The following is a 105578-nucleotide window of genomic DNA, read 5'->3' as shown; positions in this document are numbered from 1 at the left end:
AGAGGCATTAATGATGGAGGACCCTTGCATAGTGAGGAAATTTCTTTCCGCCCATATAACAGCATGGTGGTGCAAGATATGGAAGGCATATTTAGAGTCAGTATAAATATTGACGCGTAGTCCTTTTGCAAGAGCGAGGTCTCGAGTTAAGGCAGTGAGTTCAGCTTGCTGAGAGGTAGTGGAGCGGGGCAGAAAGTATATACTATATTCTCTCTTGGAAGGATAGTTGGATAAAATGAGTGGAAAATTAAAATGAATTTACATGTATGAATATTTCTGAATTCTTTAGCATATTTATAAATTAAAACTAGAAATATAAAAATTAAGTCTCATTACTATTCAATTCTATTTACCCAGATGTTTTTATTTCATTAGCAAATTAAAAAAACTATCTAACATGCAGTTTTAAATTATAGACTTACATAATCACTGTAACTCCTTCCAACTTTAAAGTTTTATAGTTCTAATATTTTAAAACAAATTTAAAGGTTAAGTATCAAGTACTGTTATATATATATATATATATGAGTCATGCCATATTCTTAAATTACTATATTTAGTAATTTTATTGATTTTATATTAGATATTGGGGTAGACTTTTTTTTTTTAAAGTCAGTGGCCTTTTAAAATCTTTTTGGTTTAGGTTAAATATGAAGCAGAAACTTAATATATTATATACTACACTAATATTTTGGATATAATCCAAGAAAATGGATGTGTATTTCCGATTTTGGCCACCAGAGGGTGAGCATATTATTTTATTTATTAGAGAGATGGATAGTATTATATTTCTCTGCACTGTGTTAGGTCCTTTATGACTTCTAAGACTACTTTTGGCAAACTGTATTGGACACTATGGCTATATGCATATCCAGGCATGTAACACCCATTTTTTTTGAGACAGAGTCTTGCTCTGTCACTCAGGCTGGACTGCAGTGGTGCTATCTCAGCTCACTGCAGCCTTGTTTTTCTGGGCTCAGGTGATTCTTCCACCTCAGCCTTCCGAGTAGCTGGTACTACAGGCCCACGCTACCACACCCCGCTCGTTTTCAAATTTTTTTTTTTTGTAGAGGTGGGGTTTTGCCATGTTTTCCAGGCTGCTCTAAAACTCCTGGGGTCAAGCGATTGGGTGCCTCGGCCTCTCAAAGTGCTGAGATTACAGGCATGAGACACTGCCCCCAGCCAACACCCATTCTTATTAGAGAACATATTCTAATTTATAACGTGGATACTAAGTCTTCTCCTAATGAGTCTTCATGAGTTTGCAAGTTTAAGAGCATTTAGTTAGCCCTGCTATCTTTACGTAGTCTTATAAAGCCTATCTTTGATGCTCAGCCTAGCTTAATTTCTGGGGGAAAAAAGAACTGTAATGATTTGAGGAAAAATAAAGCAAATAGTGGACCTGATTTAGAGGATATAGATGGGATTCATGTGGTGAGGTAATGTGTGAGCCAGGAACTCTAGGAATCATTATTGAAAGTCTGAGGGGTAGGCCTGACATGGTGGCTCACGCCTGTCATCTCAGCACTTGGGAGGCCGAGGCTGGCAGATCACCTGAGGTCAGGAGTTTGAGACCAGCCTGGCCAACATGGTGAAACTCTGTCTCTACTAAAAATATAAAAATTAGCTAGGTGTGCTGGCGGATGCCTGTAATGCCAGCTACTTGGGAGACTGAGGTAGGAGAATCGCTTGAACCCTGGAGGCAGAGGTTTCAGTGAGCTGAGATCGCATCATTGCATTCCAGCCCGGGCAACATGAGTGCGACTCTGTATCAAAAACAACAACAACAAAAAACAAAAAATAACAAAGTCTGAGGGGGGCAAATAATTTGGTTGCTTTGAAGTGTCTGTACTTGTTACCCATGGCTAGCACTGTGTAAAGAAATGGAGAATAAGATACCCTCAATTCTTATGAGTAATTCATAAGCTGTCTGTATTTGTGATATTTGACCAAAGTCTTGGCCGGGTGCCATGGCTCACGCCTGTAATCCCAGCACTTTGGGAGGCTGAGGTGGGTGGATCATCTGAGGTCAGGAGTTCAAGACCAGCCTGGCCAACGTGGTGAAACCCCGTCTCTACTAAAAATAAAAAAAAATAATAAAAAAATTAGCTGGGCGTGGTGGCGGGCACCTGTAATAATCCCAGCTACTCGGGAGGCTGAGGCAGGAGAATCACTTGAACCCAGGAGGCAGAGTTTGCAGTGAGCTGAGATTGCCCCACTGCACTCCAGCCTGGGTGACAGAGAGAGACTCTGTCTCAAAAAAATAAATAAATAAATAAATAATAATAATAAGTGCTCTTGGCCAGGTGCTGTGGCTCATGCCTGTAATCCCAGCATTTTGAGAAGCCGAGGCAGGCGGATCACAAGATCAGGAGTTCGAACCAGCCTGGCCAATATGGTGAAACCCCATCTCTACTAAAAATACAAAAATCAGCCAGGTGTGGTGGTGTGCATCTGTAGTTCCAGCTACTTGGGAGGCTAAGGCAGGAGAATCGTTTGAACCCAGGAGGCTGAGGTTGCAGTGAGCTGAGATCTGCCACTGACTCCAGCCTGGGTGACAGAGTGAGACTCAAAAGAAAAAAAGAGTACTTTTTTTTTTTTTTCACCCAATACATTTCTAAAAATATATATGAATATTTAACAGAAAAGACTTACATATGATAAAAGAGTTGTGGAGTATGGTTCCGTTTCTCAAAAATTAAATATTTTTCAACTTCTTTTAGACACAGTTGATAAATATTCAACATTTAATACATATTCTTAATTGTATTCTTACCTTTCCAATTGAATACAAGAGTAAGCAAGTTAAATTCAAGGCCAGCTTAAGTTCAGTTATCTGATTCAGGCTAATGTCAGCATGTTATGAAAATGAAATGTTCCAGAATGCCAGTATTGTAAGCTTTCTGGCAATTTCTGATATAGTATGCAGAATTACTAAAAAGTAAATTTCTGCCTTTTTAAATATCCATTACAAAAATGTCCAGAATTGGCTTTTGAAAAAAAAATTTTTTCTTAGTAGAGAAGTAAAAATAGGAGTAGACTAGGCTAGGGAATAGTACACAGGGACATCCAATTAGCATGTATCTATTACATATTAATTAGTTATAATAAATAAGTAGTAGGTATCATCTCTGTCCTCAGGATAGGAAAGCTAAGGAAATGAGTTACATGTTAACCTATTAGGGAATAATATTAAATCTTAATAAATGCCAATCATTAAGCATTAAACTAATGATGTGAATATGGAAACAGAAGAGGAGGGGAAGGCTTGACCAATTTAGGGGATGTAGATGAAAGTAGGTGAAAATCTGTTGGAGGACTGAAGGAATGAAGTTTAGTTTGAAGCTGAGTAGTGCTTTGATTTGTTTTTACTCATGTAATATAATGTATTTTAAAATTTAAATAATATAAAAAGAGGACACATTTTAATAACTATTAAAGGAAATCAGGCATAGTCTCTAAAATACTAAGTAGTACTACACTAAAATGTTAGATTAAGTTTGACAGTGTTAGAGCAAGTTTGGACAAGTTGGAAAAATGAATGTGGGCTGGAAGAATCAGGGGAACCTGATTCTGTAACTGAACTTTAAGTGACCTTGAAGAGATAGGAGGGATTTAGAAAGAGGAGAGGAAATGGAAATTTAAGGTATTTTCTAATGTTTTTCACTTTTCCTAGAATATTATTGTATCTTTGCCTATTAATATCATAAGCAATAGATCAATCATATATAAATTGAGTCCCTAATGTGTGCAAAGTACTGCTTTAATTATTGCTTATATAGAGGTGAACAAGCCAGACATTGCTCCTGCCCTCATTATACATAGTCTATCAGAGAAGATAGATTGTGAACAAGTATTACAGGCTGTACCTCTAACATACTTTTTTTTTTTTTTTTTTGAGACAGAGTCTTGCTCTGTCACCCAGGCTGGAGTGCAGTGGCGCAATCTCAGCTCACTGCAAGCTCCGCCTCCCGGGTTAACACCATTCTCCTGCCTCAGCCTCCCAAGTAGCTGGGACTACAGGCGCCCACCACCATGCCCGGTTTATTTTTTGTATTTTTAGTAGAGACGGGGTTTTACCGTGTTAGCCAGGACGGTCTCGATTTCCTGGCCTCATGATCTGCCCGCCTCAGCCTCCCAAAGTGCTGGGATTACAGGCGTGAGCCACTGCACCTGGCCTCATAAGCAATAGATCAATCATATATAAATTGAGTCCCTAATGTGTGCAAAGTACTGCTTTAATTATTGCTTATATAGAGGTGAACAAGCCAGACGCTGCTCCTGCCTTCATTATACATAGTCTTATCAGAGAAGATAGATTGTGAACAAGTATTACAGTCTGTACCTCTAACATACATTTTTTAAATGCCTCATCCTTCATGAAACCTTTAATTTTTTTCTCAGCCCAGAAGAAACTGTTCTACTTCTTGAACTTCTATTTTAAAACTAATACTTTTTTCCTGTGGGGTTTTTCAGATAAAAAAAAAAATCATACAGTAAATTTGACCCTTTTTTGGTGGGTTGGGGGGAAGCTTTCACAGTTCTATTAATGTAACACATGTATAGATTCATATAACCACCACCACAATCAGGATACAGAGCAGTCCCATCACTAAAAAACTCCCTCATGTTATTTCTTATAGTCACATCCCCATGACCTTACCCCTATGCATACCCCTATCCCCTGGAAACCACTATTCTATTCTCATCACTATAGTTTTGTTTTTGAGAATGTTGTATAAGTGGAATCATGCAGTATGTAACCTTTTGAGACTGAATCCTTTTATTCAGCATAATGCCTTTGACAGTCATCCAAATTGTATGTATCAATAGTTTGTTCCCTTTATTGCTGAGTAGTATTTTATTATATGATTGTATTACAGTTTATTTATGCATTCATCTGCTGGGTGGTTTCCAGTTTTTGGTAACTATTGATAGAACTGCTATAAAGTTCATCTACAGATTTTTACATGGACATAAGTTTTTATTCCTCTATAGTAGATACCCACAGGTAGTACTGCTGGATCATATGGTAAATATATGTTTGACTTTTTAAGAAACCGCCAAAGTGTTTTCCAGATTGGCTGTACCATTTTGCACTTCCAGCAGCAATGTAGGAGAATTCCAGTTATTCTGCATCCTTATCAGTACTCGGTATTGTCTGCATTTTTTATTTTAGCCATTATAATAGATGTGCAGTGGTATCTCATTGTGATTTTAGTTTGCATTTCTCTAATAGCTAATGATGTTGAACAACTTTTCATAGGCTTCTTTGTCATCTGCATACATAGTACACTTTTTGATGGGGTGCTTCTTCAAGCCTTTTGCCCATTTGAAATTAGGTGGTTTGTTTTCTTACTGTTGAGTTTTGAGTTTCATTTTCTTACCATTTGATACTTTATAAATTCTGGATATGTCTTTTATTGGATATGTTATTTGAAAGTATTTTCTTCTCTTCTGTAGATAGTCTTTTTGTTCTCTTAACTGGATCGTATGGAGAGTGAAAGTTTTACATTTTGATGAAGTCCAATTAATCAGTTTTTCCTTTAATGGATTATGCATTTGGTGTCAAGTTAGAAGTCGTTGTCTAACCCCAGGTCACAAAGATTTTTCTTCTGCTTTCTTCTAAAAGTTGTATAGTTTTACTTCGTACATTTAGAGTTAATTTTTGTATGAGTTCTGAGGTTTAGGTTGAGGTCCATTTTTTTTCATATGGATGTCAGTTATTCCAATATCATCAGTTGAAAAGATTATCTTTCTCCATTAAATTGCTCTTGTACCTTTGTTGAAAAATTCACTGGTCATGTAGAACCATATCTTTGCATGAGTCTATTTCTGAACTCTATTCTGTTCCATTGATCAATGTGTCTTTCCCTTCACTAATACTACATTGTCCTGATTACAGTAGCTTCATTGTAAGTCTTATATTCAGGTAACATGATTTCCCCAATGGTATTGTTCTTTTCCAGAATCATCTTAGCTATTTTAGTTTCTTTCCCTTTTCATATAAATTTTAGAACTGGCTTGTTTATATCTACAAAAAATAAATCCTGCTGGGATTTTAACTGGTATTGTGTTAACTGTATTGATCATTTGGGGGAAACTGGCATGTTTATTATGTTGACTCTTCCAATTCATGAACACAGTATTGCTCTCCACTTAGGTAGGTTTTATTTCTTTGATCAGCATTTTGTAGTTTTCAGCATACAGATCCTATATATCCTTTATTAGAGTTATACCTAAATATTTTATTTTTATGAGCTGTTTGTATTTTTATTTCAGTTTTCAGCTGTGCATTGCTAATATGTAACAATATGATTGATTTTTATATGTTGGCTTTATATCCTGAGACCCTTGTTAAACTCATTTATTTGTCCTAGGAAGGTTTTTTTTTACTGTGTTTTATATATCCCTTGGGATTTTCTACTTAGAAAAGCATGTAATCTGCAAATGGGGACATTTTCATTTCTTTCTTTCCTATCCATATGCCTTTTATGTCTTTTTTTCTTGCCTTATTGCATTAGCTAAGACTTCCCATTAAGATATCAAATAAGAACAATGACAGTGGATATCCTTTCCTTGCTCACAATCTTAGTGGGGAAAGCATTCAGTCTTTTACCACTATTTTATGTTAGCTGTGGATGTTTTTGTAGATGCCCTTAATTAGGTTATAGAAGTTACTTCTCTTTAGTTTGCTGAGGGTTTTTATTAAGAATGGATGCTGAGCCAGGAGCAGTGGCTTCTGGCTGTAGTCCTAGCTCCTTAGGAGGCTCATGCAGGAGGATCACTTGAGCCTGAGCATTCAAGAATCTCGTCTCTTAAAGAAAAAAAAAAAAAAAAAAAAAAAGGGTGGATGCTCAATGTTGTCAAATATTTTTTTCTATCTCAATTGATGTGGTTGTATGGTTGGTTTTTCTTCTTTAGACTGTTAATATGCTACCTTACACTGACTGGTTTTCAAATTTGAACCACCCTTTCATTTCTAGGATAAATTCCACTTAATTGTGATATGTTATTCTTTTTATATATTTTAGATTTCAATTTGCTAATACAGTTGACCCTTGAACAACACTGGGTTTGAACTGCATGGATCCACTTATATGTGGATTTTTTCAATAAATAAATTGGAAAATTTTTTGGACATTTGCGACATTTTGAAAAAACTTACTGCATAGCCTAGAAATAACCAAAAAAGCAAGGAAAAGTTAGGTATGTCATGAATGCATAAAATATATGTAGATAGTGGCCTGTTTTATCATTTATTACATAAAATCTACACATACATAAAATCTATTATAAAAAGTTAAAATTTATCAAAACTTAGGCACATAAACACAGACTACACATGGTGCCATTCATAGTCAAGACAAACGTAAACAAACGTAAAGATGCAGTATTAAATCGTAACTGTATAAAATTAACTGTAGTACATATTGCACTATTGTAATAATTTCATAGCTACCTCCTGCTGCTATTGCAGTGAACTCAAGTGTTGTAAGTATCCACTGAAAACACCGCATGCTGTGATGTTAAACTGTGAGAGCAGCTTGTTTCTCCAGTAAATTGCATATCAAAGTAAAGAAATGATCTCATAGTTCTTATGTATTTTTCATTGTATTTAATGGAATATTGTAAACCTTGTCTAACACTATGGGACCCATTCAAAATGCCACTAGTGACATTAGTGATGCTGGAAGTGCTCCTAAGAAGCATAGCAAAGTCATGACATTACAAGAAAAAGTTGAATTGCTTGATATGCATTGTGGATTGAGGTTTGCAGATGTGGTTGCCTGCCATTTCAAGATAAATTAATAAAACATAAGGACCATTGTATAAACAGAAAAGGAAATTCATGCCACTGTTGCTGCAGCTATGCCAGCAGGCATGAAAACCTTGCCCTTTTTGCTAAATACCTTTTCATCTCATATTGGAAATGCAGCTTTTATGTGGGTGCAGGATTGCTATAAGGAAATCATACCTGTAAATTAACAGGATTAAAAAAAAAGTGAAGTCACTATATGACAAAGCCAAAGGAAGTTTTTTGGGTTTTTTTGAGATGCAATCTTGCTCTGCCTCCCAGGCTGGAATGCAGTGGTGCCATCTCAGCTCACTGCAACCTCTGCCTCCTGGGTTCAAGCAATTCTCCTGCCTCAGCCCCCCAAGTAGCTGGGACTACAGGTGTATGCCACCATGCCCAGCTAATTTTTGTATTCTTGGTAGAGATGGGGTTTCACCATGTTGGCCAGGCTGGTCTCGAACTTCTGACCTCAGGTAATCCACCCACCTCAGCCTCCCAAAGTGCTGGGATTACAGGCGTGAACCACCACACCCAGCCATGCAAAAGGAAGTTTAAGGATATAAAGCTCAAAAATTTAGTGCCAGCAAAGGATGGTTTGATAATTTTTGAAAGAGGTTTGACGTAAAAAGTGTCAAGATAATAGGAGAAGCAGCTTCTGCCAGCAAAGAAGGATCAGATGAGTTCTCAGATACTATTAAGAAAATCATTGAGGAGGAATGATATCTGCCTGAACAGGTTTTTAATGCAGACTAACGTGCCCTATTCTGGAAAAACACGCCACAGAAGACATTTATTAGTAAGGGGGAAGGAAGCACCAGGATTTAAGGCAGGAAGGGATAACAAACTCTACCATTTTATGAATGCAGTCATGTTTATGATCAAGATTGCCCTTATCTATAAAGCTGCTAAACTCTTCCCCCTACAACGCCCTACCCTCCCCAGCCTTGAAGGGAAAAGATAAACATCAGCTGCCAGTCTTTTGGTTGTACAACAAGAAGGTCTGTACAATGAGAACACTTTTTCTAGATTGGTTCCATCAATGCTTTGTTGCTGAAGTCAGGAAGTACTTTGCCAGTAAGCGACCACCTTTTAAAGTTCTTTTGATCTGGCACAATGCCCCTGGCCATACGGAACCCCATGATTCAACACTGAAGGTGTCAATGAGGCCTACTTGCTCCCCAAAACAAGGTTCCTAATTCAACCTATAGATTGGGGGTCATGAGGGCCTTTAAGGCTCATTTCACATGGGAGGTACTCTGTGGAAAGGAGTGTCAACACTATGGATGAGAACCCCCAATAGAGAGAAACCATGATCTGAAGCTGAGATGGCCTTTTAGAAAACTATATAAAAATAAAAGACAAAGATTAAAACAACAATAACAAAAGGACATCATAAAAGTCTATAAGGATAATACCATTGATTATGCTACAGAAAAAGCCATGAAAGTCATCAAACCTGAAACAATGAATTCCTGGAGAAAACTGTGTCCAGATGTTGTGCATCATTTCACAGAATTTATGACAGACCTAATCAAAGAAATGAAAGACGTGGATATGGCAAAAAAAAAAAAAAAAAAAAAAAAAATGGTGGGAGGTGAAAGGTTTTTAAGATATGGATCTTGGAGAAATTCAAGACACCACACCAGAGGAGTTAAGACAACAGGAGAGAGTTGAGTGATTCTGAACCAGTGCCAAATGATGAGGAAGAAGACACAGAAGAAGCAGTGCCAGGAAACAAAATGACATGAGACAATCTGGCATAAGGGTTCTGATTATTCAAGATCACTTTTGACTTCTTTTGCAACATGGAAACTAGAGTAAACAGTGGAAGATGTATTGTACTGTATAGAAGCATTTTTAGAGAAATAAGAAACCAAAAAAGACAGACAAAAATTACAATGTAGCTGGGTGTGGTGGCTCATGCCTATATTTCAACACTTTGGGAGGCTGAGGTGGAAGGATTGCTTGAGGACAGGAGTTCGAAATCAGCCTGGGCAACATAGTAAGACATTGTCTCTACAAAAAATAAAATTAGCTGGGCATGGTGGCACATACCTGTAGTCCCGGCTACTCATGAGGCTGAGGCCAGAGGATCACTTGAGCCCAGGAGTTCGAGGCTGCAGTGAGCTATGATTGCACCACTGCAATCCAGCCTGAGTGATGGAGCAAGATCTTGTCTTGAAAAAAGAAAAAAATTACAATGTATTTCCAAGTTACACCAAGTGTGCCTGCCTCTTGAGACAGCAAGACCAACTTCTCTTCTTCCACCTCCTATTCAACATGGAGATAATGAGGATGAAGACTTTTATGATGATCCACTTTCACTTAATGAACAGTAAATATATGTTCTCTTATGATAACAAATAACATTTTCCTTTCTCTAGCTAACTTTATTGTTTATGTTCCATAAGGCTTCTGGTCAACAGAGGCTATTGGTAGTTAAGTTTGGGGGGAATCAAAAGTTATGGATAGATTTTCGACTTGGGGGGGTGGTTGGCATTCGTAACCCCCATATTATTTCAGGGTCAACTGGACATTGTTGAGCATTTTTGTGACTGCATAAAATGGATGTTGGTCTGTAGTTTTCTTAATTGGAAATGTCTTTGTCTTGTTTGGGTATCAGAGTAATTCTGGCCTCATAAGATGAGTTGGGTATGCTTTCTTATTTTCTGGAAGAGACTGTAAAATTGGTGTTATTTCTTTAAATGTTCACTTGAATTTCTCATTAGAAACATCTAGGCATGGAGATTTATTTTGGAAGAGGTTTTTTTTTAATACAAATTCAATTTCTTTAACAGCTACAGGATATTCAGTTTACCTATTCTTGGTTGAGTTTTGGTAGTTTGTGGCTTTTTCAGGATTTGGTCCATTTTATCTAAGTTGTCAAATTTATGTGCATAGAATTTTTTAAAATTGCCAATGCAGTCTGTAGTGATATCCCTTTTTCATTTCTGATATTAATAAAATGTGTCTTCTCTCTGTTGGTCTTGCTGGAGGTTTGTCATTTTTATTGATCTTTTCAAATAAAAGTTTTATTGATTTTATTTAGTTTTATTGATTTTTTTTGTTTTTAATTTTGTTGATTTCTGCCCTTACCTTTATTCATTCCTTCTTTCTGCTTACCCTGGGATTACTTGTTCTTTTCCTAGTTTCTTAAGGTAGAAGCTTAGATTATTGATTTAATATCTTGCTTTTTAATATTAGCTTTAAAAATCAGTACCTTTTTGTAGCTTATACTTTGTATATTTTATTAATTTGTGTACATGTCTAGATTTCCCTATTTTAATGTTCTGGAGTACAGGGATCTTATTTTGGTTGGCTAATCTGGGACCTAACTGACTATCCTGTACTATGTGCTTAGTAAAAATTTGATAGGTGGTTTGAAAAGGAACAGATGGATGAAAGGGAGAGTAAGTGAAGGTAATGAATAAAAGTATTTCAAAGAAGGCTTCAAAATTAAGAAAAATAACAGAACATAAGAATCATATCCAGGGAAGTGATATCAAGGGAAAAAGGAAAAACAGTTCTGTTATGAGGAAAAATTGCTAATACCAGCCAATTCTAAACTAGTTCTGATAGACTGCGTTCAGAATCTCAAGGTGGCATACAGAACACTCCCAGTACACTGCAGCAATTCTACATAGTGAATAAACAAAGAACTATGTTTCCTAGACAATTCGAGGAAAAAAACATTTTTGACCTTAGTTTTTCAGATAATTTAAGCAAGATAATAATTTGGAGATATTTACCTCCATGATTTTCTTGATTCCTTCCTTCACTTGTGCTACACTTGATATACATTTCTCTGGTGTTTATTGATTGTAGAGCTTTAGGATAGCCTTTTTTTTTTTTTTTCCTTATTCTGTCTCTTGCTGGTCACCTGAAATCATGCTTTAGGCCTCCAGAGGATCAAGCCATAAGTTTCGTGGCTCATAGCCCTCCATAAAATTAAAGCATCTGTGTATTAGTCTGTTCTCACGCTGCTATTTTAGAAATACCTGAAACTGGGTAATTCATAAGGAAAATAGGTTTAATTGACTCACAGTTCTGCATGGCTGGGGAGGCCTCAGGAAACTTACAATCATGGCAGAAGGCACCTTTTCACAGGGCAGCAAGAGAGAAAATGAGTGCCCAGCAAAGGGGGAAGCCCCTTATAAAACCATCAGGTCTTGTGAGAACTCACTCACTATCACAAGAATAGCAGCATGGGGTTAACTGCCCCTGTGATTCAATTACCTCCCACCAAGTCCCTCCCATGACATGTGGGGATTATGGGAACTACAAGATGAGATTAGGGTGGGGACACAGCCAAACCATATCAATCTGTATTAGTTTTCTATAGGTGCTGTAACAAATTACCACAAGCTTGGTGGCTTAAAACAACAGAAATTTATTTTCTCACATTCTGGAGGCCAGAAGTTCAAAATCAGTATAACTGGGCCAAAATCAAGGTGACGACAGAGCGGTGCTTCCTTGGAAAGTTTTAAAGGAGACTGCATTTTTTGTCTCATCCAGCTTTTGGTGTCTACCAGCATTCCTTGGCTTGTGACTACATCACTCCAATCTGCCTCCTTGGCCCTCTCCTCTTCTGCAGTCAAATGTCCCCCTTTCTCTGTCTTCTAAGGACACTTGTGATTGCATTTAGAGCCCTCTTGGATAATCCAGGATAATCTTTCCATCTCAAGATTCTTAATTATATCTGCAAACTCATTTATGCCATATAAGGTAACACTCACAGATTCTGGGGATTGGGAAATGTATAACTTTTAGGAGCCATTATTTAACCTACCACAGCATCTAACAAGGAATCGAGAATACTGATGAAATGGAAAAACGAAGACATTCATTATCTCTTGAAAAATGTCCTTCACAATCTGTATTTTTAAAAATCTTATCTTTTGCCATTTGAAATATTAATATTTGCATATCAAATATTCATATAAATTAATTCAGACTGATATCCTTTATAGAAGATTCCAAAAATGAATTCTAAGGAAAAAGTCCAATTTATCACATATATCAATCCTTTTCACATATAGCCTTATGAATAACCACTTGACACTGAAACATGAATTCAGAAACTATTATTATTTTGGCACAGGAACAAACTTAATTTCAGAATCACAGCGTGCAGATATCTATTAACTTTTATTCAAGTAAAAGTTTTAAACACCTGAATAACTTATGGATACAAATGGACATTGGTTTCACATTGCTTCCATATGTAGGAAGTAGTCATTTCAGCAAATTACAAATAGGTCAGGATTTAATAAACTAAATCTGCAGTCAAGAAGAACCTATGATTTAGACTTCATAAATGAACTAAAATGACATTTGCAATATTGTTCAGCATTAATTTGGGTTCACATGGAATTGTCAATTATTTTCCAGTTACAAATAACTGCACATTCTTATAGAAGATTATTTACAACTGACTTACTCTATTAGAGCTCTGTTAACTGAAAGACTAGTCTCTAGTTAAGAGACTGGTTTAGGACATTCTAGTCCTAAACTGGAGACATCCTCAGTATTCCTCAATATAGATTATTCCACCATTACTTGACACCACCAGACAGGAAGATGAGGATACATAGATATAGAGCTGTTTTGTTTTTAAGAATAACATGATACATGCTTTTATTGTATGCCAAATAGGTGCGTGCTAAGGCTTTGTCTACATGTTGTTAATGAATTACTTTTCAATATTTCTTACTTTGATAATTGGTTTCCGTATAAGCCATGTAACTAATAACTGTTAAATGTTAATGCCACTATATCACCCACTTCACCATCCAGTATTTTCATTATAAACTCCATACATCTTTTTTATTATAAATTTCACATACATACCAATTATTATTTGTTGCAGTCATCAAAGATTGTTATCCTATAGTAAATACATTTCTTTAAATCATTGCAATTGGAATGCAAATGAAGGATAAATATGATTGCACTTGAGAATAGTAAAATTCATAGACAGAATAGTGGTTTTCAGGGGTAGGAGGGAGGAGGGAATGGGGAGTTACTGTTTCATGGGTACAGAGTTTCAGTTTGCGAAGATGAAAATGTTCTGGAGATGGATGGTACAATGGTTGCACAACAATGTGAATGTACTTAGTGCCACTGAATGTACACTTAAAAATCATTAAAATGGTAAATTTTGTTACGTATGTTTTGCCACAATGAAAACAAAATGCTTTTGTTTGTTCACTGCTATTATGATAAAGATCTCAACACCTGACACCCCCCTACAAGGCCCAATATGATCAGACCTACCATTCCACCCCGAGGTTTTTATACTCCAGTTACACTAACTGTCTTTTTTCAAGTTATTGATGACACTAGATTCCTTCTTACTTTAAACTTCCCTTAATGTTCTTTCTGGAATGAAATGCTGTTCCTCTCTTTTCACTTGGCCAGGTACTATTACTCACTGTTTTATCCCTCAGCTTATATAGCACTTCCTCCAGGATATTGTCTCTCCAATGATAGATCCTTCTATTTACAATCTAACAGCACCTATACTTCTTTGTTGTACTTATCATGATTATGATTTATTATTCAGTATCTGTCTCCTCCAACATATTGCAAGATCTGTGAGACCAGAGACTATTTTGCTTTTTTTTTTTTTTTGAGACGGCGTCTCGCTCTGTCGCCCAGGCTGGAGTGCAGTGGCGCGATCCTGGCTCACTGCAAGCTCCGCCTCCCGGGTTCACGCCATCTTCCTGCCTCAGCCTCCTGAGTAGCTGGGACTACAGGCACCCGCCACGACGCCTGGCTAATTTTTTGTAGTTTTAGTAGAGATGGGTTTTCACCCTGTTAGCCAGGATGATTTCGATCTCTTGACCTCATGATTTGCCCACCTCGGCCTCCCAAAGTGCTAGGATTACAGGCGTGAGCCACCGCACCTGGCCGAGAGTATTTTGTCTTATTCATCAAACACCTTTCAAAGAGCTGTCATTTAGTACAAGTTCAAAACATATTTATAGAGTTAATAAATCAATACACAAATGAATACATCTAAATGGTAAAGAATAATTCATTAATGAAATAATGAGGGCCGGGTGTGGTGGCTCATGTCTGTAATTGCAGCACTTTGGGAGGCCGAGGAAGGCAGATCACTTGAGGTCAGGAGTTCCAGACCAGCATGGCCAACATGGCGAAATGCCATCTCTACTAAAAATACAAAAATTAGCTGGGCATGGTGGCATGTGCCTGTAATTCCAACTACTTGGGAGGCTGAGACACGATAATTGCTTGAACCCCAGAGGTGGAGGCGGAAGTGAGCCAAGATCGTGCCACTGCACTCCAGCCTGGGTGATGGAGTGAGACTGTCTCCAAAAAAAAAAAAAGTAGGGATTACCACTTAAAAGGTATTTCAAAGAAAAGGAAAAAAAACATAATATTTACTTATCATTTAAAAAATAATACAAATTCCCTATAGAAAACCTGGAAAATCCAGATAAAATATAAAGAAAATAAACATTGCCCTATCTTGCAACCCAGTGGTAATCATTGTTGCACATCTTGGTATATTTCCTTCCAGTCCTTTATGTGTTTGTATGTGTGTGTATGTCTGTGTGTATTTCTTGAAAAAACACTCAAGTGGGATAATATGTTTACAATTTTGTTTCTTCTATTTATGTTGTACCATTTACTATTCCCATATTATAAGTAATTCTGATTTAGAATATCTTTTGGTAAATCTTTGACCCACATCTTGGATTTTTACTAGAATTAATAAAAGTAGTTATACTATATGAACATGAAAAAATATGAATTAGAAAACAGATAAAAAGAATAAATACCTCACCATAATCTAACGATACGAGAATGACAACTTACTTTTTCTTTAACAACTTAATGTTTTCAAAACTTCATTCTGTTCAGGTGGCAGAGACTCAGATTTCTGTGAGCAGATATAAATCTCGGTTGACAGAGTTAGGTGATTAGGAAATAATTTTTTTTTTCAGAATTCATCTTCATTTCTATTTCATTTCACTGAGATAGCCCATCTGGGGCCATGATTAAGTACACTTAGCTTATAGAGTGCCAAAGCATTTGGGAAAAATATCTAGCCTTTGATATCAAATGTCTATGCAGGCATACAATCACCCTGTTTTATTCTTGGTCATTGGTCCACAATGCCAGTAATTCTCTCATTTCTGTCTGTATGGGCTCATCAGGTCCAATGGCTTCTTTCCCGATTTCAGTGCTACCCACAGGGGAATAAGACTCCTTCTGTTGCTTTTCATAAATACTACAACTTGGAAATCTCTGCAAGTCAGTTTTTGAATGTGGGTAGAACCTGTGAATATGATGATACATATCCAGGTAGGTCTAATCTAAGAAATGGGGACCTCACTCCTACAACTGCAAGGAAATAGATCCTGCCAGCAATCTGAATGCGCTGTGTTAAAATCAGATCAAACTTTAAAAATTTTTAAAAGTTTAGCATGCATACAAAGAACAGTTTACGAACTGGAAGACATCTAACCAAAAGTGGCAAGAAGCCCAGCTCACAGCAGTTACAGTACAGCTTATAAACATTGAGGAGGAAGTATTTTGACCTTCGTTACATTCTTTTTAAGGCAAGTAGAGCTGTTAAGCTGATTTGTCTATAGCCGATTGGTTTAATTTCATTGAATCACACTGTCAAGGACATTTTGTGTTTTGTTTATGTCTAGAGCAAGTGTTTCAGGGAAATAAGGATGACTTAAGTTTTGGCTACCTGGCTATGGGTGGTTGGACTTAAAATATCTAAACTGGGGCCTCTATTTTTATTTATCTTTAACACTTGAAAGCAGATTCTTCCTAGAGCCTCCAGGTAAGAAGCCAGCTTGGCTCTTGACTTCAAATCAAGGTGTTCTTCCCAGAGCCTCGAGATAAGAACACACCAAGCTTGGGTGGATTCTTATCTTGAGGCTCTGGGAAGAATTCAATGAAATTAAACCAACTGGCTGTAGACAAATCAGTTTAAACAGGTTTGCTTGCCTTAAAAAGAATGTAATGAAGGTCAAAATACTTTCTCCGTGATGTTTATAAGCTGTTATATATCCATAATTACCAGGAGGCAATTAAACCTGGCCAAACCTTTTGATCTATAGAATTGGGACTTCTTATCTATAGAATTGTGACATCATAAATGAGTGTTGTTTTCAGCTGTTGAGTTTGTGGTAATTTGTCATACAGCAGTAGAAAAGTACGGGTTGAGTATCCCAAATCCAAAAATCCCAAACCCAAAATGCTCCAAAATCCAAAACTTTTTGAGTGCCAACATGACACTCAAAGGAAGTGCTCATTGGAGCATTCTGTATTTGGGATTTTGGGATGTGGGATGCACAACCACTGTAATGCAAACATTCCAAAATCTGGAACAATCTAAAATCTGAAACATTTCTGGTACCAAACATTTCGGATAAGGGATACTCAATCTGTAATACAAGGGGATTGCATAAAGGCATGATTATCAGGAGGCAAGGAACATGGGGATCATGTTAGGTCTGTATAAGGGGCCACAGTAACCCTGTCCAGAACAGCAGAACTGCCAGTTAACTCATAGAATCATGAACTATAATAATGAATGGAGGTTGTCTTAAGCCACTCAGATTTAGACTGGTGTGTTATGCAGTTAAAGCTAATTGTTACAACTTCTGAGAGAAGTATAGATCAATCTCCTCTTAAATGAAAAGCTGCATCATATTTCCAAAGATACTGAAGAATATAGAAAGGGCATGAGATCTGAATTTGGGCCCATGACTACGAGTTATCATTTATTGACTTACTTATTAGCACTGTGGTAAGAGCTCTATATTCACTATCTAAACCATACAACTCTAAGGTAGGTATTTTGAAGGCTCGGTGAATCTATGCTATATTTTCATTTTGTGGAGTTAGATAACCTTGATTACATTCACCATTCAATCCTCAATTCTCTCTTCTGTAAAATGGGCTTGATTATACTATTTAATTCACAAGATTACACTGCTCTGTAAACTCCTGTGCAAATATTAGAACTCATGACTAGCAGTCCAGGGTTCTGTTTTCACATCATATTTGCCACCGAAACTCATCTACAGTGACTATATCAACACTCTGTATCTACGTAACATGTACTATATGAGCATGTGTATCAACACTTGGTTTGTGAGAGTCTACACTCATGGGTCTGTTCGCCTCCCTGCTTGATCAAGACATACCAATTAACCACCAAAAGAATATAATTCACAGGTGAATGATAAGCTCTGGTTTTGGAATTGGGGAAGGGGAGCTAATATTTTTGAAGGCCTCTATGTTTCAGGCACCAGGCTAGATGATTTACTTCTATCAGCTGATTATGATTGAATTTGTTTGGACTGGGCCATTTAGAAACCACCTCAAGTAATTCTACTGTGTATCCATGATTGAGAATTTCTGACATACAAAACCCCATTAAATCTTGCAAAAATATTCCAAAATAGGTAATATGTTTATTTTACAGTAAGGAAATGGATGCCCACAGACATTAACTAACTTTCCCAAGAGCACACATCTTGTAAAGCCAAGTTTTTTGCCACTTTACCAAAATGACAGGTTTCTTGAACAGAAGAGACAATCACTCTCACCAAATTAAGGGAGATACTAAACCGAAAAACAAGAAACACTGAAGATTCCTACTTAATAATCAAATCCCCTTGGTTGACCTTGCTATCCCCTGTGAAACTTTTCCAGCCATATCAGTCCTTGTTTGTTGATCTCCTCACTTTATTTCTATTACATGAGTAACTGGCTAATTTTGATGGTGTTCATACTTATCCTTACCATATATTTGTTGCTACATTTGTCAAGTCCTCCTTGTACATTTCCTATTTGCCAACCTGGTGTCACAGCGGGCAAATCATGGGAAGAGCCCTGGTTTTGGAGCCAGACCACCTGAATTGGCCTCCCGCATGGACTTAGCTGTGTGGCAATGAGACAAGGCATTTTATTCTTTGAATTTCAGTTTTGTAAGCATAAAAAGGGGAAAAATAAAACCCATACTTTAGAAAGGTTTAGAAACACTACATTCAGCAAGTCATAGCTAAGTCACCGTCACCAATGGTAGTCAAGTGTGTGGTGCAGCAGTAAACATTTGGAGTCGACTCATTTACGGAACTCAAATGCCCTCACATTTAGGGAGAAATAGAAAGAATTATGACTCATGAAATCGAGCTGAGGCTGGCACTTCTGTCCCTCCCAACAGGTTTCCAGAAAGCTATTTGCACACGACGCATTCGCCAAACCACTGGAAATCATTCTACCCTATACTTTTTTCCACCCCGCCTCACGTCCTTGCCCTATGACCGGGTTCCTACCCCAACCTCTGCCCCAACACTTAGGGGAGGAGTTGCGGGCCTCTTTCTACAGTGGATAGGATTCCGAAGGGGAGAGTAAATCAGTAAGGCTCCACCCATTTCACAGGAGGCCTAGAGACGGGCGCTCCCCTTTCCCCTCCCGCCGGACCTGCCAGGAGGTGGGCTGGCGCGGAGGGAGGGCCCTGTCCCCTGTCCCTTTAAGGAGGAGGGCCAAACGCCGGCCGAGAGTGCGGCGTAGCCCCCCCGCCGCCGCGCCCTCACCCCACAGCAGCTGCAGCCCCAGCCGGCCGCCCCTCCGCCAGCCGAATCCGCCGCTCTGACCCCGGACAGTAAGTCGCCACCATGGTGAAGATCGTAACAGTTAAGACCCAGGCGTACCCGGACCAGAAGCCGGGCACGAGCGGGCTGCGGAAGCGGGTGAAGGTGTTCCAGAGCAGCGCCAACTACGCGGAGAACTTCATCCAGAGTATCATCTCCACCGTGGAGCCGGCGCAGCGGCAGGAGGCCACGCTGGTGGTGGGCGGGGACGGCCGGTTCTACATGAAGGAGGCCATCCAGCTCATTGCCCGCATCGCTGCCGCCAACGGGGTAAGGGATGCGCGGCCCCGTGCCGCTGTGCTCCCTGGCGTGTGTGCGACGTGCGGCCCGCGGCGCCCTCCCTTGCTCGGGGCCGGCCGCTTCCGCGCGCTGCCGCCCCGGTCTCCACCTCCCGCTCCTCCCCCTCCTCCGCGCTCGCTCTTCTGGCCTGGGGGCCCGACGGAGGTCGCCGGGCTGGGGAAAGTGGCCACGGGAACCGGCAGAGCTGCTCGCCTGACTCCCGGGGCGCGGGAAGGTGCGGGCGCGGAGCCTCCCAAGGTCATGCCCGACTCTCCGTCTCTAGCCGCTGCCTTCCCTCTCCCCGTCCCCCGCCCCTCCCGAGGCGTCTGACATTTGCCTTAACCTTGCCGCCTTGGAAGATACGGTTACGGCGCAAAGTGCTGTTGCCTTAAGCAGGAAAGGTTAGACTGCCGCCGCCTCGCCCAGAGTCCCCTCGCATCCCGCCCGCTCCCCTGCTATTCTCGGCTAGGACTGGCGCTTCCCGCTGGCTCGGAGCCCGACACTGTGGGGCAAGGGTGGCGAGAGCACCCATTCCCCTGGGGCGTCAGGTTGGCAGATCTCAGCAGGCGGGTGCCAATCTTCTCTCCCCGCCCCCTAGTTTGCCTTGGTTCCGAACTCCTGCCCTTTGCGCGGCCTGCTTGCTGGGGGGCAGGCTTTTGAAAAATCTAGTCTTTGCCCAGTGGTGCCCGGGATCTGTTCCACCGACGGGGCTGGAGCTGAATTTTCATTAGAATGGCAACATACCCAAAGGCGCCCTTACGCAAGCAAGCAGTCGTGGCAGGCCAGGAAATTAACGCAACACCTTGGTTCTGCCCCTGGCCTAGGAAAGTTAACTGACTTGATTGGGCGGGTCCACTCGGATAAGGGAAATTTTAAAAAAAGGTTTTTCAGTAAATCTGATATATGGAAATGTGGGGCCGGGCATGGTGGCTCACGCCTGTAATCCCAGCACTTCGGGAGGCTGAGGGTGGTGGATCACCTGAGGTCAGGAGATCGAGACCACCCTGGCTAACACAGTGAAACCCCGTCTCTACTAAAAAATACAAAAAAAAAAAAAAAAAAAAAATTAGCCGGGCGTGGTGGTGGGCGCCTGTAGTCCCAGCTACTCGGGAGGCTGAGGCAGGAGAATGGCGTGAACCCGGGAGGCGGAGCTTGCAGTGAGCCGAGATCCCGCCACTGCACTCTAGCCTGGGCGACAGAGCGAGACTCCGTCTCAAAAAAAAAAAAAAGAAAAGAAGAAAGAAAATGTGGATTGATAAGTTGGGGCTAATTATTAACTTACTTTTGTAGAACATTTCTAAGGAGTTCTAAGGACCAAGTTTTCTTTCTGTATTTTAAGTGAGATTTGACTTATGCCCAGTTCTTCTGGAACGCATCCCCTGAAATGGATATTTTTATTCATTTTAATAGTACTTTATTTATCTTATTTTGTTGACATTGAGTACTATTTGCCAAGCACCATGGTAAGCACTTCATTTCTAGGTCTCATTTATCCTCCTGCAGCCTGGGCGCTATCTACATCTGCCTCCCTGGGCCAAACATTTATAAGCATCAATGAGAGAAGATTGCCTGGATTTGTTTACTTTGTGCTCCTGAATTTTCAGACAAGCACAAATTCCCATGAAAGAAAAACAGACAATAGCTGTATCCCAGTAGATCCCTTCATTTCCCTGTTACCACCTGTGCTGAATTTGCATTTCATTCATTCATTCATTTATTCAGTCATTCAACAGATCCTGTTGAATACCATGTTCAGAGAAATGTGTGGACTAAAAGGATGATGCAGACCCAAGACTTGTCCTTAAGGAGCTTACAGCAGAGTGGGAATTTTAGGTGTCCAGATGGAAATTTGTCCATTTGAGAGTAGTGTGGGGTGGGAAGGAAAGAATTAGTTAAGACTAAAAAAAAGGTCTTAAAACTTCATCACCCTTTAGCCATTGCCCTATTGCTCTTCTCTCAGCCAACCTTTGTAAAAGCTTTCTGCATTCACTATTTCTCATTCTCACCTCCAGTTTACTTGCCATTTCCCTGCAATCTGGCTTCTGCCCCCTCCACTACTCCAGTAGAAGTGCTCTTGCCAAAGTTACTAGTGACTTGCCAGTTACTAAATTCATGGAATACACTCTAGGTCTAATTTTCTTTGGCCTTTCTGCTGCATTTGGCACTGCTGATTTTGTACTCTTGTAAAGTTCTTCCTCCCTTGGCCTTGCTTACTCTTCTGATTCTACTCGCACTTTTTGGAAGTTCCTTCATGGGCTGCACATTGACTATTCCCTGGGTTTCTTTTTTCTTTTTTCTTTTTTTTTTTTTTTTTTGAGATGGAGTCTTACTCTGTCGCCTAGGCTGGAGTGCAGTGGCGCAGTCAGCTGACTGCAACCTCTGCTTCCCAGGTTCAGGTTCAAGCAATTCTCCTGCCTCAGCCTCCTGAGTAGCTGGGATTACAGGCATGCACCACCACACCTGGCTAATTTTTATATTTTTAGTAGAGATGAGGTTTCACCATCTTGGCCAGGTTGGTCTCGAACTTCTGATCTCAGGTGATCCACCCTCCTCGGCCTCCCAAGGTGCTGGGATTACAGGCGTGAGCCACTGCGCCTGGCCTATTCCCTAGGTTTCTACGCTCAGGTTGTTCTCTGATTTTGTTCACTCTCTCTACTCACTCGGGATTTAAATATGCTACTCTTTCTCTTGTGATATGATTCAGTCCAGATAGCATCTTCAGAAAGCTTTCTGACACCCCATCCCTACCACTCTTCTCCACCTATTAAGTGCTCCTTTCCCATAGATAGTTCTAGAATATATATATTAAATTCTAGTGAAGTTTTCTGTTTACATGTCACAGCCTCCAACTAGAGAGTAAGCTTCTTTAAGTCAGACCTGTGTTTTACCTGTATCTGCAATGCCTAGGACTATGTAGCATTCAATGAATTCTTGTTTATTTGCTCTGAACTGTGAGTCACTTTTGTATTCTAGCACTTGATTTAAAGCCAGCATATAGTTGGTGACCAATAAATTTATTCACATCAGACATTTATTATGTGCTTGCTTTACATCAGACATTGTACTTGAGATACAAAATATTTTTGCCCTTGGGAAAGACATAGTGTGGAAGGGGTGGTAGACAGGAGTAAGCAGACAGCACAATGTGTCAGGTGTTGTGATGGAGGGATGTGCAGGTGTCTTTAACCTGAAGGGCTGTACTTGGGAGGGGAAGATGAAGGGAGGGAGGCTCCATAGAGGGGTGGTAGCTGAATTGAGTCTTAAAGAATGACTTGGAGTTCCCAAAGTGGGTTTGTCTGGTAGGAGGAATTCTCAGCAGAATGAATACAAATTGAGGGAGTTTAGATTAGATACAAATGCAAATTTCTAATCCTTTTTTGTTTCATCCACAAAGGTTGGGAATAATACATACCTGGAGAGCCTGTTGTGAGAATTAGATGAAACAACATATTTACAAGTACCTCACTTGGAAACTATTCGAATGACAGGTGTGTTATCAATGTTTTGTTGGTATTAGGACACAATCCAACCCGATGCAGTTATGAGCCACCCAGATGGTCTCCCACCTTCCTCTAATCCTCAACAGCCTCAACCAATATAGAGGGGTTCCGTGTTAGTCAGAACCCAATTGGGTACAAATGACAAAAACCTTACTTGGATTACTCCAAGTGAAAAAGGAATTTATTGGCCCATGTTACTGAAAAGTCCAAGAGAATCCCAATGAATTCTTTAGTTGAAACTATTCCTGGTCTCTAAAAATCACTTCTGGGTCTAATGATCTGCAAATGACCAGCATCAGAAATTGAGGAGAGTTTAAGCTCACAAGTAAATGAATGTGTACATGTTTTGAAGGATGATTTATCACCACCCTAAGCAAAATAAAATAAATGCCTTCGTGGGAACTTATGAGTAAGGAGGGTATTTGTTGTTGTTGTTGTTGTCAAGTTACAGGGATTCTTTTGTCACGCCTCCTTTGCTACTCATTTGTGCAAACTATGGAGCCCCTTCTCAGAATATATATTTTTTAAAATTTGAGACATGGTCTTACTCTGTTGCCCAGACTGTAGCACAGTAGCGCGATCGTGGCTTACTGCAGCCTCAGTCTCCCCAGGTTCAGTTGATTCTCCCACCTCAGCCTCCTAAGTAGCTGGGGTCTACAGGTGCGTGCCACCATGCCTGGCAAATTGTTTTATATTTTTTGTAGAGATGGGGTTTCACCAAATTGCCCAGGCTGATCTCGAACTCATGGGCTCAAGCGATCTGCCTGCCTCAGCCTTGCCTCCCAAAATGCTGGGATTACAAGTGTGAGCCATCGTGCCCGGGCAGAGTAATTTTATTTTTAAGTGATTAAAACAAAATACAAAGCATTACAAAGGAAGCAAAATTATACTGAAGTATAATCAAAATATTAAAAAACCAGATTTGTGATATATCAAGATACATGCTTCTTTACTGACATTAGATAGCAAGATTTGTGGAAGATTTAATACTGCCTTACTTCAGAGTAGTGGTGAGTATAAATGGTGTTTTGAGATGTCTGCAATCTCAGTATTTTGAGATAACTATAATAGGATATGAAAATATAATTTTTATTGATGATAAATTCCTAGGTAGTAGTAGTAATAGTAGCAGTAGTAGTAATAATGCTGTGGTTTGCTTCTTACATTTATAATAAAAGGAAATGCTAAATTTCAGTTAGATGTTAGTGAAAATAAGGATTGTTTTGTTTATTTTGTCATTCATATTCATGGACCCCATTGAATTCTACCCAAGGACCTCTTGAGGTAGGGGGAGGGGGTGTAAGCATCCCAAGTTAAGAACCCCACACTGAACAATGATCCTTTTTTAGTGTCAGGTGATGCCTGTACCAAAATGGACCTCAAACACATGACCCAGAGGTTAAGGGTCTCGTGTTCTCAGAGCAAACTGGTGGGACTTTGCAAACTTTGCCTTATAGTGGAGGAACTCCACTGTCTCCCGCTTGAAGTGAACCACCCTTTTCTGAACTTCCATGAGATACATCTGCAAACACTGCTGAAGAAACATGTTTCTGGCTATAGTAGTTCACATTTCCTGAGAAGGAAAGAAAAGAACACTGAGCAGGAAGGGGAAGGTTTTGACATTCTTGGGTAGTTGGAGATAGGTGGAGGCACCTTGCTACCTTTACTTTAAACCTTATATCCCTGGGGCAGGGATGACTTGGCAGAGAAACACCTTCAAGTCACTTTTCTTTTTTTTTTTTTTTTTTTGAGACGCTGTCTTGCTCTATTGCCCTAGGCTGGAGTGCAGTTGCAGGATCTTGGCTCACTGTAACCTCCGCCTCCTGGGTTCAAGTGATTCTTCTGCCTCAGCCTCCCGAGTAGCTGGGACTACAGGTGTGCGCCACCATACCCAGCTAATTTTTGTATTTTTAGTAGAAACGGGGTTTCACCATGTTGGCCAGGATGGTCTGGATCTCTTGACCTCATCATCCGCCCGCCTCGGCCTCACAAAGTGCTGGGATTACAGGTGTGAGCCACCGCGCCCGGCCCAAGTCACTTTTTAATACGCTGTAACCCCCACTTTTTTTTTTTAAAAACGCTTTTTAAATTATGGTAGGGCTGGGCATGGTGGCTTACCACACTTGAGTGGGTCACTTGAGCCCAGGAGTTCCAAACCAGCTTGGACAACATGATGAAACCCCTTCTTTACAAAAAAATAAAAAAACTTAGCCTGGTATGGTTGCAGGCACCTGTGGTCCCAGCTACTTGAGGGACTGAGGTAGGAAGATCACATTCAGCCTGCAAGGTCGAGGCTGCAGTGAGCTGTGATTGCACCACTGCACTCCAGCCTGGGCGATGGCAAGACCCTGTCTCAAAAATAAATAAATAAATATATAAATAAATATAAAATGAATTATGGTGGGCTTTGAATAATTGTTCTCCCCTTGTTTACACTTTCTGATTTTGAATCAGCACTGAATGCCAGGATGGATAACCTATTGTCCTTTCCATCCAGGAGCATACAATCTTTTGGGGGAGGTAAGACAGAAGAAACACATAGACATACAAAGAACAGAATTAGAAAACATGCTGAGCTAAGTGAGAGAGAGAACATTTTGGATTGGGAAAGAAGAGGTGCCTGCACCTAAAACCAATTATGTCTTGAAGAGCGGATAGTGTGCGATAGAAGATGGGGCTGCCTTTCAGGAAGGGGACCTGCTGAGAGAAGTGAGAAAGAGGGAATAGGCAGGACTCTTTTTTAGAGCCAGGCACTTAGTCACTAAACAATCTTTGTTACATAAAATACTTAAATCAACTTGCTTGGGAGTTTCTCTTTCTTGGCTTCACTAATGCTCTTGGTGAAACATCTTTTTCCTTTTTCTTTCTTTTTTAATCAAATGTAATGCTCATGAAATTTTGTAGAATAAAAAGAAAAACATTCTCCCTTTTTGAGATAGAGGGTTTGTTTTGTTTAGAGTGCTCTACTGTTTTGGAAAGAGTGACTCATTCAATAAATATTTATTGAGCACCTATTAGGTTCTCGGTACTAGGGATACAACAGTGAATTGAACAAAGTTTCTGCTCTACAGAGCTGTGGGGTTCTCGTTGAGCCTGACAGATGATAAACGTGTCAAATGAAGATAAATTCTCTGAAGAAAAATAAAACCCAGTAAAGGGGACAGCATTAGAGGATGGGCTGCTCTTTTTAGTGCAGCAATTGGGATGTCTGATAAACCTCATGAGAGCAGAGACCTGAATGAAGTGAAGGAGTGAGCCATGCAGATATCCGTGAAAAGACTTCCAGACAGAGGAAGAGTTAGATGGAAAGGATAAACACATATAATCCTTTAATGTTATAAAATTATGCCTCAGGTAAATAAATGTAGCATACATTTTATTGTACAAAGGGTCCCAATATACTATGACATTTTACATATAGATTATAAGTATTATTCTATTATAAATTTATCTTGGGATAATAAGATGTGTAATCAGCATTGATCAAATATTTAACAATAATTTTTTTCTCTCTTGGACTGTAGGGTAGGGAAAACTTTTCATCTACTTTCCTAGGTTATATATTGGGGGCTTGCAAATTAAATGTAAAAGATGAATGAGCAACAAAAATACATTTGTGGGAGTTTGCAGAAAAATGTGACAGGAGGCAGTTAGACTTGGGGGCCTATACATCATCTCAGTAGGGGAAGGCGGAGGAGGAGAAGAGCATTTGCTGGAAACCACGACTTTAGGAAAGATAAATCAGTCCTTAAGAGAATAGGTAAGAGATGTGATAGTTTTATGCCAGTGTCTATTTAGTTATGGTAATAAGAGTCGATCTTCCCTGGTTGTGAAACTCCAGAGTTCCTTTGGGGCACGCTGCTTTTAAGACAGATGAAGGAGTTTAGTAAAAAGCCTATTTTTAAATGACTGTGGCTCAGAATAATTTTTATGTCACAGTGGTATAGTCCGGACCCCTTTAGACTTTAGAAGAGCTTTCAGGAGAATGATTTGAGTGAGCTACACTTCTAAGAAAGTGAAGCAGGAAAGTTTGAACTGATCCCTTTATTCTCCTCCAAGTTCCCTTGAGGCCCACACAGACATAGCCAGTTATTCTGTTGACTTTGAAGCTGTGCTCATAGTTGGGATCCACCTTTAAAAAATGGCTCCTGAGTGTGTTATGTAAGTAATGGCTAGCTGAGGGCTTTAGTTGGGAGGACTGTGGAGAAGACTTTTCTCCCCTGGGGTCCTCAAAGGGGAAAGAAATCACAAGGGGGCAGCATAGGGAGTTGTTTGGAAAGGATGAGAAGGCTGTGCTTAGTGTTGGGATATGTGGGTGGATGTAAGCTGGGTTTTGTTTTGTTTAGTTTTTTAAACTTCAGCTGTTGGAAGTCCTCCTTCCCGTAGCTTCTCTAAATCACCACTGAGCTGATTCCCCGAGGCATAAAAACAGCCCTGAATTAACACAGTGGGGAATGCTAATTAAGTCATGCCAATAAAGATTTAATCATGAATCAGAAACACTTGGAGAATTATGTTTTCATATTGGAAAGATGTTCTTTTTTTCTCCATGAGTACCCCAAAGTGTTTTTGAAGGATGAAATGCGATAGGTGGTAGGACAGAAATATTTGGTTGACTTGTCCAGTATGCTAATGGTGTTGGAACAGGGACTCCAGTCTTCTGATATTTCATCTGGTTGGTCTTTTCCATAAATAAATATATCCGAGAGCAAGTAGTTCTGGGGATTGTTATAATATCCTGGTTAATAGCATGGAGAAATTGGCTTGGGCAATGTTAAGTAGGAGTTTCAGAGCTTTTAATATATGAGTCCTGTGAGTTTGTAAAAGGACCCCAAACAGAATAATTTTGGGAAATATCAATCTATACCATGCTGGGTTGATAGGACCATCTATATTATACAAGAATCTTTGCAGATTTATGTTAAGTTTCTTCTTTTTAAACTGCCATTAAGGGCATGCAGGGAAGATGAAATTTTGTTTTCGTATCCATGTATACCATATGGCTTATTTTGACAACTAATATATGAATTTGTTCTTGGCTGCTTTGAGTGTGATTGATTCAGCCCAATAAGTATTTTCTAACCAGGTCACCACATGTAGGGTTATGAGGTAAGTGACAAAAGTCCTTCTGACCAAATATTAGTCCTGTATGTTGTACTCCAATGTGCTCACAAGCATCTCTGTTGCTCAAGAGTGAATTGAAATGGCTACTACGTTGTTTGAGTCCAGAGGGCTTAATCTGCATGGTGTCATAGCCATTTGGGGGCTAAACCCACAAGTGTGAGGATTGTAAACTGGCAGAGAGCTCAAAATGAGCTGATTGGTGAAACTTCATGGTGATCTCCTAGGATGCAGCAGAGAACAATACAGGCTCAGTCCTCACATGCTTGGGACTTAAGGTGAAGGTTTGTGTTGGAGGCTAGATGGGTTACAGACAAGCAGAGAACTTCCGCAAGGTGCTGTCAGCACTGGGATGGAGGTGAGCAAAGGAGGCTAGGAAAGCACAAAGGAGGCGTGCCTGGTTCCAGCAGAGGGAGTAGGGAAGTGACAACTAAAACCAGACCTGAAGGTGAAGAGCAGAGAGGAATGTTCCAGGCAGAACCAGAGGTGAGAGAATTTGGCATGTTGAAGAGAAAGCTCCCCTCACTGCCCCCCAACTCCATGTTTTTGTTTCATACTCTACAAGGAGCAACTGCACTAAAAATGTACCTCATGTTTTCTATTTTACAAGTTACTGCCACATGCATGGCCTTATTTCCTGTCTACAGCAAACCTTTCAGGTGTCCCAGGTCACAAAGTCAGGAAAAGAGCCTGGGAACTGCCCCCACTCTTCCTAGAATGTAAGAGGTTTTGGGCCATGTTCCAAATACCAGGTTCCCACTGAGAGTGGCTGAGGATAATGCCAATCTGGGCAAAGTTTTAAGCAGGAAATGAGTATGTGGAGTAGGGAAGTGCGGAGATCTTGCTATGTAAATCAGAGCTACTTTTCTCACTACTGGGTTGAATTAAAACCAGTTTCTGGAATCACAATGTAAAACAAGAGGCAAAATCCACCTCGAGGCACATTGGTTTTTATTCCTTAAATGTTCCACGTAAAAAACGAAAACTGAGTCAGTAGAACAGAATCCTAAGACCAGATGGCTTCCCAGGATCAGTGGGGGCAAGCCATTAACTATCATCTAGTTAATAGAGGAAATTGCATTTTACAGTGAGGTGGGTTCTAGAGTTCAAGTGGAAGATGAAACTTCAGTCAAAATCATCCTTAAAGTCCCATAGGAAAGTACCGCATTGGAGAACAACATGTAACACAACAGGTATGTCTTTAAATAGCAGAAGGACACTCAAGATGCCCATACTTTGAGAAGCACGTGGGGACTAAGACTGAGCAAGGGCCCGTGGTCACTGGGTGAAATGGTGGCAGAATTGCCCATGCTGTTTAAATTTCACTCTTTTCTTCTTTGTCTCCCTGGAAGTTCTATATACAACGGTTAAATTTGTGCAAGATAAATACTTGTATGATGTGACTACACTGCACATTCTTGATGCTACTCAGAGTGCACATATGAGAATCATCTCAATCATGATTCAACACATGCAACTTGGAGCACTTATGCCCTGTGCCTTTCTGCCTGGCTTATATTTGAAATCTGTTAGATTTCCTTGTCAAGGCTTGGTCTTACCACTGTAGATCTGTTTGGACCACTCTGAAAGAGTATATAGTTTGAGGTGCCTTCCAAAGCGAATTTGATGTACACCACGTAGCCTATAAGGAATTTTTACAATTTTATAGGTTCAATCAACTGTTGTAACAGAGACTCAGAACAACAGTGGATTAAACAAGATGTTTTTCTGTCTTGTGGAATATTCTGGTGTCAGCAGGCCAAGACTAGCATGATGGATCCATGATGGTGGGACCTAACCTCTTTAATCCTGTTGCTCTGCCATCTTGAAGGTGTTGCCCTTGCCCATCTGGTTGCAGATGACTCCCACCACCACATCCACGTTTCAGCTAGTGGGCACGGGAGAGATGGGGCAGAGTGTCTTCCCCCTTTAAAATCAGGAAATTGCATACCTGACTACTGTTCGCAATCCATTGGTTAGATCTAACATGCAGGCCACATTTACTTGCAAGAAGGGCTGAAAATGTAGACTATATTGAGAGGCACATGGCCCCCTGAAAATGAATGGTTCTGTTACCTTTAAGAAGAGAAGGAACACTAGAAATATGTGCCATGGTCCACCTCTTTGGCCATGAAGACAACCATGCTCATTGTTCTTCCTGCCTATTGAAACACAGCACTCCTTTCCAGGGGAGGCACCCCAGATTCCTTCCAGTTACCCAGTCAGTACTCAGTGTTCATAGTTCTCTCCATCAAGCCCATGTGTGGCTCCTTGTGTAAAGTTAAAGACAAATTATCAGGCCCCCTGTCCCCACTACATAACTATGTATAACTATATATATAGGGAGGGAGTTACATAACTCTGTGTGTGTGTGTATGTATAAAGAGAGGGGATATAGCTGTTTATTTACATATGTAGATCAGTCACTAGCCATAGGACTGTTCACATTGTTGCATTGTGCTGGCTGGGAATGCACAATCCTGTCCTGGCAGTGGAGTAGGTCCACAGGGAACCCTGGTTCCACTCTCAGGGAGGAACTCTATCCACCTGCTCATGTAAATATATTTATTGAGTAAATATATTTATTGAGTAGGAGTGGACATTGGAGAAGGCCCTAAAAGTCCTTTTGGGGCTGTACAGCTTATGTAACCTGCTTCCTGCTGATGGAAGTTGGAGGAAAAGAGGCAGGAGTGAGTTTTGCAGGCCAGGCTCCTGGCTCTTTCACTGTACAGTACCTTCACAAATTTAGTAGGCTTCTGGCCTATCCTGATCAGTTCCATGTGCTGGTAATCACAGTGAAAGTTCTCACCTAGATAGTTTTGAAACCTAAAAACTTTGACTTGTATTTATTGGATGCTTTGTCCCTCCCTTGATTTCTCTATTACTGATGGCTACCTTGAGACAGGTGGAAAAGATAGGCTAGTACGAAGGCAGTATCCTTAATCTGATTTTGCTGGTGGGCTAGTTCCCATTGTCTGACAGAGAATCCTGGGGAATATTTTATTTATTATTATTTATTATTTTTATTTTTTTGAGACAGGGTCTCACTGTGCCATCCAGGCTGAGTGCAGTGGTGTGATCATGGCTCACGGGAGCCTCGAATTCTCAGGCTCAAGTGATCCTCCCACCTCAGCCTCAGCCTGGGACTGCAGGCATGCACCACTACACCTGGCTAATTTTTTGTATTTTTGTAAAGATGAGGTTTTGCCTTGTTGCCCAAGCTGGTCTCCAGCTTCTGAGTTCAAGCAGTCCACCCACCTCGGCCTCTCAAAGTGTCAGGACTACAGGTGTGAGCCACCGCACCTGGCCCTGGGAAAGATTTTAGACACAGCCTTCTCTGCTAAGCCTGCCGCTTACTGTATAGCTGCTTTAACTTGGTTGCACAAATAGTTGTCATCTCTGTGATGCCACAAATTCCTGGACTTGGGCAGCATCATTTGCAGGCCACAGTAAAAAAAAAAAAAAAAAAAAAAAAAAAAGCTTCCTTTAGCAGAGCCCAACCTGCCTTTATTTCTATCTGCAGAATGGCCAGCCCTTGCCTGAGCTCCCGTCTTTATTGTAGCAAGAGGTAGTCGACAAGCACTCATGTTCTGAATTCTGCCAATCATTTGTCTCAAGCTACAAATTTGGTTGGCCAGTGGTCTGCCTTCCATGCTATCAGAGGCAACAATTTTTCCATGCCATAAAAAGCATGCTGATGCCACATGTTTTAGATTCTGTTTTGGTACAGAATACCAACTTTTTTGTTAAAATGTAGGTTTGGCTGCTGTTAGCAGAGTTTCCAAATAAAGTACTTAAAAGTTGATAGTAATGGAACCCTTCCTTTCATATCCTGGGTGTGGGCAGTCCAGGGCTGATGTGTGGCTCCATTATACACAGGGACCCATGCCCCTTTTCTTCTGTTGTGCAGCCTTCCCTGGAGTGTTGCTCTTATCTAGGTCCGGGATGGCTGCCCACCACCTTAGCTTCATGCCAGCCAACATGCCAGCAGGGGGAGAAAGATGGAGGAAGGCACACCTTTCTCAGAGATTGAACATATCTGTTGCACTCATGTTCCATTAATCAAAACTTAGCTAAGCCCACCTCTAGCAGCAAGGACGGCTGTGAAATATCAGTCTTCTTCTGGGTGTCATCTGTCAAGCTAAACATTGGGGATTTGACAAACTAAATGAAACAGAGAATTGATGTTGGGAAACAACCAATAGTTTATACTGTCCTAAGCATTCCTTCCAAATTTGGTGAAAATCACTGTCATTTTTAAGTGGTAGTGTTACAGAGAGAAGACAGAACTTAATTTTATATGGGCAGCTAGATTTTTGGAAGAGACCTTGACCGTCAGTTATTCCAACCCCACTTTAGAAAGGAACCAAGGCACAAACATTGCCATTGTGCGAGAGTCTTAAACTACTTTATTGAGATATGATTCACATACTATATAATTTACCCACTTAAAGTGAATCATTCAATATTTTTTAGTATATTCACAGAACTGTACAACCATCACCACAATCTAACTTTAGAATATTTCCATGATCCTAAAAGAAACCCCTTACATTAGCAGCCAATCTCCCTTGCTTCCCTACCCCTTCAGCCTTAAGCAGCCGTTAGTCTACTTTCAGTCTCTACGTTTGTGTGGGTAGACTTTACATGGACCAAACGTCCAGTTTTGGTTGCCAGGCAGGGGAAGTTACATTTACCAAGTGAAACCACAGGATCATGAGAAGCAAAGTAAGGGCTGTGTCAGGAGCAGCAGAATTAGTATCCCATGCTTCTGTGTGCCTTGTCCTGAGCATGGGAGGTTTAAAGATGTCCTCATTGGTAAGGAGCCGCCAGTTGAATGGGGAAGATTGACACATGCAAAACCAGACAGTAACCATTAGGTGTTATAAAAGCTAACACAAAAGGAAAAAGAGATGGCCGTGTGAGCTCAGGGCCAGCCTGGGATAGGCGAGTGTGCCTGGGATGGGTGGTATGCCTGGCGAAGGCGTTCTGCAGAAGATTAGTGTGTCTTTCTCAGCAGACTCTCTGTCCACAGCAGACCAGGCTGTCAAAAAAAGGAGGCGACATTTCTCCAGGAGAATAGCTTCTTCATTTTCATGAGGGTAAGCAATCAGATTTCTTTTTTTATAAACATATTTGAACTTATATATCCAAATTAGTATCGTACCCTGCCAAATCGCCACTCTGGGAACCATGTGCACACACCAGTGATGCGTCTAGTGCTCAAAGCATTTGAAACTCCTCTATGGGAATTATCTTTCAGCCAGTCGGTTTATGGGTCACCTAGGAAAACCAGTCACATTATTTTATAGTCATGCCTCATTTTTCACCTAAAGCGATGTAACAAGATTTGATCACCCACTTTATTCATTAGACATGGCTCCAGCCAATTTTTGTCTTTTTCCAAAGTTCAAATCTATTCTCAAAGGATGAAATTTGTCATGACTGAGGACTTTCAAAGAAAGTGCCGCAGGCAGTAAAAACAGTTACCCACTAAAAGAGTTAGAGAGGTGTCAGCATTGTTTGAATAAATATGTTGTTTCCCAAGGTGATTGTTTTGAAGGAGATAATGCTAATTGAGATGAATGTACTCTGGCATAACTGTTTAAAGGGAGTTACTGTATTTTATACCGTTCAAGCACGTTGACCTGTAGAGAGGAGCTTAGGAGACAGTTCTTGCCGAGGCAGAGTCCGGCATTCTGCTTTCTGCAGCCTACCGCAGTGGCCTGGGGATACAGTTCTCTTCCATTCTGGTAAACATTTAAACCTGCTTTGGTGAGGTATTTAGGAGCTGTACAAAATGGGAAGATTTGTTGAAATATAAACCGACAAAATGGTCGAATACCCGGCCCTGACTGAGGAAGAGAGTCCTGTCAGCTCTAAACCATAGAACCTGAAACCCAAATGCTAAGCCAGTGCCCACCTCGACTGTGAAATTGTCCCCTGACTTCAGAGGCCAGAAAATTGATCTGGGATGGCATAACTGGGTGGGGACAGGGAAAGGCCTTTTGATTTAGCAGTAAAACTATTAGGTTACACCACCTTCATGGGGACTTTGAAAAATGCATTCTGTGGAACAAGATGAAGTGCTTTTTAAAGGAAGATTTTGAAATGAAGCAAAAGGGAAATAAGTGTAGAAAACTCAGATAGAATCAGGGATAAGATTGGCACCTGTCATGAAAGCCCAGCTTCCTCTCTGGGCTGGGCCACACAGTTCACTCTAACAGCTTTGTGATCAAATACACGAGAAAATCACTTACCCCACAGTTTGCCATAGACAGCTCCTCCATATGTAGAAGTGGTATTCAAAAGAGTAATCGTAATATCTGCCTTGAAAGATTCTTGTGAGGATGAAATAAAATTTGTGAAGCACTTATTGTAGGGCCTGACACTGTAACTGGTTAGTAAAGAGAAGATTTTGATGATTCGATGATTATTATGATTATTCCAAATACTGAGGCCATTGGAAGGCAGCGGGAGGGGACAAGAAGATGGGCCTAGGGAGGGTCTTTGTGCCTCCTACCACCCTCACTTTTTGGCTGTCCTATGCTGCCTCTGTCCACACATTATCCCTTGGACTTTATCTGTCAGGCAGAGGTTCACAGTTGCTCTAAATCTCAGCCACAGGCCCATCAATCTGAGATCTTCACCTGTTTTGAATCACCAGCTAGCAGTGGCTAGCTAAGGATGGATATTTCAGGATGGATCTGTGGAATGGTTACTGGGCCCAGGCCAATGTCTTGCTGCAGATGGGAAGCTGCAAGAAATGTATGCTGGCATTTCTGGAAACCTCCTGGGACATGTGGATGTGTTCATTTGACAAGCACTGTGGAACACTTGTGTGCCAGGCACTGTGCACAGTGGTTGGGGGTACAGGATGAGTAAGACAAAGTCCTTGTGCTTCGGGTGCTCATGCTGGTGGAGGAGACAGGCACTCCATGGGTAGTTACAACAACAGGGTGTGAATTCTAGAACAGTCAGTCCTTGACTTACCATGGAATGATGAATTACAGTTGTTCAGCTTTACAGTGGTGTAAAAGTGATACACATTCAGTAGAAACCATACTTCGGATTTTGGATTTTGATCTTTTCTCAGGCTAGCAAAATGCAGGATGATACTCTAGGAGCAAGCCTCACCTCCCAGTCCACCATGCGGTCCCGAGGGTAAACGACCAATAGTGTACAATACAGGGTACTGTATTTAATAAATTATATGAGATCTTCCAACATTTTATTATAAATTAGGCTTTGTGTTCAATGATTTTCCCTAACTATAGGCTAAGGTAAGTGTTGTGGGCACACTTAAGGTAGGCTAGGCTAGGCCATGATGTTTGGTAGGTTAGGTGGATCAGATGCATTTTTGACTGATGATATTTTCAACTTACAATGGGTTCCAAATGGAAGTCAGGCCACTTGGTGGCTACCTAATTTTACCACATAACTTCAGTTCATAGTAGTGGGTTGGAAGTGAAGACTTTGAGACTTTGCTTCAAATCTCAGTTTCATAATTAATTGTACAATATCATGTATTCTGCTTATCTAAAACTGTTTTCTCACCAGTAAAGTGGGATTAATTCCAATATCTGCTATATCAGAGAATTTTATGAGGATTGAATGAAATAATGTACATATAAAGGTTTTGTGAATTCTAAGGTGCAACTCAAATATGAATTATTTGGTTGTTTTTGAAACTCCACTGTTGCTTCAGGGAAGTCACTCCACTAGACTAATTTAAGCCTCTTGCCAAAAACAAATCTCTACACACGGTTTCGTCTAGTTCTCTCAAAGTCCAAAACTCAGATGTGCTAAAGAATAATTAAAAAAAGTTACAGGCATTATGCCATTTTGAGAATCTTAGTGGAATATGAAAATTACATCTTTTATGTTAAAATTTATGTTAAAAGTATATATAATCTTTGGTGTGAGATCTGAGTTTGATTCCTGGACATGCTTGTTATTAGCTGTTTAATCTTGGGCAAATTGCTTGAGCTGCTTCTTTAATCATTTGTGAAATTAAAATAATATGTTTGGGGTTTTGATGGGAAATACAGACACTTTAAACTTCTTGGGAAAGGTTTCCCAGCCGTTACCCCCTCATTTTAACTTTTCTTCCCAGATTTGCCAATGACCTGTGAAGATGCTCTACACCTGCTAGCTTATAAATTTCAGAACAGAAATGTCTTTCTTACAGAGAGTGTTTCATGCACAGAGCCTGGGGGGAGGGAGAACTGTTCTATATAACTTTAGGTTTTCAATAATATGTCATCAGCCTGATACTTACTTTTCTCAAAAGAACACAGCAGCCAGCCCCAAAGTAAGCAAAATTGATGCTGAGTAGCTTAAGTACTGGTTACGGTGTTTGGTGTTTGTGTGCCAGGTCTACCCCTTACGGTTTTAGGATAGTAGTTCTGGTAAATAGTTGGTTAGGTCCACTTGCTCCAGAAACCTCCCCGCATAAGATTTGATGGGGTGCTTTCCATCCCTGAAACATTTACTGAACGTTTTCTTATTGCTTAATACGGTGCTGTGTATTTGGGGCATGCAGTAGTGCATAAAACGGTCTCTGCAAGTGGGCATTGCAATATAGTGTGAGAAGTGCCTCATTAGGGTGTATTGGGGGCCCTAGGGAGGGGAACACGCAGGGGTGGTCAGAGGAAGCTTCCCAGGGGAGATGTGTTTAAGCCAAGTCCTGAAGGATGATGAAGAGGAAGCCAGGAAAAAGTGTAGACACGGGGGTATGAAGAAGACATTCTATGTAGAGGGAGCAGCCCTTGCAAAACAAGGAGATCCTTGTAGAAAGTAAAACCACAGCCTTAGACTGTGAAGTAGGACTCATCCTAATTCCAGCATTGCAGGAAGGGAAGAGGGAGGCCACCAGTGACTCAGCTGCCTTACCCCTGAGGTCACACAGGTCCTTAACCCCTGAGGCTTTCTTTTATACACAGGCCAACGTAAGACCCAGTCTGGGAATTATCCTAAGGCCTGAGGGAACGGGGGATTTTGGAGACAGGATCAAAAACCTAAAAAGCTATCTGTAGGCCTGGCGCGGTGGCTCTCACCTGTAATCCCAGCACTTTGGGAGGCCAAGGCAGGCAGATCACAAGGTCAAGGGATCAAGACCATCCTGGGCAACATGGTGAAACCCCGTCTCTACTAAAAATACAAAAATTAGCTGGCTGTGGTGGCACATGCCTGTAGTCCCAGCTATTCGGGAGGCTGAGGCAGGAGAATCGCTTGAACCAGGGGAGGTAGAGGTTGCACTGAGCTGAGATTGCACCACTGCACTCCAGCCTGGCAACAGAGTGAGACTCCTTCTCAGAAAGTGCTATTTGTAAGGATGATTGGGTTGAAGTATTTGCCCAGTAACATATTAAGGCCATCAGGAGCTGGATGTGGTGGCTCACACCTGGCCTGTAATCCTAGCACTTTGGGAAGCCAAGGTGGGCGGATCACTTTAGGTTAGAAGTTCAAGACAGCCTGGCCAACATGGTGAAGCCCCATCTCTACTAAAAATACAAAAATTAGCCGGGCATGGTGGTGCATGCCTGTAATCCCAGCTACTTGGGAGGCTGAGGCAGGAGAATCGTTTGAACCTGGGAGGCAGAGGTTACAGTGAGCCGAGATCACACCATTGCACTCCAGCCTGGGGAACAAGAGTGAAACTCTGTCTCAAAAAAAAAAAAAAAAAAAAAGGCTCTATCAGTTTGCTCTGACTCTTTAACCAGCAGGTTACATGACACGTAACACCATCTGCGTGTGACCTACTGTCTTCACTGGGGCAAGCCTTCTAACTTGGGTCAACTGGCCTGAACCCATATGTAGAATGATTGATGTATAGTTCACTAAGTTAAATTATACATTTATAGATGCAAAAAAAAATTAGACATACAGTGTGGTTGTGTTGTATCCTACTGCTCTAATATTAGGAAAGGGGCTGGGATGCTAGGTCAGCTGTGACCCTCTTTTTCTCGTTTGCATTCATCTTTTTCTCTCTTACTCTCACCACTTTTCTACCTCATGCTGAGTAGCGCCATTGAGACCCCTCCTTCATCACTCTGCCTGCAGTTATCCTGGGAAGCAATATCAGCTTTCAGCCTCAACCGTGCAGACTAACCGGCTCTACTTCCTTCACTATTGCAGTTTCTAGTTCTGTTCGTAATCGTTGCACAAGACTTTGTGCTATTGAAACTACTTGGAATGCCAGTTCCCAGGCAGAGTTCCCTCTGTTGCAGACACCTTGTGCTTTGGGAAGTTGTCTGCGATTAGGGGAGTAATTTTCTATTTGAGGTTGGTCTCAGGAAGGGAAACCACTCCTGACTCCTGCCTAAAAACTCGCCTCCTTGCTCAGAAACACTAATTACAGGGGTCGTTTGATGCTCTCACTTAAATATTTTAGTCACTCACACATTTATTGACTATCTGTATGTGCCCAACCCCGTTCCAGATACTGAGGTTAAAAATGAGCGAGATGCAGTCTCTCCATACCACTGAGCAAAGGAGGAAGCTTGTTTGTATATATGGAGCCATGGCCCATGCAGGGTTACTTAATGCTAGAAACCAAACACTCTGAAGCAAAGAAAAGGTGTAGGGGGTTGGGGGGCAGGGTGGGGGAATAGTCTACCCAGAGTGCCTGTCACTCAGACCAGCCACTCTGCTGCAAAAGGAGTTGGCTTATCTTTTTTTTTTTAAAGCACTTAGCAGTTTCCTAGGGCTGCCATCTGCCGTAACAAACTGTGTGGCTTAAAACAATGGCTATTTATTCTCTTGCACTTCTGGCAGCTTAGAAGTCTGAAATCGAGGTGGCAGCAGGACCATGCTCCCTCTGAAGGCTCTAGGGGAGAATCTTTCCTTGCCTCTTCCTAGCTTCTGGTGGTGGCTAGCAATCCTTGGTGCAATGTAACTTCAATCTCTACCTCTGTCTTCACATGGTATTCTTCCCTATGTATCTGTTCTGTCTCTGTCTCCAAATTTCCCTCTCCTAAATCCTATCATTGGATTTAGGGCCACCCTAATCCAGTATGCTCTCATTGTAACTTGATTACATCTGCAAAGACCCTATTTCCAAATAAGGTCACATCCCCAGGTACCTGGGTTAAGACTTCAATATATCTTTTCTTTTTTTTTTTTTTGGAGGGGGCGGGAGTAGTGCACCATTCAACCATGACATCTATGCTCTGTCCACCAAATGCAGGTGGGTTTTGTACAGACACCAAAGCACATATACTTTGCACTTGGGCAGTAGCCCTTTGGGAGTCACTTGGGATCTATTTCCTCTTAATTTTCTTCAAGTTTAAACAAATTTCATCATCCAAAGGAGCCATACATAGCCCAATGATGAGAAACATGAGCTTTGGCTTTAAAACTGGTGTTGAAGCCTGCCTTTCCAATTTATTGTGAGTCCTTGAGCAACTCATGTAACTTCTCTAATCCTCAGTTTCCTTATTGGTAAAATGGGAATAGTGAGAATACCTACACCACTGAGTTGTTATTAAGCCTGCATGAAAACCTACAAGTAATGATATTCACTGTGCTGAGCACTTTACATGATCTCATATAATCTTTTCAACAACTCTTAATTGATTGGTGTTTAGACTCCTGTTTTACAGATGCAGAAATAGAAGCTAAGTGATTTGCCCAAGATCTCCAAGATACTAAAAAGTATCAAGAGTTGGAATTTGAACCTGGATTTCCACTGTGCTCTATTCCTTAAGACCCTTTGAATAGTTATCTAGCACTATAGTCTAGGGGTTCCTAAACTTTTTAAGTGAAAGTCCTATTTTTTATATCCCTAAAGCCTTGCTCTCACTGAAGTCTTGTTTGAAGCCAAGAGAGAATGCCTTGCTGCTGCCCCCACGAGCCACTGCCCATCTCAGGAATTCCCACAGATGCCCACATTTACTCACATGCTGTTTTAAAAGCTTTTGTCTATTGAGTATTTGCTGTTCACCTGGCTGCATATTACATTACGTGGCAAGGTAGCATGATAGTTACATGTCTGGGCTCTGGAGACAGACTGCATATGACCTGGTTGTCTTCTTAGAGCAAGCCTTCTAACTTGGGTTGGCTGAACCAAATCTATATGTAAAATGAATGATAAACAGTTCACTAAATCAAAGCCCATCTCCACAATCTACCTGACCTCGGACAGATGACATAATCTCTGTATCCCGCATTTTCCTTATCCCTAGGATAAGGGCTGAGAATAATAAGCCCCTATACAATTGTTGTGAAGATTAAATAAGTTAATGCTTGTAATGCATTTGAAACATGACCCAGCACATTGTGGCCTACTGAATTTATCTTCTACTATATACAACAGCCTTTGAGCAGGCATCATTGTCCTTACTATTTTACAAATAAAGAAACTGAGGCCAGAAAGGCCATACACCACTAGAAGGTTCGAGCAAAGCAAGGATTCAGACTCAGGCCTGTTTGACTCCAGAGCCCCGTGGTTACAGCAGGGACTGTACTTGATTCTTTAAATCCTCCTTCTGCTACCTGTCCCATTCCTCCAGTGCCTGGACCATTGGAGATGTTTAATCAGTATTTATCCACAGATAAACCCATTGCATCTATGCCCTCCTACCTAGGCTTACCTGCTTTTGAGATCAGGGGATGTGTTAGAAGGATGTGATCAGTCCTTATCAATACCCTTTCTGTTTTTAGTAGTTTGGATAACATTTATTGAGTGACTACTATATGGCCAGGCATTGTGATATGCATTTCACACATACCTTTCCTCGTTTGCTTTCAGAACCTTTTAAAGGAGGCTTCACTCTCTCCATTTTATGGAAACTCTGGCTTACAAGGACCCCATAGAAAAGGATGTTCCCTCTTTGTGGCCACCTTCATTCATGTCCCTTACAGCTGGACATTCTATTTTGGCCAGACCATATAATTGAAAATGATCTTAATAATGAGACAAACAGAAAATAACCTCACCATTTCTCACCTCTTCTTCTTTTTTTTTTTTTTTTTTTTTTTTGAGACAGAGCCTTACTCTGTTGCCCAGGCTGGAGTGCAATGGCGCGATCTCAACTCACTGCAATCTCTGCCTCCCGGGTTCAAGCGATTCTCCTGCCTCAGCCTCCTGAGTAGCTGGGATTACAGGCCCTGCCACCACGCCTGACTTTGTATTTTTAGTAGAGACGGGGTTTTGCCATGTTGGCCAGGTGGATCACTTGAGGTCAGGAGTTCTCTCCTCTTCTTAAAAGCCCCAGAGTCCCACCATATTTTAATTATTTGATGGAGGGCCAACCACTGCCTGCCACAAAACTTAAAGGGGCACAATTTTCCTTGTGATCTTGGTGAAGGGAGCCCATAGAGTTGTGCAAGGCTGCTCTGGGCAGAGGTGAGTGAAGCACTGCCCCTTATGAGGCTGCTGGCAATCTTGCTTGTTTTTTCCATTTTCCACCACAAGAGGGAAACATATGACCGTGAATGATTTGAAAATAAAGCGATTCCTTAACTGGTTCTCTTTTTACCAAAGAATTTTAATAATTGTGCTCCTGGTAAGCTAGAATGGGGAAAGTTCTTCTGTTAGCGCCAAGTGAATATTCTTAAGGGATTGAAATTCAAATTGTCTTGAGAATTCTCCAAAAAGGAAATAAAAGACATAGAAAAATGTTATATGAACCACATAAATGGCTGTTTTTATAGGTCAAAATGTTTGAATATGGGTCATTTCTGATGAAACAGGAGACTTCTTCACATGTGCCTTACTTATGAAAAGGGGTTCCTAAGCCTTGCACATCTTCAAATCGAGGAGATTGTTTTCAGACGTAACCACATGGGTTCAGAATGGCAATTGTGCAGATGGGGAATGCCTTCCATGGCTTCTGTCTGCCCTGTGAGTGCTCATAGCTCTCTTGTAGGCTCCCAGATGAGTACTTTTTATTCCATTTTAAAATGATTTGTTGGCTTATCTATCTCTCCTTCTGCACCAAAGGTTTCTTGGCAACTTGAGTCTTCCTGAGGTATACAGTGCCTGGTGAAATGAATACAACACATCAGTTTATATAGGAAATATTGGGTAGATGGATGGGTAAACAGATGGACAGCCAACTGACGCATGCTAAAGGTTGTACACTCTCTGAGGCAGCTGTTATGTTTGTTTTTATTTTCAAAATCTACTTCAGGAGTCTTTGTGAACATGGGATTCTGTAGAGCTCTAAGACATCTGGCCCTTGTAATTCTTCTGACCTTGTACCTTCTTCCAATTTTAATGTAATTTCTCCTTTTCTTTAGAGAACATTTTCTAACTCTACTAAAATGCACATAGCCAATGGCCCGTCCCAATAGTTGGGTATGAAACACGCCTGCATGTTTACAGATTCAGAGCAGTGCTAAAGGCTAATACTTACGCAAGGCTTGCAAAGCACTAGAACCAGCTGGTGCTAAGCTCTTTACATTTGTAAACTCCGGTCTCTTAATACAACAAATCTATGCAGTAGCTACTACTTTCAATCCCTGTTTCAAAGGTGAGAAAATAGAGGCATGAAGAGCCTACATCCCTTGCCCACGGTCCCCTAGTCAGAAAATGGTACTCAGCCTGTCTCCTTGCTGTGGACTGAGGGAGCTCAAAGGAGAAGGGGAGGAAGTGTTCTCTCTTCCTTTTCTTGCCTGTACGGGACAGCAGGTGAGGCCTGGCTCACAGCTGGCAAACAGGACCCAGGTACTACGGATCCCTGGTCAGCCCTGTAAAGAAATGTAAGCGGCTGTAAGTAACAGAAGCCCAGTTAGGGTTCAGTGAGCCCCCATGAGGCCTGACACACAAGGACTGCACACAGAGAGAGAGGCGTCTCCTGAAGCCACAGGCAGTGGGGCAGATGGACTTCAAGACCCTGAGACACATGTTGGGAGGCCAGGCGGACGGATCACTTGAGGTGAGGAGTTCAAGACCAGCCTGTCCAACACAGTGAAACCCCGTCTCTACTAAAAATACAAAAATTCGCAGGGCATGGTGGCGCACACCTGTAATCCCAGCTACTCAGAAGGCTGAGGCACGAGAATTGCTTGAACCTGGAAGGCAGAGGTTGCAGAGATTGCACAACTACACTCCAGCCTGGGAGACAGAGTGACTCTGCCTCCCAAAAAAAAAAAAAAAGACCCTGAAACAAGAGGAACCCAGGCAGCGTCTCCTGTTTATCTCAGCACATCTGTTTCATTTTCCTCTCTCTCTGCTGACCCATTTGTCAATGGAAGTTAGGTTTCTCAGTGTGTTATTATTATTTTTTTTTACAAACTCATTTAATCAAGCACCTATGAATATTTCAAATTTTTAAGTCAAATATTTGTTTTCTTTTAAAATTCCTTGTCTAATAAGGAAAACTTTTCAAGTATTCAAGTTGTTCTCATGTAATCAAATAATAACAGCAGGGCATACTATAGCCGCCCTGGTTTCAGAACTATCTGTAAATTGCTTCATTCAAACATGACTACAACAAGTAAAGTAGAGCTGCTATCATTATCTCCATCTTGACAGATGAGGAAATGGAAGCACAAAGAGGTTAAGTAACTTGTCCAAGATCATATTACTAGTAACTGGTGGAATAAGGGTTCATACCCTGTCACTTTGGCCTTAGAGGCCATTCCCTCAACTGCTATAGTATACTGTCTGCATGTAATGACTTAAACTTATAAATATAATACAGTCCAAGTTTTCTGGAATGTTCCACTAATGTTTATAATTTTGATAAAATTCTTCTCATAAAATTCTTCTCATACCTCCTTAAACTTAAAATCTTGTCTAAATAAGTAACACAACCTGCACTTAATTATAAACTGGAACCACAAGGCTAATCTTTAAACTAATATCCCACATTTCTTAAATGTATTTCAAATACCAAATATACCTAGTTTCCCCCCACTTACTCCAAAAATATTAATACTATGTTCATTTTATTATTTGTATCCTATGTGATATACATCACCTGTACACTTAATTTTAAGAGAGTATGTTTTAAAATGCCTACTTAAAAAACCATCCTCTCACCTCAAGTGATGAGGGGTTACCTTTCCAGCTGAATTGGGGTGACACCAGCTGGGTGAGGTGTGGCTTGGCCAAGGGTCTGGATGTGGAGGCACTGAGTCCAGAATACCAGCACCAAAAGGGATTCTCCAGTGGCTTGTGTTCCCAGCCCCTGTTCCCTGATTCTCAGGTCTGATGAATCTGCAAGCCCTACCTACATGAGAAGATTCATCTAACCTATTTTCTGCTTGATACTATTTCGAATTCTTTTCTGATTCTTCCCGTACATCAGATCCACAACTGTTAGAGATGTATGAATGATCCCGAGTTGGATCCTGCATAGCTGTCACGGACTCTCACATATTGTCAGGCTGTCAGCAGCAGTTCTGTGGATATTCTCATGCCTCAACTGTTCTTGCGCCACAGCTCATAAGTCTACCTGTCTTTCTGGTTCAAGGGCTAACCTAATCTGACTAGTATACTTTCGAGTCCCAATTCTGGATTCCAAGGAGAGAAAACATGAGTGGTCCAACTTTAGTCAGGTGTCTACCCCTTTTGCTCATGGCCTGGAGTCAGGGTCCTGGAGTAGAGACCTGGCCTCAGGCCTTCACTGTCATGGAATAGTTGGGGGACAGTTCTCAGAGAAGAGAGGAGATAAGTAGAAAGCACAGTATGGAAAAAGGGTCAGAGGAAAGAGGTTGTTCAAGGAGTATCTTCACAGTAGGAGGGGGAAAAAAAAAAACAAAGGCAGTGCTCAAACCGGGCCAAGAACTCAAAGTTGAAGTTGTGTGTAGAAAACTGACAGAGGAACAGTGCTGTACCAGATCACATTGACTGGGACCCTCAAAGCCACCCCAGCTAAGGATGGAACCATTTTTGCAAGCCTTGGTTAATCTTTTTCCAGTCTTACTTCTCCAAGCCATTCAAGGCACCACTGCCAGCCAGTCAACTTTCCAAAAACATATTGGTTTATATTCTTTTTGCTTACAAATTTCCATAGTTCCCCAGCACTTTCAAAATGAAGTATAGCACGGTTCACAAGGCTCCGTAGACTTGCCCCAACTATTTCTCCAGTCTCATCCCTGTCACTGCAACCTCTTCAGAGCTACAGCTCTGTAAACACACCTTCAGGGTAGCACCAAGGCCACCATGCTGTGATGGCTCCTTTCTAATGTGAACTTTTTGAGAACAGAGGCCCATCCACCTTTGTTTCTATCTCCAACCCCACTCAGAATGTGAAAAAAAAATTGTATCTTTACATCATTTTCCAGTTCATAAAGGCTTTCCTAGACATTCACTGAGGCAATCTTCGCAAAAACCTTGGGAGACAGGTATTATTTCATGAAGAAATTGAGGCTCAGAAGGACAAGGGGGCTGACAATGACTGATAATCTACCTTATACCAGGCACAGTACTGGGTGTTTTCACATGTGACCTGTTTTCAGTTTTCTGAACAAACTTCAGAGCTGTCCCCATTTTATAGGCTCAGATGAGTTAAGTAACTTGCTCTAGATTGTACCTCTCATACATTTTACAGTGAAAGATTTGAGCCCTGGTTGTATCTGGCTACTGAACCTGTTCCCTTCCCATTAGAATGTAGTGCCTTGCCTGGGGCTGAGTATTTACTACCTGCTTAGTTACTGGTGGCTGGAGAGATGAATAACCGTTTTCCACTCTTGGGGACAAACACTTCAAGCCCTCTGGAACAGGCACCTGCAGCCATCACAAGCATAGGGCCTTGGGCTGGGGGATATAATTAACCCTGCTGCTTTAAGCCAAATTTCTGCCTTTCTTTCTAGTGCTTATGCCTGGAAATAAGGTTATCAGGCCCATCCCTTATGCCCACTCCTGGGACATTTGCTAAAAAAGAACTGTTGGTGTGAAGAGGTGAACCCATTCAGGCCAGCCCTTATATGGGGCCTGGGACACCATTATTAACTGTCCATTAAATATTTTTTAAAGAAACATAGAAAAGAAAGAGTGAATAAAGAATTGGTAAGTCTACGGTTTCTGCTGTGCTCTACTGGGAAGGTATCACTGCTGATGCGAATGGGAGCTGGAGTCTTTGCTAGGCTGGGAGCAAAGGGGTTCATAACTCTGCCATTGTGAAATTGATTAGACCCAAGACCAGTATGAAAGTTCCTTGTCTGAAGGGAGTAATCCTTAAATCCCCCATATGGTTTAAATGTAATTTGTGTCATTGTGAAGGAGTACTGGCAATGCAGGCAAATTCATTAGGCCAAATTGGGTTCGCTATGCTCGACAGTAACGTTTCTGAAGATGAAGTTCAACCTTTGCTGGAGAGCTAAAACAAATGAGTTTCTTAATAGCTGCCCCACTTAGTCTGAGTGTCTTAGGAAGCTTAATGTTTTTAATGTCTCTTCTTTTTTTACTATACTTCACAGTCCATCTAACATTGCTGCTTCTGGTAATATTTTTATATGGGGTTGAGTTCTATAGTGTTCATAAAATTATGATCAGGCCCATTTTTAGAATAGAAGCTTTTCTAGGGCAAGGATTATGTCCTTTTGGTATAGTTTTGCATATTGACAAACACCATGCCTGGCATATGTCATTGCTTAAAATGTTGCTCTCATAGTTCTGCCCTCAGAAAGAACTTCACCGAGAGACTGGCAGGCTGCCAGCAGAGACCATGCTGGAGTGTGGTGTATTATGTGGGCAGAGAGGCTTTGGTATGGGATGTGGGAATGTCCTTGTGCCCAAGTACCCCCAAATTTACCCTGGGATTTCAAGATCTCATTAAGAAAACTACCAATTACGTGGTTGGCTGCTCTGTTATTCCAATGAAAAGATTATTGGAATGATATTTTATAAATCTGGATCTATTATCGAATATGTCAAGACACACATGCCAGCCTAATTTACTAGCCCATATAAAACCAGGGAAAACTCGGCACAGAACTTACAAAATAGGAATTTAAAAAACCATTTGTAGTAAGTTGAAAAACAGTGGTTATGTAAACTGTTAATAATGCATGCTTGCTTTTTCAATTAATTTCTAAAGAATTTGACTTTTGAAAACAAATTAAGAGCCCAAAATAAGCTATAAAAAGTAGTTGTCTTTTGGCTGACTGGTTTTCAACACAATAGATGTGTTTTGTCAATCGTGTTAATGTTATGTCTCGAGGTATTTCCTGCACATGGGCCAGGCCCATTTGTCATTTGAAGGAGCTCCCTTTGCCAGTGGCCTACTTTCTGCTCGTGAGCCTGTTATTCCTGCTGGTCTTGTGCAGAGCAGCCCCGGAACACAGGGGCATTCTTGATAGAGGGCAGTTGGCAGCTACCAGTGCCTGTCTACTTTCGGATGCTCCTTGACAAGTTAGTATAAAAAGACTCAGATTTTGTTGCTCAAGGGATGATTCACTTTTCCCTTGAAAACCTTAATTCCTCGGTGCATGCTTGGTCTGTTGTCCAGGCTGGAGTACAATGGCACGATCTTAGCTCACTGCAACCTCTGCCTCCCAGGTTCAAGCAATTCTCCTGCCTCAGCCTCCCAAGTAGCTGGGACTACGGGTGCACGCCACCACGCCTGGCTAATTTTTGTATTTTTAGTAGAGACAGGGTTTCACCATGTTGAACAGACTGATCTCGAACTCCTGACCTCAGGTGATCCACCCACTTTGGCCTCCCAAAGTGCTGGGATTACAGGTGTGAGCCACCATGCCTGGCCGAGAACACACATGTATGTATTTAAATAGATCATTAATAAAATCTCAGGGGTCAAATGGAATTGGATATGAAATTTATTTAGGTAAAATGTTTTTAAACATCCTAGTTTCTTCAAATACAAAGGACTTAAACTGCTTCCCTCAAAACATTTTATTGAGTCAAGTATGCTTAAAACTGAGAAAATTTTAAAAACTAATCTCATGTTCATATTATTTTTCTAAATAATAACTTGATCCAACCCTGTGTACTCAGAAAAACATATGTACATTTTTTTCCGTGTTTTGCTTACATTTTTAAGGATTTGGTGCATCCTCATGCCTGTTTTTTTGTGTATTCAAAGGAATGACCAAGCTGTTGGTTATTCAGGGCAACTTTGGAGGTATCTGTTCTTCTAGAACTGAACACTATTTTGTTAAATCTTTGATGGCCAATGAATAAATCTGTTAGATCATTTTTTTCCTGATAGATTGCATGTGTGAAGTAAAAAAAATTTCTTAGGTTTCAAAATGACAGTGATGTAAGAAAACCAGGGGTAACTTAAGCTCCCTCACTTCCATTTTAAGATTGACCTTTACCTTGCTAGGTGGCATGGAGCAACTTTAGCTGCAGATGGCCTTCTCAGAGATGAATGCCCAGAGAGGCTCTGGTTTAAGGGGTGGCAGGAGCAGTGAGAGCCACACCAGGGTGTCTTGTTCACAAATCTGCTTCGTTGGACTGCATTTGCCCTCTTTGCCTGGGCTCTGAGAGTGGAGCCTGTCAGCCACCTGGTGTTTACAGCTGAAGTTGGCTGCATGCAGCACTCCTTGGAGCTATCTCTACCCTAACGGGGAAATGAGACAAAAATAATTGAAGGGTATTTGGCTTGGTTAAGTGGGCAGAAGTGTCCTCATCAAAACAACTTTGAAGACCTGCTTTGTGTGTGGGTGCGAGTGGGTGTGTGGCCCTTAACTTGTTCACAAGGGACAACAACAACAAGGAATTAACCAAGCTTTCTCATTGAGAGTGATCATCCAGGCAAACCCTCTATTTTAGTTACTCATACGACACTGTTGCAGCTTCAGGTTGGACAGACCTATTTTGGAGTCCCTTGACTACTTTCTGGACACCCTCACTGAGCCAGTCGGTGGAAGTGAAGGATGAGTGATTTTGAAGAATGGATTTCTGGGACATATAGAAAAATGGAAGAAGGTCCTCTCCCTCTGTTGACTTTTGCTACAGCTCCCTACCACGATCAGAAACCAGGAACAAGTGGATTACGGAAGAAAACCTATTATTTTGAGGAAAAGCCATGCTATCTGGAGAATTTCATCCAGAGTATATTCTTTTCCATAGACCTAAAAGATCGCCAGGGATCATCACTGGTGGTTGGTGGAGATGGGCGGTACTTTAATAAATCAGCAATAGAAACAATAGTGCAGATGGCAGCTGCCAACGGGGTGGGTATATGATAAGTATTGTTATGTTTCTGGCTCTCCAAATAACCTTAATTTTACAGAAGTATACAAACGTACAAGGATTTATATGTGGTATACACTTCAATTCTACTAACATCCAGCTAAGTTTCATTGTAACTTCAGTGATTGTATATTGTGAAAATACTTCAGAAATTACATTACCCACACTGGGATACAGGAATGTTAAGTTCAACTTCTTAGGTATTATGCTGTGTTCTGTTGCTTGACAAAGTACCTGTTGCTTTTTAGACATTTAAAGCACACTCCCGGTCTTAAGCTGTTTTATCTACATTCTAACTAGCTTCAAGGGGCACCCTGTCCTATGTAAGAGGGCTCTACTGAATGGTGGAGAGAAGAGGATTTTGTTTTCTTTCAATGGCTTTCTTGTTGAAGTTCAGTCACTTGTCAAACAGGAAAACAAAAGCCAGGGCATGCTGTTGTTTATGGATCCTGGTAGTCACGCAGAAATGCTGGGAGGAGGTTGGAAAATGTTAGGTGTGAGCTTTTTGAGAGGACCTGTTACAGGGGCACCTGCTTATAATGACCTTGGACACAAAGAAGCCCTGTGCATGGTGAATTTGTGCAGCAGGGTAGAGATAATAACTCCTGTAAGACTATAGTATGAGGAGGCTCTGCTAAACCTCTGCATCGTGAAAAACCGTGTTGGCTGGATTAAGCAAATGAGAAGGAATATTGTACCAGAAAGCATTGATCTTGATAATCTAACAATTCACGCAGCCCACTGGTTTACAGGAAGGTGGGCATCAGGACATGGATGTTTTTTGCTCTGCAAATTCCTCTGTGGGACCAAAAATACATTTTTAATGTTTTAGATAATGATTAGCAATTAGTTGGAGCACGTAGTCCTTCAGTACCCGCAAATTTTAAAATCTGTTGTATTTCTTTTCTGGAAGAGATTCTGATTCTTACAAGATAAAATTTAGTATTGCAACTAAATGTGTTAGGCATTCATTTTCAGTGTATTTTCAAAATATGCTGAGCAGGTATGTTTGCAGAAGCAAAATTAAAATAAAGCAAAACAAAATAAAATGTACCACCACACTAAATTTTAAAGTGTTTGTAGATCCTATTGTTTATAATTAGAGTTTTCCTGATACTCAGTTTCAGAATCTGAATGCCTCTCATGTAAAAGTTGCTGATAAAGCACTCAAATATGAAATTATTATGAAGCGTACACATTTTTAAGATAAAATGTGACATGCCATAAATTTTTTCTTTGAGGAGAGCTGCAAAGGGAACGGTATTAAGATGTTTTTAATCTTTTGAGAGGGAACGAATGGAACATTATTTCTCCACATATATCTAGACTGTTGAGTGGATCTGGTACACTGTCCCCTTTGCTGTGATATATTTGGCTCCATTTCATTTTTGTGTGGAGCTGAAGGATGTGGAAGAAGTGGTAGGAATGTGTAATTCAGGCAGACCCTACAGACTTTCTCAGATTTGCCCTCTGAAGGTTTGCTAAATAATACATTTAAATGATAATAATTGACTAAATATGGTAGCTGCCTATTTGTTAGAGCTGTTGGCAGCCCAAGCAATATTTTCAAGTCTTTTCAAGGTAAGCTTAGAGGTGACAGCCACCTTATTAAAAATAGGACTGCATTTAAAACAGTCATGCTAACCAACTGAATTGCTTAAAACATTAGTGGACTGATAAAGCACTTCAATCTGATGCACTTTAAACCTATGAAATTCTAAAGGGTTTGATTTCTTCTCTTTCTAACATATCCTAAATTCTGACTGTTTTAACATGCCTTTGATTGTGGGTAGGACTGCAGGGAGGAAATCTAAAGGAAGGATAATTATTGCCACAGATTTTGACAAAAGTCAGTGCTCCTTTCTCATTTTCATTAATACCCACTGTGCCCATAAGCTGATTCTTGGAGGGCTTTTCAGCCCACTGAGCTAAATGGAGATCATTTTATTTTTTTCCCTTTACCATACTTTATCTGGTACATTTATGGGTTATAAGTTTCTCTTCATTTTTATTTACATAGAGCTCTCTGCTTTTAAAGGACATTTTATTGCGCAAAATAAGATATTGACGGGCCCCTTTTAGAATATTGATATCTCATTCAGTCCCCAGAGCTCTAAACTGAGAGGTAAGTTTAGAGGTAAGAGCAGGACCCATGTGCATGATTACAGGGCAAAGAAAATGGAACTCGTTTTTTTAATGAAACCTAAGAAAATACCAAGCCCTGTTTTCAATTAAAAGGAATATTTAAAGTTTACTCCCTGCCATGTTTGACTATTAGATGCTTGGAGAACAATGAAGTAACCCATTTTGGTGGGGAGGCATGAGTTTTAAGGAAGGAAGTCGTGGGAAAGGAAGGCAGGCAGGGGAGGCCATTTGAGGATGGACTCTTAGTGCCTGGCTGAGGGGGTTATCTCTAACTTGAGAGCCAGGAAAGGTAAAATATACATAACATCAGATTTACCATTTTAACCATTTTCAGTTTATGGTTCCCTGGCATTAATTACACTCACAATGTTGTACAACCATCACCACTATCCATCTCCAGAGCCTTTTTAAAAAATCATCCCATACAGAAACTCTCTACCCGTTACACAATCATTCCCCATTTCCACTCCCACCAGCCTCTGGTAACCTCTGCACTACTTTTCTGTCTTGATGCATTTGCCTATTCTAGTTATGTCATAGAAGCAGAATCAGACAATCCTTGTCCTTTTGCATCTGGCTTATTTCACTTAGTGTAATGTTTTCCAGCCTTATCCGGGCTGTAGAATGTGTCAGAATTTTATTCCCTTTTTTTAAGTTAAAAAATATTTATCCTTATGACCTGGCAGTCACATGAGAAAAAAAAAAAGAAAAAAATTATCCTATGTATGTCCTTCCAATCACATCCATATCTATAGATTGCAATGTCATCTTTGAGTACAGTGACAAATTCTTTAAAAAGTTTTAATTGTGGTAAAAACATATAATAAAATTTACCGCCTTAACCATTTTTAGGTGTGTGGTTCAGTGATGTTAACGAAACATTGTTGTGCAACATATCTCTAGAAATTTTTCATCTTGCCAAACTGAAAGTCTATGTCCATTGAACAACTCTCCATCTTTCCCTCTTCTGAGCCCCTGGCAACCACCATTGTACTTTGTGTTACTATGGTGTTGACTTCTTTAAATACCTCATGTAAGTGGAATCATACAGCATTTGTCTTTTGTGACAAATGCTGTATGACAAATTTCACTTAGCATAATGTCCTCAGGGTTCATCCATCTTGTGGCATATGGCAGGACCCCCCCACACACACTTTTAAGGCTGAATAATATTCCACTGTGTGTATACGCAATATTTTGTTTATCCGTTCACCTGATAGACGTTAGTGTTCTTTCCACCCTTTGACTTTTGTGAGTAATACTGCTATGAAATTTGGTGTTTAAGTGTCTGTCTACGTCCTGCTTTCAATTATTCAGGTATATACCTAGAAGTGGAATTTCTGGGAAGGTTTTGGAGTCAGAAAAGGGACACAGAATTATGATTTAGAAAGATGAACTAGATGGGTTTGAGTAGGTCAGATGGATCCAGCCAGGGTCGAGTAAGAGCGATTCCTGTGGAAGAGAGGCAGGGGAGATTGAGTTAGGAGCTGTTGCAGTGGTCCAGGCATCTTTAAGGGAAGGAGGGTAATAGAGCAGTGTCTCCCCTGTATCAGATTGAGAGCAACATTCCTGAGGGTGATTCCCAAGAAAGAGCCCGATCTGGAAGGGGAGTTCTTCCACCAGATGTACCTCTTCTTGGGCTCAAGAGAGAAGCTACCTTGCTTCTATCTCTCAACTTTCCTTCTTACTCTTACCCTTGGCATAATCCCCTCAGCCTGGAACTATTGCAAATCTCACCCTAAGGAATGGTAGAATTAAGGGGTGACATGGGTGGTGTAGCTTAATATCAGCCTCTCCTTCCACACCAAATACAATCTATATAAAAATTGGTATGCTTGGTGTGTAAATACAACTCGACAAGCCACCCCTAAACCCCTCCTATGGACATTCTGGAACTGCCTAAACATAGGCTTTTATTCGCATCACAACCACACCTGGAAACTGCTGGAAGGTGAAATGTCGCTGTGTTGAGTCAGGAGGTTTCAATACTTTCCCCCACCATGGCCACTAATGTGCTGTGTGGCTTTGTCATGTCATCTATGCCAGTGTCTGCCATGGCACCTTTCCATTAATGCTTGTTATTATTGCTGCTGGGTGGAGGCAAGAATGAATGAATGGGCAGGATCATGGTAACTCTGGACCTCAGCTTCTTCATGTTTGCAGTGGTACTTGGGAGGAGCAAATGTGGGAATGGATCAAAAGTACCATGGGATGTAGAAAGCACTCTGTAGCTCGGTAACAATCATCGGTATTGATTCCACACTATCTGCAGGTTCCTGTAGTCTAAAATGCAGCCTACTGATGGCATCCACCCTGGTGGTTACCATTTCCTGGGGAAGGCAGGATATAACCAATATATTAGGGGAGCTACAACAGAAATTGTTCAGAGATCAACATATGAGAGCTAAGAGGTAACTGAAGTGAACTAGCTGCTCCCTGGGAGGTGGTTGGTAGTGGAGTGGTTGACAGTTTTCAGTGAGCTCTGGGAAGGGTGGCAGAGCCAACAGTCCCAGAGAAACTCTCCCCAGGGAATCCAGATATCTCATGGACATTTTCAACATTAGAAACACATCTTCCACCATCAAGTTGTTTCTTCAATCATATTTATCTTGGGTGAAGCAAAAAGAAATAACAAATGGAAAATGTAAAAAAATCCCTGTTTTTTAAGAGGAACTGACAGCACCTCAACCTTCTTTTCCAACTTGAGTCATGTTGAAACAGATATAAATTACTGTCATTTTAGCAAAAAAGATTTAGGAGCAGTACTGATACCATCTGTAAGAGATAATGGGAAGGTAAGTTAAGAATGCAACAGAAGTCCCATCTGTCGCCCTTTCATGTAGGTCATTCTGACTGGTTTATCAGGAATAACTCCAGCATTCTTGTCTTAGGCCCAGGAGGTAACCCAGGTACACTGTAACAGAAGTAGGTGTGTCTTGCTTTGAGGAAACCCACTATATGAAAAAGCCAAGCTTGACTGGAAAGATAAATTGATGAGTCATTTTTCAATAATCTTGATATAAAATTGGCCCTTTTTACTTTAAAAAAGACTTCTCTTTGGGTAGAATCCCTTTAACTAGCTAAACCTTTTCTTTTCTCCCATTGTGGATTGAAAGTATGATTGATTGGATAAAAATGGATAAAAATTGGATCAAAATGTGGGTTTTCTCATATTCTTTCAATGCATCCAAATTGTGACCCCGATCTGGAAAGGCTCTTTTTAATATGCTGTGTTTTCATGCTGGAGCCTTACAGTGCACACAGACCACACACTTCTAAAACTACAAAGTCCCAAAACCATCTGAAGGAATTTGTTCAACATTGCTGATTCTACTTCAGTAATATGGTGGAGACATCCAAGCTGTAGATTTTTATTAAATAAAGTCTTTTCTTGTCCAACAGATTATTATTATTATTTTTTTGTCCATCTGCCTGTTGTCTTGGTGTTGTTTCTGAGCTGTGACTCTGGATGTATTGATGTTAAAGAGTGTGTTCTGGATTTCTTTGCCTAGATCGGTCGCTTGGTTATTGGACAGAATGGAATCCTCTCCACCCCTGCTGTATCCTGCATCATTAGAAAAATCAAAGCCATTGGTGGGATCATTCTGACAGCCAGCCACAACCCAGGGGGCCCCAATGGAGATTTTGGAATCAAATTCAATATTTCTAATGGAGGTGAGTTTGCTGTCATTTTGAGGACAGGTAAGTTTATATTCATTAGAATAAACCAATACCTGGAGCCTTGGGAGACCAGGGTTTTGGTTCTGATCCTTTGCAGGGGGTAGGTGCTCTTTGCTTCATTTCAGTGACAATGAAATGATTCTCATTTGACTATACCTGAATATGAAGAGCCATGCACAAATCTTCCTTAACATGATATTTTCTTTTGGAAAAATCGTGCTACTTTGCTGACTGAATGATGCAATGGTAGATGTGCTAGTGAAGAGGAACTGATGAGCTTTGGATTCTTTGTATTTCCATGTGAGCTGCACGAAGTGACCCACTGTTTGCTGTTTGGTTTCCAGGTCCTGCTCCAGAAGCAATAACTGATAAAATTTTCCAAATCAGCAAGACAATTGAAGAATATGCAGTTTGCCCTGACCTGAAAGTAGACCTTGGTGTTCTGGGAAAGCAGCAGTTTGACTTGGAAAATAAGTTCAAACCCTTCACAGGCATGTTTACTTTCCTCCTCTTTCTGCCCACTCCTATTTCCAAGTTGAGCGATTTTCCTTTCAACGTTTTAGTAGAGGGTCTTCAGCTTTGGAAAGATTTCCATGAGTGGTCTGTAAGCTTTGCAAGTGTTAGTTAATTAACAAGTCTGGAATTAGGTTTGGGAGTCCAGAGACCTGGGCTCCCTGGGCCCTGCCAGGGATCAGCTGCATGACATTGGGTAAGTCATTTCCAACACTCTAGGCCTCAGTTTTCATGCCTTGACTAGAAGACCCGTAAGATTACATTCATAGTTAACTTTTGTTGACCTCTTGCCACATGCCAAGGTCTTTACACACGTTAATCCATTTTATTCTCACAGTAGATCTGTCAGGGCAGCACTGTCAGCATTCACTATTACAGATGAGGAAACAAAGGCTGAGAGAGATTAAGTAACAGGCTCAAGGTCACAGTCAGTGAATGGCAAAACCAGGATTTCAACTCAGGTTTGAATGATTCGCAAGACTACACTTTCCATTTTAGTTTTCCTCATTCAGTAAAATCAATCAGACTATTTTGGGGGGACCAAATTGCAACTCCCTACATAGGCAGCTGTGGCTAACATTTTGTTGTTGAATTATTGTAATAATTGACAGAATAAATATTTATAAAATTATTCAGATTAATAAAATGAGGATGAGATGATTGGCAATGAACTTGCGTTTTGACTTTGCCCTAACATGTTTACTTTCTTCTGGATTGCAACTTTATGGAATGCATTTTATTAGTCATTTAGTTCCTGGCTAAAGGATGGATTGCATTTTTTTGTTTGAACCTACTCATGGAGAGCTGACAATTGCATCCTAACAAAGATAAAGTGACACTTTGATCATCTCGAAGACATTCTTGAGGTTCAGAAGATACCAGTAGAGAGTTTCTTAAATTCTTCATATTTTGAAAATGTTCAGAACCCCTGAATATCCAACAGTTTTGAAAATGTTCAGAAGCCCTGAATATCCAACAAGAACAACAATACTAAGTTCTTATATTTATATAAGTTTTATTTTTGTTTTATTCCTTAAGCAGTACCTGTGAAAAGTGATTCATTAAAAAATTTCATTTTCCACTTAGTACCATTACGTCTTGATGACAATGGACTTGGAAAAAGAAAAGGAAAGAAAAGTAGGCATTACATTTTCTGCTCTCTATAACACCAAAACATACCTCTCAAGATGACGAATGGGGAAGCACTGTGGTGGCATAGCAGAATTTATACAACCTCTGTTGAAAATCCCCTGTGTGCCTCATCCAAGTTGTGTGGGCAAGTTTCTTAACCCTTCACACGTTGAGTTTCCTCATCTATCAAATAGGACTAATAACATTTACCTCTCAGGAAAATTGTTATTATTAGATAAGGATTGGTAGTATTAGATAGTATTGGATATCATTTAACAGTCGTATTATTGGAGCTGTTCAGTAATTGTCCTTTTAAAATAGCAATAGCAGGTTTACAGTAATATAATCACATCAGAATATAGTATTTCTAAATGTGTTTAGTCCTTCCATCTTTTAATGCTGCTTGTTCTCACAGTGGAAATTGTGGATTCGGTAGAAGCTTACGCTACAATGCTGAGAAGCATCTTTGATTTCAGTGCACTGAAAGAACTACTTTCTGGGCCGAACCGACTGAAGATCCGTATTGATGCTATGCATGGAGGTATACAATCATTTCTTTTCAATTCCCATCTCTTGAGGATAGGAAGTTGCCCTCTTCTGTGTGTATCATGATGCGTCAACAAGCCTTTTCTCAAGTCTCTCTGATGGTTTTTAAATAGAGTTATTTTGCAACCAGAGCAATATTCACACAGATAAAAATCTAATTATATGTAGCAAAAATAGTAGAGACACTCCTCGTGGTAAGCTCGTGTGAAGGTCAGCGTTTCCACATTAAGCATCAGGTTCTGAGTAACATGCAACTGCTGTTGTGGACTCTCCCTCCCCCTCAGAAGATACCTTACGTTCTTGCTGCACACCCCCATGTATTTCTGAGACGACGGTCATTTGAGAGATGTGATAAACATACTCCTGAGCCCCACACCCCCACTCACCTGCCCCCACATGCTCCTTTTCTTAGAAGAGGGCAGGAGCAAGCTGAGGATTAAATTCAGGAACAACAGGATGTGTACAGCCCTCTCTTCTTCCTCCGTGGGTTGTGTGGTCAGGTCCATAGAGAGGGCAGCTATCACTGTGAACCAGAACCACGAGGTTTTCTCAGACATGTAGGTATATGAGAATCCCTGAAACCTATACACATACATCTGCTTGGTTGGAGAAGCCTTTCTGCCTGCGATTGAACCCTTTTAGTGTTGCAATTCAGGGATTCCTGTGACACTGCAAACCACAGAAAGTCTTCTCCTGGTGAACTAAAACCTTCCATCCTTGAAACTTCTCTTGGGTCCTAGCTGGCCTCTGGACTCTCATAGAATGGAGGCCTTACTCAGACAAAAGCGATTCTGTCATTTTAAACCATTCAACTGATGTGTATTGCATACCTGCAACATGCATGCCTGGGGAATAGGCAGGAACTGGGCAGATTACTTTCTTCAAAGAATGTGCAATGTTTGGGGAGACGAGGTGAGTAAGAAACTAACCCTGGGGTCAGGCGCAGTGGCTCACACCTGTAATCCCAACACTTTGAGAGGCCGAGGCAGGTGGATCATGGGGTCGGGAGTTCGAGACCAGCCTGACCAACATGGTGAAACTCCGTCTCTATAAAAGTCTCTATAAAAATACAAAAAATTAGTCAGGTGTGGTGGCACATGCCTGTAATCGCAGCTACTCAGGAGGCTGAGGCAGGAGACTAGCTTGAATCCGGAAGGCGGAAGTTGTAGTGAGTGGAGATCACACCACTGCCCCCCAGCCTGGGCGACAGAGCGAGACTCCGTCTCAAAAAAACAAAAAATCCCTAAAAAACTAACTCCTGCCAGGCCAACAAAATGAGAGTTGGAATTTCAAGTATTCTCTTTGGGGTTGGAAGAAGGCATAATTTGACTAGGTATAAGAAAGGTTTCCTGGAAGAAGTGGCATCCAACTCAGTTCTTATGAAAGAAAGATCTAGAGTGATGAAAAATCAAGCAATGGTCATTCTCATGGAGTCGGTGGCTGTGGCAAAGGCATGAAGGCTTAAAAATGGATGTCACATTAGGGAAACGAGAGGCCTGGGCTGGCCGGAGAATGGGGCATGTGAGGAGGGCATTGGGTAAGAGGAGCTTCTCAGGAAGTAGACTACTTTTCTCCAGGTCTTTTGGCTGTTCATCTAATGCTTTCACTTCTATATCCCTCAGCCCTGGCTGCCTTGACCTCATTCTGTGGTGTGTCAGTAACCTGCTTAACAGGTGACCCCTCATAGGACACACTTATTCTACAGTGTTCTGACCTCTGGGGCATGTACTGTATTGGGATTAGTACCATCCTTGATGAAAATACTCTCTCAGCATTTCAGAGATGCATGTTCTTGGTAGTTATATAAAATGTCACTGTAAACATATGTAACTGGCTTCTCCTGTTGTTTGTTGTTGGTGGTGGGTTTTTTGTTTTCTTTTTTTTTGAGACAGAGTCTTGCCCTGTTGCCCAGGCTGGAGTGCGGTGGTGCAATCTCGGCTCACTGTAACCTCTGCCTCCCAAGTTCAAGCGATTCTCCTGCCTCAGCCTCCTGAGTAGCTGGGATTACAGGCACCTGCCACCACGCCTGGCAAATCTTTGTGTATGCGTGTGTGTGTGTGTCTGTGTGTATGTGTGTGTGTGTGTGTGTGTGTGTGTGTGTGTGTATATATATATATATTTTTTTTTTTTTTTTTTTTTTTAAGTAGAGACAGGGTCTCACCATGTTGGCCGGGCTGGTCTCAAACTCCTGACCTCATGTGATCTGTCTGCCTCAGCCTCCCAAAGTACTGAAATTACAGGTGTGAGCCACCATACCCGGCCTGTTTGTGGTTTTTTAATCAGTTTGTCAGCTAGCTTGTCATAGTAGAAAGATAACAGTTCTGAATCCCAATTCCCACTTTTCCTAGCCATGTAAGTTTGGGCAAATGTCTTTACCTCAGAACACCAGCATTCCAATGTATCTGTAAACTGCAGGTGATAATCATAATATAAACATTTATAACATATCTGCCAGGGACTATTCTCAGTACTTCATAACTATTAACTCATTTAATCCTTACATCAATCCTGTTAGGTAGTTAGCATTACTACCCTCATTTTGCAGATGGAAGAGACTGAGGCACAGAAAGTTTAAATAACTTTCCCAAAATTATTATACAGCCAATGATTGGCAGAGCTGGGATTTGAACCCAGACACTCTGATTCCAGAGTCCAGGCTCTTAAGCTCTAAGCTATACAACCTTCTGAGCTTTTCTGAAGGACTGAATGGGAAAGCACAAGTATACAATAGGGCCTTCATAATGGTTGGTTTCCTTTCCCTTCCCCACTCTGCCCTTCATGAACTGGCCCCACCTTTTCCAACATAATCTCTCATTGTTCCTTTTTAGAGAACATTCTTCTTCAGTCAGGCGTATCTCTCCACTAGTCCCTGAACACATTTCACACATTCCTGTTGTTTCTCATGCCATTCTTCTCCCCAGAGTGCATCCACCTCACCCCTGAATCCTCATACTTTAAGGAGTTTTATTTTCTGATTCTGTATACTTTTATTCCATGCTGTATATAGTTGTGGGACCGTATGTAAAGAAGATCCTCTGTGAAGAACTCGGTGCCCCTGCGAACTCGGCAGTTAACTGTGTTCCTCTGGAGGACTTTGGAGGCCACCACCCTGACCCCAACCTCACCTATGCAGCTGACCTGGTGGAGACCATGAAGTCAGGAGAGCATGATTTTGGGGCTGCCTTTGATGGAGATGGGGTGGGTATAAGTACATTTAAGTGAACTCTGGTGCAGGCCAGGCCTGATCCTGCAGATGGGGAAAAAAGTGGGCTGCTTCTGCCAGACCCAGGGAGTAACTGTTAAGGATCCCTCATTCTGACCCGAGGTCAGAACTAAATTATTAGAAGCCCCTCTTGAACAGGAATAGGAGTCATTGAAATGAAACCCACACGTTTAATTTCAGACATCCATACTTGCTAACAGTGGCACAATGATTAGGTTCTGATTATGATAGAATGACTGGTATTTCCTGAGCTGGGTGAGTTCTAGATGCCTGTCTTAAGGTAGGTTTCTGCCCTCAACCAGCAGCTGGCTACTTATTTAATCTCTGGACAAGGTTTTGTAATCTTATAATACACCCATTCATTCATTCACATGAGCTGAATATTGAAGCTGTAATTTCATTGCCTATATGAAGATGATATTGAAAGAATTAACATTTTAATCATTCTCTACAATTAAAGTGTTTAGAAATAAGCTGTTTTATTTACAAGGGTGACTATGTACCAGACAAGGAAGAGATGTGTCTTAGGTTTATATCCCTGGTATCTCACTGATGGTAGGCACTGTATACATTTACTTAGTTGAAAATATATTTTTGTTGTTGCTAGTGTTACCATTAGCTAGAATCCATTGTTTCCTGAAAAATAATTTTTCCCCTATCAAAATGTTGGGAAATTAAAGGGGTTCCAGCAGACATTATTCTGTAGTACATCTTTGTGATGCAGTGCATGCTGGGAGTGTTTTTTGGCCACCCTCCCAGTTACCGTGGTACACAGACTGTGGTACACAGTTTACCCAGTAGACCTACCAAACTATGTAAACAGCCAATATTTCTTCTCTCATTGCATTTTCTCCTCCCCTGGGAAAAAGATGATTGGTTCCAGAGTCTGGAAAAAGTCTAGGAGGTTAAAGTTAGCTGGCCTCTGGAGAGAGAACAGAGGACTCAGCTCAAAAGGAGGTAGGGCTTGGACTTTAATTGAAAACAGTTTTAACTCTTTGGCATGGAGGTGCCTTTGGCCCAGTGGTACTGTATAAACCCATTGAAAATAAAACCCAGTGTTAAAAATGCAGTACGGAAAAGAGATCAATTTCAAATTTTATAGTTTTACATTTTATAAAACCCCCATGAAAGATAGTTTGATTTCTTGTAGTTTGATTAAAAGGTCTTTCTTTGATCCTCTCTTCTCCCCAAGGATCGAAACATGATTCTGGGCAAGCATGGGTTCTTTGTGAACCCTTCAGACTCTGTGGCTGTCATTGCTGCCAACATCTTCAGCATTCCGTATTTCCAGCAGACTGGGGTCCGCGGCTTTGCACGGAGCATGCCCACAAGTGGTGCCCTGGACCGGTAGGTGTCTCCATTCCCTTGGCCTTCCTGTCTTGGGTCGTCCCAGTCTTCACCGTACCCTTCACTGTGCCTGGAACACATGTCCTTCCCTTTCAGCATGGGCATCTGATGCACAGAGTGTGCTGAGCGATTCTTGTGTGAGGGGATGGGTGGCTTTTTCTGGATTCAATGCCCCTCTCCGCACTCCCTTGGCACCCTGGGCCTCCTCCTCCTGGCACTTACCACACTGTTCTAGTAGCCTGTTTTCTTGATGGGCTGCCCTGCTAGACTGTATACTTCTACAGAGAAAGGACTGTCTTGTTCACCATCCTGGACTCTGCCTGACCATAGTGTGCCTGCCACATAGTAGAACAAACACACACATATAATTTTTTAAAGTTAATGAATAGTTGAGTGTTAATGAATAACAATGGAAGTACTCAAGACGTCATTCTGGAGGATCACTTTCCTTTTGCAGTGTGTACAGAGTGTGGGTGAAAGAGCAGTTTGAAGTAATTTTAGAGTTTCAACAACTGGATCGCTCATGCCCACACAAACACAGTGAATGTTTATATATCACTTCATTGTACAAAGGCTTTGAGGTGGCTTGTTAGATCACACTTAAAAAATTGAAAAATTAAAGTCATAACAGATGAGGACCAGGGAAAACATTAGTTGAAATATGTCAGGTGTGCAGGAAATGTTTGATGAATAAAAGGTAAAGAATGAATGAATGAATAAAAGGTCAAGGCCAGGGAGGAAAGTAGGCTGTAATATATCTCTAGGCTCTTATAATAATAGCTGATATTTATTGAACATTACTTTGTTGTAGACACTAAATATTTTGCATGTTTTAATTCATTTACTTCTCAGATGAACCCCATGAGGTAAATGCTGTATTTAACACCGTTTTTCTGGTGGGAAAACCAAAGGACGAAGAAGTAACTTACCCGAGGTCACCCAGCTGGTAAATGGTTGACTCAGGATTTGAACCCAGAGCCTTTGCTCCCACCCACTGGGCCATGCAGTTGTTTTCTGTAGAGGGGAGATGGTTATAGAATTGGTGCTGACTTTGCTTCAGCTAACAAGAAAATAGCCACTAATATCCATATAGTGGTTTGTAGTTTGTATAGTGTTTTTTACATTCACCATCTCAATTGATCCTCACAGCAGACCTCATTTTAAGGAAGAGGAAATGGAAAGTCAGGGAAGTTAACAGTCTTGTCCAAGATCTCACCACCAAATTAGAGCTAGCATTTGAGCCCAGCACGTCTACCGCCAGGTCCTGCATTTGAAATTATGAGCTGGTTTGAGGTCACACTGTCATATGTTAGGCCTGTCAGGTCCCGGAATACCTTCTATGTCATCCAAGAGCAGTGTAATTCCAATTTTTGGAAAAATTGATAATCCACATATAGAAGCACAACTGAACTACCTCATTACCCAAATAAAAGTTTATTGTACTTTCATAGTTTTCAAAATCATAGATTTGATTTTTCCTCAAATATCAGAATGCAAAGCTGACATTGCTTCCCTGGAAATAAGGCAAACATTCTGGGAAGCAAATCTCACTCAAACAGTGAATGGAACTTATCAGGTAACTTTTCATGTTCAAAGGGAAAGGAATTTTTTTTTTAAGTCGCTCAAAGGTTTTAAATAGTCTAAAGATACCTAGAGAGAAATAAAAGATGTGTTAGAAGGGAAGGGGAACCGCTAATCAGTGTGGGTGAAGTCGATACTTAGGGGAGACCCCACTGGACGTTTCCCCTGGGGAGACTTCTGATGAGACAAAAGCAGCACTGACCAGACAGCTGAATACTGGGCGGTCGGTCATCCTGGCTTTGTGACCTTGGTCTGATCACATAACATTCTGGGCCCTGTTTCTTTCTCTGTAAATTGCTAACTGCCCAGACCCAGTATGTCATGCTTCTGTGATTACAGGTGCATCAAAACATCATTCTTCTCTTCTTTGTAGATTGATTATAGACGCAGTCTGTATCCAAAATGTGGGTTTAAATAGCCTAAACAGCAGCCCTGAACATTTTACTACGGATGCTTCTTCTAAAATATTAAACTCCATGATCTGAATTAATTCTTTCTTCTTCCGCCTTCTCTGAATCCACATATAATAGCCCATTGTGCCCAAGGTTTCTCTTATGATTTTCCACCAATCTTAGAATTATGTATGACTCTGAGCAATGCTAAATGGGACCCTTGATTACAATAATGATTGCCCTTTTCCGTCCCTCACGTGGCTACGCTAACAGTCCTGCTGTGATGTAACTTTGATTTCATGCCTTTGAAGGGTGGCTAATGCTACAAAGATTGCTTTGTATGAGACCCCAACTGGCTGGAAGTTTTTTGGGAATTTGATGGATGCGAGCAAACTGTCCCTTTGTGGGGAGGAGAGCTTCGGGACCGGTAAGTCACACTCCTGTGCTAGCATTTTCCTCCCTGTAACCACTATTTCCAGTAAAAGCTTAGACTGCTAAGGTAGCACTGAAATAGCAACAGTAGCCGATGTGTCCTAAATCAAGGCACAAATTATTTATAACAACCCTGATGAAGTGTACACATTTGAAAAGGGGTGAGCACATTCAGCCAGAAAGGCTAATTTTACTTTCAGAGGATCACATCGACTCAGACAGGAAGCTGGGGGGCCTCTTCGGTAGCATGGTCATTGGTCTGCAGGGATTAAACAGAGCGATAAACAGATTTTTCTTCCTTCGGTGGTCAAAGAAACTTTTATAAATGTTTTCATTTCTGAGAAGAAATACAGTGGAGCAAGTCGGTTTTTTGTTTTTATTTAAGAAGAGGTTTCAGCACAGCATTAAATCTTTCTCTTTTATAGGCCCAAGTTTTCTATAGCAGAGTAATCAAGGCTAAATGAAGGAAGAACATGAGGGTGGAACTAAGTTGCTAGGTGATCAAGAAATTAAAAATACATCCTTGTGCCTGAGGATGTCTGTGTAATTGTATTAATATTAGAGTGAAAGAAGGGTACATAGTATTCTCAGGGGATGACCCAAGACCTATAGACCTCACTCTCTGTGCTCTCCTTCCTCCTCTCTGCTTGTCCAAATGTTGACCCAAACTCCCACCTCCTTCACGACCTTCTCTGCTACCTCATGCTGCCTGTATCAGTCTCTCTTTCCTAAACATCTGTTCAAGTGTGTGGCCCTGTCCCATGTATCAGTCTCCGGCCAGGTTATAAGGTAGTTGAGTGACTGCATCTCTTCTCCTTTTATTCCCTCTACCCAATATTTTTAAGTAAATGCGCTGATCTTAGTCCTATAGTACTCTACTGTCACCCTTTAGTGAAGAGAAGAAGATCAAAATCAAGCATTCTCTCAGCTTTGCAATTGAGTTGCAATTCATGCCAGGTTAAACAGAACAGAATACTGATTTCATTTCCTTTCCTATAAGTCTGGAGGTAGAGCAGGTAGAATGAGCTGCTAAATTGGAGGCACATATTTACAAAGTTCTAAGCAACTTGATATTTTCGAGAGTGGTAATATTCCTTGGCAATGAACTGCCTTGATGGAATTGGAAGGTATGAAGAAGGCTGGATGAGTCTTGGGGTTGAACAACTTCCACAACAAAGGCTAGACAGTTTCCCAAAGTTGTGGGTGTTTAAATCAGAGATTACAAGGCCACTGCTTAGTCCTTTTCTACTTCATATAATGGGCATGGTGCCATGCTATTCTGAGGGATACTACATGAATGCCCAATGAGCCTATGAGGTGGTCTTCTCCCATGAAACTCCTCACAGTGTCATCTAGTTCAGGCCTGGCATCAGTCATTCTTTATGACTGAAGATGTCTTTGAAGGCAGCAACTGTGTCAAAACCTTTGGTTTCCTGTTGCCCTGTACCTGTATCAGTGTTGAGCCTAGTGAAAAGATAAAAGTCTAGAGTCAGGTTTCCCAGAGCATGTGGGTATGTGGAAGAATACTAGTTCCATGAGAGGGTTCTAGAGGTCAAGAAAAATTGGGAAAATTGGACCACACTTCTCTGTCTTGGATATTCACAATGATATTAGCATTTGAAGATTCCAGAACATTCTGCCGTAAAGAATTCTGTTAGTACAGTTTTGCCTAAATATAGTTTACCACTATATATAATAATTATGATGATATTATACAATATCATCACCGCAATAATGATTATTATTATCATCATTTTGTAGTATGTACAGTAACATCTTTTTCCACAGACCCATGTGGGAAGCCTTGGGCAAGAGGGATCAGAGCCCCAGAGCCAAATAGGAATCCCTGGTGCTGACTGGCAGGGAACAGGCCTGAAGACAGGATGGCACAAGCTGCTCCTCTTACACGACAGGCCTTCAAATACAAGAAGCAGCTCTCAGGTCCTTCCTTCTTCAGGCCATCCATCTTTGTTTCCTCCAGTCGTTCCTCATTTTACACTGTTTATAGACTCAGCGCCAGCCTCTAGGTGCTTCTGAGTTTGCCAATGCCACTCTTAGAAGGTGATGCCCAGAACTGAGCCCAAATCTTCCAGGGTTGGCCTGGCAAGTGAAGAGTGGGGTGGGATGATTATTTCTAGTGATTAGGACACTGTATTTTTATTGACATAACTTTCCTTTGTGTTAGTTTTTGGGAAGTTACATAATACTGTTTAGCCCACGTAAGGTTGTGGGTAATTAAACCCTTAAAGTTTTTACCTAGAACTATTTGCCAAGGGAAGTCTCTCATGTTATGTTTGTGGAATTGATTTCTTTGAACCAAAGTGTTAGACTTTAGACTATTGTTAAAGTTTGTTCTCATTTATTAACACACTCAACAAATACCTAGTACCAATCATGGTTTTAGCTTCTCCTTGGTATATTTCATATCCAAAGAGAGAATGCTCTTCATTATCATGAGGATAATCACAAGCTCTTTCTCTCTCTCTCTCTCTTCAAAAAAAGAAAATTGTTGTGTAATATTTCTGAGATAAACATTTAAACAGCCAGGCTGCATAGCCATAGATCGCTGTTGTGAATGAGTACAGCTGGGCTTATTTATCTGAACTCTTGATCTTCTTATTTATAGAGGAGTTAATTTTTAGCAACCATGCCCCTTGCTAGTGAATGTTTCCAACAGTTCTTTCATAGAGTTTCTCAGGGTAGACATTAGTGACTCTATGAACTTTGAAACATTTGAATTCTATAGCTTAATTGAGCACAGAGTGCTTTATTTCTGTATTTTTCCAGGCGATAGCAGAGACAATTTCTCAAAAACACTTCCTTGACCTTTCAGAGTGGGCCAAATCACCTGATTATTGGCTCTTGTGGCACCATGTACCTCTTCTTCGTTGTACTTGTTGCAGCTGTGATTTTATAATTACTTATGGTTATTCGATTAATGTCTGTTGGCTCCACTAGGCTGTATATGCCATGAGGACAGAGATCTTATGTATCTTATCCTGCATTGTGTCCCTCGAGCCTCCCTTAGAGCCCAGCATAGAACAGGTGCTCAGTAAATGCTTGTTGAATGCGTTCGTGAACACTATTCACTTGGCACCTTCCATTTAGACAAACAGATTCCTGCTGTTGGAAAAGAAAAAACTTTAAAAGGTATCTGATGTAAATTCCTGTATGATGCTGGAACCATAGTGACTGGTCACTGCTTTCTGGCTTAACCACCCACCTCAATGGAGAATCCATACCTCACCTCTTGCCGTAGTCTGGGACCCCTGTAATGACTCAACACCACTTCCACTCCACAGTCCAGGGTTGGGAACCCTAAGGTCTTTGTGGGAAGAAATGCGCTTTTAAAAAAGAAAAGAAGTTTGCTTGCAAAGAGGTGCAAAGGAGTCTAACTTCAGGACTGGCCCACTGAGTAAAACAAACCACTAGCATCTGAAGAACAATCTTGGAATATTACTAACATTATACATTAGTCTGTTTGTATACATTATACATTAGTCTGTTTGTGCTGGAGGAGCAGCAGCTTTCTCACCTGGATATGGTAATCACAGAAGCTAGGACACTTACTTCTTCAGAGGTCAGCATTACAAACACCACGGATAAATGGGGACCAGAACTAGACAGGATGAGCCTGTTGTTGTTTGTTGATCTCATGGTACAAAGCTGTTTTTTCTTCCTAACCATGGATGATTATGTACATGTTTATACACAATGGCAGAGGGCAGACGGTCAGTTCCATCCCACCTTAGAATTGTTGGGACTTTGAAAATGAAGTCACTGAATAGTATACAATACCATGCATTTGAACCCTTCCTCAGGAAAATAGGGGACTTGGGAAAGAGCGATGGGAAACCAGGTTGATGATGAACTTGGTATCACTTAGAGATAGTAAGTTATGATCCGGTCAGGTCTAGAGGCTAGCAATATTTTTTCCCTGTCCTATCTTTAAAGGTTCTAGTGCTAATGCATCATAAAGGAGTGATAAAGAAATACGACATTAACGCTTTGCAAATTTCTTTTAATTTTAGTTTCTTATGAAAAGTCCTTCATGTTTGTACATTTTGCGTTGATTCATTCCTCAAATATTTATTGAACTTTGACTTTATCCTGGATACTGAGTTAGACTCTGGGACACATGGTGAACAAGGCCTTCTCATAGAGGGCTCCATGACTTACAAGTGTGCAAAGCAATAGAAGGTGAAGTACAGGGGTACTTTGGGAGCTTTATTCTTAGGGTGCCTAACTTAGTTCTGTGGTGTAGGAGATTAGATTTTCTTTCTGGCTTTCTGCCCATCCTAACTTGCATAGCTACTGAGTACATTTCCCTGTCGGCAAAGCCCACAGGGGAAGATTGTAGCACCCCATGTCTGGGGATAGCCTAGACAGAGTACCCCAGTAGAACTAGGCTTATACCCTAATCATAACTCACTCAGTTAAACTGTTATCTGCCTGTCTCCCTCACCTGTATGTCTGTGCTCATCTGTGAGGGCAGGGGACACGCCTTGTGCATCTTGGTATCTTCTTATGTGCTTGGTATATGCTGGCACTGATTCACATTTGTTGAGTGTAAAGTGAAGTTTGTGTTAGGACACAGTTCCTGCTTATCAGGCACTTAAACTACCTTCTTCCAAAGGCACCTTATGGAAAGGAAACCAAGTTCCAGGGGCAGTAATGAGGCAGGTCAGGCCTCATTGCTAAGTGGAAGGCCTGACAGTTCCTGGCGCCAGCCTCCTGGGGGCTGGAGTGGTCTGGAAAAGGCTTTCTGAGGAGCTAACCTTCCTTTCCAAGTGAAGTTGTTTTTGCAGTGGAAGGCCAAGAGGACAGGACTGCAGACACAGCAGGTCACCTGAGCCTCCCAGCCAGTCAACTGGGGCCCGGCCATTCTTTGGGCAGACTGTCTTAACAACTGACTTTGGGCCAACCCCTGTTTGGGGAGTACAACTCATAGTCTAGGGTACGGCGTGATCACAGGGAGTGGTAGAAGCACAGAGGGCATGGGGAGGGCATCCTGGATAAGACTGAAGTTGAAAGTAATTGCAGGACATGTTAGCCAGGCTAGTAGGTGTATGTGGAGTGGGCTTTCCAGGAAGTGAGAACTGTATGTTCAGGGGGCTGGAGGAGAGAGAGAAATTGACAGAAAAAGAAAGAGACAGATAGACACTGGTACTTTCAGGGAACTCCATGCAGCTGTTTTTCAGCTGCCATGTCCCCATCCTCAGGCCTGTCACCTGGCAGGGGCAGAAGCCAGGACAGCTCCTGAGATGCCCATACTGGTAAATGTAACCCAATCCCTAAACTGTTAGCTCTTGGCTCCCTCAGGAATGGTTGACATTTTTCTTGGCTGAGACCCAGGATGTGCCCTGGCTGAGCCGAGTATGTGCTTATCACAAGGTGCTGATTAGGCCGAAGTAAAGTGACAGGTGTTTGAAGATGCTGAAAGGGTGAATTCCTGTCCCTGAGCGGAGCAAGGGTGAAGAGACCCAGTGCAAAACCCACCACTGTCTTTTGTGCCAGCTGGGACTAGAAGTCCTTGCCCAGAATGTTTTACCTTTCTCACAGTTAAATGAGCTTGGCTTTGTTTTCTTTCTAAAATTAAAACATAATGAAACAAGTAATTTATGTTCATTATGAGAAAATAAGGAAGGAGGAAAAAAACACTGTAATCCCAGTGCCCAGAGGAAAGAGCATATTAGGTTATATTCTTCCATTTTCTTCTCCAATATGTACAGTCAAGGAGCATTATTTTTAAAAGCATAATAAAGTCAGTGGAAAATGTAATAATTTTCCATAAAATCCTTTTATTTTTCCATAAAATAAAATATTTCCATAAAATAAAGTATTTCCATAAAATACTTTTATTCAAAACAGTATCTAGTAGTTACATTACACCTCACAATGTATAAAATATTTCTACTTGCTTTTTCGTAGTAATTTCTCACAGTTATGAGAGAGAAGTTAGCATTGTTTCTGTTTTGCAGTTGAAGAAACTGAGGCTCAGAAAATGTGATTTGTCCAAATTCAAGTAGTTTACAAGTAACAGAGCCTCAAATTCAGGTTTATCTGATTCTTAAGTATCAAGCTTTATCTACTGAGCCACAACTGCAAAAAGAATAGCTTTAGAAACATGTACCTGCACCATTGGTATTTTCCACTGGAAACTTGGTGTCATTCATCAGAACCGTGAAGAAAATGAAATTTGCTCCAACTTCTTGAGTATTAATTGAATTACCTGGAGTTTTTGATACATCCAAGGTGATTAGTGATGAACCAGAATATCCAAAGAGGCTGAGGATTATGCAATTGGAATCAGATACCTTACCCAGGGCAGGTATTTTGTTTATAGTATTAGGTGTATGATTTAGTTATCTCCAAGTAACTTGGCCAGAGTTGGGTAAGATTTTTAGATTTTATTTTCATTTCCACATAAAAGAAAAAATCAAGTTCCTTACTTAGGGCAGGAAAAGCCACAAAGGAACACTGCCTTCTATGCTTTCAGTCTAGCCAAAAGAGAAAAAAGAAAAAAAATTAAGGAAAAAAAAAGAAGGAAGAAAAAAACCCAGTGGAGCACAGACAAATAATTCCAAGCTGTATACTGCTGTCATGAATTCCCAATATATTAGGGAAGCTGCCAGAATCTTGCTTCTCAGGATGAACTGTTGCCAAAACATATCATTTGCAAAAGCCGTAAGAGCCAGAGAGCTTTCTGCTCCTTAAAATAGCAGTAAGGGCAAATAAAAGTCTAAAGATAGTAAAATTAGGTAAACATTTTTAAAATATGTTATATAAAGCACTAAAAATATTGCCTACTCTCTAGTTTTACTGGCATCCGGGTTTTGAGGACTGTTAACTTCTCCTATTGAAGAGAAAAGTCTTTTGAAAGAAAAAGTCATGTTTTTTTAAGAACCAAAAATAGAAAGAGAAAGTGTTGGAGTAAATTGATTGGTTGATTCATTCACACAGTCTTTCATAATTAGTTATTTACCGTATTCCTTGTGCTATGCTAGTCACCAGACTTAATTACAAGGATAAATAAGAGATGCCCCTAAGAAGCACACAGTTAGTGGGGAGAAAGGCTCACAAACAGATGGTTGAGACTCGAGGAGGCTGATGCCACCCCAGATGTTTTGTGCAAGTTGCTATAGGAGAAGAAAGAGAAGGGAGTTCATGATTGCCTAGGGAAGTTGGGAGCTAGTCTTAAAAAAGGGAGGACATTTGAGCTGGGTCTGAAAGGATGAAGAGAGGAAGGAAAAACACCACGTGCCTCCTGCATACCCAGCATGGTGCTAGATACTCTAACAATTCCAAGAAGAATAAGACCCAGCGGGAAGTGCAGTAGGGCAGGCACATAAAGAATTCAACATAGGATAATGTGAGAGCATGATTATAGAGCAATTGTATACAGTTCTATTCAGAAATCAGAAAATAAGGCTCCATGTAGACTGCTTTCTTTCAGAATAAGGAGTTTAAAGGCAAAAAATGACAGTTGTGTTCCATATCAGGCTCTTGGAAAAGGGTGTCCATGCATATAAGCACATACTCCCGAGAAGCCCATTTAAAAATTTTGTTAAAGATTTTAGCAAGGACCTTAGCAGGAGACAGATGTCTCCTTTAAGAGACATCATTAAGGTTTGTTTAACCAAACGTTAATGGTTGAAGAACAGTGTCTTGGAGTTGCTGGATCCATGAGTAGGCCCAATTTGAAGGCTTTGATCCTTTTTTGCCAAATTGATGTCCAGAAGGATTGTGCCAGCGTCCACTCCCACCAGCTCTATGGTGGAATCCCATTTCCCTTTTATTCTCCTGGCACTGGCTGTTCAGATTTTTACACTTGTGGATTTTTATACCTTTTGTCAAGCAAGTAGCAGTTTCTCATTGTGGTTTTAACTTTAATTTTTCTTCTTAAAAATAACACCAGCTTTTTATTATACCAATTGGTTAGGTGTATATGTGTATGTGTATTGTTTAGCAAATCGCCTATTGATATCCTTGGCCTGTTTTTCTATTGAAATTCTTTTTTCTTATTCATACATAATAATTTTTTCTATATTGAATGTATTAAACATCTGCCTTAAAATATATCAAATGTGGCTGGGCACAGTAGCTCACGCCTGTAATCCTAGCACTTTGGGAGGCCGAGGCGGATGGATCACCTGAGGTCAGGAGTTCGAGACCAGCCTGGCCAACATGGCGAAACCCTGTCTCTACTAAAACTACGAAAATTAGCTGAGCATGGTGGCGGGCACCTATAATCCCAGCTACTCAGGAGGCTGAGGCAGGAGAATCGCTTGAGCCTGGGGGGGCAGAGGTTGCAGTGAGCCAAGATCATGCTACTTCACTCCAGCCTGGGCAAAAGAGCGAAACTCCGTCTCAAAAAATAAAATTATATATATATATATATATATATATAGTATTAAACATCTACCTTAAGTGCTATCCAGTTTTAAACAACCAGATCTCTTTAATTTTTTAAAGTTTGTCAATGGGCTTTTAATTTTGTCCATAGTAGTTTTACAGTATAGAAATGCTGATTTTTAAGTAGATAAATACATCAATGTTTTCTTTTATGAATACTGAATTTACATTATCACCCCTAAGATTTATATATGTAAATATATAAAAAGAAATGTATATTAATATAATATATACTAGTATTTAAAAGCTTTCAGGTTTTACATTCGAATTTTTAGTTCAACTGGAATTATTTTTGTTATGGTGTTTTATAGGGAAGAAAACAATTTTTTAAAGCTATTTATCCAGTTATCCAAATGCCATTTAAAAAGTAATCTACTCTTTTCCCACAGCCTTGCAGTGAGACCTTTGTCATACACTCAAGCCTCATGTGTGCTTGGATCTCTTTCCAGATGCACTCTGTTGTTCTGTTAAGCTACCAGACTATTTGAATTATTGAAATTTTATAATGGTCATGTTCTTCTGCTGTTTGTTCATTTAAGATCTATTGTGTTTTTTCTTCACATTAATACTTTATAACTGATATATCAAATTCCACCTAATTATCTCACTGACACTTTTATTGACTTATGCCTTAAATTTCTAAATCACTTTGGGAAGCATCAATTTCTTTTCAGTATCATGTTGCCTACTTAATATGTGATTCCTCCTGTGTACCCAAGTCCTCAGTCAGGCAGTGTGCCTCCTTTATTTGGGTCTGCACACCTACTGTTGAGTACTGTATTAGTCTGTTCTCACACTGCTATAAAGAACTACCTGAGACTGGGTAATTTATGAAGAAAAGAGGTTTAATTGACTCACAGTTCTGCAGGCTGTACAGGAACCATGGCTGGGAGGCCTTAGGAAACGTACAATCATGGCAGAATGATGAAGAGGCAGCCGGCACCTTCTTCACACGGCTGCAGGAGAGAGAGAGCGAAGGGGGAAGTGCTATATACTTTTGAACAACCAGATCTCATGAGAACTCACTTACTATCACGAGAACAGCAAGGGGGAACTTTGCCCCCCATGATCCAATCACTTCCCATCAGGTCCCTCCCTCAACATGAGATTTGGGTGGGGATGCAGAGCCAAACCATATCAAGTACCTTCTCAGGTACTGGGAGAAGCACGTTTCTTACAGCAGCTTGCTCTCCCCCTTCCAGGTTCTGACCACATCCGTGAGAAAGATGGACTGTGGGCTGTCCTTGCCTGGCTCTCCATCCTAGCCACCCGCAAGCAGAGTGTGGAGGACATTCTCAAAGATCATTGGCAAAAGTATGGCCGGAATTTCTTCACCAGGTGAGCCACAGCCCAGCTGGGGTACAAGGTAAGGTGGGGAAGTGGGCAGAGAGAATTCTTGCGCATCCACAGCCTCTCCTAAGTACTAATAAAACTCTAGTTCATCCAGCCTCTCTCAATTGGAGACTTTAAAAATAATTCGGTCAGGGATGAAATGAAGTCAATTTTTATGTCAGCCATAAAGAGTGAGGCTTTAAAAATTTAGCTAACATAATCAAAAGAATAAATGCTTTATAAGCATTTTAAATGTGCCCATTGGATGGACATGATCATAAGATTGGATTTGGATTCAGAGAAATGGATTAGAATTTTATTTCTTCCCCTTATTAGACTGGGGAGCCATTTAGCTTTTCTCTGTACTCAGTTTTGTCATCTGTAGAAATGGGAATAACAGTCCAGCTGTTGAGAGGATTAAATGAATAATGAGTCTGAAAATGTTTTGTAAACTCTGGGGCACTGAAAGCCTAGAAACTTTTTTTCATAAATTATAGAAACAATTATGCTTAGTCCACATCAACTTTTCTGCCTTGTGAAATAGGTCCCCAAGGGCTATATACTTGTCAATATTTTTTTAATTTATTCAACAGATATTTACTGTATACCCGATTTCCATCGGGTACTTGGAATTCAGCAGTGAACAAAATACTTAGAATACTTAGTAATTATTCTTTATCATGCATACTTCTATTTTTAAAAAGCATTAAAAAAACTTTGACAGTAGTACTTTTCACTAATTCCAATTTGCCTTTCCCCCAGTTAGTGTAAAAATCTAACAAGAATTTTTCTGTACCTCAGTATTCCAATTATAGAGAGAAAATATGGTAAAAAGGATATTAGATGAATTGTTTATGTATAAGAAATGAATAGGTGTAATTTCTCTGGACCTCAGTTGCCTGTTCTATAAAATGGGTGAGTTAGACCAGAGAATTTAAAAAATATATCCCAGATTTTATAGTCCGTGATCTCTGGATAGTCAAGAAAGAATTCAACTAAGTAAATTAAGCTCCTTAATCAGAATTATTTTATTAACTTTGGACAGGTTCATTGATCTCTTTCTCTTTCACGTTACTCTTTTGTGGAAGGAATAAGTAATAACTACCTGACACCACACAGTAGCCCTGGGAACCAAGGCAAAAAAATCCCTACTTAATAACAGACAGAAAAACCTGGTCATTCAGAACAGCAGTCATGAACTCTCTAGAACCTAGAGTATCATAAAAACAGGGCCATGTCTGTTTTTGTGCCCTAAGCACCCAACTTATAGTAGAGACTGCATAAATACGTTTTGAAGAGATAAATGAATGAGTTAACAGGTGAACAATAGCCAGAGTAGAATAAGGTTAGGAGGGGTTGTTCAGAGAAAGGGTCACACCCTTGAATTAGTCACAATCCTCCATATAAAAACTATTTTAACATAATTTTATTAATTATCAAATATAACTGCTAACCAAGTATTACAAATCAAGTCCTTAGTACCTGCATTTATGATCAGTTAAAACTCCATTATACCTTCCACTTATTGAACAAAAGTGCTGCACTTTTGCATGCATTGTCTCACTTTAGCTTCAAAAGAGTTATTGATAAGGTAGCTGAGATTCTGAGAGATAGGGCAACTGGCCCTGTAGTCACACAATTAATAGCCAATAGAGGCTGGATTCATAGCTCATCTGTCTGATTGCAAAACCCAGACTCTTTCTATTCCACCCCTCTGTGCCTAGGGTTTAGAAAACATTTCTCTGGAGTACCCAGAGGTCAAAAATGTAAAGCACAAATACCTGGTTGTAATTTCTTGTTGTTTATCATGTTAACTGGGGGAAAGAGCTGACTTTAAGATTAAGGGGACAACATGTTTGGCCCTTGATTCGTAGAATCCTGGAGCCAGAATAGGCTGGTCTTAATTCCTCAGCATTTCTCATGTCTCAGAGGTGTCATCTTGCATATATCGTATCTATTTCATGATTACAAATAAATATAGACTCTGCTATCTTGAGCTTCTAAAAAATAACTCTCTCAAGAGGGTGTATGCCACTAGGTCAAGAAAAGCCACCTGTACAAGTCTTTAACATCATAAGAAAGAAGTCAAAAAGAATTCTTGAAGGAAAACTCATCTTTATAGAATTTCATTTGTGATGCACTTTTTTCCTTGGCCCTTTTTCATCCGCACTGGGCCTCCTCTGTCAGGGTGAACCCAAAGGACCTTGGACCAAAGTCCACTCCCACTGAAAGGAGGGAGGCGGAACTTAAAACAAAATTAAAAAAAAAAAATTGGGAGAGCATCAGGATAAACAGCTAATGCATTTGGGGCTTAATTCCTAGGTGATGGGTTGATAGGTGCAGCAAATCACCATGGCACACATTTACCTATATAACAAACCTGCACATTCTGCACATGTATCTTGAAACTTACTAAAATTAATGAAAGAAAAAAGAGGCATTTTAGATGTAAAGAGTCAGTGTTTGGTGTCTTCATCTGGTCGGTGAAAACTTGGCCCTGCTTTAGGAAGCTCCTGTGGAGCTGGAACTCTCCTTAGTCAAAATCTCAGCAGCCTCAGGCAGGTCTCAGGCTGGGAGCAGGCCCAGCATTCACCCCAGAGAAGCCCAGGGAGCTTGGAGGAGAAGTGCCTGAGTCACGTGCTCCTTTCAAGAGAGTTCTCCAGAGATAACATTGCTTTTCATTTTACCTCCTCAGGATGTGGTGACTAAATGTTAGATAGCATCTTTCAAAAGCCTTTGAAACATCTTAGAGCTTTATTCTGTAGAAATGCCAAGATGGGTGTTTTCTGCTTATTCAGAAGCTCATAACCCTTCCCTGAAATCCTCCAAACCCTTCCTTTCATCCCTGGCCTGTTCCACCCCCAGTGACTGACAGGCCTGTATTTTTTTTTGCCAGCTTCTTCTGAAGTTAGATAGTTTTGTGTTTGGGGGAGTGTTTGGGGTAGGGTAGATAGTAGTGTTTGGGGGAGGGCCAAACAAATGATGAAGAAAGTGCTGACTGATAGGCCTTGGTGTGATCTGCAGTCAGCCCGTGGGCCTCAACTTCGTGACTTCTTCCAGGTATGATTACGAGGAGGTGGAAGCTGAGGGCGCAAACAAAATGATGAAGGACTTGGAAGCCCTGATGTTTGATCGCTCCTTTGTGGGGAAGCAGTTCTCAGCAAATGACAAAGTTTACACCGTGGAGAAGGCCGATAACTTTGAATACAGCGACCCAGTGGATGGAAGCATTTCAAGAAATCAGGTAGAAACAGACCTGTGTGTAAGTGGGAGAGAGACCTCAGAGCTTCATCTCTGACATCTCAAGGGAAAAATGAAAAAGTTCCTGTTGGCCATTTTTCTTTTGCTGCCGTGTTTTTCTAGGGTAGCTGTTCTTACTGGTTTTCTGCTGTCCCACGTGACTCTCACATGCTCTCGTTGGGACAGTGGTTTATGCCCTGGTTCTATGCACTGTCCGTTACCCTCATTCTGGGATTCTTAACCTGGACTCCAGAGGGATTTTTGCACCCTCTGGAATTATATGCAAGATGATGTGTCCATTGTACATGCAGAAAGGAGACCCAGAATCTAAGAAAGCGGGAGAATCGTGGGAACTTAGATATCAACTCCTCTCTTTTCTGTCAGCAGATTATAGCAGAGTGACAGCATGTAAGTGGCATTATCTTTATACGTTTCTCTCATATGTTCTAGTTTCTAAAGGAGAGAAAAATAGATGAGGCATTCCTAGACTTAGAAACGTTGACCATCGTCATTCGCAGCACGTGACTGGCACCCCACCTAACACAGCAGTACCTGGCAAGATGCCACAGTTTAGGGCCTGGAGCATCTCTAGATGTGGACAGAATTGTTAGTGCTTCCCTCACTGTGTGCCGGGTACCCTAGGCTGCAGGCTGGGTCAGGCTTTCTCCCGGCTTCTCATGAACACTTATGGCCCAGGGTTCTCTCACCTCTGCTTCTGTTGCCTGTTGTTGTCACAGAGTAAACTCATCTCTCGCAATTCATAATGGAATAAAAAGCAGGATGAAGATTCTGTTGCAACCTCCCAGTTTACTTTTTTCCAGTTGACCCAGATTTTTGGCCTGGTCCTTCTCAAGGCATCTCATAGGGTTTGGAAGGGCTGGGCTGTGGGATTTACTGGAAGCTTCCCTCTGGGGAGCAGGCAGTGAATGGATGGATGGGCCACAGCAACCCTCAGTGCCTGGAGTCTCCCCTCCTCAACTTCTAGCACAAGTGGTTTCTCATCCTTGTGCCTGTTTGCCATTTGTGAGAACTTTGGGTCCAGTTTGGATGATTGTAAATTATGCCTGAGATAATTAGAAGAGAGACCTGTGGTTGAGGAAGAAAGGGGTGTAGAAAAGGAGAGAGTGGAACTGAGGGATGGCAGAGTGGGACAGAAGTTTGTGTAATTAAGCCTTCAGAGACAGAAGGGAAGTCCAGGAAAAGTAAATCCCAGCTCTGCAGTGCCTCTGGCATCTGCCAGGAGGGAGGAGAGGTGCAAAGGTGTGTATAGGAGACAGTGGCCTAAGCTCAAGAGCTGCCCTCTGTGCTGTAAAGAAAGCAGCTGCCCCACTTTCTGTAATCAGAAAATCCAAGCATTTAGATGTGAGACCAGATAGGAGGGAAAAATATGATCCAACATATGTAGATAGAACATCTGCAATCTAGTGAAAAGAATTTTAGAGGCTTCAAGTTGAAGCTGTGAGGAAAGGAGACCAACCCTGGTGTGTTTCTGGAAAGCAAGAAATGGTCAGTGAAAATGGACCATATCCTTCCCGTAGTGACTAACTGTGGCATGTCCTCTGTGTATTTCATCTACTGTCTTCACTAATCAGTGCTAATGAATGGCACCATTAAATACCAGATGGGGATTAGTGACGAACAGCAGGTGAGGAGCAGCGTCTTTTTGGTCAGTCTTTGGCGTTATGCAAAGTTCTCCTTTTTACAGAGGATGGATAGACTCATAAAGACCGAAGAGCCCTCAGGCAACTTCTGTCCCAGCCTTCTTCCCTCAGGTTGGGAAATATCTACCCCAGAGTTCCCACACATTTTTCCCCAAGTGAGAAGATTATTGATGTCCAGAGATACCGCTGGGGAGGAAAAAGAGAGGGCAGCAGAGACAAGGATGGGCTTGGCACTTCACACAGACCTCGCTTTGAGTCATCAGGGATCGGCAGGAGATTGGCCACTGGCTCCTGCTTGTTAGGTTGGGAATAGCCAGTCTCTGCCATTTGGGACCTCTGGCTTCCTGTTCTCTTTTGAGGACCTTTGCTAGTGGTTTGTAAGAGTTCTTCCCCTCATCTGCCTGAAACCTCTTCTGCTCTGGTTTCAGCCCCTTTGGTCCATGTTTCCTTTTTGATCTGGGGGCTGAATTTTTGCATCTAGCAGCTTTATGTGCTTCATTATTAAGCTTCAAGCTGGAATGTTTAGTCCATAAATCACAGGGAAGTGGGGAGAGGAGGGAAGCCCTCACATCACCCAGCATCACTGAGGTCAGGTCTCCCCTGACCCTGGAAATGCCTCTCCCACCATAGCTAAGCCCCCATCAGCTGGATGCAGAGAGGGTGACGGAAGGCAGGCTCACAAGGGGCAGCTGCTGCCATTTATCAAGGATTTAACCCTCCAATTGATCAAGTATGGATGAAATTACATTCCCAAATAGACCCCTCATAATTTGCCAGCCTTCAGTCTCCCAGCATATGGGGAAAAAAAACCTCTGCTTATCTTTTCCAGGGCTTGCGGCTCATTTTCACAGATGGTTCTCGAATCATCTTCCGTCTGAGCGGCACTGGGAGTGCCGGGGCCACCATTCGGCTGTACATCGATACCTATGAGAAGGACATTGCCAAGATTAACCAGGACCCCCAGGTAATGCCCAGCCCTGTGCCCTGGTTAGTTCATTCTGTTGAAGGGAATGATAGTTTCCCATTGAGCCTGTGTTTCAATGCCCATTTCTCAAATGACTCAACAAGGTACCAGCTGTGCTTACTTTCTTCCATGTTTCTTTCTCCATGTCAACAACATTATAGATAATAATTATAATAATAAAAATAGGGAGGCTGAGGTGGGAGGATCACCTGAGCCCAGGAGGTCAAGCCTGCAGTGAGCCAAGATCACACCACTGCACTCCAGCCTGAGCAAGAGTGAGACCTTGTATCAAAAATAAATAATAAATTAATTAATTAATTAAAAATAAAAAATTTTCTGAGCATTTATGGTTTGCCAGACTCTGTTGTAAGCCCATTATGAAAATATACTCATTTAATTCTCAAATAACTTAGACTATTATTCTCTGTGCTACAGATAAGGAAACTGAGGCACAGAAAAGTTAAGCAACAGTTAATAGGTTTACATGCCTAGTAAGGATAATGAATCTCTCTTTTTTTTTTTTGAGACAGGGTCTCACTCTGTTGACCAGGCTGGAGTGCAGTGACACAATCTCAGCTCACTGCAACATCCACCTTCTGGGCTCAAGCAATCCTCCTACTTCAGCTACCTGAGTAGCTAGGATTAGAGGCACGTGCCACCATGCTCTGCTCATTTCTTTTGTTTTTTCTTTTTATAGGGAGGAGGTCTTAGTACATTGCCTAGGCTGGTCTTGAATTCCTAGCCTCAAGTAATCCTCCTACCTCAGCCTCCCAAAGTGCTGGGATTATATGTGTGAGCCACTGCACTCAACCCAGGATAATTGATCTTTAAAGCAGCCCCTCATCTGGTGTTCTGCTCTATTACCAGCCTTTCATTGCTTTGTTTGGTCTGATCACCTGCTTGGGCAGAACACACACTGGGTCTTAGATTTGGTGGGGGCAAGGAGAGGCAGTTTCATGTGTCTTCACAGAACAGTCTGCAGACCTGCAGCCTGGTGAGCTGGGTTCCTCAGCCATTCCCCCAAAAGTCTTCAGAAGTATATCAGAGTAAGGAGGGACTCCGGGAGCAAAGGGTGGGACAGTGAACTTGAAGGACAACCCCCAAAAATGGAGGCACCAAGGGGAAGCAGTGAAGGACAGGACAGAGTTTCTTTAAGTATTTTTCACAATCCTTATCTCAACCAGAGCTCCATAGCTTAAAAAAAGTTGGGGAAGTGTTGTGGTATATTACTCCCTTCTTGGTGATTCACAGCATACAATGCACCATAAAGGCTCCAAGAATTCGGACATGGTGGCCTACACTTGTGGTCCCAGCTACTCAGGAAGCTGAGGCAGGAAGATCACTTGAGCGTAGGAGTTCTGGGCTATATTGTGCTATGCCTGTTGGGTGTCTGCACTAAGTTTGGCATCAATATGGTGACCTCCCGGGAGAGGGGAACCACCAGATTGCATAAGGAGGGGTGAACCGGCCCAAGTTGGAAACAGAGCAGGTCAAAACTCCCATGCTGATGAGTAGTGGGATCACACCTGTGAATACCCACTGCACTTCAGCCTGGTGACATAGCAAGACCTCATCTCTAAAAAAAGAAAAGGAAAGAAGAAAAGAGGGTGCCGAGAAGACTTGCAGTAAAGGTGCCTGTTTACATAGCATTTGCTGAAGGACATTTCTCCAAAGAAAACATACAAATGGCCAACAGGCGTATGAAAAGGTGGTCCACATCACTGATCATCAGGGAAATGAAAATCAAAACCACAATGAGTTGTCACCTCACACCTGTTAGGATGGCTATTCTCAAGAAGACAAAAGATAACAAGTGTTGGCAAGGATGTGGAGAAAAGGGAACCATCAGACACTATTGGTGGGAATATAAATTGGTATAGCTATTTTGGAATAAGCAAAAGTATGGAGGTTCCTCAAAAAGTTAAAAATTTTTTAGTACTAATATATGATCCAGTAATCCCTCTTCTGGGTATATATTCAGAGGAACTGAAATAAATATGTCAAAGAGATATCTGTTCTGTCTTGTTCATTCAGTATTATTCACAATAGTCAAGATATGGAACCAACCTAAGTGCCCATCTACAGATGTATGAAGACATTGTGATATATATGTGTGTGTGTGTGTGTGTGTATACCACAATGGAAAATTATTCTGCCTTAAAACAACAAAAACCAAAATCTTGCCAATCTTGCCATTTGCAATAACATGGATGAACCTGGAGGACATTATGCTAAGTGAAATAAGCCAGACACAGAAAGGCAAATACTGCATGATTTCACTTGTATGTGGGATCTAAAAAAAGTGAAACTCATAGAAACAGAGCAGAAAGGGGCTTACTAGGGGCTAGTGAATGGGGAAAATGGAGAGATATTGGTCCAAAGGGTACAAAATTTCAGTTATGTAGGATGTAGCAGTTCTAGAGATGGAATGTACAACATGATGGCTATAATGAGTAGCACTTGAAATGTACTGGGAGGATAGATCTTAATTTTTCTCACTATCACCACCCTAACAAAAAAGGTAAGTAGGTGACAAGATTGATACGTTAGTTGGCTTGACTCTAGTAATCAGTTCACTATGTATTTGTATATCAAGACATCATATTATATACCTTAAACATAAACAATTTTTATTAAAAAATTGAAAGTAAAATAAAACAAATAGCATTTGCCATGCTTATTTTTCTACAAAGGCTTTTTTCTTCTAACACCTAATTAAAATCCTTTGAAACTCATTTGGAAACCCCTGGCATAGTGGTTTTGAGCAAAGTTAGAGAGATCTTGTTTTAAATTCTATTCCTGCCACTTAATAACTGTGTGTCCCTGGGTAAGTTGTTACAATTTTATGAGTCTTGGTTTCCTTGTCTGTCAAATGGCAGAGTAATACCTACTTCATCCAGTTGTTACCGGGATTTAAGGAGATAATAAATGTAAAATGTTTAAACACTGTGGCTGGCATATAGGATTAACTTTTCAGAATAAGCAGCTCTCTTAGTTTTTTTAGTCTAATTTTAAGCATAACATGAAATTTGCTATTATAACCATTTTTAAGTATGTAGTTTAATAATGTTGTACATATTCATATTGTTGTCCAACATATCTCTAAAACTTTTTCCCCAAAACTAAAACTCTATACCCATTGAACAGTACCTCCCCACTTCTCCCTTTTTACAATCCCTGGTACCACCTTTCTCCTTCCTGTGTCTATGAATTTGACCATTGTAGGTACCTCACATGAGCGTATAGTTGCTTTTATTACAGAAAGTGGGAGATGAGAGAATGCTTCACTTCTACATTTTTTCCAGTGGCCAGGCCCCAGTTTCAGTCATCACCAGTACCTTGTTGTGTTGTAGGCATCCCTAAAACTTCAACCAAAGGCAATGGAGTCTGCATTATAGACACGTAATTGCACAAGAGAAAAGGAAGAAGGAAATTGTGTTTGTCTTTTGATCATCAAGATAAATGCCTGGCACATGGTAGATTCAAAGAATGAATGAAATTTGTTTCCTCTGAACCATAGTCCTCAGGAGGTGGAATGGCAGTGGATGGTGTGAGGTTCCCACAATGCCCACGTGTATCACCGTCTATCCAGGGAGCTGCCTTTCCTTATTCTGCAGCTGCTAGGCCATCAGCACTTTGTGGGGACTGCCCAAGCCCTAAGGGGAATGGCACGTGGTAGTTTCAGCAGGTGGAGTTGATTCTCCTTATCCAGGTATAATGAATCGGTGGAGATTTAGATAAGAAAAAGTAGCAGTCAGCAGTAGAAAATATACTACTCCTGGCTCTGCTATTGAGTCATTTAGTCAAATCACTTCATCTCTTTGGGTATCAATTTTCTCATCTGTAAAATGGGCAGTTCAACTAGATTAGTAGTTTTTTTTTTTTAATATTGAAAGCATTTATTTACTTAAGGAACAGAATTCTTTTTTCTTTAAGCGAGAAGCAGATGTGGGGAGGGCTTGTTGCATTTTTAAAGATTCCTGTATTAGGCCGGGTGCAGTGGCTCACACCTGTAATCCCAACACTTTGGGAGGCCAAGGCAGGCAGATCACCTGAGGCCGGGAGTTCAAGACCAGCCTGACCAACATGGAGAAACCCTGTCTCTACTAAAAATACAAAATTAGCCGGGCATGGTCGCACATGCCTGTAATCCCAGTTACTAGAGAGGCTGAGGCAGGATAATCGCTTGAACCTGGGAGCCAGAGATTGCAGTGAGCCAAGATCGCAGCATTGCACTCCAGCCTGGGCAACAAGAGTGAAACTCCATCTCAAAAAAAAAAAAAAAGATTCCTGTATTAGTCTGTTTTCACACTGCTGATAAAGACATACCCGAGACTCGGCAATTTACAAAAGAAAGAGGTTTAATTGGACTTACAGTTCACGTGGCTGGGGAAGCCTCACAATCACGGTGGAAGGCAAGAAAGAGCAAGTCATGTCTTACATGAATGGCAGCAGGCAAAAGAGAGAAATTGTGCAGGGAAACTCCTGTTTTTAAAACCATTAGATCTCATGAGACCCATTCACTATCATGAGAACAGCACAGAAAAGACCCACCCCCATGATTCAATCATCTCCCACCGGGTCCCTCCCATAACACTTGGGAATTATGGGAGCTACAAGATGAGATTTGAGTGGGGACACAGAGCCAAACCACATCAATCCCATTGGGTACAGTGTGGGAAAGAAATTGGAAGATGCACAAGTGGATGTGGAGGCACTCACTGCTCCAGGTAAGAGACAGGACATTGACTTAGCAAGACTTACAGCAGGAGAGTGGAGAGAAAAGGAGACCATGGAGAGAGATTTAGTGGGGAAAGTCATTTAGGCCTGCTCATGGACTGGGCATGGGGAAAATGCAGAGGAAGATGTCAGGAGCAACTCCTAGTTGTTCACTTCACTTGAAAGACTGTAGTGTTGATCCACTGAAATAGAAACTGCTGGAACTAGGTATTGGGGGAAATAACATGTGTTTGTTTTTGGATTTGTGGAGTTTGAGGAGCCTTGGAGACCTGGAAGTAGGCAGTCAGACATACGGGTTTGGAGCTAAGCATCTGTGCTTAGAGGAAGTGATGGAAAAGCTTCTCTCTATGTCTTCCTCAGGTCATGTTGGCCCCCCTTATTTCCATTGCTCTGAAAGTGTCCCAACTGCAGGAGAGGACGGGACGCACTGCACCCACTGTCATCACCTAAGAAGACAGGCCTGATGTGGTACGTCCCTCCACCCCCGGACCCATCCAAGTCATCTGATTGAAGAGCATGACAGAAACAAAATGTATTCACCAAGCTTTTTAGGATTTGACTTTTCCACTAACCAGTTGATGAGCAGTGCATTTGCAAGGCACTGCCAAACAAGATGCCTTTGGGAGCTGTGAGGGAAAGAGGACCTGCGGGCTTAGATCAATCTCAATTCCTTTTCATGCCCTCCTGCATTGCTGCTGTGTGGGTATTTGTCTCCTTAGCATCAGGTACAGTTTACACTACAATGTAAGCTACAGGTGGAGCATCAGCAGTGAGCGAGGCCATTCTTCATCCTTAGGATGTGGCAGTGAAATGACGGTGCAAGTTCCTTTCTCTTTCGTGAATCTTTCCCCCCATTTCCTGTTTATATGTAACCCAACAAAATGCAATTTCTGGTGCCTTCTGTCCAATCAGTTCTTTCCTCTGAGTGAGACGTACTTGGCTACAGATTTCTGCCTTGTTTTGCGACATTGTCCCATTCACACAGATATTTTGGGATAATAAAGGAAAATAAGCTACTATTGCTTGTCGTCTTTTTTTCTTAACTGCAAAGTACTTTTTTGATTTTAGAGAGAAAAACAATTTTTTTTTAGAAGGAGGGGAGTATTGTATTTTGTTTTCATGTCCTAGTCAGAAAATGAAATGGTCTCTAGGCTAGGTTGCACATCCTTAGACTCAAGAACTGTAATTTTTTTATTGTCCTGAATATTCTAAAAAGTAACATAAATTTTAAGAGAATTGTAATTTAAAATCTTAGCAGGGTCAACTGAGCTCTGGATTCTTCCAAGGTAGACAAATCAAGCTTGACATGGTTAACTTGGAACAAGGGAAAGGAAGAGTGATTTTCTTCTTCCTAGTGCTTAAATAGCAAAGCACTGGTACGTGCTCTGCCGTGCTGAGATGCCTTGACGCTTATTGAAGGGATGGAGGCAGAACCCTCAGAATCTGAGAGCAGGGTTACTGACATTTGGCCAAAAATCTGAGCCCACTGACATCTTATTCAGCTCAGAACACTTATATTCCATCCACGAGTATATTATAGTTAAAAGCATAGACTTGAGAGCCAACAGACCCAAGTTTGAATCCTGCTTGAGACCTTGAGTGACTTTTGAATATCATTACCCTATCCTTAAAGTGGGGATGAAAGTAGTTCTACCTTTATGAATTGTTGAGTACCTTAAGTGAGTACATTTGTGTAAAGCAGTGAGCACAGTATCTAGTGCATGGTACATTGTTAAATAAGTGAAAACTAGGATTATGTTTATGATACCATTTTTAGATTTTAAAGTACTGTATATACAGGAAAAACAAAAACTATAACACTAATATTTGTAACACATTTTACATTTCCAAGGTACTTCCACAAAGTCACCTTGCCATATGGGCTATTCTAAAAAGTCAGCCCAGCTCTGTACCCCTCCCCTACTCAGTATGGACTCCCTGGTACAGGTGGCAGGATCTTTATCTGGAGTAAGATTTCCATTGTTGCCAGCTCAGCAAACAAAACTGTGCTTTGACAATGATGACAATGATGGTGGTGGTGGTGATGAGTTTGTCTGGAACATTAACCCCTTGCCAGGCACTTTCCATATATTCTTTCTGAGTGCTTTCCATATATTCTTTAAATCTTCCTGACAACTCTGAGGTAGGTACTCTGAATATTCCCATTTTACAGAGGAGGTTCAGTTACTCACCCAAGATCACACTGCTGGGGAGTGGTAGATGCTCCCAGACAGTGCAGCTCCAGCCCTACAGGGTTCAAACCACTTCAGATTTCTCCTACGGACTGGCTACTTCTAGGCTACACCTAATGTGGAAGAAAGGTGTGCAAATGCCCCTGTGCTTTACGCATTAAAGGGGGATACTATGTGCTCTGGATGCCAAAGACTCTGTTATTTTGGCATTATATTAGCTCCTGCAGAGATCTGGATATCTGGATGTATCAGTCAGCCCGGAAATATGTATTGACCTACATTAAGTGTGAGGTGCTTGGGAGGAAGAGCTGTATAACACAGAGCCCGTGCCATCAAGCTGCCTGTAAGACTAGCTGGGGGAATCGAGTCTAGCACAAGTAGAAACTGTATGGGATAAATGTTATGAGTTGTGTAGGCAATACCTACATATTCTCCAAGCACCTATTCTATCTCAGATGTTGGGGTAGATGCTTTCCAGTAACCCTCGAAGCGAGACATCATTATTCTCGCTTTCCAGTTGAGGCAACTGAAGCTCAACAGAAGCTCATTAATTTGCCCCAGGTTCTCAGCTACCATGTGGTGGAACTGGAACTGGAATTCTGACCCTAAGTATCGTTCATGTTTCCTGACCCTTTTCTGCCTCCTCATCTGTTGAATCAGCTGCGGATACTCCCAGTTCTGTGGCCCCTGGAATGGCTTCAAAAGTTTCCTCCTCCCTGATCGTATTTCAACTGCTTTTCCTGCCTCCACTTGGCAACAGCTTGGAAGTTAAAAGCTCAGGGGAGGAAGGAGGAGGTGGCTGGAGCCATGGGGCAGTGGAGGTGGGTGTGGGTAGTAATGATCACTGTCTCTCTAGGGCTTCCAAAGAGATGGGGCAGTGCGTGTCCCCCAGGGAGTGCGGGAGAGGAGTCCTGAGAGGCGGGCAGCAGCGCCCAGCCAGGCTTCCTCACCTCCCAGCGTTGATGTGGTCTGTGAGTCAGGCTTGTTTTCTTTGGGGTGTGGTGAGAATTACAGTGAGAAAATTGGGTTGGAACTGTTTGGGGCCCAATTCTGAAATTTCACTTTTCCTCTCCCTCTTGACATTCAGCTGTTCTCTCAGAGAAGCAGTTTCCTGTTCAGCGACGTGCCCCAGGCCTACACCGTGGCCAGGCTTCCAGTGGCTGGGCTCTGCCTCATAGGGAGTGAAAGCAGAGGCCAAGCTCACTGTGGTTCTGGGGAGAGTCATCTCCTTGGCCCTTCGAGGCCAGGCTTGGGGACAGGGTCCCTCTGCCTTCTCTGCCATGCTGCTTTCTTCAACGTTTCTTGTTGACTCATTAGAAGCTGACCTTGCTTATAAGAATTCTCCAGAAAACATATTACCATGAGTAAGAGGTGCCCCCTTTCCGCATTCTGAACCCCCCCCCAGCAGAGGGGGTTGGATGTGAGTTTAACAGTCTTCATGCAGGACTCACTGCATGGCCCCTGGGCTTTGGCAGGGGCACCCCATGGCCTTCTGGCCTTCCCACTTGCCCCTTCTGATCCATTCTCCATACCACCAGCTAAGTGCTCTTTCAAATGTTGAAGTGCAGAGGCCTTTGTGTAGCCTCCAGGTCTGTGTGACTCACCTGCCTGTCACTTACCTACCCACTCCTCTCCCCCTACTCACAGCCTTTCATTCCAAGCTTCAGTCATGGGGAACCACGGCAGCTCCCTCCTGCCCCCAGGCCTTGGAAGCTGCTCTTCTTTCCACCTGAATCACCTTTCCCCTCCATCCCACCCTCCACTACATTCTCCACTTTTCCCCTTCATTCCACCATCTGCCATATTCTCCCAACTCCTACTTGTTCCTCAGGTCTCAATTTAAACATTGTTTCCTCCAAGAAGCGCTTTCTGAGCCTCCAGTGTCTGGTTTGGGAGCTTTTTCTGGTATTCCTATCACCTCTCTTTCCCCCTTCGAGGCGCTTATCCCACTCTATGTTCATAAGCTGTTTACTTTCCATTTCTTCTCCTGCCCTGGGAACTCCTACACGGCAGAGACTGCCTTTTTCACCAGTGTTTACCCAGGATCTAGGCCTGTGTCTGGCACATAGCAAAAGCCTCATTAAATATTTTCAGAATGAGTGAATGAAATCTACTAGTTGCACGGCAGAGTGTTTCATTATGCTGGAATCTCCCTGACCTATGAGGCAGGATTGTCTCAATTTTACAGGTGATAAGTGATTTGAGCAACTTCCATAGCTAGTCACTGGCTAACCAAGAACTCTTTCAAAAAGTGTTAGAGGCTGCAAGTGAGAAAGCACCCAGGAGAGGTGGGCAGGAGGGTACTGGCAATAGATGGGAGTTATGTGTCATGGTCACTTTGAAGAAAACGTTTAATTTAAATGTTAAAACACATTTTATCTCCCACTGCTACAAAATTAATTGGGGGGTATAGTTGGGAAAGAGTTCTACTGAATACAGAAATGGGTGCTTTAAGGAACAGAATCAATAAAACCAGCCTCAATCCCAAAGTCCCCCTCTGAGCAGATTCATGGAAAGGAACCCATCATGGGTAAAGTGGGTACCCTGGCACTGGGTGTCATGCTGGCAGGGCACACAGCATCTATTTCTGGAAGTCTGAGAGGCTCTTCTCAGTTCCCATTATCAGAACAAGAAGCATTCCCACAAGTCGGTGTGTCATTATCCAAAACAAGTGAGGTCACTGGCGGGAGCATGTCTCATGTCTGTCTGATCGTCCTATGGAAACTGTGGAGGGCTTTGGTTTGGTTTTCACCAAATATGAAAGCTCCACCTACATCCAGTAAGTTGTCATTGTGGGTGTGGGTTAATAACTGTTTTCCAGAAAGCATGTCTTATGTGATTCACTGAGTGCAGCTTCCAATTAACAGAAAGACTAGTTACGAGTAGCAATCTCTTTGCTTCTCATGACGGTGTCATTTCATAAAAGCTTCATCTTCATTGGTTTCTGACTTCATTTTTACATGATGATAGGAGGGCTATTATTATCCCAGATAAAGAAATGGAAGTTTTGAGAGTTTATGTGATTTGTGTGGAGTCCCACGAATGATGAAGGAGAAAGCAGACCAACCACCTCCAATCACCCTTGGATGTTTGGATTTTTTTTTTTTTTCTGTTCAACCTTTGCTGTATAACAAAGTACCCCAAAATCTAATGGTATTAAACTTTTGCATGATTTTATGATGCTCACAGATTCTGTGGGTCAAGAAACCAGTCAGGGTGCAGTGGAGATACAAGCTTGTCTCTGCTCCACAATGTCTGAGGCCTCACCTGGTATCTTTGTCTGTTTGGGCTGCTATAACAAAATACTATAAACTGGTTGTTTTGTAAACAATAGAAATTTATTTCTTACAGTGCTGGAGGCTGGGAAATCCAAGATCAAGGCACCAGCAGATTCAGTGTCTGGTAGGGGCCTACTTTCTAGCTCATACATGGAGCCTTCTTGCTGTGTCCTCCCATGGTGGACGGGGCAACAGGTCTCTCTCAGGCCTCTTTTATAAAGACACTAATCTCCTTCATGAGGGCTCCACCCTCATGACCTAATCACCTTCCAGAGGCCCTGCCTCCCACTGCTGTCACCTTGGGGATTAAAATTTCAACATGAATTTTGGGAGGACACAAACATTCAGACCATAGGCTTTGGTCCTGGGTCCCCAAATTTCATGTTCTTCTTACATGCAAAATATACTCATTCCAACCCAGTAGCCTCAAAAGTCTTAATTTATTCTGTCATCAACTCAAAAGTCTGAAGTCCAGAGTCTTTTCTGAATATCAGCTAAGTCAGATATGGGTGAGGCTTAAGGTGCAACTCATCCTGAGGCAAATTTGCTCTCCAGCTGTAAACCTATGAAATCAAACATTTTATATGTTTTCAAAATACAGTGGTAGGATAGGCATAGTGTAGACATTCCCATTGTAAAAGGGAGATATAGGAAAGAAGAGGGGTGACAGTTGTCAGGACCCAGGTCTGAAACCTAACCAGGCCAACAGTGTTAAATCTTAAGACTGAGAATAATCTTCTTTGGTTTGCCATCCAACCTGCTGGACACGCTAGGGCAGGGATTGGGACCTCAGGTTCCAGATGGCCCTACCTCCATGGCTTTGCTGGGTACAGCCCATGGGGCAGCTCTCATGGGTTTTAGTCAAGTGCCTACAGTTCTCCCAGGCTGGAATCACATATAGGTGGCTCTACTGGTCTGACAGCACCTCTACTAGACATCGACCTAGTAGGGACTTTGCGGTGGCCCAGCTCTCTTGGCAGCCCTCTGCCTGGGTCACACACCTGAGGCTCTGGGTAGTTCCATCCTTTGAAATCTTGATGGAGGGAGTAATGCCTCCTTGGCTTGTATACTCTGTGTGCTGGTGGAGGTGGCATCTTGTGGACATTCCCAAAGTTTACTCTCTGTGCCCTCTGGAGGAGGAGCAGCTAGAGTACCACTATGCACTTGAACTCACTAGAGCTGAACTTGGGGCAGCCAAAGAGCTTGGCAAAGAGCAGAGCCTTGAAATTGTTCTATTCCCCCAGTCCCTTGCAGTCTTGACCTGTGAAGTGAGGGGCAGCCTTGATGATCTCCAAAATGCCTTCGGGGTTATTCCATTGTCTTGCACAATAGGTCCTGGCTTCTGTTTAGATGGGAGTCTAATCTCCCCATTGTCTGGATGAATAGCTCCTAGCTTTGATTGAGATGGCCCATCTGAACTAACTTCCTTATCAAACTTGGCCACACCCTTCATGTTCTCTCTCAAACAAGCTTTCTGATTTTTTCTAATATGGATAGGCTGAGAATTTTCCAAATTTTTAGGTTCTGCTTCCCTTTTGGTTAACAGTTTCATTAACTTTAAATCATTTCTCTCTTCGCACATTTCACTATAAGCACTCAAGAGAAGCCAAACAGCACATTTTATACATTGCTTGGAATTTCTTCTGTCAGATATCCAATTTCATTGCTCACAAGCACGACCTTCTACAAAACACTAGAATATGAACATAATTCAGCCAAGTTCTTTGCCACTTTATAAGAAGCATGGCCTTTCCTCCACTGTCCCATAACAAGTTCTTCATTTCTGTCTGAGATCTTATTAGAATGGTCTTCACTGTCCATGTTTCTGTAACTGCCCAATGGGTTCAGTTTGCCCCTGCCTAGACAGAGCCAATTTTTCAAGACAGAGGAATTGCAATAGAGAAAGAGTAATTCTTACAGAGCTGTCTGTGTGGGAGATCAGAGTTTTATTATTACTCAAATCAGTCTCCCCAAGCATTTGGGGATCAGAATTTTCAAGGACAACTTGGTGAGTGGGAGAAGCCAGTGAGCCAGGAGTGCTGATTGGTCAAGTAAGAGATGAAATCATAGGGAACTGAGGCTCTCCTCTTGTGCTGAGTCAATTCCTGGGTGGGGGCCACAAGATCAGATGAGCCAGTTTATCGATCTAGGTGGTGCCAGCTGATCCATCAAGTGCAGGGTCTGCAAAATATCTCAAGCACTGATCTTAGGAGCAGTTTAGGGAAGGTCAGAATCTTGTATCATCCAACTGCATGACTCCTTAACATGATTTCTAACCTTGTGGCTAATTTGTTAGTCCTACAAAGGCAGTCTAGTCCCCAGGCAAGGAGGTTTGTTTTGGGAAAGGGCTGTTGTCATCTTTGTTTAAAACTGTAGCTATGAACTAAGTTCCTCCCAAAGTTAGTTCAGCCTATGCCCAGGAAGGAACAAGGGCAGCTTAAAGGTTAGAAGCAAGATAGATAGAGTTGGTTAGGTTAGATCTCTTTCACTGTCTCAGTTATAATTTTGTGGAGGCAGTTTCATTTCTACCAATGTTCTGCTCACATCCATATAGGTATTTAAGAAGACTGAAGCTCTCTCTACAGCTCTCCTTTTTTTTTTTTTTTTTTTTTTTTTAGAGAGAGAGAGAGGAGTTTTGCTCTTGTTGCCCAGGCTGGAGTGCAACAATGACGTGACCTTGGCTCACTACAACCTCTGCCTCCCAGGTTCAAGCGATTCTTCTGCCTCAGCCTCCTGAGTAGCTGGGATTATAGGCATGTGCCACCACACCCGGTTAATTTTGTATTTTTAGTAGAGACAGAGTTTCTCCATGTTGGTCAGGCTGGTCTCGAACTCCCAACCTCAGGTGATCCACCTGCCTCGGCCTCCCAAAGTGCTGGGATTATAGGCATGAGCCACTGTCCTGGCCCAGCTCTCCTCTTTTTCTAAGCCCTTACCAGAATTGCCTTTTATAGTTAATTCATGGCAATGTAAGTATTTTCTAGCATGCAACTCAGAATTCTTTCAGTTTCTGTTGATTACCCAGTTCCAAAGCCACTGCCATATCTCAGGTAATTGTTACAGTAGCACCCCCACTTCTCAGTACCAATTTCCTATCTTAGTCTGCCTGTCTGCTATAACAAAACATCATAAACTAGGTAACTGACACAATAGAAATTTATTTCTCACAGTTACGGAACTGGGAAATGTGAGATCAAGGCAGATTTGATCTTGTGAGGACCCATTCTCTGGCTTTGGTAGTGCTGTCTTGCTGTGTCCTCACATGGTGGAAGGTGTGAGGGGTCTTTCTTGGGCCTCTTTTATAAGAGCACTCATCCCATTCATGAAGGCTCTGCCTTCATAACCTTATCACCTCCCAATAGGCTCCAGGTCCTAATACCACCACCTTGGGGCTTAGGATTTCTTTTTTCTTTCTTTTTTTTTTTTTTTGAGATGGAGTTTTGCTCTTGTTACCCAGGTTGGAGTGCAGTGGCACGATCTTGGCTCACTGCAACCTCTGCCTCCCGAGTTCAAGCAGTTCTCCTGCCTCAGCCTCCCGAGTAGCTGGGATTACAGGCACGTGCCACCACACCTAGCTAATTTTTGTATTTTTAGTAGAGATGGGGTTTCACCATGTTGGCCAGGCTGGTCTCGAACTCCTGACTTCAGGTGATCCACCTGCCTTGGCCTCCCAAAGTGCTGGGATTACAGGTGTGAACCACCACGCCAGGCCAGGATTTCAACGTATGAAATTCAGGGGGACACACATTCAGACCATAGCACCTGGAAACACTGAAACAGCTGGGAATGACTCAAATAGCTAGTGCTAGAGTCATCTGGAGGCTTCACTTGTGTCTAGTATGACTCAATGTCTTGGGTCAGCTGGGATTGTCAAATCTCACACCTGCACATGACCTCTCCTTGTTGTTTGGATTTCTCACAGTTTGGTGGTGGCTTCCAAGAGAGCATCCCGAGAGCAAGTATGCCAAGAGGGTCCAGTGGCTGCTGTATTTTCCTTTCCTTCCTTTGGAAGTCATGCAGCATCACTTCAGCCATATCCAATTGATTACCATCAACTCACTCAGCCCAGCCCAGATTCAAGGGGAGGGGAATTATCCTCTACCTCTTGTTGGGAGTGTGGCAAGGTCATATTGCAGAACAGTATGTGAGATGGGGGCTAGTGTAGCCACTTTTGGAAAATATAATGTCCCAACAGGATTTTGCTATTGTAAGCATTTCGTCTCATTGGAACTGTGTGATACATGGCCTTTTGTGTCTGTGGAGCTCTTATTTTAACACAAGGCAAATGCCCCTAAACTAAGTGCTTTGCAAAGGTGACCTCACTATACCTTTATGAGATGAGGACTGTAATATCCCCATTTTACAGATGGGAAACACAGAAAGGTTCAATAACTTGCTGCAAGTCCCAGCTAGTGAGTGGTGGAGCCAGATTTTGAACCCTTGTCCCTGGCACTGCTAAACTGTATGCAAATGAATGTCTTTTAGAGATAGGGTTTAATCTCCTCTATCTACAATAAGAAAATGGAAGTCTATGTTGCATTTGTAGCTGTTTATTGAGCCCCTACAATGTGCCAGACACTGCTACATGAGAGCCACAGATTAGGCAAGAAGAAAGGTAATTAAACCAATAATGGGAATTCCCTGCTCAGGCCTTGGGATAGAGGCTTCTGTGCATTGAGAGCTGTGGGAATAGAGGGGTGAAGGCATCTGTTCAGGGCACACAGCCCAGGGCCCGAGCCAACCTTTCTATCTCTGCCATTAGCAAAGCACACCCCCAGATGTGAACTCTTAGGGTTCATTGCCGCCCTCCTTCAATGCCCCCAGGGCCTGCCTGGGAAAGGTGCCTGGCTTCACCTGGCCTGTCAGGGTCCAGGCAGAGAATCCTGCCCTGGCAGTGGCTGTCAAGGCCCTGCCTTAATCTCTCAGGTAGGCAAGCAGCTGCTTCCTCCCAACTGCTGGGCAGGGTGGAGCAGCCAGCCCAGTGTTTCTGGCCCACTCAGGGCCTTTTTCTCTTCTTACAAAGACTGCTGTGTTGGATCTGTTTTTCTAAGTCAGATAGTTATTTGATTTCCACCTCAGAACTCAGTGCCAGCATTCAGTGTTGCCAGCCTCACCACCACCGGCCATGGTGCAAGAAGGAATTCGGGTTCCTGGAACATGGTCAGAGAATGCACTCCTTGATTCAAGTGGGTGGAGGTCAGGAGTGGCTTCCCGCACCAGCGGCCTAACACTTGCCTGACTTGAGCCTGACTTGAAGGGGTTCTGGTGTCCAGAGGAGCTCAGGCTGTACTCGGCCGCGTCACCTCTGTAAGTTGCCACAGACTGTAATGAAGACCAACCCAGAACATGCTTCTAATTTGTCTGTTCCCTCTGGGTCTAGTAAGCCGAGCCAGGGCAAACAGAGAGGGCCATCATCCATGTGGGGTCATGCCTGGATGTGAGGTCATTCTTGGATGTGGGGTTAGACCAGGATGTAGAATCCCAAGGCCAGGCTGGGCCTAAGTGGTGGAGAAATATTGTTAGTGGGGGCAGCCAAAGCCTCATAACCAAAGGGGACCCCAAACTAGGTTAAGAGGGAGGCAGGAGGTCTGAGGCAGACAATGAGACAAATATGAGGTCTCTGGCTGGCTCACTTCAGGCCACACGCAGGAAGGGGAATGATGAGGACAGAAACTAGGAGGGTCAGAAACAGGTTGGGAGGGGGCCAGGAATGCCCAGATGGCTGGCGGCCAGCTAAAAGTGAAGGGCTGGCTAAAGACACCAGCTTGGGATTGTGGGCATGTGCTCAGAGAGCATTTTCTGTGGGTGCTTGTGCATCCTAGGCGGAGGGTCTTTCTCCGGAGAAGTTGTATGTGTGTTTCTCACAGATGCCTCAAGGGTATAGCTAGCCTGGAACCCTTTTTAAAGCTAATTTATCAGCTTAGGGATTACAGGACCATGCAAGTGGAATGTAGTTTAACCCCAAACCCATGAACATATTCATGTTTAGAAAGTCCCAAAAGAGATGGCTTTGTTCTACCCAGAGCCCAGGCCAAGACACAAATGATATCTCCATGGTGATGGGTACATTTTTCCCCCCTGGTCCATCATTTCATCATTTGCTGAGGTGCTCAGCTCTAGGTGGGGTTTGGGTAGTGGAGAGAAAGGATGTCAGATCTAATACCTATCTCATTTAGGCCTAAGACCTTGTCTTGTTTCCCCATGCGACTTAAAATCCAAATCTCTTGGTTACCTAAGAACTTTCTTTTCTTTTTCTTTTCTTTTTTTTGAGACCGAGTTTCACTCTTGTTGCCCAGGCTGGAGTGCAATGGCGTGATCTTGGCTCACTGCAGCCTCTGCCTCCTGGGTTCAAGTGATTCTCCTGCCTCAGCCCCCTGAGTAGCTGGGATTATGGGCATGCACCACCACGCGTGGCTAATTTTTGTATTTTTAGTAGAGACAAGGGTTTCTCCAAGTTGGTCAGGCTGGTCTTGAACTCCTGACCTCAGGTGATCCAGCCACCTCGGCTTCCCAAAGTGCTGGGATTACAGGTGTGAGCCACCACACCCTACTTACCTAAGAACTTTCTAAGGGAGCTACAGCTTTAGCTTCTCACTCAACCTTGTTTTCCTGTTTCTACCTTATCTTTGGCACATGAGGATTTCTCATACTTTCTTGCAAATTTTATTGTGCATTTACAAGGGCCTTTGCTGTGGTGTATGGAGTATTTCCAGGTAACTCGGATAGCTGGGAGGTGTTTCAGTGTGCCCAGAATCTGAAGTCCTTTTGCTTCTACTCATGCCCCTCCATTCCACCCTTACAATAGCCAGTGTCATCTTGAAAAACAATAAAAATTTTTTTTTCTCGTTTTTCACTTGCAACTTTTCAATAGTTTCTTATAGCTTTTTGTTCATTATAATATTGTTTTGTCAGTGTTTTTGGATATCCCACAATCTTCCTCATTTCTCTTCCATAATCAGCATTCTGTTCCTGGGACGAAACTCCTCTCAGATTCCATGTGGCCCCAGGGCTGTTAGTCACAGTGCCTTCTGCTTCCTTTCCCTTCCACCTCCATTCCTGCTACAGGGGCAGGAACTTGGCCCAGGGTAGACTAATCATTGGACCACATCCCTGTGGACGTAGTGATTGGGCCAGTGAGTAGGCATGTGAACCAAGATGGACCAATCAGAGCCTTTCCATTACGTTTTTTCCAAATGGAAGGTAAAGGGATAACCTTCTTTTTGAATCATAGGTTACAAGGATATAGGCCTGATGAGTATCAGTGACTCTTTTCCTACCAGATTGACAGATCCTGTCAGTGCAGGAGAGAATGAGGTAAACTAATAAATTCAGAAACAAGCAGAGATAATAAATTAGTGGAAAAGAAAGTCTTTTTAAATTTTTTCATTTTTTTTAGAAAATGGCATCTCACTTTGTCACCCAGGCACCATCATAGCCCACTGCAGCCTCAAACTCCTAGGCTCAAGTGATCTTCCTGCCTCAGACTCCTGAGTACTTGGGACCACAGGTGCATGCCACCACATCTGGCTGGAAAATAAAATCTTTTTTTTTTGAGACAGAATTTCACTTTTGTCGCCCAGGCTGGAGTGCAATGATGTGATCTTGGCTTACTGCAATCTCCACCTCCTGGGTTCAAGCGATTCTCCTGCCTCAGCCTCCATAGTAGCTAGGATTATAGGTGTGTGCCACCACACCCAGCTAATTTTGTATTTTTTTTTTTTTTTTTTTTTAGCAGAGACGAGGGTTCACCATGTTTGCCAGGCTGGTCTTGAACTCCTGACCTCAGGTGATCCGCCCGCCTTGGCTCCCCAAAGTGCTGGTGAACCATCGTTGTGGTCTGGGGTAAATACCTGAGGTTCATTGTCTCGTGCCAAGACAATTAAGGACACAGACACACACAAGGAGTGAGTTTAGGAGCGGAGGTTTAATAGGCAAAAGAAAGAGAAAGGAGAACAGCTCTCTGGCTTGTGAGAGAGATGGGTGCCCAAATGGGAATTCCGGCCTGTGGCAGAGTGCACCAGATTTTATAGACCGGCTTGAGGAGGTGGTGTCTGATTTACGTAGGGCCCACAGATTAGTTGGTCCAGGCGTGACGTTTACATAGCGAGGGGGAAGGCTGGCCGCCCCATCCTCGTCTTATTATGCAAATGGCCTTTCCACTTGGCCGGCCCCATGTTGTCTGCTTCTTACTGTAAACGTGGCTGGCAAAAAGGGAGCATGAAGCCTACATTTCGAACATGCCTAGTCCCAGGTAGCCTTTTCCTATTGGCACAACTGCCGGTATTCACCCTTGCAGTCTTCCAGCTTGCTTATCTATGTCTGCAGCTCAATTTTACAAGCTGCTGTTTCTTAGAAAAGAAAATGATTTGGGGGCTGCTTTTCGTTCAAAGGAAAACCTTGCTGAGAACTTCCTTACCCTCACTATCTGCCTAAATAATTTCTCCTTAACTCCTATATCACTGGGATTACAGGTGTGAGCCACTGTGCCCCGCCACGAAAACCCTGGGTTCCTGGATCCAGCCATATCTGGAGCTTCAGTTACATGAATCAGCAAATTGCCTTTTTGCTTAAATGAGTTTCCATGGAACAAAAAGAGACTTGACCAATGTAGAGCCGCATCCTTCACTTGAAGCTCGAAGACAAGGCCCTGTGTGATCTCTACCCTCACCTCACACTACTGTTTTCGTCCCCCCAGTGATCCATCAATACAGAACTTCTTTTAGTTTTTTTTTTTTTTTAGATGGAGTCTCACTCTGTCACCCAGGCTGAGTGCAGTGGCGCGATCTCAGCTCACTGCAACCTCCGCCTCCCGGGTTCAAGCAATTCTCTGCCTCAGCCTCCCGAGTAGCTGGGATTACAGGTGCCTGCCACCACGCCCGGATAATTTTTGTATTTTTGGTAGAGACAGGGTTTCACCATCTTGGCCAGGCTGGTCTTGAACTTCTGACCTCGTGATCCACCCGCCTTGGCCTCCCAAAGTGCTGGGATTACAGGCATGAGCCACCGTGCCCGGCGTTCTTTTAGTTCTTCAAGCGGGCCAGGCTCCTTCTTATCTCATGGCCTTCTCACATGTTGTTCTTAACTAATTCCTATACATCCTTCAGCTGTCTGCATGTAGGTCATGTCTTTAGAAAAGGCTTCCCTGATTGCCTGACTAGGCCAGGGTCCCCCTACAATCCTCCTCCCCAGTATAAACTCCTGCAGCACCAATGCTTTTCCCTCTCAGCACTCATTGCAGTAGTAATGAATACATTCTTTGTTCATGAGATAATTCCTTGTTTACAGTCCATCTTCACCACTGGACTATAAGCTTCATGAAGTTAAGGACCATTTGTCTTTTTAAAATTTTTATTTCTTTTGAGACAGTCTCATTCTGTTGTTCGGGCTGGAGTTCAGTGGTGCAATCATGACTCACTGCAACCTCCACCTCCTGTGCTCAAGCAATCCTCCTGCCTCAGCCTCCTGAGTAGCTGGGACTACAGGTGTGCACTACCACATCTGGCTAGTTTTATTTTTTGTAGAGATAGGGTCTCACTATGTTTCCCAGGCTGGTCTTGAACTCCTGGGCTCAAGTGATCCTCCTGCCTCAGTCTCCCAAAGTGCTGGGATTACCAGCATGAGAGACCACGCCTGGCCACGACCATTTATGTTGATCATCCTTGTTTACTCAGTGCCTAGCACAGTGCTTGGCACAAAATAGGTGCTCAGTAAACATTTGTCAAATGAGAAAAAATGAACGATTGAATGTTTGACTTGGAAACCCATGCCTTCGATCACCACAGGTTTTGTAATCTAATACACAAATACAGGCAATCCTGATTCATAACGTGACCACAGAAGGTTCCCTGGGGTGGTAGAGAGCCTCATGCATGATTTAGTCAGGTATTTTGAGCTGGGATTCTGACCAGGCCAGGGTGGACCTTGCTCCCAGGAGATGGCAGTGTTGTGCAGTCTCTGACTCGTCAAGGCTCCCACACTGACTTCCCTGAGACCCTGGAAGCTATCGAGCTGGACCTTGACCTCTCAAGCCGTGGACGCCAAGTCCCAGGGCCAGCTTTTTAAAGGAGCTGTGTGTTCAAAGCAACTGAGAAGCAGAGCCTTTGTTCCAGAGACTGGCAGTCCCCCAATCCAAGATAAACAACCCTCCTCCCCAACTCGAATGATGGATCTGGTTTGGTCTTCTGTTCAAGAACTCTGTTTCCAAGAGTGGCTCAAAGGCTCCTTTGCAGCTTTTAAATTTTACAATCTCTTAGGAGAGAAGACCCAGGCCACAGAGTTGCTACCTCCTGGTGCTTTGGAAGATTCTCCCTATTCATACTTTCTCTCAAATCCCACAGCTGCTACTTGCTGTGAGTGCAGACTAGCACAGCCACCAACACAGACCCACAGGTAGACTATCCTGTTCAGATCCTGGCTCTGTCACTTACCGTGTGACTCAGGACAAAGCCCTTATCTTTTCTCAATAAAAAGAATAGTAATACCTATTTCTCAGGCTTGTGCTGAATGATTAAGCAAACAGTGCCTGGCACCATACACCTGGCACTGTGCCTGGAGCATGGTGGGTGCTTAGTAAACATCGATTCCCTTCCCTCTCCCCCTCCTACACTGCGCTGCTGAAGGAGTTGGGGGAGGGAATGTGAGAAAGCCTCCGCAGCAGGATTTCACTAGCAAATGTCTAAAAACAACAACCTTCTTCACTTCCCTAGAGCACCTTCCTATCCCCAGTGTGACTGTAAAGCCGGATTAAAAAGCGCCCATGGTCATTGGAACTTGCCCTAGTCAAATAGTCCACGTTACCAGTCCTGTCCATGTGAGCCCGGCTCCCGCTGCTCCTCACTGTGGGGAGCCAGGTGCTCCTGGGAATCCTGAGATTCACCCTGGCCCAGGGGCCTTGGCTCCCTTTCAGTTCGTTGCTTTCTTTTGTGGTGGAGCATCTGGGCTGTAGCACTGGAAGCGTTTTGGCCCTGCTGCTGGGGCCCTTATCTCTGTGCTGTGTGAGCCCCATTCCTGCCATGTCGGAACTCATTAGGGACCACTCTGCTGAGGCTTTTGAAGGAGTAATCAGTTTGTAGAGGGAAGGGACCGTGCCAAGCCAGGCCAGATGGAGTAAGTAATGAAGGCCCCAGATTAATCTCGCCTGTCTCTTTTTTCCAATATGAAGGCTCAACCCAAGAGCTTGGCAGTCTCAAGACAAATTATACTTGTCAGCTTCAAAGCATAAGTTCCCTTCCAAGCCAGAATGCACTTTCTCTCTTTCTCTCCCCATCTCCTTCTCCCTCTCTCCTGAAATACAAAACTGGAGTAAAAAATGGGGTGCATATGAGATGTTGTGACATTTTTGCATCATCGTAATAATAAGAGCCTCCACTGGGCGTTTACTGTGTACTAGGCAACACACTGAGTCCTCTACATGCATTCAGCTTATTTATTTCTCACCATAATTCTATAAGATATATACTAGTATCCCCGTTTTATGGATTAGGAAATCAATGTTCAGAGAAGATGATTGATTCAAGGTCACATAGTAAGTTGTGAAGCAAGGATTCAAACCTAGGTTTGTGTTACTCCAACCACTACGGTATACACACCCTGTGGTTTTCGGAGCTGTTAATCTCTCCAACTTAAGTCTTCTCCTGGAGGGAGAGTCCAGCTCTGAAGCCAAGAACACAGTATCCTGCTCATTCCCATTGTTAAACATTTTCCCTGCAGTCTTGGGGTGAGAGCAAGGGATAAGGGTTGGGTTCTCAGAAAAACATTTCCGGAGGTTACTTTTAAAAAATCCTAGTCTTTGAGATACAGATACATGGGAACAAAGATCCTGTGGTTAAATAAATTTGGGAACCACTACATGTAATTGTTCCTTCTGGAGTCACAAGACATGTGAGCAGGCAACAAGTCTTAAGAGGTCCTCAAAGTAAAGACGCCCAATGAACTTAGTCGTATCCACTGTTTCCCCATATTATGTGGCCCACTTATGTTTTCAAGGCACACCTAGAAAGCCCCATGTCTGCACTATAGCCTTGCTACTTCAAGTACTGTGCTCAGATCAGCACGGCAGCATCACCTGGGAGCTTGCTAGGAATACAGAATCTCAGGTCGCACCCCAGACCCACTAAATTCCCAGGTGATTTGAATGTCAGAGACACTGGGCTCTAGACCACAGTATAACCAAACTAAGCTCAGTAGACTGGTTATCTCACTCAGGAGACAAGCATCATTAAGCCGCCCAATTTTTGAGTGACATCAACACAAGTGCTGTACATTTGGAAAACTAAATTAGAAAGCAAGGACCAGTTTCTCTTTTGCCCAAACAGCCCCAGAATCACAACTAAACATAAACATGGCATAAAGAATAGAATGCCATATTTTACTAGGGCACTGGCCCACTTCTAGGTTTTTGGTAATTCCTCACTAAGAAGGGTTAGCTCTGTAAACTATTGTTTTCACCTTTATTTTATACCTGCTGCCTCAGAACTGAGTTCTTATCATTCTGGTTATCTTATCATTCTGGGTCAGATCCAGTACCCCCACCGTCTGCCACACCTACTACCCCTTCTCCCAAGCATGATCTCAGCTCACTGCAACCTCTGCCTCCCAGGTTCAAATGATTCTCCTGCCTCAGCCTCCCAGGTGGCTGGGACTGCAGGCGTGTGCCACCACGCCCAGCTAATTTTTGTGTTTTTTAGTAGAGACTGGGTTTCACCATGTTGGCCAGGCTGGTCTCAAACTCCTGACCTCAAGTGATCCTCCTGTCTTGGCCTCCCAAAGTGATGGGATTACAGGTGTGAGCCACCGCACCTGGCCTTCCCAGCTCTTGCTCTCCATGTCCCTCCAGTGTCTCTGATTAGCTGAACTCAACCAGCATCCTGTGGATAAGGAGCCTGAGAAGTGTTTGCCCAGACAGCCCATGAAACTCAGCGTAGGGCAGGAGAAGGGTGGCGAGTGGATATAAGAGCTAGCAGGCAAATGATTGCACGAGGCCCTACCCCTTATGTGAAGGAGGGCAGCAGACAGTTTCCTTCCTTGACAACAGGGCTGTAGCAGGGAACAAAGGGGATCTGGTAGGAGGAAGACAAGAACACTAATGGAGTAGAGAGAAACCATAGGTGAAGAATGGACCTTCCCAGTGTTGCGGTGCTTCAGTGTTGCTTGGAACGAGGCTTGACTCTGGTCATAAAGTAGTACCTTTAATGCTTCCAACTCATCTAGCTATTGTAGTGCCAGTAGCTCCTGTATGCCCCATTGCAAGTAGTCTCCAGTATCCATTCAGATCAGCTCCCCTGCACTCATGTGTAGCCCCCCTCCATTGTTCTCTTCCTGGCTTTCTGACCCTCTTGGTTCCAGAGGCCCCCTCTGCTGACACACCACTTCAGGCCTCTCTTGTTAAGGAGGTTTAGGACACTTCTCTTTGGTTTTGCCCCCAGGCCCTCTCCTGGACCTGGTTGCAAAGAATTTTAACTCATGGTCTCACATGGAGACCTAAGCATTCTAATTATCTTAACTGGCAGGATAAAGTAACAAGCAATTCTTGAATGACTACTGTATGCTCATTGCTGTATTTGGGATCATGTGCAAGGCATGCTGGTCACTGGACAAGGATGCCAGTGGATTACCCTTTTTTCATTGGACAAAGATTACCCTTTTTTCTAGGTAATCCTTTCTCAAAGAAATTAACTGCCTGCATGCCTGCCTTCCTTTCTTCCCTCCTCCCTTCATCAAATATTTATATGCCAGCTGGGGAACGCAGTGGTGAACAGGACATAGTCTCTGCCCTTAAGGAGCCTCAGTCTGGTGAAGGAAAGAAAATACAATTATAGTTAAATGAAAGAGGTGCACAGAGATGGCTGTGGAAGCACAGAAAAGGGGCATCTAATCCAGTCTTGGGGAAGGGGAAATAGGGCTGTCAGGGAAGGTATGGAGGTAGTGATACCTGGCAGGGTCTAAGGTAAAAGCAGGAGTTGACAGGTTTAAAATAAAGTTGCAGGCCGGGCACAGTGGCTCACTCCTGTAATCCCAGCACTTTGGGAGGCAAGAGGTGGGCGGGTCACTTGAGGACAGGAGTTCAAGACCAGCCTGGCCAACATGGCGAAAACCCATCACTACTAAAAATACAAAAATTAGCCGGGCATGGTGCTGCACGCCTGTAATCCCTGCTAGTCGGGAGGCTGAGGCAGAATGGCTTGAACTCGGGAGAGGGAGGTTGCAGTGAGCTGAGACTGCACCACAGCACTCCACCCTGGGCAACAGAGCAAGTGAGTCTCTGTCTCAAATTAAATAAATAAATAAATAAAATTTAAAAATAAATAACAAAATAAAATAAAATAGGGTTGCCAAGTTTTTCAAATAAATATACAGAATTTTATACTTGAATTTATAAAATTATACTTGAATAATTATACTTGAATTTCAGTATATACTTGAATTTCAGATAAACAACAAATAATTTTTTTTAACATAAGGATGTCCCAAATAATGCTAAAAATATTTCCATTATTTAAATTTAACTGGGTGTCCTGGATTTTACCTGGCACTGCTAGAACTGTTAAGAGAAGTGGAAAAAGAGTTCCAGGCAGAGGGAGGCGCTTATTAAATACTGGGAATTAAGAAGACAGTGAGTCAGGGAAACCACAAGATGTTCAGTGTCCAGGAAGAGATGCTCCTATTTCCCAGCCTACAACAAAGGGATCTAATAGCCCCTCAAGAACAGAGCTCAAACCTTGCTTTTTTGTCTGTGCCTTCCTATAGCATCTACATGGACACCTGTGGGTATAAGGAGTCCTTCCAACTTCCACTGCCCTTGCCCACCTTCAGGCCCATCCCATTTCAGATCTCCCAGCAGATTCTCTGCTTTCAACCTCTCTACCAGCATCCATTCCCGTCACGCAAGGCTGAAGCTTCCAGGGCCACCTTATCATCATAGATGGCTAGAACTGGAAGGGCATTTGCATTTCAAAGATGAGGCAAGAGTGGTTCAAAAAGAGAAAGTGGGTTGTACCAAGGACATCCTTGATGTAATCAAGGTTAGTGGAAGAACAAGCATGAGAACTCACATCTGTGACTCCATCCAGGTTTCCTTCTTCTGTACCCCTCAGCACTCTTCCTGAAGTCTTGCTGCTATGACCTCTCCAAGCCTCACAATGAAATTCAGTCCCCAGTGTTGGAAGTGGGACCTAATGGAAGGTATTTGGGTCATGGGGGCAGATTCCTTGTGACTGGCTGATGCTGTTCTCACGGTGATGAGTGTGTTCTCGGTCTGTTAGTTCCTGAGAAATCTGGTTGCTAAAAAAGAGGCTGCCACCTC

The 105578-nt window shown here is 42.1% G+C and overlaps 1 protein-coding gene across 2 annotated transcripts; it reads left to right on the top strand.

The window, feature by feature from the left end:
* Positions 1–19141: 19141 nt before the first annotated feature.
* Positions 19142–85824, top strand: PGM1 (phosphoglucomutase 1). Of its 2 annotated transcripts, none has more exons than XM_054484379.2 (11): positions 19142–19719; positions 55122–55284; positions 55635–55781; positions 57350–57475; positions 60488–60678; positions 61896–62050; positions 64335–64450; positions 74073–74208; positions 77263–77446; positions 79933–80067; positions 85168–85824. In XM_054484379.2, the coding sequence occupies exons 1-11, from the start codon at positions 19474–19476 to the stop codon at positions 85255–85257; spliced, it is 1689 nt and encodes a 562-aa protein (XP_054340354.1). In that variant the 5' UTR covers positions 19142–19473; the 3' UTR covers positions 85258–85824. The 2 variants fall into 2 exon arrangements, with proteins under 2 accessions (XP_054340354.1, XP_054340357.1); XM_054484382.2 differs by lacking the exon at positions 19142–19719 and adding an exon at positions 23198–23216.
* The last annotated feature ends 19754 nt before the right edge of the window (positions 85825–105578 follow it).

This window comes from Pongo pygmaeus, chromosome 1, assembly GCF_028885625.2.
Source record: "Pongo pygmaeus isolate AG05252 chromosome 1, NHGRI_mPonPyg2-v2.0_pri, whole genome shotgun sequence".
Taxonomy (NCBI): Eukaryota; Metazoa; Chordata; class Mammalia; order Primates; family Hominidae; genus Pongo; species Pongo pygmaeus.
Note: the sequence above shows the minus strand (reverse complement) of the source record. Positions and strands in the feature narration are given on the sequence as shown.

What these genes read in the sequence shown, in the direction of transcription:
- PGM1 (XM_054484379.2), top strand. Translation starts at nt 19,474, where the DNA reads ATGGTGAAGATCGTAACAGTTAAGACCCAGGCGTACCCGGACCAGAAG. An exon ending in ATTCAATATTTCTAATGGAG is followed by an intron (nt 55,285 to 55,634) that starts GTGAGTTTGCTG and finishes TTTGGTTTCCAG; the next exon opens with GTCCTGCTCCAGAAGCAATA. An exon ending in GGCCGGAATTTCTTCACCAG is followed by an intron (nt 74,209 to 77,262) that starts GTGAGCCACAGC and finishes GACTTCTTCCAG; the next exon opens with GTATGATTACGAGGAGGTGG.